This window comes from Micropterus salmoides, unplaced genomic scaffold (genome assembly GCF_014851395.1).
Source record: "Micropterus salmoides isolate LMB-PRFRI ecotype aquatic unplaced genomic scaffold, ASM1485139v1 Ms_hic_scaffold_9, whole genome shotgun sequence".
Lineage (NCBI taxonomy): Eukaryota > Metazoa > Chordata > Actinopteri > Centrarchiformes > Centrarchidae > Micropterus > Micropterus salmoides.
The window spans coordinates 19,027,897-19,150,372 of record NW_024044681.1 but is presented as its reverse complement, the minus strand read 5'-3'; the positions used below and the strand labels follow the sequence as shown (position 1 = coordinate 19,150,372).

The following is a 122,476-nucleotide window of genomic DNA, read 5'->3' as shown; positions in this document are numbered from 1 at the left end:
AGACAGAGAACGGGACAGAGGGAGGAGAGGGTGTTGTCTCCTGAATAAGGCCAGTAAGACCGGTTATTCTGTCCTAGAAATCCATTGACTGCACCAACTGTGCCTAATCATCCACCTCACTGTGAGAGGAATACTCTGCCCTACGCAGGAGGTACTGTAAAGCTGGAGGACATTTAGGACTAGCAAATATTACTCCTTCCTCCTGCTGCTTCACGCCCTCCAGTATGTGATTAAGATTTCACTTGAACACTTTTGTTTGTGGAACAGAATGGATATGAGAAAACGAGGATAGGAAATGGAGGACACAAATAAACCAAATATAAAAGAAATGCATGACACGAGTGTAAGTAAGGCTGGACCCATTGACTAAAAAGCAATGCAGGGATAATGATTATTTTTAGACGATAGCTGCTGCATTATTATATCATTATCATTAGAGAATTAAAAGACTAATTATATTATAGCAGAGAAGATAAAGAGGACAGAATATTTTGCACTCTAAATTCAGAGGGTAATAATTTGTCATATTCGGAGGGAATGGACACATTTATCTGGGAGTCTTTTTTGTTTTATCTGGTAGAGTGGTAGAGCTTTGGGCTGATGCTGCTCCATTTAAAAATTGAATCCATCTCCAGTGAAAATCACTTGGGTTCCCTATTGTGGTGGACACAATTGCAAAAGTTTGAATTCCTTACAGTTTCCAGTGCCGTGGTTAAGGAAATTGTAAAAGTAAAAGTAAGAAAAGTGTGACATTAAAGTTTGACGTTTGTCTTCTCTTTTAGTTAGGTCATTTTCTGCTTCAAATTATAACTGTCAGATTCACTTTTGAATCTATTTGCCTACAAATTCTATCGCAGGGGAGGGTATTTGCACAGCTCGCACCAAGCTTTGCAAGCTAAATGTGAATAGTGTTACTATCAGACATCTGTAATCTATTTTTTAAATCGGATTACTTTAAGCCGGTCACTCCCTAACCCTGCCAATACCTGCCATCCACCTCCCCATCGCCAGCTCATCCTTTCTGTACACACTTAATAATGCAGAGCCCCACAGACTCCCCAATTTATCACTCTCTCCCAGCTGGACTTGAAGTGACAGATTTATTAGATAGCCATTTGCAGAGGCATGTAACACTGCCAGTTGAGGGTCGGTGAGACAGGCAGAGTCAAAGCTGTTTGATGACCTCGAGGTGATAATGACCATACAGGAGAGAAGGACACAGAGGAGGACAGAGAGGGAGATAAAGAGACATGGGTAAGAGTGTGGGCGGGTGGAGGAAAGAGATATGAGCCTTCTTGTTTCAATTCCACATTTACGATGCAGCAGGATGAGATCAAAAAGCCTGGGCCAAGGATTCTCGTTTTCTGAGGCATTGCCAGGCATTTCAACGGGGGGTTGGGCATCTCAGTTTTCTCACGACCTGATACCGGCTGCATCGTGAAAGGACAGGACCGTGGTGGGAAGATTTTTTTTTAACGTTATTTATTTAATTATTTTTATCATTGCTGACCTCAGTGGGCAGTACTTACGGATGGCATGGTTGTGTTATTGGTGCATGGCCGTTAAATGTTGGAGAAATTGGGCGAGGCTGCCGGTCGTCCGGCCAATCGCATATCGAGGTGTGGCTCTCGGAGGGCGTGGTCACGGTGGAAAGGGTGGTGCTAGAAGCGGAAGTGTGTCTCGGCTGATCTCTCGCTGTCATTCGGCCACGGTCGGTTCCAGGAGAGAGGGGCAGCCAAGAAGCATACAGGAATCGGCTGGCTCTGTAGGAAAAGACAGTTAGCGAGAAAAAATATACTGAAATCAAACGAACAATGAAACCGATCGAATAAGGCTTGTGGAAGAACAGCTGCCGGATATATTTCACGCGTTGCCACGTTAACAAAGCTCTTTGATTATAACGTTACAGTCCAGATTAGAGGCAGCAGATAGAGAGCTGTGTCATTGAGCAGGCAGGACACGTCAGGAGAAGGGAGAAAAAAAAGCTGACCGACTGCACTGTACGAGTCAGCTATCAAATCGCCTCCGAAAAGCTTTGCCTGACGTGCTGATTTTTTCAAGGACACAACCTTGCTCTCAACCCGAGGGAAGGATCTCGACAAAGACATCGCCGAGGTCGAAGGTGGTGATCAGAAGGTGAAAAGAGATTTTATTCGCCTGTATTCAGCCTGTCCAGCTAGCTAGCACTGGTGCTAACTGTTAAAAGCTAGCTAGCTAATGTTAGCAACGGATGGAAATGTTAGCTGGCGAGCTATCATATCCAGTTGGTGTAAACCGCTTGACTGTCGACTGTTAACGTTAACGTTACGTCAAGTGTAAAAATATAATATGAACAATCAAAGTAAACAAGGGTATGACTATGTGATTAATGTCGAGGTTGGACGCTCCATAGATAGACTGACAGCTGTCAAACAAGGTCGAGTATTTCTTTTTGGACGTTATGTCGATTATTGTTAATATATTCAACATTCACTGGTATTTTGTGCTGCTGTCTTCTCTTTAAGGTCCGTATGTTTGCGTTAGGAAAACGTCTCCAAATAGAGAATTTGTCGGGTCGACACAGCAGTGTTTCGAGCTATATTAGTGGCTGCCAGCAGCTCAGCTGTACACTTACAAGCTGGCAACGTCACGGGGTTATAATTAGCTAAAGATGTAACGTCAACTGGTTTGCTTTTGTCAACTTCCCAGAGTAATAAGGGTAGATTGTTCAGGGCAAGAATGAGCTCATTCATGACAATGTTGTGTGATTATCATATGTCTGTGAATTCTCTGAGGGAGTAAAACACACCCAACAGAAAAAAAAAATCTTTTATGTCACTAGAAAATGTCTGTGGGCATCACCTAGTTGTTTCTAAATCCCTTGATCTCTAGTGGAATGAGAGGGGCTGACTGCTAACTCGGTGCATGCCATCCTGTGTGCTCTTCTCTCAATAGGACCAAACGATCACGGGATAGAATTTGTGTGTGGGGGGAGAAAACAAATGGGGGATTACGGGTTTGGAGTCCTAGTTCAAAACAACACTGGCAACAAGTCTGCATTCCCGGTCCGAATCCACCCGCATCTGCAGCCCCCACACCACCACCAAAATGTGTCGCAGAGCCCTGCTGCTTTCATAAACAGCACCACAGCCGCAGGGAATGGCACCACGGGAGGCTCTCCCTGGCTCTTCCCCCCCTCTGCCACCCACAACAGCGTGCAAGACGAAATCCTTGGGGGCCCAGAGAAGCCCAAAGCACAGCAGCAACAGGAAATGCAAGAAACGCAAGAAAAGCAACAGCAGATGTCCCCTGGGAGTCACCAGGAGGGTGGAAGTGGTGGTGGGATCATTTCAGAACTGGAAAAAGCCCGGTCAGAGGACGCCAAGACGGACAGCGGCGTGTCTGAAGGAAGTAATGGAAAGGAGAAGCAACTACGTCTTGAGTCTCCTGTCCTGACGGGTTTTGATTACCAAGAGACATCTGGTCTTGGGGGAACTGGCCCGGTCCAGTCCAGTACAACCTCGTCATCCCTCACTGGCTTCAACAACTGGTCAGCTGCCATTCCGCCGGCACCATCAACCATCATCAATGAGGATGTCAGCTTCTTCAACCCAGCCTCTGCCAACAATGGGCCCCTACTGTTCCAGAACTTCTCACACCATGTCAGTCCCGGGTTTGGTGGGAACTTCTCCCCCCAGATCGGACCGGCGGCGGCCTTGTCCCAGCACCACCCGGCTCCCCCACCACACCCCCACTTTCAACACCCCCACAACCAACACCAGCAGCATCGGCGCTCCCCGGCCTCTCCACACCCTCCACCGCCCTTTCCGCACAGGAATCCGGCTTTCAGCCAGTTGCCGCATTTGTCCAACAGCCTGAACAAGCCCCCTTCCCCCTGGGGTCCAGCCAGCTACCAGAGCCCCTCTCCCTCCCCCGGCTCCTCCACCTCCTGGAGTCCTGGAGGAGGTTATGGTAGTGGTGGCGGCGGCTGGGGAGGGTCTCAGGGCAGAGATTATCGCCGAGGGCTGAACGGGGGGATGACCCCCATCAACTCTATCTCTCCACTGAAAAAGACCTTCCCTAACAACCATGTGGCTTCTCAGAAGTACCCCCGAAACAGCCCTGCCGGCTTTAACCCCAAGTCTTGGATGGATGATGGAGTCGGGCGCAGTGATAACATCTTCCCCTTTCAGGTCAGTTTGCCTGTGATGGTCTCGTTGTATGATTTAGCAATAATTCTGACATACTATTCCTTTCATTTATTAACTTATTGTGCTGTCTGTTTCTGTGTGTTCATGCCTTTGTATGGTACTATTTTTTTTCAGTAGTGGCCGCTTGCTGCCTGAATGATTAAACATCAGTGTGTCATTTATGTTACCTGTTAATTTTATTACAGTATGTGGAATAGCTATTTTTAGACATGGGGGTGGGACATCGATTTACATGATGCATTTGTTACCGTGTTAGCGTCGTTGGGCTCTGTACTACCACAGCTGTATGTCCCTGATGATGACTAATGTTGCTCTCTCACTGCAGTGGTGTGTGCCACGTAGATGAGCTGGGGGGTGTGGATGGAGAGAAAAAGATGGGGAGAAGGATATGGGAATGGGGAAAGGGAGAGAGGGTGTGAGGAGAAAGATTGCAGGAATGGACAACTGAGACTGAAAATCTTGGTACACAAGAAGACATCATCATCATCATGGGATTTATTTTATTATAGCCAGAACCCCGCCAAAAAAATAACGGACGTCATACTGTAGATTGATGGCCTGAGCCTAATGCCTAATGATTTTTCAGGATTACGCTTTATTAATCACCCTGCCATAGCCTAGCAACTCTTTTCCCAAATACCAGCCAGTTCATAGTGTAATTTTAATGGCTGGTTCCACACAAAATGAAGATTGCTGGAATAATTGTATTATCAGATGTAGAAAATAGCCGATAGGATTGATGGTCAGAGGTAAAGGGAGTGTGGAGATAAATTAATGTTATTGATCTAGCTCATGATTGATTGTGTCAGTCGGTACAAGGAGGCGGGGGTTTAGAGAGGAAGGTTGCTATAGGCCCATCTCGGTCTGATGAAGCGATGAAAGGTTTCTTTAAGTGCTATGCATATCATTTGCCTCGTTACCAATCGACAGTGTTCCTTTTGCTCTCTCAATTAAACTTCTGGTCAGTCGTAAGTACTTGGTTGCCATCAGTTCCCAATGTCATCTTGGAAATAGTGGATAGAATGATTGCTTGCCTTTGTTGTCAATAGCCTAACAGCATTACTAATTGGTCTCAGAGACCACCGGCGAGGGGCTACTTTATTCCCTGGCCGTGTTCATCTATAATGCAAGTGTCAAGTCATAATCTCTGTTTTCATTAAGGCATTTTTTCTTCTTCTTTAAAATGCTCCAAACAAGCAAATTAACCCCTTTTAAAATTTAGAAAATGTTGATTTGCTGTGGCCTTTCCAGGTATTTCCTCAACTCCACTTGCAATAAATGACTCACAGTGCACCAGAGGCCAAACAGTAAGGATTTTGTTCTGACATGTCTTGGGTAATTTTTGCTGAATAAGTAGCGAAGCTTACGTCTAGGCAGCTATTTATCAGTAGCTAACAGCCTAATTGGTGTAGGTAGTCACGGGGTCAGTTTCATATCTGACCTGTTGTAAATCATTAGGGGCTAATCCTAATTTTGGAGTCGTAGTAGTGAAATCAACTCTTACAAGCAGCATATTTCAATAAACAACAGTAAACATTTGTAGATGCTACATAAAAAAGTTATTATGCAACTTGCACTTAACTCTGTGTGTGGATTCTCCATCAGAAATGTAATTCTACGTCCATTTTGAGCGGTGGAAGGTCCCTTCTGTTACACTCCCATGTCAGATTTAAGCTAAAGCTAGCATTAGTGTAGCCGCAGTATGTTGTGGTTGAATCAGATCAGCCAAAGTAGCATTGTCCTCTTGCCCTTTTGATACTGCAAGGGCAGATGGAGGATGGGCATAGAATGGTCTTACTGTGTGTGTGAGACTGATTATGTAAGTGTAACCCATTTACAAAGAACAAAGAATTGATAATATAGGCTTAGATTAGAAAAAAAAAATGAAGATGGCTGTTAAGAAATGAAATAGGACACGATTATTAACCTTTTAAACTATTGGATTTGTAATCGATTGGTGTGAGGTAATATAAAACGTCACAATAATTTGAGCACCAATAGACAAGTTCCCCGACTAACAATAGAGAGATTTACCGGGACAACAAGCATTGTCTCTGTGTGTGACGTCTCAGCCGGACTGATAAAAATATTACTAGGTTTTCTTCCAGAACCTCTCCTCTCTGCTCCTGTATCAATGCATTTAGATAGCAAAATTAATGTTTGCTCAAGGTTAATTTTAAACTCAAACAGATTCCGTTTTTCCCTCACATTGAGCTGCTAAATGCAGCTCTGTATTGTTTTGCCTATGTTCACATCTTCCAGTGATGTCTGAATTAATGCTTCTAAATATTTCTTCATGTTGTATAATGCAACTGATAGGAAGCCTTCACCACATATACTTTGGAAACTAGGGTTTGATCTAACTAAGGTGTTTGTTTCCTGCTTGTAAAAGAAAACTGTAGGTGTGTCAAATAATGAACCATACATTATGTGGTTTCCTGAGTGGACTGTATCGTTCCCCCCTGTGTAATTGAATTGGAAAATGTGTCATTTTGGTGTGAGCATATAGATCATGTTGCAGTGTTGAAGCTGTCATTATACAAAACACGAGCGAGTTATTACACTCAACCAAGTGTCAAGTTTATTTTTCAGAGGCCTCCTCGGTGTAGTTACATCTTTAAGATCTGTAAGCCATTTATTTAGTCATTGTCTTTTCATTCACTCTCATTTAATTACCTTTTGCTCAAGAATTTCTCTAGCCAAAACCATTAGAACAATAGCTTTTGCTTTTTTTTGTTTTGTTGAGATGACTGATGACACACATTGCCTTACACAAGGCGCCCCCAGGTTTGGTAATTGAAATACCGTAGCTCTGAACTAAACGGACCCCATGAGGAACTGTTGTCACAATGTTTTACTGTAAGCTTTCTCCAACTGCCTCACACAGTTTCCATTTTAACACTGACACAAGAGACGAAGGATTAGCGGCTTTTGCATTAAACTTCCCAGTGTACAATCAAACTTAGTTTGTCATAGTGTTAGTTTCTTTGTACCCTTTTGGATTAGCTGTGATTGTAACACACGACTTTACAGAGACAAAGCCGGCAGTTAACTCGCATAAAGTAGCATTCCTGTAACATTTAGATGCTATTCAGTAGAGAAGAACACACATTAAAATAGGAATATGCCTCTGGCCCTGTATGTTACAATGTTTAGCTGCTAAAGCTAAGATCCCTCGCTCTGCCTGCGTTCATGGAGTTTGGCATTATCTTGCGATTCCCTTGGGCCGTGGTGTTCATTTGTGTGTGTGTGTATATTAGCTAATTTGAGAGCAAGGCCTTTTGCTATTTGGTGGATATTTTATCCACAGCATCATGGCACGCAGAGGGAGAAAATGTTCCGGTACTGTGGCTGTTGGTGCAGCAAGCAGGGCCCCTGCTTTATTAGAGCAGCTTTAGTATTTGGGATGGGCTCCAGGCCAGGCACACTGCTGCTAACTGCTAACACACTGGTCAGCTAGTAACTAGCCTCAGACTAGAAATTTGTGCCTTTTTAAATGCCAGGTACGCCCTCCCTTTTCTTCTCCCTTGCTTTGCTTTCTTTTCACCCATCTCCCCACCCTCACATTAACTTTGCATGCAAATCCTTGAGGGTTGCGGGGAGACTGGAGCCAAACCCAGCTGAAGTTGGAGTGAGAGGTGGGGTACCCCCAGGACAGGTAACCAGTCAATCACAAGGCTGACGCATGGAGACAGACGCACACATTCACACAAATGGGTAATTTAGAGCCACCAATTAACTTAGCTTGTGTGTCTTTGGACTGTGGGACCCACTCAAATGTTCTTTTTTTCCCTGTTCCCATATTCCTCACCTGCTGTTGTGTCAGGTGTACTGCGCTGATTCGGATTGGTGAACTTAGCCAGTGACCTGCGGGGCCTGCAGGCGAGTAAGCCAGAACAGGATATTGTCTCAGTAAGCTCCTTGTGTAACTGTTGGTTACAGTTCCCTCCTTACTGTTTGTGTAGCTTAGATATACTGTAGCCTTTTCAGCGCTGTTATATGAAAGTACATGATTAAATGACCTCTTCAGGCCTTCGGTGGAAACAAATGTTGAGCACCTGTTGTCTGACTTGAGCATTCTGCCTGTGTTCAACATCTGATTCTTTGAAACTAATCCATGTGACAGGTCTTTAGGCAAGGATCAGTTGGAAAACATATACTGTCAGTGCCTGCGTTTGGCATGAGTCCTCTGTGATGAGGACGGGATCATGTTGAAGCTGACAGGATTACTTTGAAGGACCAAGCTTCATGCTTTTAAGGTAACCTTCCTTTCCATGTTCAGGATGTGTACATGCAAATTCTCTTGCGTGCACGCACATCTACAAACCAACACTCTGAGCCATTATGCTGTCGAAGCCCAAGGTTTCAGCCATTACCTCTAGTCCTTGTTACACTGGTGTTAAAATGAGAGAAATGTTTTTTAGACTAATGAATGGCCTGAGCTGTGCTGGCAAGCACATAACTCTGCTGCTCATACAGCCTCATTGTGCCCTTCTCACACCCTTGACAGATGCTCTGAAACAGGAAGAAAGAGAGCTTGTGTGCATGCGTGTGTATGTGCACATACCCGTGTGTGCATGAGCCCTAATTAGTCCCTGGCCTATGTCTTCTGCACATGTGTCTTAACAAAGGAAGAAGACAAAGCAGAGTCTATGTGAAGTGTCATAGTATATTTAGCCTAGCTCATTGCATACAATAAAGGAGTTGGTTATGTCTAATCCCCCAAGCAGTGCAAATATTGCCAGAACCCCTACCTCTGTCACTCCTACTACGCCCCAAATGCATGCACGCACACGCACACGCACACGCACACGCACACGCACACGCACACACACCATTCAGCCTTTCAGAAAACACAGAGTAATAGGTTGTTTTTGACAGTTGGGGGTATTTAATGTCAAAGCAGGCCTTTGAAATACTTCGACCAGGAAGAAATATAATCACAAGCATCAAAAGCTCAACCTGCTTCCCTTTCCTGCCCTCCTTTCTTGTCTTTTTACTTTGCCATACCTCACTGCTTGCTTTCCCTCTCTCTCCACCATCCCCTTTCTTTCATCTGCCATTTTCCCCCTTCCCTTCTTTGCGTTGGGCTTCCTCTCTCTCTCCCCGTTGTTGTTTTCGGGGATGTGATTAGAGACACAAAAAATAAGGGGAAAAAATGGCAGCCTTCCCACCAATAAAATGTAAGGTATATGTCGAAATAATCTCTTCACCTGTAAAAACCTAAAAACAACTCATACTGCAGCCATGTCCATTACCATTACTTTCTCCACTCTTTCGTCCTCCCTCAGCTTCCATTTTTCATTAACAGGCAGGTGACATGGAAGATTAATGTTTCCATTAATCACCCACTCCACTCTGTATTTAATCATTCTTCACTTCCCTACGTGTCAAATCTGATGTAGGTTGTCCTTTGTTTTTGTGGCCTTTAAGATCAAAACATATGTAGAGTTGAGAGACTGGTCCATTTTGTTATTTCAACCTTGTTTTCACTTTATAGTTAATCGGATGCAGCTTTAAAAGTTTCTATTTTGTTAATATTTAGGTAGTTGTACAGATGTGCAATACCATCATCTATCAACTGTTTTTATGACTAAAGGTGCAGTATGTGAAGTGACTCTGGCCTAACACTAGCTCGTACAGTCAAAGTGACACTCATTTCATTTCTTCTTCAAGTCTTACCCCACAAAAGCAACAAAGTTCAGTGTGTGGCATGCACGTCAAATGACTGACGTGTGATGCACCTACACTATACAGCAGGCCCACCCACAGCACCCATATTAGCATTTGGTATTCTTCAAAGTTCAGGTAGCATTGGCTAAGTGGCAAATTAGCATTTGGTGTAACTCCTGGTGAAGCAGGTGGTCTCACCCAAAAGTAATTTTTCAGCATATTCCAAAATGGTAGCAGTTCTATGTTGTCATGTCTCTGACAATAGATGAGCTGTAAATGTGTATGTGCTTTGGATTGACCAGAATGTGAAAAAGTAACACTAAGTGAACCTATAGTTCATGGTAATTGAATTTTAAAAGCCCAGTTTTCAGTTCCATGCCTCCTACTACACCAACACGTTATGATTCATCAGATTTTCTTTTGAGTGTTTTTTATTTTTTTGAACCACTGAGCAGACAAGATAACATAAGATAGACTATTAAGCCCACACTAGGGAAATCCACCTGTTACGCTTCCTTTTTGAAAGGTGATGATTCTATATTTGATGATGCATCACTGTGCAGGTAGATCAGTTCAGTATATGTTTGTTAACTCAGGGTCAAACACTCAGAAATGGCGACAAGACTCGGTAGAGGCCACTCTTCTTAATGAAAATCAATGCATCATGCTGGCTTTTTTAATTCACAGTCGTGGTAAAATGGGGTGTCTCTCTGCAAATATTACAATAAGTCATGCCATGGCCTCTGTGTTTATAACTAAGGCCTTGGGTTAGCGTGGGCAAGCTTTCATAGATGCACTGACATGGACTGCACTGTAAATTGTGTGTGTCTTGCTTGCAGCTAGCGTGTGCGTGTGTGTGTGGACGTGATGAGTGACCATGACTGTGTGTGCACGCCCTGCAATCTGCCAGGGATGAATACTTTGCTGGTCAGCTGGCCAGTTGTTGAGAGAGAGATGGATGCACGATGCACAAATCTGATGATTAATCGCCCTCTGCACCTCTCCAGGCTAATGCTTAGCAACTGCAGAGCGCCAGACAGGCCTCCTGTCCGCCATACAGAGTCCGTCACGGCCACAAAATGAATTCCTATTCTCCTGAAACAATATAATAGGATTACCATGCGATACTCAGCCAAAATATTACTGTACCAAGGAGATGGTACAATAAAGAAGAATGGCACCCAATGAAAGCATAAAATCTTTGAAGCACAAGAGAGCTTTGGCTTACTGCTCCTGCTCAGTTATCATAGTATAATACAGAAATGCCATAAATGCAGCGGGTAATGTGTTGTAGTGTGCTTGCCTATGCAAGAGGTGTGCACCTCTGCTTTCTGCTTCCCTTGTCTTTGAATGTTTGGTTTATTTGACCTAAAGCAATATCAGTAAGTCCACATAAGATACTGAGGCGGATATGAGAAAATAGTAGACATAGTCTGGCCTGTATCCCTGTGTTGATATTTGTTTTGAGGGACAGAGTGTGCGCTGGGTGTGTTCTTCTATCTCTCTGTTTTAGCATGTTCCTTCAGTCAGTGTGGGAAATTTTCAACCAGCCAGAACGCTGGTGAAAATTTTGACTACAGCTGGGAAGTTTGGCTGTTTCACCAGCCAGCGTGGCAGACATCCAGCCACGTCTTTGGTGGATCAGATAGTAAAAGTAGCCATTGAATTTTGGGAGCCACGGCAGACACTAGACAGTAGCCTGTTTGCCCAACACTTGGTCAAATGCATCACTGACTGTTTTTCTCAACTCTTTAGCATTTGACCCCTGTTGAGTTCCTGGTGTAACGTATTATCCTATGAGCTTTTCCTCCCTTGGTGGTTTTCCTTTTAGTCTGCTCTCCACAGACATTGGGCCTATAGTTTTTTTTTTTTTTGCGAGGGTGTGACCTGATTGCTGGGTAAATAGGTACATACTAGAGAGGTTAATGGAAAAGTGGTGAATGGAAAGAGTGACTGACTGTACAGATAGGTTACTTACAGGTTGACAGACATGTTGGGTAATTCTTGTTGTGCAAGGACCCGTCCTTTATCAGCGAGGTCGAGGGCATGAGCTGATCATGCGGTGTCAGGACGTTTTTCAGACTTTTCAAGAGAGGTGGATTAGACATAAATCTGATTAACAGCCATTTATTCCTATTGTTGAATGTTTGTGTTATTTTTAACCTAGCAACATCGGCCCACAATTGTCACCTCTCACTTGCTGTTTACTTTGAGACAGACTGTAACAGACAAATGACATCTCGTTTTTCTCAGCGTAAGCTGTTGCTGCACCTGACTGGAGGAACGCACCACTTGCAGGGCTGACCCTGGTCTTTGCTTCTGATTTCTAAACTTGAAAAATGGCAGCTATTCACATTGCACCAAGTGAAGTTTCTGAATTAAGTTTGGGGGGGGGGGCATGCTGAATCTCTGTTATCTACAAAACCTTATTGTTCACAGGAATTGTACGTTTCAAGAAACTGAGTCATGTCATCATCTAAAAACTCTTGTCAGCATCTTGTCAGGCTCCTCAGTCAACTCTTTCGGGAGACATTTTTCCAGACTTTAATCTCGTAGCAATATATGGGCTCATGAGATGTATTCTCAAGCATGTATCTTGACTGTACAGCAGGCTCTCCTTCTCCCTATTGTGTTAAATATGTATTACGCTGGTGTTAAATGGCTTGTGTGTATTTTACAAATTACTCCATATATCATATATCACTGTGTACATAAAATGCTAATGACTGGCTTAGAGTATTGTTTTGACAGTATCTTTGCAAAGAGTTAAATAATGGATTCTACAAATTACATTATTTAATTTTTTTCCCCACAGCTGTAGGCTACATTTAAAATAACCAAACAGTTGATCACAATAGCTATGATGCAGAACGTAGGGGGAAAAAAAGGTTTATTTCAGTCGTGACTGGACATTTAAGAACAAAACAATCGTGACTAAACATTTTAGTCAGAGTCACTGGCTCTGTGCAGTATGAGATCTCTGACGCATAAATGAGGAATAGAAATCTTTTTTTAAGGAATTTCTGCTTTTAAGGTGGCGTGCTTGGAGAACGACTGACTGGAAAAAATGGGGAAGAGACAGAGGAAGGAATGAGACAGTGTTCGCGTGATGTTGCGGGGACACGAGCCCATTCAGCACCATTTCTAAATGTAAACATGGAAGAAAAAAGTTTCATTTTGCAGTTTTCAGGAGCTTTGTCCGTCTGAATTGTGGTTGTTTTGGATAGAACGAATCTGAAAGAATTTCAGTTTAACAAGTTGTTGTCAGAGGCTGCATATCTTATTTGGCTGGGGTAGAGTCAAGACAGAAGCCTTATCAGCATGGCACTTGTAGTATATGTGTGTGTATTGATGTGTGCGCATATTTCATGTATACACATTGTATTGGGCGGGCGGGCGGGCGGGAGGGCGTGTGTGTGTATGTGTGTTGAACACATGTTGTTTGTGCATACAAACATTTCCAGTATGGTTGGTATGGCAAGGATGCCCCTGTTGTAGGTGACAAAGCTGACTCTGAATTCCATTATGCTGCCTTAGCTGATTAATCAGTTCATTTTGCAAGTAACACAGCAGTTAAACGCACAGTAACCAGGTAAAAAGGGGAACCCTGGTTAGAAATGAGACAAAACCAGATCAAATGCTGACAACAGAAATTAGATTTAATCAACAAAGTAGTGTCTTGTTAAATATCCTCAAATGGTTCACAATGTTTTTTTTGACCTCCTGTTTGGTGGCTAGAAAATAAGAGGCCTAGAAAATTCAAGCAGTTTTGTTTGTCACTGAGGCTATTTAGACCATTGCAGACAGTGCCAGAATCTTAAATTACGTAACCGTCAGGGATTTAAATCCTCACAGTACTTTGGTATCGCATTTATCAAAGCAAACTAGGAAGAAATATGTATTGACACAAATTAAACAATCCGTCATGTCATGTCATTTCATAAGCGCAGGCCAAAGCAAGAATGAAGTGAGAAACCCTTCATAAATAACTGGGAAAGCATCTGGGTGCTGCCTTTTTATTAACAGCTTATGTTGGTCCCGAATGTGTTTGGAGTTTGAAGGTCAGAACTGCAAAAACAATATATTTTCTTGTGTCAATGTCAATTAAGATGAGTCCTGTTTTCTCCCTTTTTATGTGTGCTCTTTGGTCAGCTTGGGTCAATTGAGGTGGTGTTATATTAAAAGATGTAGATAAATCTAACTGCTCCAGTGGCTCCCGTGGACCTGCTCGATGATGGTCCACCGTGGCTGACACTGAAGCAGGCAAAGAAAAGTAAACGGTGTTTCTCCTCTTACTCTCCTCTCTTTAGGAACGCACCAGGTCCTTTGACAGCTTCAACATGAACACGCTGGAGAGCTCCCTGATCGACATCATGAGGGCTGAGCAGGACACCCTGAAAGGTGACAATCTTAGCTGTCATTCAAGAACATTAAACACTAAGCAGAAGGCTAGCATTTTCATTTTACACTCTGTTGACGGCATAGATACTCTGTGTATTTTTAACCCACCGGTGATGCACAGACAGTATTAAGTCACCTCTTGCACACTTAAAGATAAGACATCTTTCCCTACATAATTATTACATTATTATTAATATTATGAGTGCCCTTATTGTTGGGCTAGTACATGGCTAGGGTGCAATTCACATCAGTATGCGATAGACATATGTGTGTGTTACGATTGTATCTTATTGGCTAAGCATCCCGTAGGAGCGTTACATTTTAGAAGTTAGAGTTGATAAACCGTTCCACACACTTGATCACAGTTTAACACCTCGGTTCTTAGCAGAGAAGTTTCACTTCCTCCTCAGGTCAGACAACTAGACAGTGTGTCTTGTTTTCTGTGTTATGATGAACAGTAATAAGAAAAGTTAGCCTGTGTAGCAGTCAGCTCGTCACTCTGTCTTCCTCTTCCTTCTCACGTCTTCCCACTTTAAATATAAAAAAAAAAAAGATTTTGTAAGTTGTGTGCCCGAGGATGACCTCTTTCCCATGCATTTTGAGAAGGCGACGCAGAGAGAATACGGGGCTGATGGAAGCTTAGGCTTTGTATTTAAGAGGGGATTTGTGTGGGAGAGATGGAAGGACTTCCCACTGATCTAAACTGAAGTAGTTGGGCCGTCATTAGTTTCTAATGATCACAGCTGCAGGGCTTTCCATTTTGAAGGATGATAACAATTTCCGACTAAATCTGAACACGATGACGATGCATGGTTGTTTCTGTCCAAAAAAGTCTGGCATGTGGCGTGAAAACGTGTAAATAGGAAGCATTTGGCTTGTTAGCGAAGAGAGCTTATAAAGTGATGTAGGCTATATGTGCAGCTTTCAAGAGGTACTTCTGTATTCCTCTGATCTTTGAAACCCTCTACTGAATGTGGATTTGATGATTACCCTTGTGCATTTTTACACACGTATACTCTCAGCTGCCAGTTTATTACGTACACCTAGCTAATGCAGTCTAATATTCTAGTCTAATACAGCATTCCTGCAATAAATCCAAGGTTAATGAAGGTTATAATGTTTAGCTTTTGCTGAAAGTGTTTTAGAGGTGTTGATTCCACTGTCCGATCACTTTGTTGGGTGAAGTTTGTCTGTTGTCGTTACACTGATGGGTGTTTCTGTGATTCAGCCTACCATCATTTGTATAAATGGGTTGGACAAAATAATAACAATAGGTACACCTAACTAGTTGTAGAACTGACAAATGAGTCTATAGGCTATACGTTACAAAGTAGGAGCTGACACTTACATTGGACTCATTGATTGATAGAGACTAGCCAATGTCTGTTATTGGCTGACTGGTGTTTGGCAGCACTGGTCATTGGTAACCTAGAAATGGGTTATTGAATACAGCAGGAAGCCAGTTATGTATTGGTTCAGAGGGTGTAACTGACAGTAATTAAAAGATACAAAGGGCTTAGCTAACCAAAAGGACGTTGGCCAATATTAGCTGTTGGTCAAGAGGGAGCTTGTAGGAGTAGTTCTGGTAATGATCATTGTTTGAAAAGAAACGGAAAAACTGGGGCTTGATGGGTTATAGACTAGAGTTTAAGCTGTCAGCCACATTTCTTAGTATTTTATCTCACCGGAAGGCTTAATATAATGACTACTGCACAACACATCTTTTTTTCCTTTTTCTTTTTTTTTTAGGTCATTGCAGTGTAATGGGCTGAGTACCAGGAATCAATTTACTTGGATTTCTGTCTGAGCTTAAACCTCAGTACAAAAGATGCCAAACTGGCTGTGACGAGATGTTTTTTTTTCCTTTCCTGGTCTGCATGTGCAGTACATCTCATGTAAATGCTTTAAACGTCACTGTGCAAAAAAAGAAAATCAAATGTAGCACATGTCCCCAGTTTAATCATATTGAATGTAAATATTGCTGTGGGCTCTACAAAGATGGACCAGTCGTGTAAAACGCACATACGTACCAGTTTCACTACCAAAATAACAAAAAGAGGGAAAACTCTGAGCGCCAGACACTTCACTATCACCTCGTATTTATTTCAGACTCACACCCACTGGGCTCAGCCACATCCAGCTGTGATGTAATGTTCTGCTGTCAAACCAAAGTAAATCTTCCCTCAATATTAAGAGAGGAAGACTGGAAGGTTACCTCATTAGCCACGTTTTGGTGTCTTAGCTCCAGCCATGCTGGCACGGATTCCTGCAACTGTTAGATCCAAGAGCTTGGCACCAGAAGACAAAACAAAGCTTTCTCCTAAATTGAAAACCACAAGCTTCTGCTTCTTTAGAAATCAAACAATATAGGGTTTTGAAATTATGATGACATTACATATAGTTTAGCAGAAGTGTTGTTGACCCAAACTTCCTATAATAGTTGAAAGTGAATCCTCCATTTGTGTTACAGCTCTGTATATCTTTGTTGAGGCAAGATAGACCTGTCTGGCAGTGCTTACACATGATGCAGTAAATTCATCTTTCATCTTTTCAGGTCATTCTATGCTATGCTGTTTTATGTTTATTCTTCCACCCACTCCTTTCTTCAGCCATCCTCTTCATTCCTTCTGCCTTCACATGAAGCATCACACTACATCCCATCCCATATTCCTTATCTTTTGTTGTCTTGTGGCCCTTGTCCTGCTACAAAATATTATTCAATTTATTGCTCGTTTTCATAATTATAGTCACTGTGCCAAGTGTAGCAGTGACTTAAGCGAATCCTTTCCTTTTTCGCTCACGGCAAAATAAAAAGAAACATAATTACAGCACATTTTCTTTGAGCGCTAACTCCTCTCCGGGCTGACTGTCTCTTGCACTCTCCTCCTCTCTGTCACACACACACTGTACATGCGTGCACACACAAACATAATGTGCACAGACGGTGTGTGCACACAAGCACATTTTGGTACGCGCAAGCAAAGCGCAAATTCCGCACTCCAGCAGAACATATTGAGCAAAGTGAGAGTGATGAAGCCGGGGAACGGGCGAGGCAAAATGTCTACAGTAGAAGTGGCTTTGAATCGCTTCCAGCATTGTCCTGACTGACAGAAAGGATCCCTCTGTTCAGCCACCGCTCACACACACACACACACACACACACACACACACACACACACACACACACACACACACACACACACACATCACTGCCTTGTGTATGCTTGTGCATGTATGTGGTCTAACTGTTACTGTGCTGTCCATGCACGCAGCCAGCAGAATGCAAATAAGGTTCACATAACGGGCACGCACATCCCTGCAGACACACAGGGATGTGGTGTGCTGACGTGCCTGCACACTTGTTCCTCGGAGACGATAAAGGCTCTTAAAATCCAATATGACGGGTTGTGCTCAGATGGACTGTGGGTGGTGCACCTATCAGCACATACTGTATATTACTAAGCTAAATTACAGAGGCAGATAAACTGTTGATTTCTGAAGGGCAGTCTAGAGGAATTGAGCTTCTGTGTAATCTGGTTTGGGCTGGCACCTGTTTTTTACTGACAGTGTGTTTTGATGCAGACTGTGATGAATGTGCTTAAATGTATAAATCTATAGTATAGTAGCTCCCAAAGCCATGGGTGGTCCGTTCTGGTTTTGGTGAGTCCTGCACCACATCCACAGAGTACTGTGGGGGGCTCGATAGGCGAGGTGTGGGGGAGGGGCGAGCAGATTTCTGTGTGACCGAGGCATCGGAATGCACCAATCACCGTACTCTTACAACAATGGTTGTACTATTTCAGCTCTTTCATCTCATTATCCCTCTGCAGCAAGCGGGCCTTGCATAACTTTGAAGCTTGTTTGGCATCATAATGTGTGTGTGTGTGTGTGTGTGTGTTTGCACACGCAGGACAGGCCTGGCTCAATGTAAAATATGATTATATGAGCCTCAGAGCGAGAGAGAGAGGCACACATAGGGAAATGGAGGTCAATGAGAGGGAGAGAGATGGTTGGTGTCCCACAGATGTAGTCTGTAATGAGATTGATGTGGAAGCAACACTCACTGTGCTCATGTCTGTTATAGCCTCAGCCTGTTCTGTATGGACACTCTTAATGAACTGTCTGAAGCAGCTAGTGTTTTTATATGTTGTTCTGTACAAATCAGATCAATTTTCAAATCAAAACCTTGCCTTTTTTAAAAATATGTCCTACATTGTATTCAGAATTGTTAATAAAAAAAAACTTTTGTCACATTACGAACTGCTTAACTGATTGTAGAGCTATCTTTCTCTCAAATTGTTTAGCCTTAATTTCATTTCTGTGTTCTCCACCAGACAAGTTTCTGTTAAAACTCAAAATGGGCTTTAAAATGAAGATTAAAGGGTAACTTTGGTAATTTTTGACTTGTAATTTTACTTCTCAGGACACAGAGTGGGGCTGTGACAGTTTGTTTGTGTTATTGTATGACTTTGGGGTTTTAAAGGGTTAAAAACACCAAAGTCAGACAATAACACAAACTAACCGATCAAGGCAGCGGTAGACCAGAGAGGTAAAATTACTGTGTTTGTCAAGGGAGTCTGGTGGCTTTGATGAGAGATATAGCCACTGTTTCTGAATAAACAAAAATTATCTTACTCTTTTAAAAAAAGGACCATCTCTGTAGGGATCCTTTTCCATAATATTGTCTGACACTTAATAATAATAATAATAATCTGAGCCTGTCAGTGGCAAAAACAAGTACTTTAGTGGATGTAATTTGGCAGGGCGTAATGGCCCGCAAGGATTAGCCCTGTTTCGCTACTGCCAACTGCAGCAGGCTCGCTTGACCAAATTTAAAAAATGTCCAAATTCGTCACATAGACACAAAAACATGAGAAAATAAGGTCCAGGTTGAAATAGTTACCCTTTAAACAATGATCACTTCATCCATTTTCTGGAGAAATTCCTGTAGTAGTTTCCTTTTCTTCATTCCTACTGAAACAGAGATATTTGTTTAAAATAATCCATCATAGCATAAAACATCAGCCTGATATATTCAGCCTTAATCCATTTGTGGACAGACTGACACAGAGGTTAACTTCTGGATTTCTTTTCATGATTTAAAACTCTTTCTCACCGTGTTAAATATCTCTGTTCTGTGTCTCCCTGTGCAGGTCGCCTGGGATTCCCCCATCCAGGAGGGGACAACCCTCTGCCCCTCAATGGTATGTAAAGGACCTACACCGGTTTTTAAGGGCCCACTAACGTAAAAAATACAGAATAAAATCATAAGGAGTTTGTGTGCAATATTTAATTGAAACTTATTTTATCAAATTGAATCTAAATATATTCTTTAAAAAAATTTTGATTAAATGCCAAGCTGTTATTCATTTTATGAGGACCTCACTTTTTAAATGTTGTTGTCCTTGGATCTAAATTAAAATCGCTCATTAAGAGGAAAATATGCACCCACCTGGCAGGCTAAACAAAAAGTATGATTCATCCAATTTTAGTGTCACTTGCATAAAGATTTAACAAAGAAAAACTTGAGTTCTGCTGGTGGAGATAGTTGGTTAGTGTGAGATTAACCTTGAGTGTTTGTGTCGAGTGACTTTGAAGCCTCGTGTGCTCTTGCTCGCCCGGGATTGAATCCAACCAAAACATTTTGTGTCTCTCCTCATTGCCACACTGCTGTGTAAACATGAAATAAAATTTCTACACCTGCCCTCCTTAACTGGAGTTTTAACCAACAAGCATTTCTCTTGATGACCTCTCGCCTAGTCCCTAAAATAAACAGATGGATGAAGAGGGGAGAGAAAGAGGATGAATGGACAGAGAGAGGACGTAGTGGGTTTTGACACCAGGAAAAAAATGGATGGATTGAAGAATCGTATGAGACAGAAATGGCCTTGATGAGACAAGCTGTGTGTATGTGTGGCTAATACCAAAACACTGTTGTTGACTGTCTTTCTGAGTATAGGGTTTTATGTTTGTGGAGTCGATTTGAGGTTGTTTAGGTTTCATTCTTTAGGTGTTTTGCTTTTGTTTGATACATATAGTAGAGATAGAGAAACAGACAAGAAATAGATGTGGGGTGACCTGCAACAAAAATCCTCCTGCTGGATTCAAACCAGGGATGTTGCGGTTATGTGCTATGTTAGTACTTGACATTTGTTTTTGTGTTATTCTTTGTACTGTGTGGTTTGTTCATTCATTTACTGCTGCGACATGCACATTTTCACCAGAGATAAATAATGTATCTGTCTGTTTCTCTCTGTCTGTTAGAGCTGGGTATTGTTCAAAGATTTTCGATATCGATATGATATCTCGACTTTGATACCGGTTCCTGAACGATACTTTTTTCGATACCAATTTTATTCGCAACAAATGGAGAACCATTGTTGTTTGTATAAAGTAACTTAATTATCACATTATTATCATTAATAGTTTATTTTAATAATTGTTCCTTTGAAAAATGCTACTGCTTTTCAAAACCAAGACATATTTTCAATGTAACATAGGCCTATATTGTGTTTTTGTTGTTTTTATTCGTCTTTCTTTAGTCTTTATAATGTAATTTCATTGTTTATTCATTATATTTTTTTTTATTGTTTATATGTGAATTTGTGCTCTGGCAACATTGCAACCTAAACATTTATGGCAATAGGCCTGAGAGAAAGAGAGAGAAATCTCTCATCTCATCTCATAGAAACAAGTTTCTGCCACTACATATCCAAGTTTCCTCCTCACTAGAGGAAGAGGTGGCCAGGCAACAACTATCACAATATAAAGCAAACTCAGCCGCGCGTGTCTTTAATCCCCTGCAGCAAAGTTGCACACATCAGTCCAAGGATTGGTACGTGATCACATCACTATCACACGGAAGCGCTTTAGCCGGCTGCACATACAGGTCCGTGTGTAGCGGTGGCGTCACTTACTGATCCTTCAGAAATACTTGGGAAAACGTAGCGTGTGTGGAAGCTACCGCGCTACTCGGTCAATAAAAGAGCTTTGATTTGATGCAGAAAACAGTGACACTACCATCAATCTACTGAGAAATGTAGTTAAACTAGTAACTAGTAAGTACTGCTCAACACTGCTTGTATGGTGGTCATGTTGAAGCAAGCTCGGTGGCAATAGAGTGCTGAGACGATGACTGCTCTGTCTTCTTGCAGCAAAGACGGAGCAACTTTCTGCTCTTAAGTTTATTCCATGCATAGTCAAGGGCTTCACCTGGTTTGACGTGTCGCTGCTCTTGGCAGCAATTATCTTGCGTCGCAAATATTGCATCGCGCGCTGTTGCATCAAGCCACACTTGATTTTCTCCACGTCTTTTACATCCACGAGCCACGTCTCTGTGCGTAACCGGCGTAACCGGCGTGAACTAGTGTTTACATCACCACAGCCAATTACAATCACTTTTAGATGTGGGCACATCAAGAATGCTGCATGCTTATTGGCTCATTGGCGTTAACAAGAACCTTTAGGTATCGAACTTTGGTACCGAAAGACAAGGCATTTTTTGATACTCGGTGGTATTGAGGCAATTCGGTCGGTTCCTAAAAAGTATTGAACTCGATACCCAGCCCTACTGTTTGTATCGTATTATGTTTATGTAGGAGTATAGTATATAGTGTAGTATGTAGACTATGTATATTTATGTAGTAGTATATCTGTCTATGTGTTGTATCTATCAGAAAGCCTGCCATGACACCCCTGATTTCAGGGTCTTTGATGAAAATGTGAGACTCTTTTTTTTTTTTTTGTAGTTTAACTTTTTTTTTTTACTCTTAACTAAATAAAAAAATGCTATGACGGTTGAATAAAATCCGGCCAAATCCCTTTTACGTGCTAAAGTTTGTGCAACAGCAGTTTCATATTGAGCTACCTCTCCCTTGTCCTTGCGCACCTTCATTCCCTTTATCTTGTGTAATTGTGTTGTTGTAGCTTTTGCCTCCTGGTCTTGGGCCAGGAGAGGCCAGTAGTTTCTTCACAAGATCGCTGGGTCACATGGCAAGATCACATGGTCAGGAGCCTTGTCAAGCCCTGAGACAGATGGTGCCAGCAGATAGGCAGGATTCATAGGTTGCACACCAGCTCTGTCTTTCCCTCGCTCTCTTTCTCTTTTTGTGTCATAAGCATACACAGATTGTGTTCCTCATTCTCTTGATCTGTCTCTCGCTGACTCTCATTTTCTCTCACCCTGCACAGCTTTATCAGCTTGTTTCTCCATCTCATCCAATCTATTACTCACTCACTCACTCACTCACTCACACACACACACACACACACACACACACACACACACACACTTTTTTGTAGCACTCTCTGCTCTCTTTCAATCTGCTTTCCTGTTTTTCTCCCTCTCTCTTTCTAGCTCTTGTTGACCCCCCCCCCCCCCAGAGTTAAAGTGCATCTGGGTTGGAAAGTCCACTGAGGGAGTTGAGGATTATTGCTTGTGTGTCGTCTGAACACTTCATCTTCATCCCGCATATGTTCTTGTAGTTTTAGGTGGCCCAATGCTTCAGTCTCTCCTGCATCCACGTGTGAATTCATTTCCCGGTGAGCGCGTTAGGTGGAATGACTAAAAAGAGCATGTTCTTGTGTACAGACTGTGCCACGATGAACTGTGAAGGGGTTATTTTACGTTCACAAAATGCAAATGACTGGTCATGATTCACATCCTACCATCAGCCCATGTGCCCTTGGGATATATTCATATCTTTTCAACAGAATGATTTCAAATGTGAAGTATCGCTCTGTAAAGCAGCATCCAGTTGTCGTTGATTTTATTTGTGCTCTTAAGTTGAATGCTCTCTGGTTTCAGGACATGCTATGGTGGTTAAAAACATTGTTTCCATCGATGTACCTCCTGTGGTTGCCATGGTCACATGGCTACTGTGGAAAAGTTAAACAGTTATCAACATCGCCAACAGAGAGAGATAGCTGCGCACCTCTCTCTCCCCACTCCCCCTCCTCTCCCCTTGGTGTCTCTGCTGCCTCCTTTGACCGCAGGGCTGCTATTTATTGTGTTTAGACCAGAAACAATGGAGGTTGCAACAGTAGCCACTCCCTGTCGTCGATGCGTTTAGTTTAAAGGTCTAAAGCTGACTGTAAGAGAGAAAAACACGTATTGTGAAATGGCTGACCATATCCAAAAAAAACATACTGTCACTGCCCTGTTGTCACTTCTGCCAGTTGTATTTGGTTTGTGGTGGAAGAAAGTTTCGCTCCTCCCCATTGTTGTTAGCCATACAGTGCTTCCTCTGGACTGATATCAGCAACAGGAACAAACAAACTATCTAACAAAACCACTGCCACAGAGAAAGTTTGGATTATAGAGACACACTTGATAAATTTCAGTCTTGTGTTCTTGCCAGTGAGACTGTAATGAATCTGCTGTTGGTATCAGGGTTGTGATTTGATCTTGTTCAAATCTAATGCAGATGTGAGTGCTGCTTGACCTTGATGGAGCATTTGATGCTGTGTGGACTCATCTTGGTTCATTGTTCACTTATCACTATCCCTGATTACCTCTGATCTGCCTCAAGGTTCAGTCCTTGGACAATTTCTTTCCCTTTCCTTTCGCTTCTGTATGACTCTTCTCTTGTCTAATTATAAGGCAGGGCCTCTACCTTCGCTCTTCATGCATATATAATATGCAGTAATGTTTTTCAGTCCAAGCTAACTGAACTGGATAGGTTGTGCAATTGTTTAGCCAGTGTACACAGACCTTTCAAATGTAGAATTTCCTTTATTCAGCTTTAACTTTATAGTCTAATATTGATAAGTAGAATGCTGACAGTTCCACAGGCTGAACAAACAAGTGCATGACAATGGAACATTACTGTCATGAACCACCTGACACTTTTATTGGTACATTGTATTATGCATCTGTATCACCCACCTCTTTGATTTGTCCTTATTCCACATGCAGCCAGGAATTATAGCAGGAGACGAGGTAAAATATAATCCTGGATATATTATGTCACTTTTCCAGCATTAAGTTAACTCTGCAGGTCTCAATATTTTGACTGGTGTTAATCTGTGCTGTTATGATTGTATTTGTTACGGGGCGTTGGTTGTTGAAGGAATGCTCTCTAAAGTTTTGAATGAACCTGCGCTTTGTATCCGTGACACGTTTGTCTGCATGGTTTTCCAAGTGTTGAGCCTTGCTATGAGCCTGTGGAGTGATCTTGCGCATCTTTCCTTTTTAGTGTGTGTTTCTCTCGTCGTGCTTGACTCTGCTTGCTTTTTTTTCTCATTTTGACACACGCACCTTGCAAGATTGTTAAGCCACACAACAGTTGTCAGTGTCACATTTAGCCGAAAGTTAATGAGGCAGAGAGATACACAAGAGTTTAGTATGTGATTTACACACACTGCAACAGAAGCACAGCCACATGGCCAGACACACACACACACACACACACGCGCACACACTCACAGCAGATACTGTAAGCTCAGGCTAACTCCCTTGCATAAATCTTTATAAAGCAGCTCAGGGCAGGTTATATGGGAGCAAGGATAGGCTAGGGAGGGCTTAACCTCTACAACACGCGCACACACATACACATACAGTCCACTGTTCAGACTTTCTCACTGAGAGGACGACGTGTTTGTTTGAGAGAACTTTCATGCATGTTCAGCTGAGACTATTTATTTGTACTTTCAAACTTGATCATGTGTATATTTGTTATAAAATGATTTTGTTGTTAACCGTGATTCCCTGCTAACCTTTGTATGCTGTATGTGTTACCCTTTGCTCCTACTTGTGTTTATTTTTCCTTCAGACGGATGCATATCTGCAGATGTTAAAGTGGTCTAGAAATACCTGCAACATTTCTTTCTCACCAAATGTTATTAAATCCACTCAGTACAAAAGCAAATAGAAATATGTTTTAGTGCATCCCTAGTAATGTGCATGACGTGCTACTAGCGCGACTAAATGACGTGGTAAGTGTTGTTAGATCAACAAAGAAAAACTAAATGAAATACTTCTTCCCCTTCCGCCCAGCGCCAGGTGGATTACAGAAAGCTGTGAAAAGTGATTAAAAACTCTCAAGAAATGAGCTGTCTTCTTTGTTTTCTTTCTTTCTTTCTTTCTTTCTTAGGCCACTCCTCTCTCTTCCCCATGGAGGATGGTTTCCCTGACGATGAGCGTGGCGATCAGGGTCTCGCGGGCCTTGGCTCTCCACACTGCTTTCCACACCAGAACGGAGATCGCGTCGAACGCTACTCACGCAAGGTCTTCGTGGGAGGACTGCCCCCGGACATAGATGAAGGTAAAGTGGTCACATTAATGTCATAAGGGCCATTTCAGTTATAACTTGGAAGGAAAGGTGTACCATAAGACAGAAAGTTCAACCTGCAGCTTAACCGCCTTACTGAACGCTAAAGATACCTTGCAGTGAAATCTGTGGCATTTCCTGTAGAACTTCTTCAGGCCTTCTTTTAAAAAAAACATCTGGACTGTCAATGAGCATGCGTTCTGTCTGCTTATTTTCAGATGAGATAACAGCCAGTTTCCGGCGTTTTGGACACCTGTTTGTGGACTGGCCTCACAAAGCGGAAAGCAAATCCTATTTTCCCCCCAAAGGTGCGTCAAATTGTCATCACGGCTTCTTTATTCTCTGCTGTATTGTAATTGTTTGTTTTTTTTTTTGTTTTTTTTACATTTATCATTACCAATTCCTGATCCAGTTAATTAATACAAAATAGGGCGTCTCTGTCTTTCTGCGTGAGATAAAGGGTTGTATGTGTTTTGGTAACTGATTTTAGTATTATTCCTAGCCACAGCATTGTGTGTCAGCCTTGTGTCTGTGCTGTCTGGCTATGCCTTAAATTTAAGCTATTATGTGAAGCATTTTGCTACCGTCTCTGGACTGTTTGTCTGTTTTCTCTGTCTGTTTGTAAAGGCTTATGCCCTCCTGCTGTGAATGCAGAATGTCGTGATAATCGTACTAAATTCCAACACGACTCTTTGTCAGTACCTCGCGTCCCCGGCAGCACGAGTAACCCTGCTGTGTTTTGTGTAGGCTACGCGTTCCTGCTGTTCCAGGATGAGAGCTCAGTGCAGGCTCTGATCGATGCCTGCATCGAAGAGGACGGCAAGCTGTACCTCTGTGTCTCCAGCCCTACCATCAAAGACAAGCCGGTAAGTGTTAACACACGAAACGCACCCATCTGCTCACATCTCTTGCTATTTCCACTGAACTCAGTGAAGCCTGTGTTTATGACTTCCGCTTGACTTTACAAACACCTTGTTTTAAACTATACTTAGCGCAATTTATTCCAAGAGTTGAAACCTGTTTGTTTTGTGCGCCACAGGTCCAGATCCGCCCCTGGAACCTGAATGACAGTGATTTTGTGATGGATGGATCTCAGCCTCTGGACCCAAGGAAAACCATCTTTGTTGGAGGTGTCCCTCGTCCGCTCCGTGCCGGTATTCTTCTTTTTTTTATCTGTATCTTTTTTATACAAGTCCCTTTTACCACCAGGTGAATTAACAACAAATGAGCGTTTACAATCACAACACTTATATTTTAACATATATTGTGCATACTGGTTGAACCCTGTGTGTTTGTTATTGGCTCTTTCCCATATTATATATATATTTACTGTCATTTATCAAAGGCTTTTAAAATGTTCCCAGTATAGTACATTTTTGTGTTCTTCTGCATTGTATCCTTTTGCATGTGCTTATACTTTAAGTTACAAATAAGCAACACTAAGTAGCCTTCCTTCACTTCTCATGTTTAATTTCTTCCCCGTGGTTGAAGTGCCAGCTAAGCAAAATTCTCCTCTCTGTAAGACACTGCAATGCGATCAGCTTTGTGTTTATAATAAACATCAGAGCAGCTAGAGAGGGTAGAGATAAAAGAGGCACTGTGCCGGTGAAATCGGCTTTGACCTACGTCGCTGGTCCTATGAGGAAGGGCTCTCTCTGAGGCACGCAGTGCTGTGTAGAATATTAAATTCCTTTTTTATCCTGATAGCAATGTTATGTGTGCTGCTTGTTCATGTGTTCTGCACCACTGGTAGCTGTGTTTTAGACTTCAGCGCTGTGGTTGTGGGAATGACCAAGGTCATGAGTCCTTGCACCATATTAAATCATTTTGACCCTGTGTAATAATTTGGGTCTAAATTTACTTTTTTCCACAAATTTATCATCTACATATTTAAAAAGAAAAACTGCCATTTAAGTTTTGCAGGTTTATCTCCCCCTAATTTGCACATTTGATCACTGCTGTTAAGAAAAACACAATAAAACTGTTGGGATTTTTAGCAGCCTGACTCTCATATTTGCCCGATCAAACTATACTGAACTTTAATCCATCTGTGTTATCAGCTTTAAGCTCTCAGATCAGCAACCCTCATCCACTTGGTGTGCCGTGTGTGTTCACATATTAAGCCTGTGTGTGTGTGTGTGTGTGTGTGTGTGTGTGTGTGTTTGTGAGAGAGAGAGAGAGATAGTGTTCATGTCTCTTTGCTTCCGTGCCTCAAACCTGTTTTGTGCTATGCAGTGGAGCTGGCCATGATCATGGACCGCCTGTATGGCGGAGTTTGCTACGCTGGCATCGACACAGACCCTGAGCTGAAGTACCCCAAGGGAGCGGGGCGGGTCGCCTTCTCTAATCAGCAGAGCTACATTGCTGCTATCAGTGCTCGCTTTGTACAGCTGCAGCATGGAGAAATCGATAAACGGGTGAGTGGAAAGAAAAGAGAGCTCAGTGTTTTTCTGTATCCCCTCTCGGCCCCCCTCTTTTCTTCATTTGTCTCCCCGCACCTCACTTCCTGTTCTCTTTCTCTCAGACTCTCTTCGCCTTTGCCCCATTTCTGAGTTGTGCTAGAAGAATCTGTTTAGGAGGGGAAAAATGCAGCACTAGATACAGAATGTGTCTGAATTAGTAGAGTAGAGTAGTAGAGAGGCATAATTGTTAATTCATTATAGAAGATCAGAGCATGTAGCAATACTTGTTTCAACTCCCAACCAAAATGTCAGGAGCACAGAAAAGTATCAAAAAGACTGTTGTAAGATTGAGATCATATCCAAAATAACAAAACTTAATTAATGCCTTGTTAGCAGTCACAGTGAGAAGTAAATAGTTGTTAGTAGAACAGAATAATAAAATGCGGATTGAATTAAAATAGTTAAACGCAGGTGAGGGGTGGTTATATAGGACAGTCTCACAGTGTTCAGTCGTGCGATGTGTTTACCACTCTCGAGTTAAGGCTATCAGTGACTTACCTGCTGTTGTCAGCAGCCGAGGAATTACAGTAACGTATCTTACAGTGCCTAATTGGCTCAAATGTTATTCACAAGATGGCATGAGCTGAAGTCCAACAGAAATATCTAGTGAAGAAGCAACATCACAATATAAAATACTGGAATTATAGTACGCTGCTTTCTTATTTGCATAATTGGTGTGCGAATTTTGCAGACGGGATGCAGTTGTGACATTTATTTGCTAATAGTACAATCCCTCATCACTGAGCAGTTGGAAAAGCAAGTGAATGTTGTACTGCATGGCCTGGAAAGAGAGTGTGAAATCCACAAATTTCAACATTAGGAGCCAGTCACATGCAGTTCTTCATCTAGCAGCTGACTGTGGCGGGTTTTTCCACTCCTCTCTGCAATATTTAAAACTAAACTGCTGATAAAAATGATAAAAATTGTCTTCTTTTGTGGGCAAAAGTTTTTAATTTCCTGTTGACTGCTTCACAATAAGAGCCACCCTGTGTTTTGCAAGTTGAAATCTTTAAATGTGAACAATCGGCAGAAACTTAATACAGCTCTGATACAGCATTAGGGGAGTGAGCAGTAAAGACACTGATATCAATGAGAAAAAATTAAAAACAGCAACACTAAAAGAGAAGAGGGTTTATTCAAAATCTAAAGGATTATAATTTTACAGAACCATACCAATAGTATATTTGTTACATCAACAACATTTTCAACTTTCCAGGAAAGCTGTCTGTTTCATTTCCTGCTAATCTGCTGATAAACATCTGGCAGAGAAAGTAGAAAGTATACACAAACAGATATCTAAATGATACAAACATAATACAAATTCAAATGATCTCGATTGATTACAGGTGGAAGTGAAGCCATACGTGCTGGATGACCAGCTGTGCGATGAGTGCCAGGGAACTCGTTGCGGCGGGAAGTTTGCGCCGTTCTTCTGCGCCAACGTCACCTGTCTACAGTATTACTGCGAGTACTGCTGGGCGGCCATCCACTCGCGCGCCGGACGAGAGTTTCACAAACCCCTGGTGAAGGAGGGGGGCGACCGGCCCCGTCACATCTCCTTCCGCTGGAACTGAGCGGCCGACAAGAGAGGGAGAGGCAACAGGGGAGCAGGAGGGCAGGTAGTGCAGGAGTCGCAAATCATTGTACAAATAAATGCACTTTTCTGTTGCTGGTTCCTTTTTGCTCTAATTTCACTGAACCTTTTTCCTCATTTTTATTAAGTTAATATATATCTATATTTTGAAGATAGAAAAGAAAAACTGGAATTATATCCAAATATGTCCAGCAAGGAAAAAGATGTGTAACATAATTTTATTTATGCGTTTGATTTTTGAAATATTTTTATGAGTTCTCAAAAAATACATATATAGGAAAGTTTGAGGTGTGATATGGTACTCTGCTATTCAATTGGCATATTTTTCTAAACAATGTATCTGATTTTAATTTTGATACAAGAGGCCCCAAAACAAATACACTTCATTTGACATTTGATTGACTTTTTTTGTAGCAGAGCTATTGCTTTTTATTTAGTATCGAGTCTCCGGAGCAAAATGCTGTTGGAACAGTATATCATCGGCTTTTTGTTTCTGAGAGGTGTGATTACGTTTTCTATTGATACAAGAGGCTCCAGAGCAAATGTGAATTGAAAAAGGTGTTGCTGAAGAAGAGTGCAATTATTTCCAATTTAAAGAGTGCAGATCCCGGTATACGAGACCCTTAGCAGTTAACCAAAGCTGAATCTCAATTAACTTTGAAGAACAGAGAGGGCCCACTGCAGAACGAAATGGATTATTTTCCCTCCCATATCAAAATGTTTGAACCTCTCTTTTTTTTATGATTTCCCAGATCATACAAATATTTTGATGTTACTTGAAAACCACAACAAAATTTTTAGCAACACATATTTGATCTCCATTTTGACATGCAAAAACTAATACCTCAAACTCAGCTGCTAATGTGCCGAATACAGTTTAAAAAAAAAAAAGAAAGAAAGCAAGCAAGAAAGAAAACATCATCACCCGCTGGTGTTCTCCTTTCCTTAGAACGATAATCAAAGGGAAGTGATGCAACAGGCAGAGTGTGATGTGACTGGCACAGTTTTGTACTCACTTGCTTCATCACCTCCTTATTTTTGTAATCAAACCCAGGGTTGTGCTAGGGACAGAACAGAGCAACGTACAATATACAGCGTATTAGGGGAATGTATGGCGTAGAGGCTACAGGAGAGACAGACAGGCTTACTGGCAAAGAGCTAAAGTTCAGCCCCACTCCCCCCTCCTCATGTCTGCCTGCGGCCTCTGCTGCTACGCTAGCAGCTAACAGAGGATAGGGCCTTGTTCATGGATCCAAACCTGCTTTATGTGTCTGTACACAGTTGGGGGATCCAGGTCTTTCAGGACTGAGGTTAACGTAACTAAGAGAGAGAGAGAGAGAGAGAAGGCTGGTCAAGTGGCCACCCTTTTTATTGCAGTTTTTACGGGCCTACCACCAAACGGGGAAGCTAGCCTGTCTTTGTTCGATTTTCTTTAAAAAATGCATTTGTGCAATTCTCCCAAGTCTTTAATGAAAAAAAAAAGTTCTACTTGCATCCACGAGTCAGCTACATTTAATGAAAGAAGCAATTAAAGTTTATCTGATTTACGAATCGTCAGCACACATTTGAGTCATGGAGGGATCTGCCCTTTCGGCGAACCCTTTATCCTTTCTCCTGCCAAGCTAATCCAACTCAGCATCCAGTGTTTTTGAAGCATAAATGAAGATAGTCTCTGCAGTGTGCTCTACTACTACACACTTGTGACCCACATGCAGTTTGCTCTTGATAACTGCCGGTTGTACCCAGTTTTGGGAGCCAAAGATGGCTGTGCGGTAGTGGGTCATACTGTAGCTCATTTCTTGTTTAGGTTTTTATTCTTGTTTTCTTTCTCATTTCTTCAAGGACGTTTTTCATATAATTTTTTAAAAAAATCTGTCACTTCTGCCCAGTTTTGCTTAACTGTAAAGCCCAGCAAACCAAAGATTGGCCTTGAGCATAATATATTTATATATATATATTTGACAGTGCAGTCAAAACCTATTAGAACACCAGTGGAAAAACAACAGACACACACACACGCCCACACACACACTCATACATACACACACACACACACACACACACAAGGCCTCACACTCTCCATAGCTCAAAATGGAGGTGCACGCTGGTAGGCACTAGATCTTTTTATCTCAAATAGGTCTGCGTGTTTGGGAAAAATTCAACATAAAGTGCACATTCACACAGCAAAAGTTAAACTAACCCTCACATTCGTTTGACATTTTTAAGTTACTCAGTGGTAACCTACTAGCCGAATAAATATGTCAGGGAGTTAGTACAGAAACTTGATTATACACACTAGTGAGAAACGTATCCTCATATCGGCGTGGTGTCGCTGCACCAGTTTTGCACCCTGGACATTAGTTTTGTGGGTGTGGTGGGTGAGCATTTTAGAAGTTAAAACACTTTGTGAAGAATTTGCTGTTAAATGAGATGAAAAAAAAAGATTATTTTATACATGGCCTGCTGATTTTTGGTACAGTGTTTTCTAGCTAAATTATTTTGTCATGCACATATAAACATTTATTATGCACTACTTTTCTAAATATTTTTTCTTTTTCCAACAGTCATTTTAGGCACATTTTTCACAAATGGGGAAACTCCTTTTTGCAATACCTCAATTTTTCACATTGTGAAAGGTAGCTTTTGTACTTTTGTTACTGAGAGATCTGCATATATGGAAATGTTCATTTTAAGAAAAAAAAGTTGAGTGATTTCAATATATATTATTTTCAATTATGCTTTTTATACATTTCAGTGCTGAGGAAACTTTACAACTAAGTGCGCACTTGTGTTGATGCGACTTCAGATCTGCAGAGGAGAGACCAAAGTGTATTGCTCTCTTGGTCTTAGCTTAGCTTTTCGTACACTAGATGTTTCCAGTCAATCTGGTCAATAACAGCATGGCGAGAATAAAAAAAAAAAAAACCAAGTTGTAATTTGAAATCGATGTTAATGTCTCTAAACATGGCTATACTAGTTGGAAAATGGTAACTTCTGTCTTGGTTTCCTCTCCATAGATGGAGCATAACTTATTATAAGGAGAATGCAAAATTTGGTTCACGCTTAACGCTGAATCTCGTATCACAAGAATGGATGTTTGGTGTTTAGATATTTTAATATTTGAAAAAAAAAGTATATATATATTCTTGAACTTGCCAACTAGCACCTATTGTAATCCTTAGCATGCATGACAAAAAAAGAGAAAATGACAAGTACATGAATTAGTTATTAAAAATTAATTGTTGTGGTGTGCACCAAATGTTTCTCAACTATTAAGTTGTTAAGGACACCCCAAACCCACTCTCACCTCACCCCCCTCCCCTCTCCCCACGTGTTGATCTCCTCGCTTCCCCATTCGCAGACCTCTGCAGGATGCACATAAGAGAAAGAGAGAGAGATTAGACGAGAAACAAGACAGAAACAAACTTTTAAATCGATTTGGCAGTGCAGGACTTTGAGCATCTTTATAGAACACTGTTTAAAAGACTTGAGAACTCATCCCCGCTATCTGTCGAGGTGATCTTCTATAGACCTATCTGGAGGAAGGGGAGCTTAAAGACTTGAATGTGGTAAATGTTGCAAGTTAACTTCAAGTTGTTATGTGCAATACTTCTTTTGAACCTTTTTCCAGATAAAGACTCTTTGCAATGTAATTCTTTAATGCCATTTTTAATTGCAGACATTTAATTAAAGAAGATGTTAATATGTTTTTCACAGTCATTTTCTACTGTTATTGTAATCCTTTTCATGCTGGTGTTTGTAAAAAAGAAAAGAAATCAAACTATTTGTACTAATATAAATAATTGAAGTTATTTTTAAAACATTAAAGGTTTTGTGCTCATTTGCTTATTTTGTTTATTTTAAGCTACTGTGATTGATTGCATTGTAATTATTAGGTCAACAATGTATTTAGCTGTTTATTGGTATATTTTTAATTGGAATGTATAATTGATTTTTATAATTTTGATCAGATTTTTGTTATATTTTTGAGGTGAAGCTTTTAATATGTTAAAGTGTCTAGTTTTTACTAATTGCTATATTGTGCTCCACAATATATGGTTCACATTTTCTGAAGGAAAATAAATATTTAAATATTTGTCTGTTAATGATGTTACTTAATGGCAAGATTTCAATAGTTTTTAACTGTGTATGGGAAGGTTGTTGTATTTATTAATAGCATTTTTTTACTTAAGATATCACCTTAATTTTTATTGTCATTTCACTTTATAAGTTCCTATTTTTGTATTTTCCTTTCTAATTAAGTTATGTAATACGGATATGTCCATATTTCTAGGAGTTGGTCTGTAGAAGTGCTAGTGAAACGAAAAAGATAAAATCTAATGTTATTTAATTGTTTGCAGCCAACTATTTATAACAGTATGCATAATTTTTAAATATTTGTAATGTGAAATGTTGAATGAAATAAATCTTAACTGTGATGAAAATATGTGCTTGGTGTGCTTATTTATGTTAAGTCTTGGATATTTAAAGCTGTTATGGGATAGTCTTACTAACTACCAGATGACCCTGCTGTATTTATCAACATGTGTATGAGCAACATTTTCAATGTTGTCATGCTTTGAAGTGGAGTAGTCAAATATACATGTTTGGCCTTTAAAAGCACAAGTAGAGCAGGTTACCATTAGAGCCTCCAACCGTAACTGCTTGTTTAAAACTGTCTTTGATGCAGATGTTTGATAACTTAACGGCAGGCTAAGAAATGGTGTTTCACTGCTTTGTACCTTTGACCACACAGCGATAATGCCATGATGTACTGACCGCACTCAACAGTACACTATACATCACTGCAGCGCTACAAGAAGTTAAACCAGTGAAGGTCGGCAAAACTAAGATTTTCAGCTGGTGAAGTTGCTCTTTAACACTAAATACAATTTTTTGAGACAATTTATTATACCATCAGTTAGAAAGTTGTTGAGAGTCAGCTAAGCTAGATCCGAGGAGGTGATTGTTGTTATGTTCATTTTAGTTTGTATACTCTATGTAGCATTTGGCTATAGGTTAGCAAGCATTTTCACATTCTGGCCCCTTTTGTAAGTAGGTTTCTGTATATTATTAGTCTGGTATCCTAACATAGGTTGCAAATGCACTTGCAAAAACAGCTACAGTCTTTGCCAGCCAACAAAGAAATAACACCACTGGCTGCATGCTTTAAGATGGATTGACTCTTTAATGGACTTGAATTGAATTTTGGGTCTAAGGATATAGAGGTTGTCCTATGCTGTACAGATTGTGAAGGCCCTCTAAGGCAAATTTATGATGTGATATTGGGCAGTATAAATAAAATGGTCTTGACTTAATAAGTTTGTTTGATTGGATACCAGTATGTTCAGCAGACTTGGGTCAGATTATCATCTGTTTAAATTTGTTTGGCTGAGCTTGTAGCTCATACCCCTCAGCTGTGACTTTCTCCCCTTCTAGTTACATGGAGGATTTCTACAAAACTACAGTATATCAGACATGCTATATGCCAATTAAAGCAGGAGTGCTGAAGGGGTCAGGTGTTTTGTTTTCTCAAATTCCAGGTAAAACTGAACCAACTGATTGACAGCTCACTAACACCACCAGCTGGTTACATCTTGCACTGTTAAGTGTGACATCACTCATTGAAACATCAGTTTGCTGGCAATGGTATATTTAATTTAGCAGCTACAGAAGAGAACAATTTTCTTTCAAAAACTGAGAAGATGTCACTTCTGGCATGAAGTGTAGGCCATATGACAAAGCTTTGAGATAGAATAATAAGGTGCATCCTGCCTTTCCAGGTGAGATAACATAGTGGTTCCTTTAAAAAGAAAGACAGGAATGAATGGGTAACAATCAGGATGGATACTGGATTAACAGAATACGGATCTTCTCTTGGCCCACTAATATGAATGCAACCATGACACTGCAACCACAAGATAGAACATCTCACTAATATCTACTTAAAGGTTACAAATCAGCAAGACATAAGCACAATTTTCATAAGCAAACAAGCTTGTCAGATTGTGTCAAGAAATCAAATTAAGTAAATCCGCTGCATTACCATATAGTGCAAAACAACCAGAGAATGCTGTTTAATGCAGGCTGAAGCTTTAAGATTCTCACAATGGCAGATAATGCTGTGCTTAAAAATTCAACGTCTTGTGTTCTGCTTATAGTCAATTCTCCAAGAGCCGAAAAGGAGCAACTTCCTGAACATATAAGGGCATTAAAGCAAGCACAGATCCTGATGTTGACATATGACATAGAGCAATGTGCCACATTTGAGCAACTCTCTTTAGCCACAGACAACAACAGGGTAAGCACCAATCACAACAGGTTGAAGGGTGGTCATGTCTAGCCAAACTTTCTAAACACTTAAGAGTAGCTAGGGCAGTGGCAAAACACATTGAAAACAGTAATCAGTCTTGCTCTGCAGAACATACAATGAATGTCCTTGGCTGAGACAGAGGGATTACCTGCATGTCTTGGAGGATGAAACTGAAGAGCACCCTGTCCTTAATTACCACTGCCTATCGGGCTGCCAGGAAGCTGTCCGATTTTCTTTGTGCTTCATCAGTGAACGGTTAGGTTCCATACTTTGAGATAGATCAGATGAGATGGATGGCCAACATGTAGTCATTTGGAAGGATGTCATGGTGTAGTCCGTCACTCATACAGAGATTGACCTGCACGGGCTCTGGCAAATTACCATAACTCATCAACCCAGGGAGGGACAGGATGGGCTTCTCTGTAGCTACCACTCTGTAGTCTCTGTCAAATAATCGCTTGGCTCAGGATGAAGGGCCAGGAGGCAGCAGCTGCTGGCAGCAGACTTCATAACCTCCAGGAGGTCATGCTTGGACACCAGTGGATGGGGGCCAGCGGAGGTACATGATAACTCTCTTGTGGAAGATAAAGTGGTGGTTCAGGTGCAGGAAAGAAGAGATGTGCACATGCTAAGCACATTTAGCATTGCTGGTAATCAGGCCTGGGGTTGGAAGGGCCTTGAACGAATCCATTAATAGCCGTTGAGAATTAATCATAAATGTTACTGCAGAAACATGATGATGTGTAGGGAAGCCCTTGGCAGTCATTATATATTATTACAAAGACAGAGAAGAAAAGAGAGACAAAGATTTTTCTTTGCCCCGGTACTTATGTTAAATGTCTGATTAAGAGAGATCAAGTCAGATGACAGAGAGATAGAACACCTGGTGATGTCTGTGAATGTTCTCAGTCATCCAGGTCATAGTTATCCAAAGAAGGTTAAAGTCGAGGGCAACTGGACTTGGTTGAATATACTAGAACACATTTCGTCACTCATCCAACAGACTTCTTCAGTTCTGAATTGACCAGTAGGGAATCTCAGCTATTTAACCTCTGTGGGGTCGTTTGCCTCAGGTGAAGATACCAACGATGGTCGTTCAGACTTGGCTACTAGTGGCTCTAACGACCATAATTGTCTTTACAACAGCCATTAGCACTAACGAGCGGCGGTACCAATGATCTTGGCAAACGACCCCACAGAGGTTAAATAGCTGAGTTTCCCAACTGGTCATTTCAGAACTGAAGAAGTCTTTGGATGAGTGACGAAACATCTTCTAGTATCTTCAACCAAGTCCAGTTGCCCTTGACTTTAACCTTCATCGGATAATGCCTGGTGAGTTTAAAATCCAGCAACTCTTTTCAGGGTGTTCAGCAGTCCTCTCTGTTACGGTATAAACTACAAGACTGGCCCACCTGATTAAATCATTCTTGCTCCTACTGTATTCTTTTTTTAATTTATTTAGATTTTTGATTGCATTTGATTTGATTTATTTTTTGCAATGTTGCATTTATTTGCCTCTTTGATTCTTATTTATATTATTTGGGCGTGTCTCATTCGCTTTTATGGATGATGAATTTATTCATCTGACAAATTTGCCTAACCACTAAGAACTTCACATCCTTTCTCGAATAAACTTCCCTCTGTTTCCCACACAAACACACACCTCAAGTGGTTTAAAGCCTGATTATTGATGTAGTTTTAGACATCAGCTCCTCTCAAACCTGGCTGTGTGTCACTCATTAAACCACCAGATGGCACTGTGGGACCAAAAGAACCAATTTGATGGTTCATGGTTTATGCTGCTTTCAAATACTGTGGGAAATATTGATATTAATCTAATTTGTTATCCGAGGGGGTTTGCTCTCTTCAAATTTACAGATGGGAAAGACTGGATTTTCTATGCATGCTGGGCTTTTGGGCTGTGTCATTTAGAACGTATAATTAATTCAATTAATAATTGTTTGAAAATAAAATAATAGTGTTATTTGTTTTTTTTTTTTAAATTCTAGTTACCTTTAAACTGTCAAATTTGAGCGGTCGCAAGATACATGCATATATATGCCCTAATTTATTTATCAGAACAAAAAATGAATCTGCAACAAGACATACTTTGACTAAATCATTTATCTTTATATAAATACTTATTATTATTATTCAGATAAAAACTAAGCTCGGGTGCAGGAGTTTACGAGCAGCCCTGAAGTGCAACATTAATTCGACTTCCACTTGAGCCAAACAAACGAGACTCCCGAAAGGATAAAAAAAAAAAAGAATCCCCCTAGTGGCATCTCCTGCGGCTGAGTGTAGCAGCGCGGTGAAGAAGAGGCTGTGGATTTGGATTAGAGGGTTGGGCTGCCTGCTGGTAGGAAACCTGCCGCCAGACATCCAGTTTGTCTCCGGCGGTGCAGCGTTGCTTTCCCGCAGCATCAGCAGCAGCGACACCGCAGCGCAGCCTCCAGTCTCACCTGCTCCTCATCTGCGCTTCCCTCCGCCTCCGTCCAGACAGAAACACTGCAGCAGCACAGAGTAAACGGACGGACAAGGACGATCCGCTGTAAGTAACTGCTTTTTCAGCTTTTTACAGCTGCATACATTTTAGTTGTTTTTGTTTTGTGATAAAGAAAGCTGGGGACGATTCTGTTTGGTTTTAAGTCCGAGATATGTTTACATTTTCCAAACAAGATTAGATAGCTTTTTGTGTTTTGCTCTTTTTTTAATCATTCACTAAAGTGCACAATAAATATGAACACTTTATCAAATTACTGTTTTGTTGTTGAGACATGAAAATCGGAGCATGGATTCTCTCAACAACCCTTGATACCATGTATTCACATTTATTGTGTAGCTACCTAAAGGCAACAGTCAAGTCAAAATCTCATTTAGTTTCCTGTCATACTTGAATCTTCTTTAAATAGCCAGGCCAGCCAGGTTTCATTGACCTGAAATGCTGCAAGGTAAAACCATCCTTTTCCAACACCTCCCCTATTCAGGAGCAGTCTTCAGGGAAATAAGGGACTGTTTAAGGGCAGTGAAAGATGGTGAAACTGGGAAGTAATCTTCAAGACAAAGGAGCCAAACCTGTGAGCGTGGAGGACGGCTTTCAGAATGTGCCCCTCATCACTCCACTGGATGTTGGCAGCCTCCAGAGCCAAGCACCTGACAAGGTGAGAGACTATAGTGTTAGTTTGTACGTGTGAGTGTGTGAAAGAGAGAGTTTCTTCCGCTTGTTTGTGCATCTATCTGTTTTTCTAAATCACCATGTCTTTCTATTAGCTCAGTGGTGTTGACCTATGTTGTCCTCAGATCCTCTTCTGCCCCCCCCCCCCAACATACACATATACACAGCCCACAGCCGCATACACTTTCATTCACTCACACATTCATTCATCTCAGCTGTCTCCCAGCCATGTCCTTTGTTTTCCAGCTGAGATTAGGAGACAGATTTGGTGCCAGACAGACTGTCATTTATCATCTCGACATCCCATAGTAACTGCACCGCCGCTCGTTAATCCAGTTACCATGGTGGCAGTGCAACGATTGGTGTTTCTATGGGGTCGGGATAGAGAACTGCACTGTTTGCATATTATAAAAATATGGAATATTATAATACGCCAGCTCATTGACACTCCTGGTACATATGAAAGCTTTATTATCGGACCATTGTGTGACAGTGTGGCTTGTTTCAAGGCAACATTTACAGTGTGATGATTTTATTTTACATTTGTAGAAATCCATATCTCTTTCCTGAGCTACTGATCAATCGGAGAACTCTAAGTATATCAATTTATCATAATATCATTGCACTAGTTAGTTTGCTCTCCTCTTATTGGGTATCGGAAGATTTAAAGTCACACAACATTATTCAAACCTATTATTTTCATTTACAAGTTTATTTGACAGGGACCCTGCATAATAAACATGAATTGCAATACTTGAAATCTGGTGCATTATGCAGAGATATAGATAAAAGCTTGTTTTCTTCCCAAGTCCCTGGGCAGGTGAACAAAAATACAGACGGCAGGACTATATGCTCTGCCTGATAGGGCTTCAGGGAATTCAGTTTGCAACAGGATTACTGTTTAATAGCTACTTTATATTAATGCTAAACAACATGGATTTCCTTTGGGAAATCCGACCCACATACTCTCTACTCTCACAATTAGCCTTTAGTTATACTTCGTTAACAGTCAGCATTACCTGCAGTGTCACTGGAAAAACAAGTGTACAGTGATTGAGATTTGACATTTGATATCGTGATTTGATAGTGACATCATCCTACACAAGGAGGCATAAGAAAAGCTGTCACAATAGAGATTAAATTATTAGTCAATTCACTGATTAGTGGATCACCAAAAAAGTAATTGCTATTCACTATTTTGATAATTGATTAATCATTTGAGCCATTTTTCAAGCAAAGATTCCAGACATTCTTGCTAGATTCTAGCTTCTTTATTATGGGGATTTGCTGCTCCTCTCTGCTTTGTAAATTTAAAGGAATAGTTTGACATTTTGAGAAATATGCTTATTGCCTGTAAAACCCAAATGTGTAATTTTTACACTTTGGTTTTTGGAGATAAAACAAACACTTATAACATGTCCATTTATGAGTTTTAGAGATACTGCTAGGCAGGGTGTGAATTATACAGTGACAACCGGGGGGTCAACTTTTTTTCCAGGTCCAAAAGAAAACCCAGTACAGCACAGACGCGGGCTTCAGTGAACTAAAATCTTACAATGCTTACAATATCCTTGCCTATTTAACTAGTGTCATCAGTCTGTAGATGATGATAAATCAAATTTATTACACCAATTCATGGGTGCTCCGTACCAGATGACAACTTTTGTAGGTTACCAAGCATTCTAGAGGAAAACTGCCAGCAAGTCAGACACACAACAGCAGACCATCATGACCGCTCAAAACAAACCTACACTGTGTTGATACAGAACTAAAGACACATAAAATACAGTCTACATTATCTCTAATTCCTAATTTTTATCATTCTCATCAAGTTTAAAGTTTCAACTTGCTCTTTTTTAGCAAATATCTTCTTTCCTCTTGCTCATGTGGACTGTGAATGATGTAATCTTCGTCCAATAAAGCAGTCGTCTGACAAACACTGTTGCTGGGGAATTGGGAATTTTGGGGAATTCCAGAGTTAAAACAAATGCCATGTTTATTGTGAAAGGACTCACAAAAGACTTCAAATGAAATAATAAACTCTATATTGATGTAATAATGTATCTCTACAACAACTAATCCCCAATTTCACTGCTCATGCCTAAACACCAGTATTACCTGACAATTAGGCCCACATAAAATATGAAATAATTATAATGAAATGATAGGGTGGGCTCTCAGCTAGCTAACATCAGATCGCTCATTTTAAGTAAAATAAATGCTAATTATGAATCTCTGAAGGTAGGAAAGTTAAGTGTATTAAAGCAGCTAGATAGTTAACTACTGACATTAACCTGCTGTGTCTCCATTAGCGTGTAATGCACCGGAATGGAGCAGCTGCGCTGTGAGTGATGCAGACAGACAGACAGACAAGATGTTCAACTAACGTCGATGTTAGGAAATGGTACGGTACATTTTAGGGGTGTCTGAAATCGTATTTCAAGATTCTTGAATATAAGGCATGAGTACGGGAAATAAATTGTAATATTTACAAATACAGGTAAGAAAGACCCCCCTGAACTGTTGGTTTTGCCTCTTTTGGGGGGGGTCCAAGCCTTAACTAGTGCGGTCAGACCTCCCCAATCCCCCCGTAATTTAAACCATACTGCTAGGTGAATTTTGGTACCTTTAACAGAGACAGGCTAGCTGTTTCCGCTAGCTCCCTGTCTTTATGCTAAATTAGGCTGCTGGCTGAAGCTACAGACATGAGTGGTACTGATCTTTTCATCCATCTCTCAGCAAGAAAGTAAATAAGCATATTTTCCGAATAATTCTTTAAATGTCTTTTAGTTTTGGATGTTGGCGGGACAAAACAAGCTGTTTAAAGATGCCTACTTAGGCCCTGGAAATTTGTGATTGCCATTTTGTTACTCTTTCTTACACTTTGGGACTTATTATTAGCAGTAGGGAATTTTATTTATATATTTTATATTTAATAGCTTTTTGTCGCATTTAATAAAACTGTCATTATGTCCTGACATTAGTACATGAGACAGATAATATGTAAAAAACAAAAAACAAACAAAAAAACAGGTTACTCTGGCTCCTCCTACTGCTCCTAATGCCACTTGCAAAAATCCACCGCTCCCGGGTCAAAAGAACCAATCAGAGCCAGGAGGGGTCTATAACGAAGCGTCAATCACTGCTCGTAAACCTTGTGCATGTTCTCATTCAGTCAAACTCAATATCTTCAGCATGCGTTTGTCTTAGAAACAACCACCAGCAATGAAGAACTATGGTCCCAAGTTACCTGCTGCCTTGCCTTTAAAAAGCATCACAATATATGCCATTCAATAAGAGCAGGTGTCACATGATATGATGGATATCTGATTTTGTGGTTTTATTGTGGAGGGTTTACAGAAAACCCCAAAAACAGAAGTCCATTCGCGCTGCTACAGACAGAAACACACCAAAACCTGAATCCTCACTTCTGCTGAGGGAGGCACAGTCCCTTTCCATTTCATTTACCTGTTAACTGGGGAGACTCGTCACTCTATGCATTTGCTGACACACACACACACACACACGCACACGCACAGTAAAAGACACAGGAAGGCATGCTTGCACTTTCATTCACAATGGAGCTTGTGTGCACTCTGAAGGAGTGTGTGTGTGTGTGTGTGTGTGTGTGTGTAATACAGGCATGTGAGCATGTTTGTGTTTTTGTGTGTGTGTGATTGACAAGCCGTTTGCAGCCACGAATTCGTAACATGACATTCATAGAGCTAACATTCCTTTTACACCGATTAAATCAGTCCCACTAGACTCAAGAACATCGCTACATGCTGCGGTCAAAGCTGCTATTGTGTTATGATTATAGCACACACACGCACACATATATACTTTGCCATGTCACTGTACTGTGTGTTTTGGTTTTGCTGATTACCTGAACCACTAGAGAGACAGAGAGAATAACCTGGCTGGAGTATGAGCTCCTGCGACATACCAGTGAGTTATTGTCGTTGACATTTTGAAAGGAAAAGAGGTCAGAGATGAGGGCTCGCTGTTTTGTTGACTAGCAGTGAATCTTTACAGACCTCGGGAGACGCAGACACAAAGATTGCCGTTGCTTCTGGATACACTCGCTGACAGCTGATACAGATTTTGTATGCTGCTCACTTGCTCACAGGGCTGAGAAATTGTTAGTTCAGCCACTGCATAAGCTGCTGTAAGTTGCCCGCACTGGCAGGCATTATGCAAAAATGTCTGTTTTATAAATCACTCTGCAAATGGAGATGGGTCCATTTGTTTTTACAAGGAACAATGTCTGAGTTTTAAAGGTCAGTTTGCTGCTAAATCTTCAAATGTGTCTCCAGCTGTAAGTGTGATAATTTGTCTTCCTGGCAACTGATGCATGAACGCAACAGAGGCCGAGAGAAATAATAATGAAATCTGTAATTAGACGTCAGAGCGTAGGAGGTGTTGATGATGGCTATCACAGTTCATTTAATGGAAATTCTGCACACTATACTTTATCCTACACTGTGTATGATCCCTCTCTCGTCCTTTTAAAATAACACGTAGGAGTATTTTTGTAGTCTTTTTGATGCCATTTTTCAGTATTGCTTTGTAATCCTGCTTTGGTTAGTGCTTTCTATTACCCACACAAACACAGCAGAAACCTATACATTTGCTAAAGCCTGATCGATACAAGATATTTGAAGCCAATGTCGATATTTGAGAGTTTAAAATAAATCTAATAATGATATATCAGCAGATATATTAATTTTCTTTACACAACACCTAACATAAATTAACATTTTTGATAAGATTCCCTTAAATTTGTTTTCTCTACAATTTCGACCAATACTATGTTGGACATTTTATTGTTGAAAAATATGGTTGTCTCTGGTGGACAAACCATAGAATGGTGACGCTTCTTTCTTCTGACATATACACCGATACCTATAGATCTGCAATGGGCTAATATATAATAATATAATATATTGGCCTGTCCAGCAGTTGTGTTTCTTTCCACTTGATGGATGTAAATCAGATATTCACTTTCTTTTAGCTCTGTTTTTAGTCTCTACCGCCTCTTTAGCTTCTAAATGCTCCACTGTGTTCGGTAACTAGCTAACTGCGTCCGTCTGCTGTAGTGTACGGATTTTTTTTTTGGGCTTCTTTGCTGAAAACAGAAAAGCAGCTTTTCGACAGTAGAGGAGCAGTGAGAGTGAACCAAAACAGTAAAGTTGAGAGCCGGTCAGCTAAGCAATGACCTGAAGTTTGCTGGAAAGCCTTGTTAAGGTGACGGGAGCTGCAGATTCAGGTGACCCTTTTCACAGTCATATTGTTTTCACATTGTCATTTGATACACTGTTCTTTAGTTGCGGTCATGGCTGCTTTAAGGACAAAGACAATGTTTAGGAAGTCATACGTTTGTTTGGATCTCTTAACCTACAAATATGGTACATCAATAATATGTTGTGATGAAAATCTCTATAATCTCTGAGGGTTGCTGTTTTAGCTACCCACATGACCCAGAAAGAGTTCATTGTTAATCAGCTTTTATTTGCCTTTCAGAATCTGATCTGAGATCAGTTTTGTTCTGTCCGCCCTTTAAAGCCAAAGCGAGGTTTATTGGGTCATGACCAGTACCCAAGATCAGCAGTGCGGCTCTGAGCAGCTTTAAAACAACCCCAGCTGTTTTCACCCTGATCCTGCCTGATGACTGTGACCTCCCCGACTACGGGGTTACCCAGGGATATCTGCAGGGGCGGGGTGCAGTCACAGCGTTGATCACACAAGTTCACACATACGGATCTACAAATAACAATGCTGCTTACAGAGACTGAGACATTAGGGAGGGATTCAATTTGAATTCATCTGGGCAGGGAGGCATCACAGCCACCTCTGGGTTACCCATATCTTGAGTGGATTGCTGGTAAAAACAACAACTAGAGGACAATGGGGATAGTTTGACTCGCAGATGGACAGATCTTTTCTTTCAGTTTGTCGTTTTTCTAAGATCAAAGCTCAGGTACAAAGAGCTGCTTCAAAGGCAATGACAGACTTATAATCATTCTCTTTTCCTGTCCTTACAAACTTTCATGCCTTTCTTGTTCCTCTCCTCAGTTCCTTTGCGCATGGCTGTGTGTTTTATTCCTAATACATTCGGGAGGAATTCCTGGGAGCAGGAATCCTCAGTCAGCGTGTTAAATCAGTAATGGATCGATGAGTGATTTTCTCTGTGTTTGTGACAATACAAGGCCTCATAACCATATGAACCATCATCCAAGTTTATTTTGACAAATGATACATAAACTATTTTCACGTTTAACTGGCTGGCTGTGCACACGGGCTGTGAGAGTAGCTGTGACATCTGAAGGCAACCAAATGTACTATACTAATGACTCGGTAGCATGTTGTTAATGAATAGCAAAGCCTAAACACTCACAGCCTGTTAGCTCCCAACATGTCAATCATCAGTTTTTAAAGGTCAGGCGTTGTTATAACAGGTAATGTAAAGCAATTTTGTTAAGCTATTTTGATTAACTGCCAATTGTTTGGTCTATGAAATATCAGTAGATAGTGATAAAAAAAAAACAGAATATCGCAGATCCCAAGGTGACATCTTCAAATTGCTTGCTTTGTCCAACCAACAGTCCAAAACTAAAAAACTAAAAAAGAGTGAGTTGCTGGAACCAGATAACATTTGGTATTTGTGCTTGAATAATGACTTTTATTGATTATGACAATTTATTGATTATCAAAATAGTGGATGAATAATCTTTTGTCGGTTGACTAATTCATCGTTTTCTTGATAATGGGTTGGGAACCATGTAGAAGCTCACTGGAAGACATGTATAGCTCAGTTATGGAATCGGTAACTTAATATGAAAGAACGCAGTCAAGAGATGTGTGCACATTGCTCTATAAATATGGGTTTAGTGAGAGATTCATTAATAACCAAAAACTCTGCACTTTTTGCTTAGTATAAGTAACAATGGGCTGATGACATATGGACATACTAAACCGAAACTGTGTACATTTAGGTGACGTAAATGATAAAATATAAATATGTTACTGAGAATTATGTTGTATATTATTTATATAAAAAGCAAAGATCCTCATGTGCCCAGCTAAGATCTGTTTTTTTACCACTTACTGCTGAAATTGGAAAAGAAGGAATAGAAAGTCGGTCTGGAAATGAAAAATGGATTATTTCATTTTGCTGTTTGACTGATTCTATTGCTCTTTTACTGGGAACTGTGCAATACTTGCTTGTTAATAGATTTTGTAAATTTGGATGATGCACAAAGATTGAGTTGGCTGTTCACATTTAGATTAGCTAGTTACTTGGAGAAAGGTGGGGAGATAAGGAAAAAAGTATAAAGTTTAGGTATGTAGCAGTTCTTTTCAGTGTTTAGTTCATCTGAAATTTGTTATTTCAAATATGTTACTTGTTTTGTGTAAGTATTACCAAAAAATGTGTGTTTTGTGAAATAGTGGTCCACATGTTTGGCATGGCACATAAAAATAAATTAAATTAAACTAAACTAATAAAGTACATTTTCAATCAGTTATAAAAATAAAAATAATAATTTAAATAATTAATCAGTTTAATAACAGCCACTGTATGTGCTCGTGTTTAGAAATGAGCTTCCAGCTAAACTGAGCACACAATTTGTAAAAAAAAAAAAAAAAAAAAAATGTTTTGCGTTTGAAAATTTGTAGGCAAAGAAATAAAAGGAACTTACTGTAACAAGCAAAATAGTACATTTTGCATTTAAAGTAAATATGCACCTTGTGCCTTCAGTAGTCTTTGTTGCTTTTATGTATATATTTCATACTCCAGCCACTCTGGGCCCCTGCACTGTATAGTATAATGTGTGGTCCAACTGTACTGCAGTGTTGCCTGTTGGTTGGACCAGTGGTTTTAAGTCCTTCTCCTCAGGACTCTGAACCCTGCTGGTTTTTATTTGAGCTGTGTACAGATTGATTTAAACCTCTGATGGCAGGGGAATGTGAATAACTGCTATTTTTTAGATTTCAGGAGTGAGCCCAATGATTGTGGTTTATTTGAAATGTTATAAAGATTCTTTTTTATGCTGCTATTATCAACATTTTTATATAAAAATGGACGAAATTACTATGTGTATGTGAAAAGCGTTGCTTGTAGTGACAAATTCACAGGAAATTATCACCTAACTGTGCCCCAGATCTACACAACTTTTTAGCCTCTTTTTTTCAGAGGCAGCACACAGCGGCTTTGAGCAAAAAATCTCTAAACACCCATTGTACGCTACCTTCACAACACCAAATGGCAGACAGACACAGCAACTAGCTGGTCAACAAAGAGGAGTATTAAGCAGCTAAAGAAACACACAGTTACCTTGACGAGATTATTACATCCCCTGAAATTGTATTATTTTCTAGGTAAAGGTCTTTGAAAACCTACAGTTTATATTACATTTCTAACCAGATCCATGTTTATATGCATTCACACTTTTATTCACAAGGAAGGAATCATGAAAAAAAGTGTCTGTAGCTGCCTTTCACACTGAAACTTCCTGAAAGACCAATTCTCCCACAGCTCAGTCTTTGGAGGGAGAGAGAGAGAGAGAGAGAGAGAGAGAGAGAGTAGTAGTTCTGTTCTTTCTGAAATTAATTCTTCATGTGTCATTCAAACTCTTGTTGATTCAAAAACTGACAACTTGAAATGCGCTTAAATGCCATATATATCAAGTCCTTCAAAAACGTCCAGTATCACATTGTGTGGCAGCAATCATTTCACCACACAGGAATAAATTGTGGAGCTCTATTACAGATCTAAAAGTGACTGCATGTCAGTCATGGAGATATTAAAAGGTCACAGTGACTCAAGACGTTTGCATAAAATACACACGACTAATTGAACATCTGTAAATAGATTCTCACAGGAAATTGCAGCAGAGACTGTGCTGGTGTATTTACTGGAATCATTTGCCTTCCTTCCAGCACCAGCACCACCCACACCACATTTTATGTAAACAAGATTACTGAACAATATTTTTATCAGTAACTTTAGTAAAATAGATGTAAAGTAGAACAAGGGGAATGTGTTGCTCTTAGGAGGAGGCTGTCAAGAAGGAGTTGTGTGGGTTGTTTTCATTCATTCAATCCTTGTTCAAGAAAAATGGTTTACATTGTAGCTAGTCTCTTATTGTTTAATGCTAAGTATTAACTTGCCAATAATTATGCTTAACAGCATGTCAACCTTTTTATAATGTCCCGTCCCATGCATGCTGTGATTTGTTGGTTCACAGAAAGTGACTTTGACAAGCGCATCAGCTTAATGAAAAGCTGAAAACATGTTTCAACAACAAAAAAACACACCAATATCTCTAAATGACCACAGATTTCTCCCGGTGCTCCCAATGGCCAGTCCGACTGTGTTGCATGTTAGCAGCCAGAGCTGGAGGCTCGTAATTCTCTGTACAGGAAAAACCTGGATTTTGGTTCTTCTGGGTATCGTGAATGTCTGTACAACCTTTCAAGATAATCCATCCAGTAGTTATTAAAATACTTAAGTGGAGGGCTGACCATCTAACTGACTGATATTGCCATCTCTGAAGCCATGCTGCTAGTGTGAAAATATAAACTACACATGACCTTGCATACATGTAAATAGATTCTCATGATTAATCGCAAAGGAAAAAATGAGGAGCTACCTCTGTGGAATAATAAGTAAGCAAGTTGTAATTATATTTTCATTCATCTTGTCCTGACTGTTCATGGCTGCACCATTTATAGGACATGTTTTACATCAAGATTTTTTGAACAATATAATTATATAATTATGTAATATAATTACAATATAATTGTTCATAAATGAACAAGTAATTGGACCTTTCTAAACAGAGATGGTGGCACCTTGTTCAGTAGATTTCCATGAGCTGCTGGTTGCTAAAGGGCTGTGGAAATGAGGCAGTGCCGATTGATAGCCATGTCATTAGCTAATATGACATAGAGGAGTGAGAGGAGAAAGTAATGAAGCAACATAAAGCGCTGCTGTGTTTGATGCTAGAGGCCCTGAGCACATCAGAGGATGAGAAAGTTGAGGCAAAATTGAGACATTAGTTACGACTAAGACAAGACATCTGGTGTTGCTGCACTGAAGGCCATGAGGCTCTGGGTCCTCAGGGGTCCAATCAAATGCATGTGTTCAATACACCTACTGTGGTCTTCAACTCTTAGATAACAGCTTTCTAGAGCCAACTGGCAGCTTTGTGTGCACCGCAGTTTCTGGCTTTGTCTCAAAGTGGTGGAGAGCCACGCAGAAGAAGCACAATTAGCCACAAGGACACTGAGACAGTGTTCTCTTTCTCTCCATCCACCTATTCTTTGCCTTGTCATTTGTGCACCTTTTCTCTGTATCTGCCCGATCCTCTGGTGCACATTAATATACAGTGGATGGACAAAGCAGTGGGGATGCGTTCTCTTTTTAGTAAGTGCAGTGATGAAGTGAAACCTGGTAAAAGAAATTCTTTTGCTCAGATCAGTCAGTGCCGCGAAAGAGGAAATGACGCTGAAGCTGAGAAGAAGTTAATTAAGTTTTTTTTAGGATTTAGGATTAGGAATTATAAGTGTGGGTTGTGTAAATGTTGCCACAAGTCAACGTGGAGAGGATATTTAGAACCCAGATATGATAGAAAATACCCTTATGTACAGTACTGTGCAAAGGTTTTAAGTTATTTGGAAAAAATGTTGTAAAGTAAGAATGCTTTCAAAAATAGACATGCTAATAGATTATATTTATCGATTAACAAAATGAAAAGTGAGTGAGCAGAAGCTGCCTTCAAAACAGCATCGGTCCTTCTAGGTACACTTGCACATAGTTTTTGAAGGAACTCAGCAGGTAGGTTGGCCCAAACACCTTGGAGAACTACCTACAGTTTTCCTGTGGATTTAGGCAACCTAAGTTGCTTCTCTATCATCACGTAATCCCAGATGGACTCGATGATGTTGAGACCGGGGCTTTGTGGGGGCCATACCATCACTTCCAGGACTCCTTGTCCTTCTTTAAGCTGAAGGTAGTTCTGAATGATGTCCGCTGTATGTTTGGGGTCGTTGTCATGCCCTGATGGTATTGCATAATGAACAAGTATCTGCCTGTACTTCTCTGCATTGAAGAGACCATACATTCTGACCAGATTCCTAGCTCTGTTTGCAGAGATGCAGCTTTGAGCAAGTATACCTAGAAGAATAAACAGTTTTTAAGGCAAAGCGTGGTCAAACCAAATACTGAATATAGCTTTAAGTGAGTTATTCTGCTATACAACATGCTAATAGATGTTCATCACTCTGTTATGTAATAAACAGGACTAGTGGGCACAAATTATGCTTAGTTTTATACACATTTGATTAAGAGACTGATGTTTTGCATCAGAATTAGGAAGTGTTTTGTTTTCAAGCAAAACTTTTAAAAAATTTATTCAGGTGAGACTAAATGAGCAGGCATATAGTGTCCACCTGATGTCTTGGACTGACTTTTACCTTCAAATAGCATGTTTAGATAATGTAACTGTTGGCGTATTCACGACATGTCTGATCACCTGGATGCTTGATTCTTCAGACTGGTTGTAGTGACAACGCTGAGTTCCCAGATCTCAGCAATGACTTGGATGAGTTCACAGTTATCAAAACTGATTTCCGTTTTCTGATCTGATCATTTGTCTGTGTTACAAATCAGTTTTGGAAAATTTAATCTATTTTATGATCTTACAGCGCTATGGTTAAGGTTTGGTTAGGTTTAGTCACATAAATGATTTGGTTAGGTTAATGGCGGTCATGGTTCTCGGAATTACTTCTTTTGGCAGGTTAGGGGACCTTCGTTGTTATGGTAATCTTACCTTAACCACTTAGTTAAGCTAAGGGAACAATTGTGGTCATGATTATAAGAAACCAGCACTGACTTTTCATAGGAAACAGGACAAAATAGTGACCTCACGTGTTAAAGTCCGTTTTGTTGACCTATCCCGTCCTTTGCTTCTGACCGACAGAAGTCATAATTCCTACCACCGCTAGAAGGCTTTGTCAACTGTATAAACAAATGTTTTCTGGTATTTGCTGAAACGGCTGATGCTGTCTCAGAATAACACTTTTTATCCTTAATTGGAGGTGTCAACCATGCGCAAGGGAACTCAGCTGTAGTTGGTAAATTAATGGAGAAATCCCATCCACTTTTCCCAGTTTTTGAATCAGTACCTTCTACAAAACAACTGAAAGTTGGAAAGTAGGCAAATCTAAGAGTGTGGGAGTTTCACTCTGTCCCTTTTCCCCATGTCCCTCTCAACCCTCTAAACCTGTTTGCTTGAGGAGTGTTGGACTGACAGTACTAGGGCAGAGCTGTACTGCCCTGGCTCTTTTTTCCCATTTAGCTGCCGGCACAAAGCCCAGTGTTTTCCCTTTGGATTGGGGGTCTTGGATTCTGGGCACCAGTCATTATTAACATACAGTAGAGCTGTAACAGATGCCCAGCACCAATGTTTCCTGTAGAATACTTTCTAGCTCTAATAAGCGTTGTGCTATATTATGTATTATCTGTATATTATTTTATGTTTATCCAGAGTCAGTATGAAATTGCAACTTGTGCTTTCCTCTATCACTCTATCCTTACTTACACCTCTGTGTATTGAGGTGTACACTCATCTCAACCTCTCTTTTTAGATTTTGTATTACTGCTTTATCAGAATATAGACTCGAATGATGTCTGACCCCAGATTTACTTTCAGTGTCGTAAATTATTTTTGTTCCTTTATGGTTCAGGATCTTTTCGGCTGTGCATATCACATGTGAGTATACTGAATATTCAAACAATGCACAATGAAATATCTGTGAATATAAAAACAAATGGATTAAATAAGTCTAAAGATATGTCCAAGAAAACCATGCAGAGATCTCATAGTAAACATAGTAAAAAGTCTTAATTTTGAAGGAGAGGAGAAAACCCTGCTAAAGTAACATCCACCCACCCTTCAGTGCCTTTAACATCCCTTAGTATTTAACAGTTTCTCCCTTCTCCAGGTGGTGGTGAAAACTCGCACGGAGTACCAGACAGAGAAGAAGAGGCTGAAGGTTCCCAAGGTGGAGGAGTTCACCATCAGCTTTACTGACGGGGTGTCTGAGAGACTTAAGGTAAGAATGAGTGAATTTATGATGAATAAAAAGTAGAGATGTAATGATCCGATATGCAGAATCTCTATCTGAACTGATCTTGACATTATTAAGGTATAGGCCATGATGTAAATACAGTTTCTTTGTCAATGCCTCTATCAGTTACATTCATTCAGCATTGGTATCGGATCAGTATTGGTTGATATTCTGATTTCGTTATCTGGAGAGAAAAAGTTGGATTGTTGCTTTCCTAAAAAAACATGCTGTACTTGATCTGTGACTCAACAGTATAATGTGTGTCGGAGTGGAACAGTCACTGTCTGTGGGTTGAGGTAATATTTGGCTGTAATTAGAAGGTTGATATTTATTCACCTAACGTTTCCCCCTCGCCTTACCAAAATTAAATCAGTGTGACCAGGTTGAACTGCCAATTTGGTTTAGAAATATACTTGTAATTGACTCAGACAGTTTGCTATGTAAATACTCAGGAGGTAGAGATACATGCAAAGCTGCAGACAAACAAATTGAAGAATTGGATTGATATGATCCCCTCATGCAGATTTACTCAAGAACTGTACTTTACTTGAGGTATTTGTACTTTGCTATATGTGTAATGTAAATGATATGTAAAAGAAATGTAAATATTCAATATATCCAGTCACTGCCAGTAATTTTCAGAAACACAACATAAAGATTATCCCTAACATTTGTTATGTTAGCACTTTGAACAGTTGACTAGTGTATTTAGTGTAAGGTTTATGCTCCTTCCTGACTGTCAAAGAAAAATATGTGCAAGTTTATTTACCGGTATGTGTGGGTTGTTCAGTCTTTGCACATTTCAGCTGTCCTTTAGGTTTGTCCCAAATTTAAAGCTCCACCTCAACCATCTACAGTACAGCGGTAAAATTCAGCTTACACATTCGGACATTTTACGACAGAATGAGTACTTTTACTTTTGATACTTTGAGTATATTTTGCTGATCATTCTTCCGTACTGTTATTTCAGTAGGATTTTGAATGAAATACTTTTACTGTTTTTACATTTTTGTATCGCTACTTTTACTAAAGTAAAGGAGCTGAGTATGTCTTCCACAACCACTCTTCCCTGGCAAAGAGTGGGACAGGTGACTTCAGCTGTTTGTGTGAATCAATGAGTTACCTTTCCTAAAAGGTCTACATCACCCAGGCGCTGTCGCTCTCCTGTCGTTAGGGGAGACCAAAGAGATCTCACGTTGTCATGGCAGCAAAGAAAACTTCCCTCCATGGCAACCCTGACAGAGAGCCAGAGAGTGAGCGAGGAGAGAAAGTGTGCAAGCAGCGGTGTGCAAATGTCGTAGTTAAGTAAAGTAGTTGTGTGTGTGTGTGTGTGTGTGTGTGTGTGTGTGTGTGTCTGTGTGTGTGTGTGTATGAGAGGTGCAACACTGGCCTGAAAGGTCCTTCAAAGCGGAGGAGAACAGAATTAAATATCATACACAAAAAGAGGCTGTGAAATCTGTGTGAATGAGACACAGCTCTACATGCACAAACACACACACACACACACACACACGCACACTATATTCACACACTGCTCCACTGAAGCCTGTGTCAGAGCACGCAGCCAAGGTTAAGTAGACAACTGCATCACTTGGGCCTCTACAGCACTCTAACATGATGCGATGAGCTCGGCGTCTTGGAAATGGCAGCATCAGTGGACAAGCATGTTAGGAATCCTCTGTGCAGAGAAAATATCTGTTTTGTCCATGAAGTCAAGCAGTCCCTTATTGATTTCAAATACAGCCACACAAAGCGGCGGAAGTCCTCCAGCCTTTCATGAGCTATACTTGACATCATACAGCTTAAGCAGTGATAAGAGTGGGCGTTATGGATCAAATCTTCTGCCACAGTAAATGTGATTTACTTTTTTGTTAATCACAATATCAATATGATATGGTACATTCTATGGAAATTCAATTGAGAAACATTTTATACCTGTAATAATTAGATGGGTATGGCTGTTTTGGATTAATCTAATGTCTTTAATACCTGAACAATTGATGTGCTTCATTGCATCGATTTCAAGTATTGCCCACAAAGGCCCAATACGAATAGATATATTAAAGAGAGAGGTATGTTAGTATAAATTGTATAATAAAATCTCTGACAGTTATTAATCATCTCATTGTAAATATTGTCATATTGCCCAGCCATGTACAGATGAGGGAGGTGTCCAGAGCTTACATTTTACTGATTTTTAATTGGCTACATAGTAAAAGTTACATTTGCCATTACTAATATAATACACCTGAACCTGTGACCGGAGTGTCAGTGCTGGAGTTGCATTGTGGGTTGCCAGGTTTTGACAAGGAATAAGAAAAAGACAATATCTCCGGTTCCACTGTATCTATTTTTTTAATAAGTCGTCGTGAGTCTGATATACATATTATACAGTAGGAGTGCAATGCTAAATAATGGAAGTACTCTTTTAGGATGCACTTGATAGGTGTTTTGGCGACTAGTGGTCATGTGACATTGTAGGGGATACAAATCAGGGCACAGTGTCAAAACTGGACACACTGCCATGCAGCAACACTGAGCCAACTCGTTAGAGATTGTTGCTCGTCAGAGTTGGCCAAAATGTCAGTGCAGACTCTACTGTTATCCCTTGCTCGCTACGCCACGTCAGCTTTTGTTAGGCAGAAATGCATTTTCAGTCTATGTGATTTTGTGCGATGTCGGTTGGATTTGGGTGCTTGACTGAACTGCTTGCTTTGCTTGCATGTGCTCTGCAGTACAGAGCAAACATTTCTAGATGAAAAGCTTGCGCATCTCTTCTCTCTTCAAAGCTTTGCAGATTGTGTTGATGGATGAAGAGCTCAGAGTGTAAAATGCTCTCTAATCTGCCCTCCCTCACCGCCTTGCTCCTGCTTGCCACTCTCCACCCTTTCCTTCACTTCTCTCTCCTTCCCCGCTGCGGATTTCTTCCCTTGCAAGTTTTTGCTTACTGCATTACTTTTCCCTTTTTGTATTTAAACTGCTTTATTTTGAAATGCAGTGCATTTGCTTTTATAAAAGACAAGCATTTAGTTGGAGCCTTTAATCCACAGTGACACACATGGCCATGACAGTGTAACCGGGAACACAGAATGAACATTCTGCAAGGAAAGCAGACAAAAATTGGAGCAAGTGGGGAAAAGGCATAATCGGGGATTTTTGGGAGACATGTTAATATCCACAACTGCCTAAAAACAAAGCATCAAGAAAATGAAATACAGTTATAATTTGGTGGAAGTAGGGCATAAGAGCAGTTATATGATGATGGTTTCTCACGAGAGCGCCCTTCTCCCTGCTGTCCCTCCTTGCCTCTCTCATCTATTTCCTCCTCCCTCCCTATTTCCCAATGAGTTCTCCCTTTAGACCATGTTCATGTGTCATCGCTTCCCGTGTCCCAGTCCCCTCCCTCCTACTCTTGTTCTGTCCCTTGCTGCTTGCCTTTTACCCTCCTCCCTCCCTGTCTTTCTCCGTCTTTCTCATTACTCCCAGAAGACCTGAGATACAGCATATTCTCTGTAGTTGTTTTGTTCCATGAACAAACCAAGGAGGGCATGTTTCTCATTAACTAGCTAAAATAACAGCAGACTGCAAGCTCCTGATTTCACTGCATGCCGAGCAAACTGAACCTGGAGAGGTCTCAGTGAGATGGAGTTCAGTCTACTGACATATATAATGTTTTTGAATCCTTTCCAATAGCTTACCAAATCATGTTTGTACTACTAATTTGCAACAGCAAATATTTTTAGAAAGAAGTATAAGAGACTGAATAGCCTTTTCTTGGTCAGTATAATAAGGGAACATACTTAATGAACATATCAGCAGAGTCAATGTTCATACTGATCATATCTACAAAAACTTCACAAGCAACATGTTTCATCAGTTTTTTCCTACAACATCAGCTTGCAGCGGCTAAAGCATGATTCACATTTATGATTACGTATAGGCAAGCCGAAGATTGTCCTTTTGGTTAAATGTTGTTAATGGTAGATATTGGCGACTCTTTTTTCCTAGAGATTATGTTTTCATATTACTTAATTGTTTTCCTAATCATGTTGTGGTGGCAAAGGTAATCGCTGGGTTATGTTCAGAGGCAACATTTTTTGGAGTGAATGAAGGGCTACATTTATATACCACACCAGAGTTGCAGGGAGGTGGTCGAGGCGGATGGTGGGCGTACAAAGACTTTGACACTAGAGAATGCGGTTCGCATCCTGACTGTCGTCTACGGCTCGGTGGCTAAGGTTAGAAAAAGATTGAGGTTTCAGTAAAATAAAAATAAAAAATAAATAAAAAAGTCACTGTGGGCTTTTCCTGTGCTAAACCAGACGATGATCTTTCCCTAACGTTAACTATAACCATGGTTAGAAAACTATAAAAATGTTAAAGGTCTACTGTGTAATATTTAGGAGGATCTATTGACAGAAATGCAATATAATATACATAAATATGTTTTTAGTGGTGAATAAAGACACCTCATAATGAACCGTTATGTTTTTATCTACTTGAGCCATTTCTATCTACATACACTGCAGGTCCCCTTACATTAAAGTCGCCGCTTTGCGCTGCCATGTTTCTACAGTAGCCCAAATGGACAAACTGCTTTACAGAGCGTGTTTCATCACTACGTTGAATACATACAAAGAAGAAGAAAAAGTATTACTAGTAATAGTAGTAGTAGTATTTGTCTGGTTTATTAGAAGTAAGAAGATATGTGAAATTGGAGGACCAATATTCTTTAGCACAAGAGCCGACAGAGCTTGTCAGCCACCGTAGCTGTTCCTACGCGCTTGCAAAGTGGGGGGTGAGCAGTGGCTGAGCCGTTGGTTGCAATTCACAACCCTTACCACTAAATGCCACTAAAACCTACACACTGAACATTTAATAATGCTGTAATCACTACGAGCACATATTGTATTGCAAGACTGCATGCTTTGGTTCAAAACAAATAAAATATGTTGCCAGTGAACATTTTACTGATGTTTTCAGATTTCACATATTTGCACCAGATACGTCAATTAACAACAGTTCCTCATCATGTTAATAGAAAACATAATTAGGTTCCCTTTAAAATATATTTGCTGTTTCAAATGAGTAATTTCTAAGATACAGAATTAGAACGCATGTTTCCAGTGAACATAATCCAGGCAGTAATTAGCAAGTTTCATTAAAGATGTGTTATGCAAAAGCATTTAGTGTTTAGTGAAATACTGAAGAGGTTTAAAGGGTTTTGTTAAAAATGTTCATGCTATGGATTCTGTCAAATATAATTTTAAAATCAGATTCAAATATCGATATCGGGTTTGGCCTCAAAAACTCTGTATTGGTCAGCATTTAATAAGAGGGATGAATTTGAGGATGGAGGAATGGTGTTGCGTTGTGCTATTTGCAGTGTTTTTGATTTCAATTCAGCTCATGACCTTTGCCGCTAAAGATCTGTTTTCAGCCTCTTCCATTTTTGCCGCCACGCTCAACGGCAGACTGTCTCATAAAAAGAAAATGCCATGAAGAGCATCCCTGAAAATGAAGACTTGGAAGAGAGGAAAGGATTAGTCTGGCGCAGTAGGGCAGGGATTGGGGGATGCAGGTGTAGAGATTGATGAAAGGGAGATTTAATTTGTGTTGTCCTCCCCGGTTTCTGGCTCACTCACTATCCAGAAAACATGTTGTACTTGGCTGGCTCTCACCACACGCACACACACACACTTCAAACCCACGTGCGCACACCCACTCCTACAGGATGGACACTCTCACTCTGGCAGACAATTGCAGACACAAACCTCATCATGCACATACACACACACACAGACACATACACACATAGACACTGACCACATGACAGCGCCGTGACTGCCAAGCCGAACCCACTCGGTGCCAACAGAAGTTAGCAGGCCTGTGCAGGTAACGACGGGAGAGGCAGGCATCGTCCAAAACAATTATCCCATTATTATGTCCATTTCTTCTTCTGATAAAAGCTTTGCTGCAATCTTCCGCCTCCACAGAAGGCCTGCACTGTTTGTCAGGTTGGAGGTAATTACTGATGTGGTTCGTAACCTTGCACAGCCTCCTGTTCCACATATTATTCTTCCTTGTTTTGTATGGATGACTAATAGTACCCTGATTGTAGGGAGTGTTCATAGCCGTCGTCTGCTCTCAGTTAAACACCCACACTGATGCGCACACACACAAACATTGAATTGAGCGAAAGGGGAACAATTGATTTACCTTCAGCACTAGTATTATACTCTGAACCTTGTATGCTGTGGAAGGTGGGAGAACATTAGAGGGAGGGGAGGAAGTGGGCGGATGCTTTTTTCGTTGATGTGGGAGCGACATCATCTCAACTACTCTGCTGCGCTGGGAGTACAGCAGGTGTTATGAGAACAGAGAGAGTGTGTGTGTATGCGAGCATGAACTCCCACTGTGGTCATCTATTTTAAGAAATGTATACATTTAAAACTACTGTATATTTAAGTCCAATTGTTTTTACTGACTTTCCCTGAAATATAGCCTACTATATTTTGTAAAAAAGCAAGAACTGCTGCAAGAAGACACTGATGAGCAGAGTTTACTCTCATCAAGATGCTCTTGTGATAATGACTGGTCAGAATATGGTTGGCACCTGTCCCTCTAAGGAAGTAATTAAACAGTAGTTATAAACATTTAAACTACATTCTTTGCGCTGGAAATTGTATTTTTATAACCTGACTTTCTTTATTTCTTTAATTGCTGATTTTTTATCAGATTTTCTCTTGTTTATTAAAAATGTAATATACACTGTAGGGCTGACCCCGAATAGTCGAAGATTTGACGATGGGCGGACCCTGATACGGCTGTCAATCTCACAGTCGAAGCTTCGCAGTGAAACAAGGATCATGCCATTTTGGCAATATGGAGGTGCTCAACGTTTTCTCCCAATAAGTTCCTATACAGCCTATTACAATATACATTTCACCGTTTAATGCTGTAAATAAACATGTGAAAAGAATTGTAACCCCAACCCTGGGTCATCAGTGCGCATGTGTAGGCGTAGCGTGTGTGTGTGCAGTGGCAGAAGAGAAGCATTTGCTGAAGAGACCGAGCCCCAACTTCACTGGTGTTGTGCCGAGTTGTCCGCACCTCGCGGGACTTTTGGATAATTTATCACCGTTGATGACCACACAAAGAATATTTTATCGTTTTTAAATAGTTGGCTACTTGAAATAGACCCGCGAGGAACCACGACATGCATGCAGTTGTCGGCAGCACAAAACTCTGCATAAGACCGGTGAAAGGAATGCGAGAGAGAGTGAGAGAGAGAGAAAAGGGTCTTCAAAAAGCCTCAGTTTAGCTGGAAGTTTACAGTGTAAGTTGAATGAATAGAGACTGCAGCTCTGCAGCTTCTCAAGATTAAAGCTGAGCTACCCTGTGTAACCCCCCACCCCCGGCTCGCAAACCCCACGCACAAAAACACACATGATTAGACTATCAGTCGACTATAGGCAGGACCAGTGGTGGACTGGCCATCAGGAGAACCAGGCCAAATCCTGGTGGCCTGTGGGCCAATCTTGCCTGCCAATTATCATTATCATCTTGAACAGCAAACTTGAACCAGTGCACACACCATATCCACTCTCTACAAATTAAGCTCATCTCCATCAGTTGTTAGGAAGATTCAGCTCTTCTTATCAAATGAAATGGTCCCTGGTTTCAATGGTAAACCACCACAACAATTACCTATAAAAAACATTATATTCTAAGCAGACATGTATTAAAAATACATCAATCATAAAGTAACATTTCTATTACAAACAAATGGCAAACCTATTAGCAAATTTTAACAAAACTCCCTTCACCGCTTTGCATCATGGGAAGTCTGAGGGGCGGACTTAGCCTATCACCCCAGACTCACACAGGTAACAAAGATGAAGGTTTCTTCACCTGTTCAGGGATTCAGCCTGGCGACCTTACCGGCTACTTACTATTGTCTCTTTCGCTTTCTCTGTCTCTTTCCTTTCACCTATATCATTCCCCCTCTCTCCATCACATCTTTCCTCCTTCCCCTTCTCTCCCTCTCATCATCTGTCCAGCTCGCACATTTTGTTTTTCCTCTCTTGACCCTTTCTTCCTAATTTTTTCCCTCTCCCCCTCCATCGCATCAGAACAAGCCGACATTCAGTGGCAGCATACTCACACTCTCTCATCAAACTCAGTTCTGGGAAGCATTTTTACATCACTTCCGAACACAAACACACACGCTCACAGATCCTGTTGTAACTGTGCCAGCTGCCTCTGGCAGATATTCACAGACATCTTATTGTCCAAAATTGGCTTCTGATAAAATGAACTAGCCAGATGTGATCCCTAGATCATAGAGCTGTGGCGTACACACACACACACACACACACTTAAAGTACACACACTTTTGAGGCACTGTTAAGTTATGAATCAGGCTGTGATGTTCACTTTAGGCCTCGGCTGAATTTGATGGGTGTATTGGCTTTATGTGAGTAAGAAAATCAGTTATCAGTGTCAAACAGACAGGAATAGACTTTGTGCGATCCACAATCATAGTCCTGGTTAGGGCAGTCTGCCGTCCCAGAGGCCTCAAAGCCAAACTCAAGTCTGAGTCATTTGTCAGACAAAGAGGTCCCCTTGTCAGCTACCATATGAGACCCACAGACAGACATTTAAACAGGCTGGACAGACAAACAAATCTCAATCTTCAGGGCCAGATAGAAAGGCAGACAGACAGATAACGACAGACAGACATCGCTGCTGTATTTGGGATGGTTTATAAAAGTGCAGATGGCTCCCGTTCTGCTCTACTTCTTGTTTCAGATCCCATATCAAGCAGTACCTCAAAGGACAGCGGACTTCAATCACTGTCTGCCTATCAATATCAGCAGATGTGAATATATATATGCATAAATCATCTCTCTTTCCTATTCAATACACGAGAAACAGTTTATCTCAGAGGTCAAGGCAAAGAGAAAATCCAATTTCCATCCATATTTGATTACAGAAAAAGAATCCTGAATCCATCTATGACTTACCATCCTGTGTTGTTTTTATACAACAACGCAGTGGCGGCTGCATCCAAACTATATAGTGGGACTTAATAACTCCGTTATCAGGGGTTGCCAAGACTAAAAAGGATTTCTGAGCCTGAATGCCAACAAGTCCATGCAGTTTGACAGCATTAAAGCTCTTGGCACACATATTCATTGCAGCCTGATTTCTTTAAATGTTCTGTTTCAGTCAGTTTTCATGATTTAATTTTTTTAATTCAGCACAGCTCAGGACAGAATTGTAACAATCCATGATGCCTTGGCAAATATCAGTGATTTTCTTTATCACAACACCATCTAATCCAATTCTGTTTTACCAGTTACTTAGTAAGGGGATCGAATTGAGTCATAGTTTCTTTAGTTCCTAATTGGTAGGTCGCAATTGCCTGCGAACATAATTATTCTTCATGTCTCTTGTTTTGATAGCTAGCAGGATGTCTCTAAAACTTGTGAGCATATTTCAACAAAATTGGTGGAAAATTAGGCCATTGCCCGAGGAAAAAGTAATTAGTGTCTGGTGCTGATCTAGCAATACTCAAAGTAGCAAGATAGAGATTTGCTTGAATGTGTTATTAGAATAATGCATTTTTAAGATTAATGCAGACTGTTGCTTGGCTGAGCTGTGTGCTCGCTGATTGCTTTCCAGTTTTACAAAGCACCACTAAATGTACATGGAGCCAATAAGCTTTTTAACAGTTAATAAAAGTCCGTTCAATGAAGACAAGAAAAATGCACAGAAACAAGGTTACAATGAAAATAGATAATAGAACAGCTACAGACACTGAGACATAAGCAGTTGGGATTGTGAGGTTGGTCTTGTCTGTTGAGACCAAAGAAGGACGTAGTGTGACGATTCTTTTTTTTTTGAGCCAGAAAGTCTGCAAAGGGAGAAGGTAAGTGTGGATGGATGTTTTAACAAAACGTTGGACCTACTGACAGTCAATGCTTGTTTCTTTTAACCATGACCATGATCTTTACCTAACCAGGAATGCACCAATCCAACCTTATCTCTCCTGTTGCAACACCTCAATTCAGGGAATCTGCCCACAATCCACTCCAATGCTTCTTTTTTTCCCCAAATGACATGTTGCTACCTTTAGTCTCTTCCATGACATGTGGGATTAAAATGTAAGGAGTTGAAGGCAGATAAAGAACGAATCCCTGCCTTGTCTCATGGCGTCTCATCAATATCTGTTCATTCTACAGCAGAAATGGAGACACATGCCTAAGAAAAAGCCAGGCATTGGTGTTTCCATGTTGAAAATGATAAAGTGAAGAAAGGAAGTGAATGGCCATTGTGCTCCCTACCCTCAGCTGAAGTCTTTCTCTTTGCTGCAGTTGAGCAGTGGGAGCAATTAGGAGACAGGCAGACTGCGGCTGACTATTCTGACCCTCAACTTCTCTGTTGTTTCCTCAACGTCTGTCCTTGCGATCGATCCACCTATGTCTGTCATATACGTTACTCATGCTACTCATACTCATCAAGACTAGCAGATAAGTGGGAAAACATGGTGATAAACCACATAGCCTGAACAATTTTTACTGTTGTGTAAGTGTGTTGACTGACATACCCTGCAACCAACTGTGAAATAGTAAAAATGGCGTAGTGACCTTCCTACTATGATTAGAGCGGCAGACTGATCGTCTCTTTTACCCCTGAAGCTCTTTTCTTCAAGACACATCCTTTCTCACCCCCTGCCCTCCCTTCTCCAAAATCTCTGCTATATATCTACTCACTCTTAAGTACGAAAATCCTTTACCTTACTGCAGGACTGTCAGGACCTGCAGTTTTGTGCTCACTGTAAATCACGTATATATCTAAAATATATTTTTTAAACTATTAAAAAGGGTATATAAGACAAGCGGACCTATACAAACACAGACAGACTGCTCCTCCTTTTTAATATTGTCAGTAAGTCCTTTAAGAGGCAATAACATGATAAAGCAACCAGTCACAAACATAGAAATAATATGAAAAAGTCAATTGAATTGAAATGACCAAAAATAAAATTTGCTGAGGTAAAACATCATATATGACAAGAAGAATTTTGTAATTTGCAAAATTTGGGGTCTCGTAGAATCCACAAATCAGTATTTCAGGTCATTGCAAGAGATCTCACAAAAACATATATTTAAATTAAATGTAGTGGAAAACCAAGAAAGTAACAAAAAAAAGTACTTACTCACGTGGACACACACACACACACACACACACAAATACACACACACACACACACACACACACACACACACACACACACACACACACACACACACACACACACACACACACAGCTGTCTACATGATGAACATAAAAACATGAACATAAAAAATACCCATGAGACTGAGAGCTAGGGATACATTAGAGTAATGAACCTTGCCTTGTGATGTAAACAACTGTTTAGAGGTGTTCTATGTGTGCTGTGTGTGTGTGTGTAAGTTTTAAGAGGCGGGCCCCATCATTAATAATATCTCCTCTCCTGCAACATCTTCATCTAGCAGAGTAGGAGCTGATTAGCAAATCTAATCCAGATGTTTAGTGTCTCCTCAGAGACTTATTACTGATTCATAATGAGTGTCTGTTTGTGTGTTCACATTACACAGGATGCATTCAAATTTGTTGTCAGTTTCAGTTACAGTACGTGTCCGGTCATATTTTAGGAGCAATTGTTTTATCACGTCCCTGCAATAGGAGGTTTTGCAGGGTTGCGTCACATTTGATGTTTATTCATTGTGCTCTTATTTATGCATTTTCTGTCTTTGTCTCTTTCACCCTTTCTGTCACTTTTCTCGTTTCTGCCCTCTTAAGCCCACCTGCTCTTTGACTTAGAGTCTATACCCCAAGAGCACGTTCCTCTGAGCGGTGTCTCCAACCAATATGGCAGCGTGCTCTGACAAAACCTTTGAAGTTTTGTCTCCATAGAGACCTTGTTTAATTGGGACACATTAGCATAATTAACATCTATCTCCTGCTGAACATGCACAGTCTCAATCTGTGCTGAACCGGTGGATTCTGTGTGCATGTGAGAGAAAGACTTTTGATGACACATCTTACTACAAAACAGCAGTGGAAGTGAAAGATACAGTCAGACCCTCTCATTGTACATTCAGCCTGATGTAGCCCCCAAACACGTCTAAACGGCGTTATTCCGGAGGCCTGGTCTTCACTAAAGCTGAAAACACAATACATGATATGAAGTCGGATTATAATCCTAACTTTCCAATGAAAACAGTCTCTGAAAAATAGGCCAAGTCACCATGGACAGTCAGCACATAATCTTTTCCTGTGCAGAACTGAAATCTCTCGTCAAGCATCAGAGCAAATGGATTGATTACACCAGAAACGTTTTGATTTTTTTGAGTTAAATTGGATAATATGGATGTGATCCTGTGGTTTAAGATGATTAAAATCAAGAAGCTGAGATGACTGTAATCTGCACAAATCAGTTGTTGCACATGTGATGCTTGTAATTATTGCGGGTGGTTGAGATTTAAAAAAAAGTCCTGTTATTTTCTGGCTGGTATATATGTCCATTTTAACTTTAACACACAATCTGTGAGATGCAGTGCTCTGACTTTGCTCCTGCAAGTCAGTGCTGTGGCCAGCCTGGTCTGGTTTAAAAGAAAATTCAGCAACTCTTACTGCTCTTGTAAGGAGGCTGCAGAGGACGTTCAAGTACAAAGTGTTTTAAACTCATTCAACTCACAGTAGTTCATACCAGAGAGAAAGTAGTTTTCAATCACGACAGTTTTTCCCTTGTGCCTTTCTTTTGGAATATGTGGCAAAGCAGCTTTTACATGATCAAATATGTCTTAATCCGTGAATTCAGTGATTTGAGACTGCTGTCATCAACATCCACAACATGATGTTGCTTCACTGAATGAGTTGTTTTCCTTATTGCATCCGAGTGACCTTTATATGAAATGGTAGAGCTATAATAAAATCCCCTCACATACAAAGAAAAACAGCATGTGCACTGCGTAAGCATCCATTAAGCCTACGTTCTTTTTATTGTTTTTGGAAAATACTGAACAACCTCACAAAACCTCATGCAAAACTCTGAGGGACGCTTGCTCTTGTGTGTAGACCTCACCTGACCTGAGATCAGAGGGAAATCTTGTGTTTTGTCAGTTTGGCATTTTAACAGTTTGTGTTTCCATCCGAGACGCGATGCATGTCGACAGCGGGGTGTTTGTACTTTGTTGCCACACTACTGTAGCTGTGCTTATCTCAACCGGATAGCAGGTCCTCGAGAGCCAAAATCCCCCGTACACAGTCTCCTTGACATCCCTCTGCCCCGTCTCAGGTACTCCGCTCTGAGGTAGCTGGCTCCCCAAAGATCTCTGCTTTGAGAGTTGACTTTGTTCCACTGACTGAAAACAAAGAGAGCTTTGCACTGACACGCTTTGGGAGGAAAGACAGAGTGCACACGATTATCAGGCACTGTTGCAAAAAGTATTCTGGAAGAAAGTTAATGATAAATGTTGTGTGCTCTTCCCAAATACAGCAGAAATGGCTCAATTTAGAATTGATGGAAAGTACTATTTTCAGGTTTTACTTTACATTTTATCCTACTTTATACTGCTACTCCACTGCATTTCAGAGGGATTATTGTACTATTTGCTTCAATACATTTATGTATCAGCTACAGTTAGTAGTTAGTTTTCATATAAAGATATTACATGAACAAAATATATAATAAGCTTATAAAATGTGATGCATTGAAGTAGTGGTTTCCCACCTTTTTATCTTGTGAAGGCCTTTCCAAAATAACAAGGTTTATTTGAGGCCCCTTGTCACCTTTCAGATGTCTATGAGTTTCAATAAAGTAGACTTCCCCTCTAACATTATCATTATGGTTTTATTTAAAACATTATGGGCCAGATTTACTAAAGGGTTGGGTGAGTTAAAACGTATGCAAACTTGATATGACCAGCAAATTAACACATAAGCTGATCTACTAACGGTATGCACGCAGAATGACGTCTTTCAAAAGTGATAGCACCTGTTGTTCATTTAGTACTTTTGTCTTAATGAATATGCAATTTGGGGGGTTTCAATTTTATTGTGCGAAGTAGTGTGAGGGTAACATGCAAATACATTTATTTACTACACGCAATGTGATCTACCAAGCCTAAATGCAATTTTATGTGAGTGCAACAGCGTCTGTATTTAATACGTTTGAAAGGAAGGTGCAAACCAACAAGCACCAGTCGTATTTGTCACAGCTCTCCACCTGGAGTGTCGGCCAGAACACTACTTAAGGCAAGGATGTACTTCTGGAGTATCAGGACAGGCATTGACTTCTTACAGGAAATGAGAGTTGAGATGGAAGGATGGTTCAACGTTATTGTATTCAGGACATAAATGTGTGTGGGTGTGGTTTCTGTAGTAAACAAAGAAATTAAAACAATGAGTACAATACTGTTTGTTACATATACTGTACATCATACCTTTACAGCCCCCCCGAAGCCAATTATCCTTACCAACACCACCACTGAGTGTGTACCTAAACCTAAGTTATTGATTATATGGAACAGCAGCAGACTTGATGACGGCCAGACCTATTAGCGGGCGGGACCTCACATCGCTGAAAACGTCGTAGCGTAACGTTTTTTTAATCAGCTCTGTCTTGAGAAATCAACCACATATTTGGAGTTTAAACAACTATATATAAACACCGTGTGTTCTCAACAAACTTCCGGTCTCCCGCCTGAAGCCAATACGGAAGCATTTGAAACTGCAATTCATCGAGATGGAGTCAATCTCCATTGACCTCCATGTTAAAATGCCCAACTTTACAGCAGAATAAAACATGTTTACAGCCTGGTTCAAAAAATGGTTTTAGTGCATATCGCTAATTTTGCCTTTCGTGACAACTGTGAGGGGGGGTGAATTTTTTTATAACTCACCTGTTTAAATTATATTAAGCCTTAAAGTTCTGCATTATTAGAGGCGTGGCCGCTTTGATTGACAGGCACCTTTAGCCGCTGCCACTCCTAGCACTCGGTCCGCCGTCTGTTAGACTCACTCAGCTACACGGAGCTCTGAGGCTCAACCTGTCGGAGCCTTTTGGACATTTGTACATGCAGATACCGGATGAATAATGGCAGGCTGTGCAGTTCATTGGAGAGAGAACCTCCAGGAAATCCGTGTTCTACTTGGTGAGTGAAATTCCCGTATTTTATTTATTTGTCAACATATAACAGGTTTCGCTGTCGGCATATAGCTTGTTAGCTTAACGTTTGCTCGTTACGCTAATTAGCCAGATACGAGCAGCCCCAAGCTGCTAAGTTAGTGTAAGTAAGTAAGTTAGTGTGTTCTAATCGCAGCTTTTAATTAGTCAAAGACAAGTCAGCAAGAAGAGAGAAAATGTAACGTTATTAGATTAACCTTACTGTTAGACATTAGGGTGATAATGCTTTGAAGAAAAGGCATCTGTGTGAAGTTGTCAGTTATAATCATCAAAATTAAAAGGAATGAACACTTGAAATATATCAGTCTGTGTGGAATGAATGTATACATTATACAAGTTTCACTTTTTGAATGGAATTACTGAAATAAATCAACTTTTTGATGATATTCTAATTATATGACCAGCACCTGTATTAGGAAACAGTGTATTTCACATTGCCACCCCTAATTACTGTCACATGCCAGAGAGGTTATCATGCTCAGGCAATCTCAGAGTTCAGTAGCTTTATGGCTCTTTGGAAGAAGCTGCATAACTGTCTAACCATTGTTGTCTTTACAGGTGCCAGAGGAGCTGATTGCAGAACCCTTCAGATGTGATTAGCTGTGTCCAGCTCTTCAGGAGAGAACAGCTCCAGCTTCCAGCTCTTCAGCTCCTGCTTTTCTTTTTACTCACAACACCTGAACACTACTGACGTGAAATTATGACACTGGGTTCTTATCAACAGATTGTATTATTATAATAACTCTCAACACATTTCAAGTCATATAAAACTACTTTTACATTTGTAACCTCTTAATATTGATGTTTTCATGAATGCAAGACAAGAGTTTAATTTATTAAACTCTATTGACTATTATTATATATATTATAACTATTGCTTTTGTATAAGGAATACTTTTTTATGAAGTGTATCAAACTAATTATAAATAATAAAATAATTCTTCATTCATCATCAGTTTCATATTTTAATTTTAAATAGTGTGATCTAAATTTAACAATATATTATTTTTAACAGCTGTAAATGAAAATATTAAGATGTTATTTATAGGCCAACATTTTACATATGTTAGTAGAAAGTAAAAAATGAAAGGTTGATGTTATATGCTGTTTTATTTTGATATTTTTATTTCTTTAGGAGACAAATGTGACATTGACTGAGAAGTTACTCTGTAGTGAAAAACAAAGAATTATCTGCACAGAATTATCTGAATAGTATTGTGACCTCCGAGAAGGTCTTGTGTGGTTTACATTGTATAGACTCACCTATTTACTACACGTGCATTCGGTCAGCTCTGAGACCTCAGAGAGGTCACAATAAAAACCACCTAGTGCGATTCATAATTACTCAGTGCAGATCATTCTTTGTTTCAGCACTTACCCACAGGATGGTTTGGATGCAATACACTATAATAAATGATAAAAGGAGGACGTTTCGTAAACTAGAAAACCACTGTTGAACCAGGGAATCCGTGTGTCCACCACGACAAATGAGCCTCATTGACTTTGTATGGGTGTTGTTTTCGTGGGGGTGACACGTAATTTTAACACATTAAGTAACAACATCACGTAAATCGGGGTTAAGGGGTCGTGTTCATTGTTGTTTGGATGTGCCCACATTATTCAGTGCAGCAAACAAGGCACTCTTCACAAACTTCAGGCTCTGTTATATAGTATATGGGTACTGGGTGTATGGCTCCTTATTTATCTTAAAGTATAAGGTAGAAAGTAAAAATACTCCTGCACACACAGAAATACACTGCATAATTACTTTTCAACATTTCATGTGAAACATGTTTGAGAGTATTTTGACTTTTCAACTTATCCTAGACTGATGTTCTTGAGCAAGGGTTCAGCTTTAATGTTTCATGTTTTATCTGTGGTACACGATTAGCTTTTCAGTAAGTAGTAAAGACAAGGAGTGCTAATATATGTAGAATTTAGAATGTGAACCATAAACCATATCTTTTTTTAAATGGACCTATAACACAAATATGGACAATATTTAAAACTCAAAGTAAACAGAAAGAGAGAACGCCTTTCCACGTCAGTCCACGCCAACAGATACAGACTTCCACGACAATAACAAGGCTTCCAGGTCTCTGCAGCTCTCTGGCACCAGGTGGGACATTTGATCCACATTGTGACTCTAGGAGGAAAATGTGTAATAAATGCTTCAGGTGATGAAAATATAAAGTAAACAATACAGATGAGTCTTTAATAAATAGAATATTGTGGTGAAGTTAATTTTCTAACGTAATTCTATTCAAAAAGTGAATCTCTGATATATTCTAGATTCATTACACAAAGTGAAGCATTTCAAACCCTTTTTTTGTTTTCATCTTGATTATGGTTTAGGCCTACAGCTCATGGAAATAAAAACTCCAGTATCTCAAAATGTATAAACATTTTAGAATAAAAATACATTTCTGTATTATAAATTATACAGAAATGTCAACTGGAGAAGAGCTCTCTAATCAGCTGATTAACTCAAAACACCTGCAAAGGTTTCTGAGGCCGTTAATCACTCAGTCTGGTTCTGATGCTCACAATGAACTTTTCTTCAGTATTCTAATTTTTTGAGATGCTCTTCTAAAAGATGCCTCAGTGTTTTAATGTTGACAGCACTATTATGTCACATACATGGGAGAAATGGAACAAGGGAGACTGTTTTTAAATGTTTTTAAGACAGACAATTTTATATGAGCTGTCAAATGTCCAGTAGCCAAGTTGTTCTAGTAACATTACTTACAGTTAAAGCAGGCGTGGAGGCATCAGATCCTCAACAAGAATCTTGTGACCAATATAAAAAAGCAACTTTCTCTCTCAAGTGTCCTATTCCAGACAATAATCCCACACAGCTCTGCCGACAGCAGCAGCGGTACTCAATATAGCAGTGTGGGGAATTAATTAACGTGATAACAGCCATGGCTAACGTTTTACAAGTTATACAGCTTCCATCATGTAACTAAGGACTCTACCGCTAGCTTATTACGTATATTACAAGTAACATACTGACGTCCAAATAAAGTCGAACCATAGCTGGTAACTACCGTTATGTAAAAGGATTAATTGATTTGCTTCAAGTTGTTCGTTTGAGCTGTAAGTAAACTTAAGGTAATTAATAACTGATTCATAGTTAACTGTTAACGTTGGTCTCAAAAAAATCTAACATTAGTGTTGCAAAATAACATTACCCCATTTATATATTAAAAAGCATTTAAAACCTTGTGAAGTATAATCAATAATAATATAACAATAATAATATATCAGATATGTGAGTTATTTTAATATTTTCCGGTGTCTTACCTTGATGAGCTGACAACCATAAACTGGTAAGAAAATGGCCACAGGTTCCAACCTCCACCGTACAGCACCGAGGGTTTAGAAGCTACCTCTGCTAACGCAGGGTAGCATATAGCATTAGCTCCTTAGCATGAGCTAACTCAATCATGTCGAGCTAGGCGAGAGTGGTTTCAGCAACACGTCACCTCAGCTCCACCCACGACCTGCCTCTTTGACCATTTATGGATACCTGGGAGTGATTCGCGGTGACGCGGTGCCAAGATGGCGACGGCCAGCTCCGCCCAATTCGGGCTTCAAAACTGCTCTTCAGAAACCAGCGGGTGACGTCACGGATACTACGTACATTTTTATATACAGTCTACGGTTCTCAAGCGGCACGTTTCCTCTCTGCAGAAATGTGGAGAGCAGGCAGGTAGCTCGCAGATATTGCGCAATAATCAAGATGGCGCCCGCTGAGAGTCGAACAACATTTTGGACTGAAAAGCAAGAAAAAAAAATTTCAGTCTGTAATTTCACCCACTGCACAGCTGCTGTGGCTGCTGTGGCCTGTTTTCAACAGGTTAAGGTGTCGGGGAGTGAGGTTTACTCACTACGCAGCCACTCTGGCTTCCATTACACTAAGCCAAACATCAAGCAAGCGCAACAACACAAGACTTAGTAAGCCAGCTAATAAGATATTACTAACTAGTCCGAAAACAAGAAGGCCAGCTTTGCATCTGCCCTACATTCTTTTATCTATTTATCTTGTGACCATTGAAAGGGGGCCTGGCCCCAACAAAAGGTTGGGAACCACTGGACTAAATTACAGAACTGAAAGAGGAAAAAAAGTTAAAACTAGCTTACAGTAATTTGCTAACAGTACAATAGTACCATTAGGCATACTTATTTTTGCAGTGACATTATTCTTTTACTCATAGTGGAGTATTTTCATACTGTTGTTTTGGTACTTTTAACTTAAAACCTCTTCCATTAAAAATATCTTCCGGAACCCAAATGGCCCCCTTGTCTCAAACCGCTTTAGTTCTTGATAAAAATTTTGATTAAAATTTCATGGAATATTGTATCATCACTTTACAAGCCTTAAAGCGATATTACAATATTCCATTTATTTTTTGGCACCATTTACCCAATGCCTTTATCCACAACCTGCTCATTTACATATATTCAATGTATGGTGGGAGAGCAGGTCCCCTACCTGCTCTGTGTTTTGCTCAAGGACACATAGGGATCAAACCTGTGGCCTTTCAGTTATCTGTTGTAGTTTCCAACCACTTGCCCTAACAGGCATGTTTTTTACCGACCACATTAATTTCATCAATACAAAACTGCCTTAAGAGGATAAGAGAATATTTAATTTAAATTTTATGTAGCTAGCTGATCCCTGACTTAAATGCTTAAACATGTTATGAATAGGGGAGGGATTAGACACCTCTGCAGGACATAGTTCCATCTACACTGTTGAATATTGAGCCTACATTGGTTGGTGTGTTTCTGAAGGGAATGGATGAAAAATGGCTTTTATTTGTACTTTATTTTTATGTTTTGAATTGAGTATGAACAGTTTCATGTCTGACGTCATGGCTAAGATAATGCCTTCATGCATTATTTTCAGTATTTGCTCTATAAAATGTATGATGTTTATCACTAGTTCCCAGAGACCATGGTGATGTCTTTAAATTACTTGTTTTGTCTGGTCCAGCTGTCTGAACTCTGCAGATATGACATTTACAGTGAAATAAAACAGAAAAGCTGCAAATCCTCATATAATATAGAAGCTGGAACAAGAAAATATGCTCTTTTCACAGATGACATTTTCACATGTCACCGTAGGAGAAAGCACAGGTGTATATAATAAAATGAATGATGGCTGAACATTTGAAAATAAGAGCCCAATTAACTATCCTTTAATGTTTGACGTTGAGTTTGGTGGACATATACTGGCTTGTGCTCACCCTGTCACAGAGTTTATTAATGTAATGAATCAACAAACTTCCCTAAAGGCATTAGAGATTATTACAGCCAAGATAAAAATGTATTTAATATTAAAACTTTTCTCATTTGATATTAATAGCTCCTTTTAATGCTATAGCTCAACAAGTCAGCACAAGGCTTTACTGTACTGTAGAGTACACAATGGAGCAGAAAAGAATCCATGAAAACCTGAGGGATTGAGCTTCCTTTGTGCTGCTATTTAGAGGGTGTCAGAGGGGGTAATAGGAAGATGAATGAAAAATAGTTGTTTATGTTTCCTTCAGTGGTGTATTGATTGATGCATCAGCCGATATCCCATTGTGGTTGCTGCCCGCCCGCCTGCCAGTCTGTCTGTCTGTCTGTCTGTCTCTGCCACCTGTTACCAAGAGAGGGAATGAGATTCTCCATCTGCTCCTTGATCTCTATCATTTGCTCTCTGTCTGCCTTTCGCTCGCTGCTTTATTGTCTCTGTCAAACCCTCCTTTATTTCTCAGTTTGCTCCCTCTGTCACTCTGTTATCTGTTTTTATCAGCGTCATTTTTCTCTCACAGCCCTCCCCTGTCAGACACCCACCCTCCCCTCCTCGCGCTCAGACACACACTAACATATTCTCCTCTTTTCCCCGAGTAAATGCGAGGAGGTGTCTGCTCCCCCATATGGCTTGTCAAGTTCCAGCAGTGAGAGTGTGGGTGGCGTGTTGCATTCTAACATAGCGTTAAAAAAAAAAAAGATAGGAGAGAAATCATATGTCAAATAGTGGTGAAATAGGCTGTGAAGAAGCATATCCGTTTAGCAAACTGCCATTGAACTTATGACGCACTGCACAGCTATAAATAATTAAAGGGATATGTGCATATTGTGGAAAATATGACTTATAAATCAATTATTTTCTACGATCCAGAGAGAGTCAGTGTTAGAGAAAATTAGCAGGTGGTGTTTGTTAGAAAAGATGTGGGTAAACAATAGGTGGATTTATAATAGACTATAGATGCTTAATCTGCAGTCAGAGATGAGAAAGATGGAGAACAGAGGAACAATCCTACTGGATCTTTTATAATCTGGTTTGATTGTTTGTCTTTCTCCATAATACTCAACTGTCTACAGCTGCAGCCACCTGTTCTTAAACTGATAGGACAGGAAAGAAATTGTGTATATTATATACAAAATGTATACAAAATATGCAGTATATTAATTGTCAGAAAAATGGTTGGCAACAATTTTTATAATCAATTAAATGTTCTGTTTGAAGAAAAAATGCCAAACGTTCACCAGTTCCAGCTTCTCAATTCATTCATTTCAGTGAATAAAATTGGTTAGATATTCACACCATGTTCACATTTGACTTTAAATCAATTGAGGCTACTCAAAATTACATAATAAGACAATTCAGCAATCTTTGGCTTTTGTAGAACTGAACATTTTTAGGTTTTTAACAGCTGGTCAGACAAAAACAAGCAGTTAGATGGCGTCATCTTGGGCTTCAGAAAATTGTGAATTTTATGGCCCAAAAGAAAATAACTTTTTATAGATTTTAAGTTGTCCATTTAAGGGTTAGTTTGTTTCTAGGACGTGATCTCTTATGTGATACATTATGTGAATAATTGTATTTGTATTTGTTTTTTTTCCATTCATATCTTGAGACTGATTTTAAGTTATGTCTTACTGTTTTTGTGGGTGTTTTGTCAGTTCCAGTTTCATGTGGGAAAACAAGACAGGATGAATAGGATGCTGGTACATTTGGTTACATTTTTGCAAAAAAACCTTGCCTCAGTGCAGATTTAAATACAATCACAGTTTTTTTTTTATCCATGTACATAGAAAAATGGGGTTTCTGTTGACCTTGGGTGGACTGGGTAAAACCAATCCAATCTTTATTGATGGAGCCAATCCTTGTTAAGGACACATTGTTCTTAGTCCAAATTATAGCAGCATGCTGCATGCTACCTGCATCCAAGAAAAACAAACGTCTGTCTGTTATCAATGTCCCCCAGCAAACAGAATAATGGTTGTGTTGGTGGTGATAGTGGTGTGGGATGACACATACTGGAGCGCTAATAAGAAACAGCTACTGTTTTCCACAGAAAACAGGATGATGGTTGGGAGAAGCTCAAAGCCTCGTATTGACCAAAAAAACATTAATCTCTTCTATTGTATTTTACAGTGTTTTGTTCTATTCTACTATGTTTATTTGCTTATGCTTAATGTGACAGCATTCTTGGCACAGATTCAGCTGATCATCAGATAAATAAGTAAAAGAGCATTCTCCTGTCTCAAAAGGAATATTGTGTCAGGCCAGTTAATATTGGCATATAAAAATTCACTTCATACATGGAGGGAGTCTTCATTCGTCAGCTGTAGCATTACCCTGACAACCTCCTAAGGTTTACTGCGGAGTTCAGCCAGATTATGAATAATGGAGAAAGGTCAGAATAGATTTTTAATGGATTTGTACCCCACATGGCTATGGCTGCATCAACAGGGATTTTGGAGCGATCGCTTTTATTACAAAGGGTGGGGTATGTTCTTTTCTGAACTGCTGCTCTGACTGCTGTTGAATCTACAATGAAAGTGTCATCTAATGTTAATACGGGCTATACTCTCCATGCCAGGGTTAATACCACTAATCTGTTCCGTGTGTGTCATGTCATGACCTAATTTTAAGCATCATTAAAGAGTGGTCGATAGGCCAAAAAAAATTGATGTAACCTAAGAAATATTGTATTCCTTAGGATCTATTTTTTTTTACCTATCTGTATATTGCTTCTTTGATGTGACTGTTGATAGTTGTGTGTTGACTGCTGTCTGTACAACAAATTGCCCCTCGGGGACAATAAAGATCCTTGATCTCTATATTAAGGCTGTTAGCATAAGCCATATGGCATAAGGCTGTTAAGGCTGCTATTGTTTACATTATTATTTCATTTGATGTGCATTGCAGTTACAAATGTATATTACTAAATATGCAGTGGTTCAATTATGTCTTATGCATGATCATTTTGCATTTGTTTTGTGAAGTAAATGTACATTTAGAGCAGTAGGTTATCCCAACACTTATCTTAAGTTAAAACAAGACAACTTTGTCCTGTGTCGTTCTACATACTACCTCACCTGACTTCCTCGTTTGCTCCTATCATAATAACTATGGCCACTAGAAGTCGCCGCCTAAGAATAAACATAAATATGGGCCGTAATAAGCTGCTTGCAGAGGCGGTCTATACAGCCGTACTTTTGGGGGAACATGTCCTCATACCGACTTGCGTCACGTGATGATAAATACGTGGTTAACGTCATGAAACAGTTGCAGTTTGGTTAGGCATAGGAAAAAAGTGAGATTGTTTGACCCATCCACCTCCTTACATGGACTTTCTTGCTCTTTATACTACGTCACCTGACTTCCTCCTTTGTAACTGTCACTAGAGGTTGCGGCCTAACAATAAAAGTAAATGTGGGTCTTAATAAGCCGCTGGAACAAACAACATATTCGGTCGTTTTTTCTGGTGAGGAAAGGCTGTTCTGGGGAGGACAGCCTGGGTTATCTAGGTGTTAGTCTTCTGTATTAGCTAATCAGTGATGAGTAATGTAAACTAGCATGTTCCTGGATGTGTGGGACTAAAGTGAATGAGAAACAGACAGGAATACAAGTGAGGAAAGCATAGACTGAGATACAAAAATTTTATTTAAAGGGATTAACTGTTTTATAATAAATTTTTAATTCTGTTTACTTGTGGTTATGTCTTTACTCATGCTGCTCATGCATATGCATGCTAACTAATGAGCAATAGTTGTTACTAAGAGTTACTAAGGTTCATGTTAACAGTATAGCTATTATATAAGCTAACAAGGCCTCTCTGCGCCATAGCTACAATTAAATGCTCTGTTTATTATTATAGCCGACCCTGCACCATTTCACCATGCAAAGTATAACATCAGTTAATGGTATGAGGTATGCCACAAAATACTGTAAAATAAGAATTGCATGGGAGGGCTACACAGACAAATAATAAATATATGCAGTTTTGTTGTGCAAAAGAGCAAATCTCTTCAGTCATTAGCAAATTAAGTCTTCGTTTCATGTTTCAAAGTGTCTAAGCAAAGTTGGGGCTCCACATCCATAAAACACTCACTGCTCGTTCCATGGTATGAGGAGGTTTACAGTAATCCCTCTTCTTAATAAGCCGTTTCATGTGCATCACTATTCAAAAAGGGGGTCTGGGTGGGTCTTAATCAGTCATTCTACTTCTGTTACTGCTCCAAAAGGCGGGTCAGGACATTAAATGTGCCCTTTTAATGTATTGCAGTGTGTGTGATGTGGGAGATGTAAAAAGAGTGTCAGGAGCAAGAAGGCTGAGAGTCGTGTCCCCCAGCTGACACCAAGTAAACAGTCACTTAGCTTGCATGTCCCTGTCCACCCCCACAACGCTGATGGAGACTAATGATCACACCCATGTGTAATTGCTCTGACATCTCGCTGTGACAGATCATATAGAGAGCAGTAAATCGGGAATGGCTTCACGCCAGTCTGGAAATGGAAATAGGACATTAGAAATATTCATCCATTATGGAAGGTATTTTCCAACTCGCTCAGTGGGATTAATCTGACGCTTTAATGGCAACTTTTAGGTTTTGAGCGTGTGGGGAATACAGACTCATGAGCCACACACATACTGTACCTACAGTGGCATTTACGACTTGACAGACAAACCACTTTTTTAAACACAACTATCCTTTGCACTTGATTTGCATAATTCCAATTAAATGCTCACTCAGACTCACCCAATCAGGGTGTCAAGTAGAAAGTAGGAGGAAACAAATCCTTTTATATGTTAATTTGCCTTACTACGACATTGTCTAGGCTGCCAGAAGAATGAATATTTCACACTTCAAACTGCACAGAGGCATTCTTCTAACATCAGTATGCAAAAATAAATGTGTTATTTCCATCATATTCAATTAGCTTTTGGCTGCTATTAAGCATTTTTCACACTGAAGATGCATTTTGATTCTGTCTAAGCAAATACTGATGACATTTCATAGTTCCTTTTTGTTAAAACTTCCAGTTTTTTTAATCATATATTTTGTTTGAGGTTGAAAGGCTTAATTTGCACACTAAAAATAATACTATTCATAAATCTGTTTCTCCACAGTAAACAGCTGGAAACATTCAGAAAGAGGATGAAGGGCTAATTGATTTTCTTGCTGACTTGAGTGGCATGACAGTTAGCACAGGTTTGGCAGCAGCAAGTATGCTGATTGATTCATGAGGCTGATTCAAAAACAAGATACCAAACAATTGAAACCCATTACATTTTCACCCACTCAATCATCAACACTAAAGTCATTGTGGAATGTCACTGACGATTGGGCTGAATCTACATAGATGTATATAATAATATGGAAAAATGTATACAAGTCACAGATAAAATAATCAATAACATGCAACAAAAACAATTACTCATTTTGGTAGTTTTTGTGTAGATTTTGCTAATTTGCTAATATAATAGTTTTCTCAATAAGTCCTTGAGCAACATGTGTGTAATTGATTTAGATATACTGTATGTGTATGCGGAAATGTTTAAGTCGCTTTGGACAAAAGCGTCTACCAAGTGAATGTAATGTTATTCTATTAGTCCACTGAAAGTTGATACACAAATTAATTATGATCCAGTCGTAACTGTATATTAAGCTCATGTCACATGAAAAAATGTAACGATCTGCATAACAGGAGGTGACAGCAGTACTGAGCTTTGAGCTTTTACTCTTGCAGGACATTTGTAATTTAATGAGGAAGGGAAAGATTGTATGCATATTAATTTTACTATTATTTATTTAGGCAACCTATTTAGAAGTTCATATTTACAGTAGGCTTTTCACAGGAGATCTATTTAGCTGCTTCAGTTTCTGGGTCCTGGTGTTGTTCATGCTGGCTGACTGTCACACATGCTTACTGGGACAGTTGAACAGTATCGAGCCATCAATAATGTTATTTGTAATGCTTGTTCTTTTCCTACTATGACAAGTGTGCTGTGAAAAGGGTATATCATGCTAGAAGGTAAGGGTCTTGGGACATTACCTTATGGAAAGAAATCCTTGTAGTATACCCGAAGCAATGCAAAAAGATACTGTCAGAAAGATAAGGCAGATAACAAGAACATAGCAGAATGGTTAAACAGCAGAGAAATTCCCCCCATGTGCTAATGATTTACATCACTGGCTTGATTTATCCATGCATAGTGTCACACCCTGAGTCATCCATCATGTCACCAGAAACACCTTGCCTTGAGGAGCCATTGACCTCAGTCAGCTGTATTATACTATATCATTTACAATGACTACCCCCCCCCCCCCCACGCACACACAGACACACACACACACTAATGCACACACTCCATCTTTCTCACCGTGTAACGCCAACCCTGTCTCACATACCAGAAACTCACAATCCTCTGTTGCTCTGGCACACACACACACACACACTGACCCGTGTTTGTCCTCCCTCCAGGTGACGATTCTGATCATCCTGGCCCTGGCCTTCCTCGCCTGCATCGTGTTCCTGGTGGTTTATAAAGCCTTCACTTATGACCATGCCTGCCCAGATGGATTCATTTATAAGGTAAGACCACAAAGGTGATCACAGACTTACAACACACGCACAAGAATTTACAAATGCCCAAGGTTACATGGTCAGATCAATTGTTTTGTTCACCCAATAGTCTAAAAAAGACTTAAAATACTTAATAATTAATAAAAAATTGCTTATTTGATTTCTTGACAATTAGATGAGAAGATAGATGTCTAGTTAGCTTAGCTTAGTTTAGCAAAAAGGACTGGAAACGGGGTGAAACTGAGGCAAAATCCAATTACCAACAACTCTAAGCTCACTAATTTGCATGTTATATCTCGTTTATCAGAAATGAGAGTTGTATCAAAACGAATAAGTGTGTTTCCTAGAACTATTCATTTAATAAATTGATTTATCAGCACTAGAGTTATATATTCTCACCTGCTCAGGTGTCCTTCCTATCTAAATAAAGAAGGTCTCCTGTGAGAGATGTAACAAAAAACCACCCTACTTTTACTAATTTCTGAGGTCATGTTACAGGAAGAGACTAACAAGGCTAATCAAACAGGCAATCATCAATCAGTGATATCAGTGATTTTGTTATGACCTGTGTAATCAAGTGTAATTTTGTGCTTTTGTTCCTTGACACAGAAGCCAAAGAAAGACACTCCATTAAGGGCCACTCTCACATGTCATTAGCCGTGTCGCCAATTAGATGAAAATTACACTCACTGCCTGTTTTACAATAATTACCGCATTATGATCACCAACTCCCGATCCATATTACTAAGGTCATAAAAGAAATTGTCTCATACAGCCATCCTTGTCTTACAATCTGCTGTTCAGACACACACTGTATTAGTGTTGAATCTTTAAAGTTTTGCAGTAGGCTATGTGGATGCAGCCTATGCTCTCCTCTCCTCGTACTTATAGATTTCCACTGCACTGCACAAGTTTCACAGTAGTTTGTGAGAAGTCACCTTGGAAGTCTGTGTCTCTGGACAAATTTGGTCTTTTAGGCGGAATAAATGTAGTTTCAGGCCCACAGCCTCTGCAGGAGCTCTGACTGCAGTCTGCAAAGGTATCATTAGAAGTGTCACATGCGCGTTCACCAGGTGCAAATGTGTCAATACAAATATGCACACACGCTCACTCAACACTACAAGACTACACACAAGGTTGTAAATGTATACACACTAAAGCAAATTAGATTAGATTAGACACAGATTGTAGGCTTTTTTTAATGGGGAGGCAAAATTGACCCTGTCAATAAACACAGTTTTTTAGCTATAAAACAGGGGTACTTTTTTAACATATCTTGTTTAAAACTATGAACACCACAACTACAGACTTTCTACAGAATTTAAGTTATAGAAAATAGTTAAATTGCTCTCCCAGTATTTTATCTAGTTGTGTATAAAATTGACCTATAAATTGTTCAGTGAATTTAATTTAGTCCTACCTTGATAATTTAGGAGCCTTTCACACCTACCTCATTTGGTGCGGACTTTCGAACTTTTCGGTTTGATCCGGACCAAAATTACAGGTGTGAAAACTTCCCTGGACCACAGTCCGGACCAAACAGACGAAATCTGGTCCGACGAAAAGAGGTAGTCTTGTGTCCGGATCAAACTGAACCATGGTTCGGTTTGTTTCTAGTGTGAAAGCATTTTTTTGGGTGGTTCGGACTTTCAGACCATTTACAGGAAGTTGGGCAGTTCCCGTGTAAACTGGAAACAAACAAATGGACGGAGAAATGCACTGAAATGAGGACACAATTATAAATCTCCCGTGACAGCTCATCTTTTAAACAGACTACCACTATGGAAGCAAACTGCCACTCACATCTTTGGTCTCTCCTCAAACAGAGATGCAGAAGGATTGCTTACTGTCCTCTCCTCCTTTTCTGTCCACGCCAATATAATGTTCACACAACAAAGATGTTTATCTGCAACAAAGATGTTTATCTGCCAAATTTGAGTATAGTTGGTACAACAGGTAGTGATGCAATAATAATATGGATATATGGCAACAATATGCATCTTTTCATCCCTCATTCATTCTTTCTTGTCCCCGGGGAACTGTTAACAAACCAATCAATGTCAAGTATAGGGAGACCTCAGCCCGCATAGATGATGACGTTAGGACGCAAATATGTAATGTAAAGTTCTTTAGTTCACTTGTAGAATTGCATTGTGAAACCAAACTAAAACTAACCGAATATATCAAAATGTGTCAAAACATGAACTTTGGTTGGACCTTGGTGCAGACTTTCAGGTGCGAAAGCCCCCTTAGATGCTACATGTAGCACCTTTAACAGCAAATTAATTGATATATTTTCTAAACAGCTCTATTCTCTTTCTCCCTCACAGCACAAGCGGTGTATCCCAGCCTCTCTGGAGGCCTACTACGCTGCCCAGGATGCCAACTCGAGGGGCCGTTTCTACACAGTGATTAGCCACTACAGCATGGCCAAGCAGACCACCTCGCACTCTGTCTCCCCCTGGCTGCCTGGAGGGGCGAGTGGGCAACAGCATGACACGAAACCCCCGAGTAGCGAGGGCCACTGAGTTAGCTGAGTTGAAGGGTGTTGTAAACATATACAGACACATGCAGACATATAGATGCAGACATACACAAACATGTTGGTGAATATTTAGAAAAAATAGACAAAAGAAACGCATAAACACAACAGCTACACATGTAATATCAATATAGAGTGAAAACATGCATGCAGACATAAAACCACACACAAGTACATGCTATGTCATATTCTGATTTACCTTGACTGCCCATTTATGTGCTCACTCTCTTATCAGGGTGCATTTCCCATTGAACCTTTGCTGTCTTGGGATTATCATTGTCTGCTAATACTGTACACACACACACACACACACACACACACACACAGTCTGCTCTCTCGTTACCATGTTTACTCCCTTCCTCTAATTTATTATTTATTGACTGCCATGATATATTTATTTTTTACAGTGATGTGTGGATGATTTGTATGTGATGAATTTCAAGCTTCCTCTGAGATTTTATGGAGTTTGGAGTCTTTTTTTTCTCATGCGTGTATACTGTAGTTATTGTACTTTTTTATTCATGACTTCTTTTCTTTTCTTGCCTTTCTTGTCCAAACTGAGTAACCTCAGGCACATCTGTCAAACACCACAAAGACACACACACACACACACACGCAAACACATATCACTTAATATACTGCAATCCAAAAAATGTCAGTATGGTCTTGTATTGCTGTAACACATTTTTAAACACAAAATTTCAGCTGTACTGTCTGAGGAAAGTTTGACGCTGGTGTCCACATCCTGAGTTGATTGAATGAATTTTCCCATCATGGCTGTTTGATAGCTCATAATACAGTGACATTTCAGTGTGCTGTGCTATACATTTTAAATCCTGAAATCCCCCAGTGACCCAAGCTGTACATACAACTGTGCGTTCAGGCTAGTTTTTTGTATGTATGCATTGTAGTAGTTTTTTTTTAGGTTTTTCTTTACAGTTCCTTCATGCAAGTTACTTACATATTCCTTTAGCAGCCAGTCTTGTAGCTCCATTAAACACAATGTTGCTGATGGGAAAGAAAATACCGTGCATACCACAGTCTCTTGCCAAAACTCTTATTTTATGCTGTGTTTCTAGTTATATTATTTGATGGGCTTCAACAGCCTCTACAGTTCCTCTACTGTTATTTTTCATTTTGTAATGTTGGATCTGTTTTCAAGAGCGCTTTTATGAGATATTGTGATGTTGTTAGTTGATATGTAGCGATACTTGATGTGATTTCTCATTGTGCATCCTTGTCCCTCTTCTCTTGGTTAGAATTCAAAATAAAACAAGCTGTGACCTATGCTGTGTGTGTGTGTCTGTCAGTCCCACTTACTGCTGTGTCTCTTTGGCGCTCACACAGCGCCTATTGCACTCCCGAGGCAGTGCAGTGTGAGTGACAGTGATGGCTTTTCATACAGCACATTATATTATTCAGATGTTCATACTCCTACTTAAATTCACACTATGATAGATATGTATTCTGCTGTTCATGTGTAGAAATGTCCAGAGCTGCAGAGAGTAGGTTTGTCGGCTGTAAGGAGCACCTGTGATTGACAGCAAAATAGTACCAAACAAAAACCTGTATCTGTAGGCTAACGGCAACTGGATATATAATTCATCCACAGAGTCCTCTGCAAATTGCAGATAAGGTCACTATTTTTCTTATGTGCAGCACTAACAACAATGTTTTCCGTGAGTAACAAGAATAGCTGGCTTTCCTAATTAGAGGCTTGTATTCTAATGAATCCATCAGCTGTCTCTGATTTTCACTACTGAGGAATGCAACCCTCTTTGAATCCAACAGCTTTCAGAGGAAAGAAAACACAGGGCGAAAAAATATTAACACATATGCATCATATTCAACAGTTAAAATGTCCAGGAAGATGGCTTCATATAGCAATCAGTGATCTCATAATCTCCCATTAACGTCAATCAGTAAGAGGAGACAAACACCATCCTGACATTAAGCAGAATCCAACATGTACTGTATAATAACAGCAATACTAAAGTATGACCTTGTGTTGAAGCATTTTAATGTCCCATCAGGGGCCCTAAAGTGCCAGAAAATAAAATGCATCACTATTAGTTTATGCCAAGTAAGGTTCATATAAAAGACAAATCAGTGTCTCCAAGACATTGTAGCAGCAGTAATATAGCCTAAAGCTTTTTACTTTTGTTGTCTTACTCTTTAATAATAGATAATAATTTAACCATTGCACACAATCAGTTTGTTGTCAGATGGTGATCTACTTATAAATCAAAATTTTTCACATTTAGACTCAGAAAACAGATTTATTCTATACTGCATTCAGTGCTCTACATAAAAAGCCCATGATAGCTTCATTAAAGGCTTTTCTATCTTAACATTAACCTTGTGGTTTTGTGGCAATTGTGCCTGTTCCTTCATAATGGCATACTGTTTCTGATTTTATATCAATCAATCAATATACATTGTCATATATAATATTATGCATTTTCTCGAAAATCTAATGAGATTTGTCAATTTTTGCCAAATCCAAATGAATACCTATAATTTATATTCAGCATTCATCCAGTCACTTCACACAATCCTACTTGTTGTTCATCAAAGTATCATATGCATGACAGCCTATTCAAATATATTCATAAAGTGAATCCACTGGGTCTTAAATGAAAATGGTATAATCACAGGAGAACATTAAAATAGGGCTACACAGTCAATGCATGTGTTCCGTCAGAAAAACCAACAAAGCAAACTAACTTCTCACATTCAGCACATGTTGTATTGCATCCTTCTGGAAAAATAAATAAAATCTCCAAGTTAAAGATCAGTTTCTTTCTGACTTAAATAAATATTGTTAGTGCAATCTGTTGCATGTATTGTTGCTTTTCACACCCAACAAATGGAATGAAAGACAGCCTTACAAAAGTAGATGTTTAGAGCTATACTAGCGTTACACAACTACACTGTGTCAGTGTCAGCATGCTAACATGCTGACAATGACAATGTTAACATGCTAATGTTCAGCGGTTCTCAAGGTGGTGTCTGGGAACCCCCAGGGGTCCTTTAAATTGATTCAAGGGGTCCCTAGAAAAAAAGAGGAATAATTTATTTTTCACTATAATTCCATCCATATACTGTAACAAATTTTGTCATTAAATTACAGTAAAATACTGGCAGCTACAGTTGCCAGCATGAAACTGTTATTTTACAGTGTAACTACTGTAATCAATAACAACAGTTTATTTCTGTAAAAAATATTACAGTAATGTGCTGTATTGAATATAAGTATTACAGTATAATACTGTTTGTGTTGTGGTGGCAGCCCGGCTGACGGTGAGTGTCCTGGTTTTTTCTCCTTTTTATCAGTTTTTCTGCTTTTTCCTTGGTTTTCTGTTCCCTGCCTGCCTCCCTGTGTTTTCTCCCCTGTGTGCTCTCTCTCCCTCTGCTCCTGAGCCCAGGCAACTACCTGCAGCTCATCAGCCACCTCGTCAGCCTGCCACACCTGCCAGTAATCACCTCATGCCTGCCTGTATTTCAATCCCGGTTCTCCACACCATCCTCGCTTGATCGTCGTTGCTCCATACCCGGTGCCACTTCCGTGTTCAGGCTTTCATGTTTCTTGTTTTTCCACATTTTCCCTGTGCCTTGTCGCTGCCATCCCTAACCCTGTCTCTCTGTCTGTTTCCCTCCCAGGTACACTCACCCTCGTCCTCCCTTCAGTCAGCTGGGCTCATCCACTGGCCCTCTCCTCCTCAGACTTCCCTCACAGCGTCCTCCCTGTTCTTCCACCGCTCCTCGCTTCCTCAACCCCAGTGTTCCCCGGCTCTCTGGCCCCCTGTCTCCTTGGTTCATCATGCCTGTGCTTCCCCGACATCCACCTCTTCCTCCAGTCCCTCAACCCCTTTCTCCCTCAATAAACCTCCTTCCCTCCAAACGTTGCATTTGGGTCCTCTCTGTCCCCACACCACACAACCTCGTAACAGTTTGTTTGGTTTTACAGTATAACACTGCTGTAAGCTAATGATTTAAACATTTTACATTTAAAATTATAAAAATACCTCAAAATTTGTAGCATATAAATGGATCAGACAAGAGATGGCCTTACAACATGTGGCATTTATTAAACTCAATGTGCTATCAAAAAAATTAAATGATAAATTTTAAAATAAGTACATTTTTGTAAAATATAATTCATTAAAACGCAATTTCTGAACAGGTTCTCAATATGCTATACTAGCCTAGTCCATGTATCCTATAATCAGTTAAATTATTTTCTTGAACTATGACAGCCATGTAACATTATTTATTAAAGCCACTGCTTCATACACCTTCAGTAGCTGATAAATTTACAGTAACGTAATTCTTGTAAAATACAATCCATAACAACAATTAATCATCTCAAGCAGATCCTCAACAATCTTTCAACAACTTGGATACCATACTTAAAACTGTACCCTGCCTTCAGTAACCATAAGTTATGATCATTACGTGCAATAGAAAGCGTGTGAAAGAACAAACCTGGAACTAACAGTACTCAACTCAAACAATAGGACTCAGCTATACTGAACAGAACACAATGCTCAGACATGTTACCTTAAAATGACCTCATGAAGATGTGGTTGTTTGAGGGCTTTCGTTTGTTTCATTTGTTTCCACAACACATCTCCACACAGGAGATGTGTTGTGGACTACATAAAGCCTCACTCAAAGTCCAGGAGTTTTTTTTTTACAAGGGTGGCCACATAGAGATTCACAGTTGCTGCCTTTTTATGGACCAGCTTCCTGGTCTTCTTGGACACCACCTTCCCCTAGCTGGCCTTTGTTCCCCTCTTGGGGTTGATACCGTTGAAGTGCCTAAAACAGAGAAAGCATAAAAGAAATTAGGTGTGCTAAGTAAAGATTATTTGTACTCAATATGTAATCCTCTCACATTAGACATTCCACTTTAGATAATTTCAAAAGAGGAAATACTGGCTATAGTATTGTTGTCATAGAAGTCAGTGTTTCAACTTAGCATGTTTCCTAAATCTGACATATCATGGTTATTTTGTGATTTAGTACAGTAAATATATTATATATTGGTCCTTTAAGACTGTACTTCAGATTTTTTCAACCATGGTGTCTATTGTTAAAAAACTTCAGATATGCATGCATTATCCTCGGTTCAGACCTCACAGGCAAGCACAGTGAAGCCCTCCTCTCTATCACATCGCTCTATATATCTATTATCTATATTTTAGCATGTAACTAGTAAATGTATACAGTATAGCAGTTTCTGAAACTTTGCTTAGCCTCTATGTTTTGTGTCCATGCATGCCTGCAACATGGGTTAACACAAAGTATTGTCAAGAAGTAAGTTTCACTTTGTAATGCTTTTGTCTTTTACATTTGATAAAATCAACACACAATGTCATAAACGGGTAATGCTGACTTTGATAAGATTGAAATTACCTTGTTAAGTAAGAGCAGGATGGATAACAGTGTGCAGGCTTAGGCATGGAAGAAAGCACCTGGTGGTGAACTGCTTCGTCCACTTCAGTGCTGCCAGGGCTAGAATCCTGGTGAAAATTGTCTTCAGTTCTTTATCTCTTTATTATCCTTCCTATTATGTTGATTAAAATCACTACTCTATAATGCTAAACTCGTATTTATTAATTTATGTAAGTTGACCACGTGCTAAATGAGGTGGTGTGACGTGAAGCAACATGACGTGATCAGATGTTATCAGCGGACTCAAGCAACAAAACAAAAAATACTGTATTATACCATGACATTGTACAGTAGCTTGCTGTTAATATGTTTTTCCCTCAAAGGCATCAACATTGACAGTATTCAACGGTATTTACAAATAACGGTGCATTACTGTACAAAATGTCCCGTTATTTTACAGCAGTTTGTTACGGTGTAAGAAACACAATGGCAGAACGTATGACTATTTTGGTTGTGGGTTTCATACACTTTATGTAATAAAAACAAAAAAATCAGATGGGTGATCCCGGGGCAAAATCTTGGGGGTCTAATATGTGTCAGTTTAGGGGTCCTTGATGTGAAAAAGTTTCAGAAAAAGTGCAGGTATAATGTTTACCATGTTCACCATCTTAGTTTAGCATAATATGCTAACAGTTGCTAATTAGCACTAAACCCAATGCACAGCTACGGGTGATGGGAATGTCGACCAAATGTAAATCAAAGTACAGAAATACTTTGACTTGACAGTAGATGGAAGGTTAACGGATCACCAAAGTTGCTACAGTTCATGCTAAGGAGGACCTTGAATGTGTGTACCAGATTTCATAGCAATCCATCTAATAAACATTGGGATATTTAGTTCTTGAACAAAACAAACTCACTACTGATAAGTTGTTCAGTTACAATGGATACTCAAATGTTGACAAGTGATCATAAAAGATGGTTTCCCTGATATTTGTTTTCTGTACTCCCATGTGGTTACACAACAGAACTGACTCAGAGTCTGTATGAATTGGACAGATGGTCCAGATAGAAAACCATTCTTTTTTGACACCGTTACATGACCAAATATGATTTTTGAAGCTCATTGATTTTAGCCTACTTAAGTAAGATCCATTCCATCTCTTCATACTGAAAGACCTTATGGCCCTGATTACTTACTAGGGACAATTGGCAATCAGATATGGGATGAACTGTGGCTTAATCCTCTCTCTGGCTCTCTAATTATAACGGCAAATGGCTTCCGGTGGTATAATTCATGCAGGATATTAGATATTGATATGAAGAAGGACTAATTGTTGCAGACAGGTCATTGGTGTTTTCTCAAAGTAGATAGGGATGTTGGAGGAAGGAGGGAGGAAAGTAGAATAAATTAAGAAGGGAGAGAGAGAGAGAAGAAAGGCTCAGTGTTGATTGGCACAGGGGGAAATTAAACCTGACATAAAATAAACAGCCATATATGTACATCCTGTTGTCTGCCAACAGAGGAAAAGATATGATGGGCTTGAAACTTCCCTGATGATTTGGAGGTGCTGTATATCCACTACAGAATGATAACAGCTGCCTCTCTGTTTGGCTCATATTTCTTTATTGGTTTTGTATTCTGTATTGCTCATCGTTTATCTTCTCTATTTCATATTCAAGCTATCTGTCTCTGCCTCTGTCTCTCTCTTTATTTCTTCTACACTCTCTATTTCACAACACACTTCATTGCTGTCATCTCCCGTCTTCTAGTAGCTCTTAGCTACTGAGGATGGGCAGCATTTTTCAAATTGGTGGAAACAAGTCTTTAATACCAAGGCTAACAAATGTATCGAGTACTGTAATTATACATATTTTAATGAACAACAACTGAAACCATGAAACTGTGACCGTGAAATATTGTTATAATGAAGGTGAAGGTTTAACAAAAGCTACCTTTGAATTAAATGGTTCGAATAAAACAATGTGCTTAATTATATACTCTTTTATTTATTTTTTTGTTTACATGATGGATAAAAAACAATCTTTGGGCAGATACTTTTTGCCTGTTTCTTCTGAATACCCCATGAGATGTAAATATCTAGCAGACCAATTCAAAATGTAAGGCTGCCACAAGCAATGATTACTTACAATCTCAGTTTTGTGTTTAATTTTCTGTACAGCAAAGTAAACAACACAAAAATTGACACAAAAATGACAACAAGCATGAATAAGATCAACACCTCTCTACAGGTTGTTGTAAGGTGACTTAAAGAAATAACAGCTCTTGAATCGGCACACTGTTAAATATTTTACCTGCTCTAGGAAATGCTACCACAGTCAATGTCAATTAAAAATGTCACTGAAAGGATGGATGCAACACTTGTTACTGATTGCGTGGGCCAAAACACAACAAAATAACCCAAAACATACTGTAAATCATTTAACACGATGTGAGGCCGAGTTAATGAAAGTGTGTTGTGGCCTATCTGATTTGTGAAATAGAACATCCCTTATCATCCATACGCTGATGACACACAGCTGTATCTCCCTTTAAAACTGGTGCAGCTGTTCCTTAGGCCTGCAAGCTACTAGCACCACAGATGTCATAGGTGTTCATTTGATTATACTGTATGGAAAGTTAAGCCACACCTTCCAATCATTCACAACATAGAATTTTGAGAGGCCAAGAAATGATTGTTTGCATAGCACTGAATGGACTGGCACCATCTTACAATAGGCTACATCACTAATGAGTCCTTGGTCCCTATTCTACATCCGGACCTTTCAGGTCTTCTGATTAATAATCCTCGCAATTCTACATTACCAGTCAAAGTTTGCTTCATCGTCACTCCCAGACTGTGTCCCAGACAGGTCTATTGCCATTTTTTAAATCCTGGTTTTAAGACCCATCTATTTACAACTACCTTTGAGTCCACACAGTTATTACTATGACTGCATGATTGCTTTAGTGAAGCCTTGTGTGTGCCCTCTGACTCCCTGTGCTTCATTCGGTCTCTCTTTTCCTATACCCCCCCCCCCCCACACACACACACACACTTATCAAAATTCACATGCACTCAAACATACACACATGGCCATCTGTGTAATTTGTGCTCTACACCTCCATCTCCCCCCTCAACCATATCCCCTGCTGTCAGAGAAAGGCTGTTTCTCAGCAGTTGGCCCTTGGAGGTGTGGAGGAGGAAAACAGACAGAAGGGAAGGAGAGGCAGAGGAGGGGGACAGACCCAGGGGGAATTACAAGAAGTGGAGAGGAGTCAGGTAAATGGTGGGGAAGCAGCGGTCAGGAGTTTGATCAAAGCATGCACTAGGCAGACCTGCACAGTGACACAGTTTACACAGTTTATTCAGAAGATGTATTTGTATCTTCTGTCCCATAAAAAAAAACATTCCTCTTTTGTGGAGCAGTTTATACCCCAACAAAGGAGGGTTAACTAAAAGCAGATGGTTTTTGAACTCTCGGGCTGTCCATTCCCTCAAAGGTCAGCACTGTCAAGACGGCTTGCAATTGACCAACAACCCTCCTTTGCTGGGCTATAAAATTGCTCCGCACAAGAGGAATGGTTTGGTTTATGAAACACGAGATACAAATACATCTTTTAAATAAACTGTGTAAATATATTGTCCTGTATGTGACCAAAATTAACAGCTTGCGAACTGACAGTTAGCAGAGAACAAAATGCTAAGGGGGATTAAATGGCCCACTATTGAGTAAATAGAAAGAAAGTTACTGTGACTGACTAGCACTAGCATTTTCCCTGCATAGCTGGAGTATAGGTGCAGATGGTCTCTCACATCACACCACCCTTCATCTCACATCCCACTGCTGTGCTGGCCTTCCTTCTGGACTATTGATGATGCTGGTGAGCAGTGTGCTTTGAACAGCCAGGCACAATATACTCAAGAAAATAGTAGTACTTTAGAAGAGCATAACATATTTAACATAAGCCACATTTTGCATTAAAAATGTAGGGTTCTCTTTACACTAACATTAGTGGTGATGTACTGGTGTATGTGTGTTAATAATGTATTTGAAAGGACTTTAAAATGTCAAAGGAACTATTTCATTACGCCTTGTAAAATGATGCCTCATTTCAATTCATTACAAGACTTAGTGGACTTCTCAAATAGACTCTCTCTCTCTCTGTGTAGTTGTGTGTGTGTGTGTAAAACCAAAAGCTGAATTCAAATAATCTGCTTCAAATAATCTACAGTACAACAACAAACTACAATAGTGACCCTGATGTCACCATAGTGACAGTGCAGTTTGTTAAATTAAATCATTTATCAATGTGTGTGTGTGTGTGTGTGTGTGTGTGTGAGTGTGTCTCTCTCTCTCTCTCTCTCTCTCTGTGTTAGTACTTTGTTCTGGCCTAGTTTCTCCCACCCACTTAGGAGGATGTCAGTTAAGTCCACAAACCCTCATTGCTGCTGGGGTGCCCCCACTGAGTTTGGTACATATAATATTCAAAATACAGAGCAGAGTTCAATTATTTAGAAAAAAATGTCTGGGTCAAGGAATGTCTTGTCTCTCTTTCAGGGAGTGACTGAAATCAAGACACTGAAGTATGCTACTAAGCAGATAAACACATGCCCAGACTGAAGTGGAAATGTGTAGACATTCATGCTTGATCACACATAAAAAGGAACGCGCACACACACACACACACACACACACACACACACACACACACACACACAGATATGAATTGATTCAGACATTCAGGCAAAAATACACACATACAAACAAACAAACAAAACCACACGCTGATCTTTGTGCAGTCTGTATTGCTTATTTGCGATGCAGCGTTCTCTGCTTGCCTGTCCCAGTGAAACTGGGGCAATGGGATAATCCCTGGTCAGATGTCAGTCATATTTAGGAATGGATGCCAAGACACTGTGTGCTGTAGACAGCAAGATGTGCTCTGTGAGAGCACAGATTACTAAGAGGTAATGTTAAATACCAATCTGGATGCATTTCATGTGCACTTGCTGTATACGTATAAGTGTTTCAATTTTATGACTAATGCGATTCAGTTCCTTCTAAAGAGGCTGGACATGCCAACATGGGCTGGATATTGTTTAATTGTAGTCATGACACCAAGCACTTTGATCCAGTGATTGGCCCACAACACTCTGATCCCACAAATGCACAAATGATGAAGTAAGGAAACTAGCTGTGATGGTAGTAGTATCCAAAGAATCCAATTAGCATTATTACCTTTCAGTTCAATTAGATTTAGTGCTTAGGAATGGGCCTTCAATGCAGAAACAAAATGTTGACACCAGGGTTATAAGTCTTCTCAGGATTTGGTCTAACAGTCCAAATGAAACTTACAACAGTATGATGCAATGCAATCCAATTACATCACAAACCTCAGCCTTAAAAGTATTAAAAGGTTTTGCACAATTTTAACAAAAATAGAGGAGTAGAGAGGTAATATTTATTGCATGGCTATGATATTGACGGACATATATTATAGAATGTTAACAGCGGTGTTGAGTTGACTGAGTAGGTCTTTTTGAATACAGGAACGGATGATAGAAGTGCAGCAATTTAAGGTTAGATCCTCACATTAGAGCAGTTTTACAAGAGGACCATAATGACTCACAGTTCAATGAATAGCAGATGTATCTTCAGAAAATAGGCAACTCCATTTAAAAATGACTAAAAACTAAAATATTAAAATGGAGATAGAGAAACAATCTTCACATTTGAGAAGTTGCCAATTTTTCTTGATAAATATCTTAAATAATTCATCGATTATCAAAATTATTGTTGAATTTTTCTGTCAATTAACTAACTGATTGATAAACTAATCCCTTCACTAAATAATAATATAATAATAATAATAAACTTTATTTGTATAGCACTTATCAAACAGAGTACATTTCACAGAAAGATAAAAACAATAAAATCACAGCAGTTGACAAAAGACAACAATAACATATGACATAGCATGCACAAATTAAAATGAACTTACCAATAAAAGGGCTAGCATATCAGATAAAATCAGAGAACGCTATCCAGAATAAACAATTTTCAGGCGGGACTCTGACTCCAACATCCTGATGTCATCAAGAAGGTCTCCTTGTGTTTTGAGCCTGGACTCAGAAGACCCCTGCCGGAGGATCTCACGCTGCTCACAGGATTGTAAGGGGTTAAAAGGTGAAGAATATGTGCTGGTGCCAGGCCGTAAAGAGCTTTGAAAGTAATCAATAAGAACTTCAAATCAATCCTAAACTAGACAGGGAGCCAATGTAAAGAGATTAAAATCTGAGTGATGTGGTCATACTTCCTAGTTGGATTAACCTAGCAGCTGAGTTCTGCACTAATTGTAAGGGATTCAGAGTATTTTTATGAGAACAGGCTGTTGTAATAATCCAGGCGAGATGAGATAAAAGCATGTATAACCGTTTCTGCATCTCTGGTATTTCAGATTTCTAAGCAATATTTCTAAGGTGGTAGAAGCACGACTGGACAAGCTTAGCAACATGTTTGAAGGAAAGTTTGTTATCAAAAAGGACACCAAGATTTCTGGCAACTTCTGACAAGTGACCAATGGGCATAATATGTTTACTGATGTGCTGGGATCAAATTATGAGGATTTCTGTTTTATTTGAATTTAATTGTAGAAAGTTTATTGACATCCAGTCTTTTATGTTAGCCAAGCAGGCCTGGAGGGAGCGCAGCACACTAAGGTAGGCAAGTAGGTTTAACCGGGAGGTACAACTGAGTATCGTTTGCATAGCAGTGGAAGGGAATGTTGTATAATGTCAAATGGAACATTACCTATTTTAATCATACCATTGGCATTTTCTACTCGATGGATGTCTTGTGACGTGATTTATTGGTTCACTCAACAACCATTATAAATCAAAATCACAATCTTTGCAATCTTTTCTATGTTGGCATTGGTCTCAACAAAGCTGTTATCTTGAGATTTTAATAATGTACATCATCAAATGACTTAATCATGGCCCTTGCCTTGGTCTTGGCCTGGTGCTCATTAAAAGTCAAATAGAGTGGTGTTCATTCTGAGTTAATATTCACAACTTTCCTCACCTATCCTGCCCTCGATTCTTTTCTTTTCCCTTCACTTCTCTCTCTAATTATCCTGTAAGTGGACCTTCCTTCACCAGCATATTCGTCTCATCAAGCCGTCACTTGGCAATGAAATTTAATCAGAGAGAAAGGGAGACAGAGAGAAATAGCCAGGTGTGTGATCTCTTCTCTACCGATTTGCTGTGGAACTTCAGTAACAGCTTTATGCATTCTACTAGTCTGTTTAAAAAGAAGCTCTCTTCCTTCAAACATACTGTGGATTCTGCATTAGACACAGGGTTGACCACATTTTCCACTTATTATTTCTCCTACCATTGAAAACACAGATGAATTCAGTGGAAAGAAGATGCCAGAAAGAATTTGGGTGATTGAGGGTGAGTCATGGAAACACAAAGGGTTACCACAGAGGAGGAGAGATAATTACAGAGTGAGAAGGCACTCTCTGGTTTTAGCCAAAGAAAAGGAGGAAGGAGAAGGCATGCTGATCCATTGTTGATGAGGAAACGATTTCTCCTAAACCATAAGATGAGTAATTTTTTTTCACCTTTTCCATGCATTCTTCCATGTGTTTTTCTTCCTTTTTTACATGACCCACAATGCAACTTGACCACCAACAGGTCAGTCCAAGATGTCGGTGGGTTATGCTGGTAGGGTGTAATGTAGCCTCCAGCGACTAGCCTCAAAGCAGAGATGACAAGTGGGCTATAGAGGTCTGGTAAGCTCATATTTTTCTAACTCAAGGCCCCCAGATTTCTTTTCATTTTTACACATTTAGTCTTTAGTCTCAACTGACGTTGACTCAAGTGACCCAAAATGTTTTTCATACATGCAATAGTACTCCCCAACATTGATGTGTAAAAACTGTTGAGTTCCCTTTAGGCCCTGCTGCATGTTTGTTTGCAACAAACAAACAACATAAAGACAACATTGCGTCCGTTGCATACACTAAACCTGTTACACAATGAGGGGATCAAATAAAGTTCAAAAGTGGAATGATCTGTAAATTGTAATTGTAAACTTTCCCGTGTTGCTGTTCATCTAAGGAAGGGAAAAAAGGCTGAACAAATGACAAGTTCAATATAAAATTATACGTATATTAGAGTGGGATTCCAGGTACAACATTTGAAGTCTTTGTCCAGAAGAGTGCAGTCCTATGAACAGCTAAGATACTGCGCAAAACCCTTGAACTCCCAGGTCCTCGACCCAACCTTAAGGATGACACATACCATCCCACAAGGGGTGAGAGGTATAACTATAACCAAGCTGCAGATATTGCGGCCACTGCATCCAGAAAATATATTTGTTAATGAAATTTATGAGAATTCAAGGCAAGCGAAGGTGGTATAATGCTGCCTACCTTCAAGTGTTCTGACATCAATCTTGCATTATTTTTTAACAGAGGTGATGAACTAAACAAAAAATTGGATTATCAGTTAAATACCATTTTATGATGTTTTTGTCTTTGTTAAAGGCTTTCATTCAGATCTACCAGACGCAAAACAACAGTTTAATACAACAGTACAAGCTAAATTACACTTTAACAGAGCTGACATTTCTATTTCCATGCTGCTGTTGTTTGAGTTATAAATATATCAAATAATTTGTGGCATTTAATCCCATTTGCCTTGAGGAACACTGCATTTTGTTTTCTTTTTTTGGTTCATTTGCTTAATTTGTTAAGTAAGCCTAGATTTAGTCAGCTGAAAAGACACAAAACACATAAACACTTCACTTTCACTTCAGCGGGAAAAGCTAAAATTCACCAATCTAAATGGGCAGTCTGCAGAAATACTGTCCCATATGGTGACACAAGGAAGGTGTTACTGCTATGGTCACGTCTTCATTATGTTCATATTGCACATATGGTGTAACAGCTTACATTGAATGATAAACCATATGTGATGGTATACATGGAGAAGATCTACTGTATGTGTTCACCAGTGATGCAGTGAGATTTGTGAATCAACCAGTGAGGCACATGAGATATACATCCAGAGAGGGACGTCTCTCTGTTTTTCTCTCTCTCTCTCCTATCAATCTGATTTTATACTCGCTCTGCACGACATGTTTGCTCCGACAGCCACAGTAACATGCAGTGGGTACAGATATGAACTGATTTGCACACATACGCACACAGACACACAAACACACACAGGGAGCACAGGAACTTCTATGTCTGGCTGCCTCCTTTTCTACCTCTAACACACACACACACACACACACACACACACACACACAGAAAAACACATGAAGTACCGTTGTCTGTCTCACAGTGCCGATGCTGCCCTGACTGGATGGGTGCATCCAAGGGAAAACTTAAACAAACTAAATTCCTCAGCTGAAGCATCTGCTGCCTCAGGAAGGAGACAGGAAAAATCAATGTCCATCCTCTGTTCACTCTTCAAATGATTATTTTCAAACCATTTTTCAGTCAATCAAACTAGCCTAAAATTAAAAATTAGCCTCATTGCTGCACTTTATACACATTACAAATACGGTCCATCATCCTGATTTTTCTTCTGTTTAAATAAAATAAAACAAAAATAGATAGTGTGTGCTCCACACCAGACAGCAGTCCACAAAAGTTCTCTCTCACTACAAAGCCTGATGTGACCGGCCACAAATGCCCGGAGTTCTCTGCACAATCAGTTCACCATGTTAACTCCTTTGCAAAGGCTGGGTCTTGTCACAAAATTGAGGACAGACAATCTCATAGAGGTCAAGACATTTTTAGAAACTAATACTTCATATCTCTTCTCCTGACACAGTGGTTAATGTGTTCTCATTCCTCTGAAAATGTTAAGAAAAGTATAATCAGTATCATCTTATTTGGGGTGTTTACACTTCTCTATTAAAGGAGCGTAAATATGTTTGTTATTTGGGCATATTTGTGTCTTTACATAATCCTTTCCACTCTATTTATGTATGTCTGTTTTTTTCACGTTGTGGCATTTGCTGACTGCAAACATGCAAACAAAATGCTAAAAACTTGTGTGCTCGGGGTACATACTGATCCAGCAACCCCCACACACAAAGACACACACACACACACACACACACACACACACACACACACACACACAAAGACACACACACACACACACACACACACACACACACACACACACACACACACACACACACACACACACACACACACACACACACACACACACACACACACACACACACACACACACACACACACACACACACTCAAAGCAGACTCTACTGTCTGCCTAACATCCTGAGGCTGACATAGTTGGCAGATTCTGAACTGGATGGGTGCATCCAAGGAGAAACTGTTCAGGAAGCAGTCATCTGCTGACATGTCCAACGCAGAGGGAGGGACGCTCAAGAAATTGCTTTCTATACATTCATTTGTTGCATTATTTGTTCTGTTGATAATGTTCTACTCTTTCAGTTCATCATTTCCATCCAACCATGCATTAATTAGCCTTATATCACTATGAAAGGTTAAGCTCAGTCGACTCTCAGAAGCTATAAAAACAGTACTGTAGCTCTCTTACACAGTAAATGAGCAAGAATAAATAATCCTCCTTGTTATGATGGTGACCATCTGCTACAGACAAAAACAATAATTGCTCAGGATGAAATGACTCACCTGTTCACTGTACATTGTGCTAGTTCATGTGAGCCTTGACAGCTCACAGCATATATCTGCATTTAATGGCAGAATTAGCCTCATATGTACAACACAGTTATTTTACATGTTAGAAATGTTCTGTCTTTAAACTTGTCTTGGCACATAATTACCAGAGAGGTCGAAAATCTAAAAGCAGCACTCATTTATTATTATTTATGACTTTCCACCGACTAGAATACAAATTCAACACAGACAGTGAATGACCTACCTCCAGGGTTGTCAGCTTGTGTTTGTAGGAAGATAAAGCTTCCTACAGTATCAGTGTAAAGGTCTTTACTGTTGTTCAGTCTTGTTTTATTATAAGATTTTATTGGTCACTTTTAAAGCACTTCATGGTTATGCTCCCAGCCACATTGCTGAATTGCTGCTCCCCTATGAACCGGAGTGCAGCCTCAGGTCCTCAGGCAGGGCCCTGTTAGATGTTCTGAAGTCCCCAACTAAAGACTAAAGGTGACTGGGCTTTTGCAGTCAGAGCCCCTCAGCTTTGCCAGAGAACCTGAGGCTTGCAGGATTGGTAACATCTTTTAAATCCCTTCTCAAGTCATACTTTTACAAAACAGCCTTTTATTAATTTTAGTGCTTCCTTCCATTTCTATCTGTCCTACATGTTCATTTTATCTGTATCAATGTTTGTGAAATGTTCTTTCCTTTACCCTTATGTAATTTTATGATGCTTGATTAAATTTGCTTCTGCTTTGAAAAAAATTTAATGTGTATTAAACCATGTAAAGCACCAATTTTTTATTATTATTACTACTAAACAGCTGTCACTGTGTGCCTGTTTTTGCTTTTTTATTTTAACACTTCCCCCCCTAAGTGTGTTTTCATAAGAAAGCCTAGACAGGTCCTTGAAGTGCAAAATCCTAAACCACAGGTGTCGATGATGAAGGAATAAAGCAGCTGAATAAGGTGAACCTCAAAGTTCTACTGAAGTGAAAAAAAAACACAAGGGGTAAGAAGAAAGGAGGCAACAAGTTCAAACATACAAGTTCAAGCCTACAGCTACATACTGTATATAGACTGATTGACCTTGCGATATGGCATGCACAGATGGGACTACTTTTAAATGTGATCTAATGCACATTACTTTCAGTTAAAAGAAGTAAGGAACATTTGAAATGCTGAAGGCTTTTTACACTGTTGAGCTGACACGGTTGATACCATTCTTCAGTGCTGCATAAATGTCAGACACAATGCCCCTTGACAAGCAGGGGTGTTTTAGTGTCAAAAAGGGATCCAGAAGCTTTGGAGACTAGGACTAAGCTTTATTGAACTGATATACTTTATGGGAGATTCTGAAGGGCTATGGGCATGGCGGGTCCTCATTATAGGTCCTCATTTGTTCTAACTAAACTGAGAGCTGATTTTGAGTTCTCTGTATTACGCCACATTAAGACTAGGCTTTGGCCTCCAACAAGGATACCCGTTGTTACCTCTTCTTTTTGTAATATTCATATACAGGATAGTGCATCTGGTTTGTTGATCAAAGGGTGGCATCTCTGTTATTTGCAGATGATGTTATTCTTTTGGCCATGAACTCTGATTTGAATTGGAGTGCGCTGGTGATCCATGACAATCAGCATCTGACAGACTGGAACAATACGAATTGAACGATTGTGAAAAAAATCCAAAAACAATTGTGATGAATGTGAAGTGGCAGGAATGTAGGCTTTGGAGGTGGACTGTTGTGATAAAGGGAGAACTGAAACGTAAAGCTCTCAAACTCTGGGTCAAGCTTAATTTCTACCCTCTTCTATGATCCCAAAATTTGGTGATGACCCAAAAAGTGAGATCACTTATACAAATGGCTGACATGTATTTCTGCAGGGGAGTTGTTTTCAGTCTACATGATGGAGTGAGGATCTCTGTTATTCTCTAGGATTTTGAAATAAAACTTGCGCTCATTTGCATTGGAAAATGTCAGTTGGTATGGTTCAGGAAAATATTATGGATGCCTCACTTTCTGTGTAGGTGTTCTAGGCACAACTGGCTGGGAGGAGAAGAAGTAGACCTTAGTCCTTGAAGGAGCTGGAGGTGTATGAGCTCCTCTGCTTGACTTGTTGCCACAGCAACTCTGATGGATGAATAAAAGGTTAAAAGGAACATTTCTTCCTCATTCTACATCATTGTGTGTGTATGTATACATATATATATATATGAACTCCCAGGCCTCTGGTAAAGGACTCGAGCTTGAGGATGACACATACCACCCCGCAAGGGGTGAGAAGGGGATTTTTATATATATGTATATAAAGAGAGATATAAATATGTATATATAGAGAGAGAGATATAAATATATACACACACACACACACACACACACTTTTTATACTTTTTTATGTCTAGTACTCACTCATTTTGCCCTATCGTCACAACCACTAAAGCTGCAGGACTGCTCTCACAGCGTGCCTTTCAGGAATTCACAGTTAATCACCACAAAAATGAATGACACATTCCGGCACATTTCCAGACAATACATTAGACCATCATTATTGTGTCAGTCTGTGTATGTGCACCGAGCACTAGGGGAGAGCTTTTTTAAATCCCCCTAATCTGTTTACCGCTCTGTTGGAGTAAAATTCACAGAAGGAAATGTGGTATCAGAAGAATTCTCTCTCACATCATCTTTATGTTTAAAGACAACCACAGGCACTTTTTGGAAATGGTAATTGCTCTGCTGATAAACCTAATCTCCCATGAACAACCAAACTGAATGTGGGAATAAAACATCTGAAGAACTGGGTTTGGGGCGGTGGATTGTGCTGTATGTTTAGCAAAGGAAAATATAGTCTTTGTTATTTTGGCTATCAGACACATATAACTGTAGTCTGGTAGGCTTGATAATGTTTCCAGGGTTTATTAGCAGGTTTCTCCTTCCTTTCTCTTTCTAACCTTGCTTAGATCTACAAACATTCATACACTGAGAGTGTCACCTACTCTCAGTGTATAATATCCATACCTGGATTAACTTAAACTACAGGTTTTTAAGTCATATCTATGTCTAACAAGGGTGGAAGAAAATGATTAAAAAGTACTCGAGGAGATTTTGCCTTTTCATAATCTTTTTATTCTCTCTTGCTTTATAGAGATTTGATATTTCAATCTGAAAAAACAAGGATTTTTCATGATTTATTTGTAAAACTACATGTATTAGTAGCTGTCGGTAAAATATAAATAGCATGTTCAAGAGACATCTGTCTCCCTTTAAGATGCAATGAAATGCATTTTGCCCATCTACATATATGTGCACTTTATTTTGATTTTCTGTCACTGAATTTTTAGTTCGGGCTCTCCTGTTTCATCCGCACTGGCATATCTGCATGCCTCTTTCCAAACATCAAAACACATGTAACAATAGTACTGAATAATGTCTTCTGAATTATAACATGAAAGACTGGTAGAGTGGCATCATAGAAACTGTACTGAAAGCCATAAACAGACGCTAATGCAAAAGCACACTGAAAAACACATATACTGACACTGAAAGAAAGAAAATAGTCTCAGGCGAAAGAGGTGAACAACAGACAGAGGGCTGTTTTGAGAACTGTTCGATTGGGGGAAGCACTGCAGGTAACAAAAATGCTAGAAGAGATGGGAGAAAGATAAATGCATTTTGAAGAGCCATTCAATAACAACACTAGGCTGCAGGATCTCTTCTCTGGTGTTTGTAAAGTGTCATCATCTACAGTGCCAGAAAACCTCTGGGAGTAGCCCACATAAACTGATAAGGAAGGGATCATGATTTAGACTGGACTCTAAGGGAGAAGATCACCGTGCTGCATCACTCTCTCTTCCTGAAAGGTAAAAATTGTGCATGTGGGAACCATGATTCTGGTCTGAGACTCAACATTTCAAGTAACGTAATGAAACATTTTTCCTTTGGCCAGCTCAGCTGAGCAATTTCCATCCCCGACTAATGCCATTCATCTGGATAAACAGTTCACCTTGAGCAGCTTGTAGCTTGAGGTGGAGCTGACTGGCATCCTGTTTTGTTATTGCTTGACCTGAAATCTGCCACTGATGTCATTGTGATGGCACAGCTGATTACTCACACAGCAAAACATGTGCGCCAAAAATTAACCAAACATGAAAATGAAGAAAGGAGAGGAAAAAAATAATCATCATTTGGGTAAACACATGGGTCTAAAATGGTAATGCTGCTACAATTAGATGTGTGAGTATTCGGCAGAGATGGGGACTCGAGTTAGAGACTCGGACTCGAGTGTGACTTAAGTCGCACACACAGTGACTTGAGACTTGATTTGAGACTTGTCCTGAAAAGACTTCAGACTCGACTCGGACTTGAGGTGCGGGACTTGTGAACATTGTTTATTTTTTAGGAAACTTCTGATGAGCTTGCCATTATTCCCTCCCTGCGTGACCTATAACCTGCCTATGTAAAACGTAGAATCTGCTGCACACGGCCGCACGTGAGAAAGCTGAATGAATGGCAGCTTCTGTGCCATTCATCGTAAACTTTGGCTTTTGGCTTTAAAACTTCATACAACAAGACCCAAACAAAGAAGTGCTGAATGCAAATAGGTTAGTAACCTGTGGTGATTAAACACCACCAGCTCAGCATTGGCCATCTAACGTTAGCTTGCATCTTGCTCCAGCTACGACCTACGAGAGGTCTACTCCGACTGTCGTTCCTTAGGAAAAGATGAATGAGCGTTTGTTTACTTGCCAAACTTGTGGTAGTCGATTAACGTAATCATTTGCGTCCTGCTGGCTGCCATCACGTTAATTATTATACACTGGTTTGAGAGTGGGGATGTGTTGACTTACAGTAGTTTAAGCTGTCATTGATTGCATTGAACATTACACGGTTGTTGCTCTGTAAGTTAAAAAACAGATTACAGGTATATTGTTGATTATGCAACGTCACAGTTTTATTTAGTTAACGTTACGCTGGGTTTATGAGTCTGGGGAGTGTGTTGACTTACAGTTTATAATAAGCCATCAATAATTGCATTGCACATTACATGGTTGTGCTCTGTAAATGATAAACAGGTTACAGTTACAGTATTCCTTATAGCTATGCAGTTTCATTAGCAACCTGGATTGAATGCAGCAGGTGATACAACATTCGTAATAACCACGAGAGACTTGAGACTTGACTTGAACTCTAGCTCAAAGACTTGTGAGCATCTCTGGTATTCAGCAAATTAATTCTTTGTGCAACAAACATAGCTCAGAAAATACTTGTGGTAATAGAAAGCGGTGATAAAATACAAGTGAGTCATAAAATAAGCACTCGAGTCCCCAAAAGTAATTAAAACAGACAATAAGGTGAGTGTTTGTAATCCAAACCATGTTGATTTTCACCCATTTCATTTTTATATATGAAAACAGGAAATGAGCCTTAGTATTATGTAAGTATTTCAATGTCAGAAAAAGCTGAAGGGCCTGGATTTTAAATAGTTTAAATACTGAAACAAATTAAAAAAAAACTTTCTGTTGCAATTTGAAATTAAATTTGAAATTAAATTTATATTGTTTTATTTCCATTTTCCATCAATCAGTTGTAGCTATTTTATTTCACTCAGTGGCAAGAAAATATAGTTTATGTAATTTATTCAAAAAGTGTCAAACAGTCAATGTGACAAATACGCATTCATATTTTTCACATACAAGCCTGCAACCACTGACTTCTTTTTTTCTTACGTCCTTTGCCTCATCTCCACCTCTCATGATGAGAATGTGGCAAATTCACATGCTTGTTGTAAACCAATTGTAAACCCTAGAAGTTCAGTCTCTGGCAACATGAGGTCATTCTAACTTCATGCCAATCACCCTTCTGCCTTGGAGCTTCTGTTCAAAAATTCCTGCCTGAAACTGAGGCAGTGGTGCCATAAGAGGGAATTATAAAAATACATGTTAGGAGGTGTTAAAAAACACTTTCTAACATTCTAGAAAAAGAAATAATCCTGTCAGGTTTCCATTTGTGTGTGTGTCTCCAATATGTCAGACAGAACAGTAAACATTATAATCTATGTTCCACTCTGGCAGAAAGGGAGATTATTTGACCCTCACAAATTTTTGGTATAGGCCAAATATAATACCACTTATTACCTAAAAATATTACTCTGCTTTTGGACAATCCTCAAGGAATGAGAGGGGGAAATGCAGTATTGACAAACAATCAATGCTTGAAAGATGCCTTCCATATTTGTTAATAATAATCTTGAAATAATAAATTGATATATAATGTAATGGATTTAAATATGTGATTTAATAGCTTAACCAAATCATATGTATTCCAATAGAGTAAGATCATCTGAGATCACAAATTCAAATTAGAATCAAAAACATTTTTTTACTACATTTTGCCTTTACAGCAGCTGTCTATTTATAAGACAAAGCAACACAAAGGGGATAGCATAAAATATATTTATGAAAATTGACAGGAAGACTGCATTAGGGGCAGCTGAGCCCACATGGCAGAAACATAATTATACTAAACATATTCATAAAATATATTTGAGACTATAAAATGGCAATAGAGACAAACAGAAACAAATAAGGCAACTGACAGGCTCTTGATGCGTTTGACTTGAACTAACTCAAATTATGTATAATAAGCAGAGAGTGCAATAAAACATACAGGCAGCTGGATATAAAATCTGCCACCCAAAGCCTATCCAACTGTTCCCACTGAGCATTGAGCCTATAGAGACTAGCAGAGCCTGCTTCCATGTCTGTAATACTGTTCAGAGTATGACAGGCACGTAGAAAACTTTACAGAATAGAGCCTGACAGCATTTCATCAGCAAGACATTGATTACATTGTTTGAAGCCTGGCCCCTGAATGCAACACAGCTGGCAGCTCAGATGTCATGGTCACTGTGCTGTCAAGTATATACTGTAAAACACAACCAAGTAGCACTTTGTAATGTTTGCATCAAGATTCGCTTCTGCCTTTTTTCCCCACCATTTCTGAGACTTGTATTTAGCCATGTTTCTAGCAGCATGGCTCTATGGGTGTCAGTGTCTGTTAGTCCTTTAGTCAGTGCACCCTTGTCAGTTCTGATAGGTTATATCTAAAAAAAACTATTAGGTGGATTGCCATGAAAATGTGTACAGACATTCATAGCGGCATGAATTCTTCTGACTGTAGCGCCACCAGCAGGAAGACATTTGTGGTTTTGAGGGAAATGTCTCAAAATGAATGGATGAATTGCCATGAATTTTGGTACAAATGTCCACCTCAGGATGGACCAATCACTTTGGTGACTCAAGCCATCATCAGGTCAAAGATGTTATTTGTCCAATGTCTTGGTTTAAATCCAAGTACCTGCAAAACAAATACTGTTGCCATTAGCCTCAGTTGCGTTTATGAAATGTTGGCATGTCAGCATTGTTACTGTGAGTATAATAACATGCTGATGTTAGAATTTAGCTCAAAGCGCTGTTGTGCCGACAAGTACAGTACAGTGTTTTTTCAGTCAGACCTACAACACTTAATTATGTCTTTATCTGTGATGTGACAACAGCTAATGGTTTTTGCTACATAAGAGCTGAACGATTGTTTTGGCAAATTAATTTCATTAAATTTATTTACATAAACATAAACCAAGTAAACATAAATGTGTCCAGTTAGTGTACACAATGCTCAGCTGTTGATCCCATTAAGATTTGTGGAGATAGTGAAAGTTGAATAATTCTTTTCAACTGCATAAGTTTGACGTGTGGTTCAGTGAGTTCCCCCTAATCGCACGAAGATGTCCGAGGTCATTAAACGGAGGAATCAGTGGTTCTCTTTCAATAGATGAAATCAGCATAATTATCTAAAGCTGCAGATGTAAATGGCATAATTAGAGTAAAGCCATGAAAACCTTTTGGCCTCTAGTCTGGGTCTGATAATAAGATCTCTCTCTCTCTCTCTCTCTGTCTCTCTCTCTCACACACACACACACACAAGCAGTGAAAATGTTTGATAATAGGAAATCGTAATTATTGTCTCAGGTCGTCTCATCACATTTTTTTTCCCCAGACTTTTTGAGTTCTCTGTGAAATCTTTGTTCCCTGTCGGCCCTTGATAGCCATGCAGATAAGGTGCTGCAACATTCAAAGTTTTCAAACTACAGCTCACAAAACCTCTGGAAGGAGTGGGAGAAGAGCTTTAAATGTGACAGTACGCGCTGTTGTGTATTATAAAGAAGTGAAATGCAGCCTCCAAGAGTGCCCAGACATGACTTTGCATTATTGTGGTTTCACTCAAAACAATAAGCACATTTCTATGTTATTTTGCTTATTGAAAACAAATAATGAAAGTTAATTAAACTTGTAATACTCTTGCCACTTCCAAAGAGAGAGAAAAGTGCTGAAAGAAACTGCTTGAAGAATTAAAATCCACTTTGTTTTTCATTGAGAGCATTGTTTACACAATGTACTAAGGTAACTAATACAGATTTCCAGTCAGGATGTTAATAAACCTTTTGAACAAACCTCTGGATTCATCCCCGCAGTGTGACTCATCCTGGTGTCACTGCTATTAACTGTAGACGACTCCCCCAAGACTCAACACGTGCCCACAGCCCACAGCTGCATGCAAAAACATATTAATACATATACAGCAGCCCCACCTCATATGTATTATTTAAAAAAGGACAATAGGATAATGTAGGTATTATTACATGGACATTTTTATATTTTTTTTATTATTTGTTTTCTTATTTTAACAGACACAACAGGTCAACATCTCATGTAGATTGGTTTGTTTTTGAGTGTGCTAGCTTGTGTTTTCCTGGGCTGCCTACAGTAAAAGCAATTTGTGCATTAGACTATTTGAAGCCAATTATAATCCCTAAACCATGCTGCCCCTGACTCAGCTGCTACTAGCCCATATTATGTACCTGCTTTCGGTCTAGCTGTGCTTCCAAACCACACAGCCACAGTACAAGCACTCAGTCTCTTATGAACATAGCTTCATGGTCATGCTGCTGGCAATTGCTTTTAACACGTTACACAAGTTGCCAGTTTATTAGGTACACATCACTAACTAATGCAGTTTGATACAACAAGTCTGCAATACATGGAGAAAACAGAAGAAATTACCCGTTCTACCTAAATATCTAGGGGTTTGGTTTGATGAATGTCTCAGAAACTGAGACTGAAGCCCTGTTTCTTTTTTGAAGCTAGGAGAAGGCTGGTCACTGCCACATTGTATCCAGTTATGTACAGTATGGTGATCTGTTGTGTATGAATGCATCAGCACAAAAACTCCATTAGTAACCACATGGAAAACCGTTCAAATGTCATATTTCTGTAAACTTATTTCACAGAGTTGATCTTGCCATCATTTCCTCAGTTGTCTGTCCCTAATGTACAGACAGACACAAGAAAGAAACCCTTCATATTTCCTGCCACATGCAGCCTGCAAAAGAATTTTACATTGATGAATCTGATGTCGCTGGCAGGATTCAAGATTGTTAGAAATACATCCATGTTACTGTAAATGACTCCATTGTTAATTGTCTCTGTTAGGTCTTAGGACTTTATTTTTGTATTATTATCTGTTTTTTTTAGGAATGTTTTATTCATTGCTTAATTGTGTATTGTTTTGTCTGCAACATTTATGCTGCTATAAGGTTACATTAATTGATTAATTAATTACCCACCTGTATGAAGGCAAAAATGTACTTTAGCCATTTTGAAGATTTGTGATGCCGTTAAATTGTATTGTGTTACATTAATGACTGTGCCTGCATTAGTCTTTGTAGGTGTACCTAATAAACTCTGTGTAAACAGTGGACAACAGTGATATGGTAGGTGAGCAAATATCTTTATATTAAATGTAACTATTTTCTTATACACATGGTCGTTTCTGGAGGGATGGACTGAAACTTGGATTTTGGGTTTCGGCCATGTTTTACAGCGGATCCAGAAAAGTCACATCTGGGCAATGAAGCAGCCTGCGTGGTGCTGAGGTGGGACTCGCACTTTATGAACATACACTAAATAGTAATAATAGAAAACATAGTGGCATTTGCATGGTTTCACTGGATCTCGAAGTCCCCTCAGAGGGGCCCAGAGCCGCTATTTGGTTTGTAAAAAGTGTGGGTGTGATAATTATAAGCTGCCGAACAAAGGCTGCTATTGAACATGGACAACAGCTTAAAATTGTATGTTTTATTCCTGCTGTTTCAAACTGTAGTCACATAATAAACACCTTCCAGGACACCCATCTTCTTTCTTTCACTCCCTGTGCTTCCCTCACTTTCCTCTCTCTCTTCACGTCTTCCAAGTCTGCTTGTTTCTCTGTCTCTTCGCACTCAGTAATTACCACTCTACCGGAGAAGATGCCAGATGTTTAAAACAGCAACAGAACAGCACAGAAAATGTACGTAAGGAAGGAAAAGGTTGATGTTAGTCATGTGCCTGGATTTATATCAGCTACCGTGGACTGGATTTACCCTTTGGGTGCATTTTATCCTAATCAGAAAAACTAGATTAGATTAATTTAAAGGAAAACACTTTTGTTTATTTTTTTTGTACAGTATATGCATTTTTGCTAGCATCTTTAGATTTAGTGTACACTGGAGGTCACTAATGTTATCATGAGATGAAAAAAGAGATACAGAGCAAATACATAGTTATGATGATTTTAAAGTTTTGTTTGTAACTTAAAGATGTTCTATGTAGGATAAAAAATGATTTGGTTTGAGTTTAACTCTTTCAGACTCAGCCATGTTCATTTTCAAGTATATGGTATGATTGATTGTGTGGAAGTGCACTGTTACAATACTGGTTAGGAGTGACAGATGTACATTTAAAGGTAACATACAGAAATATTTGGCTTAATGCATTATAGTAGCTGTTCATGTGATTATATTATATTCACTATTGCCTGCATATAAGACTGTGTCCAGAAAAATGTACATAAAAGCAATAGAGTGGTACACTATTGTTTGTTTTGGTCTACAGTAAAAAACAGGAAAGCCAGTGGAGGAGTAGATAGAGATACTGACTGTGGTGGAAAGCTATGTGCAGCGAGACGGCAGTTGGAACAAATGAACACTTGAAGCCCTCCTTTGTACATGTAGCTGCACTGGCTCATCAAAGAGAGGGTGGGAGGTTTTATCCAAGATAAATGAATCATCCACCCCCCTGCCGACGCCTCCAGGGTGTCCACGGTCAGCCCTGTGACTCTGCCAGCCTGAAGAGGACAGGGTTGGTGATCAGAATTCTTCATAGTCTGCACTGTTGATGGGTGTGGTGGGGAATGTGAAGCATTTTAGATTCACTTGTGCCACACAATGTCAGATTTCTGAAGGGGCTGATGTACTATGCTCCCCTGCAGTCTAACTCCCAAATGATATATCATCTGTGGATCCTACTCAATCCCAGAAAATATTTCCAGCTACTGGGCAGAACTGCACACAAAATACTTTTAAAAACACAATCATTGTGGAGTTATGATACATGCTGTAGTTGTACATTATAAAACCATATACATGGCACATGCTCACCAAACTGCTCACACAAAGACATTGCAACCACGGTCCAGACTGCATGGTGACATGCACAATAAGGGAGCTATTGTCACTGGGAAGTGACCAATATATTCTGACTGAGTTACAGTCTGTGTTTTGGGAGTTTAGGCAAGTGAAATTCGAAATAATTGCACTTTCATGCTGTTTAGCCATCTGATATAATAACAAAAGGCATCCGATGATTCCCTGCAGATCACTGACTCCCAGGGAATTCATATGAGTGGACCTGCTTTGTTCCTGAACCAGATACACACATTCACATGCAGACTGTACATCCAGCATATTTAAATATTATAGAGTGTTAAAGCTTTGAAGGTGAATGCTTCAGATGAGATGTGTTTCAGATGAAGTAGTGACCTCTATTTCACACATCATAATCCCAGCTTGCCCACACACTATATGTCCACCAACAGACATACAAACACACACAACAGGTTTCAATCTCACACTTTTTTCTGTGTGTTTGATACCTCCCCCTCCTGCCTATCACAACAGGGCAGATTCAGTCTGACCCAGAGACTCAGAGATAATAACTGTACTCTCAGATTTCTCAGCACAGAAATAGAGAACTCCACAAGTGGTAAGTTTTCAATATATATGTAGAGGAGAGTTGATGTGGTGGTGCTGAATGAATAAAATGAAAAACACATTCAGATCAGGCATTACGGAAGCTCTAAGCGGCCATCGATTCAAACATTTTTTCAGGATAATTTTCTCATGATCCCGAGATAACAAAATGGTAGTTTAACGCAGTGGTTTAATGGTAATTTTACTACATGTAACAGTGGCACTGGTTAGCTCAGCTGGTAGAGCATAGGGCTCTGAGATGGCCCAAGCCACACAGGGTAACTGCCAGCAATGGTAATACAGTATACAAGTCTACCATGTTTTGTTAAGTACACAGGTTCTTTTTGCAGTTAGCCACACCCCAAACCATTCATGATTTTAAATTACAGATTACACAGTTTATTTGAGTTGTAATATACATTTATTTGCTTTTGGCCATACACTGTTTAAATTGAGTGCACACATTTTCACATTGTAGGGTTAAGTAAACATTTTCTTGTGTTACCATGTTGGAGAGAGGTCTGTCCTGGTGGAAGAACAGCGTGGCCAAGGGTGGAGGACTGTTTTATCCTGTGGCCTGCCAATCAAGCTGTACCATGTGCTGCTATGTTGGAGAGGGGATTTTGGGTTTAGTCTGTTTTACTTTGTAGTAGTTGTAGTTGTCGTCCATTTTGTTTTCCTCTTGTGTGTGTAAATTGGTTTGGCCAGGCCACTGTATATGTTCCCTTGTGTCTCATTCAGTTAGGTCAGTTTATATTCTGTTGGTTGTATGCTGTTTTGAGTCTAGTTATATTTTGTTGACCTCTTGTTTAGGCCTAGTTGTTACGTTTTTGGTATTCTATTGGTATTTTTGGGTAAATAAAAAAACAAATTATTTTTCAACAAAACATCCTGTTCCTGACTGTTTCATACTCTTGGAGCTGTGGGTTCAACCCTCAGAGAAGATCCACTTTTTTTTTCTTTATCATTTTCATAGTTCTCTTCAACAAAGTTCTTATGAAGAGACTGGAATCAAAAGTAAGGACTTTTCATTTCCCCATCATTCCCAGGCAGAGAACATTCCTGTGCTTCTCATTCAGGGGAATCCATTTAACGTTACACATTTCCTGACGGCTATTTCGGAACCTTTGAAATAGCCGTCGGGAAATATGTGATTGGATTCCCCTGAATCTCTTTATAAAAACTTTGTTGAAGAGGATAATATAAAACACACAAAAGAAGAAAAAAGATTGTCAAACCTACAACCCTTGGATTGTGAGTCTTGTGCTCTACCAACTTAGCTAACCAGTAACACTGTAAAGTACACTGAATTTCCTAAAGAAACATACCGACCACTGTATTCAGCAATGGTTTTTTTCTCGAGATCATGAGATAATTATCCCGTTATCACAGGAATATGGCGTAAAATAAGTATTTGAATGGACGGCCGCTTAGGGCTTCCGTAAGTTATAGTTATTCCAGATTCTTATTATTTTCTCAGATGTGGGTGTACCCATTTTATAAACGATCCAGGAGTGATAACATGTTTTCGTCCGGCATTCATGAGCTTCTATTTAAAGTGGTAAGTAATAAACAGACCTTGATGAATCAAACATGAGCTGAGATGTCCACACAATAAGACTGTGTTGATGCGTCATCATTTTGCATGAGAACCTTGAGCCAACAGTGTAATTCTAAATAAAGTGACCTGCGCACATTGCCTGCAGTCAAGTCTGGGTAACTTTAAAAGGCTCCAGGGTTCACAGAAGAATTATGCATCTATATCCTATGGATAGACGGACGGACAGACAGACAGACAGACAGACAGACAGACAGACAGGTTGATTACGCCATATTGAACATTTCAGACTCCTGTGAGCACAGGAAACATTATTGATCTCATCTGGGCTGCTGGTGGTGTCTTCATTGAATTAGTTGGACGATGGATGGATGGATGAATTAGTTATTCATTCATTGTTTTTGCTTTTTTTACTTTTAAAACAGCTATAATTTATATTTTTATAATAACAATGTATCAAATGACACTGATAATTCATCTTTTGTTTTAAATTTAGCTGCTTTACTTCTATGGCCCACTTCTAGGTGATGGTGCAGTGGATAGGACACATGCGAGAGACCCGGGTTCAAATCCTTGCTGTGACACATCCACCAATGTGTCCCTGAACAAGACACTTAACCCCTAGTTGCTCCAGAGGTGTGCAACCTCTGACATATATTGCAATTGTAAGTCCCTTGGATAAAAGCATCAGCTAACTGACTAAATGTAATGTAATGTCCTGGTATTGTGCATGCTGGCTCACTGACATGACGTACTGGGACATTGTACACTGCTGTGAAAAAGGCCTTGCTGAGTTAATAAGTGAAGTACAAATCACTGATAGTACAACTGATCACTGGTCATGCATTCTTTAAGTTATATTTGAACATAATAGTTTTTCACTTTTGAATTTAGACTTTGTTTGTATTGAATGACTGAATTCTGTAACCAGTCTTACTCTCTTTAAGTCAAGTGACTTCCCGGGAAAATTGGTCACCGAATACTTGTTGTGGTTTTACTTCATTTTAATGAATTAGTCCTTCCTGTGATTACACTATGTTTTAGCAAAAATCAGGTCACATAACTGAAACTGAGACGCAGCAGAGATAAAGGATAAAACAAACAGGATGTTTCTGCCCCAGGCGTACGTCAACTAGTTAGTGTTTGCGGGAGACTCCCACTATGTTCTCACTAATTTGGTATTTGTTGCTTACTCAATCAAAAATATAATACATCTCTTTTTAAAGACTAAGTTGACATTAAGCTGAAAAGAATGAGAATATATTACATAAATAGCAAAGAAGGAGCTGGTTATGTGAAACAGTACACGTTACTTGTTCAGAATGGAAATATTAAGAGGGGCATTCAGGCAGATGAACATGGAACTCAAATTTGTCCTTCACTGAGACAAAGATTGACTTCAGTTTAATACGCCTTTGGAAAATCCTGAGAATGATCCATAAAATGTTTATTCCTCCCTGCAGCATTGTCCAAAGGATTTTTCATGGTGCAATGACTTTCTGTACACTACATCATATCAAACTATCCTCTGCATCAGCCTTTGGAGGTCTTTCACATATGAATGCACAAAGAGTCTGCCATCAACAGTTTCCTGTGCCTGATGATGAATGTGTATTAAAATGGATCACACAGTTTTTTGTTGTTTGCACTTTTACAAGGGACATGAGGAGAAATACATTTTATTCCTGAACGAACACACACACACACACACACACACACACACACACACGCTGTGGTTGATCGCAATTGCAAGGGAAGTATTTTTCAGATTGAGTTTGTCAAAGTCAAAGAGACAACCAAATGTATGTACAACATCATCACCATCACATATCTTGAGTGAGATAGGTAATTTATTCTGTTTTATCATATGTGTGATCATAAAGTATACATAATTTATCAGTATTTTTAGTTTTTTATGGCGTATTGTTTGTTGTGTGAAAAAAATTTAATTGCACAAACAGTAGCAGTATTACTGCAACAAATTGGATACTCTGCCAAAATTGTCAGACCATGACACTCCCAACACCATGCTTGACTGTAGGCAAGACACACTTGTCTTTGTACTCTTGACCTGGTTGCCGCCACACACGCTTGACACCATCTGAACCAAATAAGTTTATCTTGGTCTCATGAGACCACAGGACACGGTTCCAGTAATCCATCTCCATAGTCTGCTTGTCTTCAGCAAACTGTTTGTGGGCTTTCTTGTGCATCATCTTTAGAAGAGGCTTCCTTCTGGGACGACAGCCATGCAGGCCAATTGGTGTGAGGGTTTATCAGTGATAACACCAAATTTAACAAACCTGCTCCCCATTCACACCTGAGACCTTGTAACACTAATGAGTCACATGACACCAGGGAGGGAAAATGGATAATTGGGCCCAATTTGGACATTTTCACTTAGGGGTGTACTCACTTTTCTTGCCAGCGGTTTAGACATTAATGGCTGTGTGATGTGTTATTTTGAGGGGACAGCAAATTTACACTGTTATACAAGCTGTACACTCACTACTTTACATTGTAGCAAAGTGTCATTTCTTCAGTGTAGTCACATGAAAAGATATAATCAAATATTTACAAAAATGTGACTAATGTGCATTATTAAAGGACATATATATATATATATATATATACTCTATATGTAATATTTAGATATATTATTATTATATTACGTTTAACTAATACACCAATTAAGGATCATAACAGCAATAAAACATATTACACCATGTAGTAATCTGTGAAATACATTTGACTTGCTTCAAACACTACTCGACTTTCAGAATATTGCACTCTCTGTGTAAACTAAAACCTCTCAATCCACCAATAATGAGAAGTCTCTCCACTTTGGTTGTGGAGTTGCTGACACAAAGCTTCAGAGTGATACATGGCTTATGAGTGTGTGACTAATAGAAATGGAGGGATAATCCGTCTCAATGCTTGGGTCTGCAACTGACTGGCTTTGGAGAAGAGGAGAGCGGCTGACACCCGGCCTTTCATCCGAAAAGATAGACGAAGAGAGGGCAATGGAATGATGAGTAAAAAAATAAGAACCAAAATCCCAGGCAGCCAGTTCATATTGTAATCACCATGGTAACGACAAGAAGGAAAATGGCAATAGTTTGCCACGCACCAAGAGCTGTGCCTCGCTTATGAGTCATTTACTAATCAGAAGGCGCTGATAAACCCATTGCATACAACCTGCTCAGCACCAAACAGCAGACAGACAAAAATTAGCAACTAGCTGGAGAACATAATGTAACATTGTTTACCTGAACACAGCTACAAGGAGAGTGAATGTGTTTATTCATTTTTTCTTAGGGTTGGAGTTCATAGACCTTGGTTCACTTTAGAAGCCAATTTTGTTTCATGAAGGTACCAGTCAGTGCAAGGCTGTTGTTAGTGATGGTTGCCTCCAGGATCCTGTTTGCCTTTCCATTAAAGTAATTATGTCTGAATGGGGGGAAAGAAAATATATAATTTCCCTTGGGCCAACAGCTATTTAGTGAATATCGATGTCACTATAGCTTTCTGTGTAGCAGACAAGTTTTCCCCTACAAGTGTATGTGGAACAAACTCATATATGAAGCGCACTAATACATCTGCAACAGAGTACTGACTATGTTGGTTAGCTGTTCTAGACAGTTTCAAATGATTTCTTAAACAGGTGGTTTATTGACAATTAATGTAGGTTACTGCTTAAATGTAAACAATGGTGATCCATGTTCCCTATATAAATATAAAATCCAGATGTTCTGAACTTAAATATAGGCCACTGTAGATCCGTAAAAAGAATGAAAACATAGCTGGTGGTACTGGTAGTACCAGTCCCACTGAGAATCAACACATCTGTACAGCTTTCAACTCACTGTTTCTGATTACCTCTTGGGTACAGCTTCTGCCATCCCACAAACTCCCAAAAGCAAAGGAGACCCAGATATATTTGGTGGCCCACACCAGAGACAACATGCCAGTGAATTGGACTACATTTGACAGACAGCGAGAAAGACGAGGTATTTTAAAATGTCAGAAACATAAATTAAGAGAAACATCAACAGACGCATTTTCCTAAATATTATTATTTAGAAAAGTAGGCTATTGTTACATATTTTTTGTCATTTCCTTCTTCATTTCAGTGTACATTTTTTCCAATTCTGAACTTATTTGTGACAATAAAATCATATTCATGCACTACATTTGGCCTGTTGATAGTCTGTGTAATTGTGTCTGCAGAGACCTGGCGTTTGCCCTCATTGTTGTATTAGTGCCTCTGATTTGGGAACTTATCATTTACTGAAATTAGTGGTTAAACTTGCACAGCTCAAAGTACTTAATTTTATTAACATAAACAAACCACACTCATGTCTAAAACAGATTCAATAAACATACTGTATGTCAAATACAAAAATGGTGAAATGATGAAGATGTTTGTAAATACCTTAAACCTTAACTCTCCTCCTTATACCTCTAAAGTTAGATTCGATTCTTCCAGTCCTATATGTTGTTTCATAATGTCCTGTCTGGCTCTGTAGTTCTGTTTCAGGAAGCCTGTTAAGCACTGCCTCCAGGCTGACAGCAAGCTGAGGATGTCGGGCAGAACATTTCTGGATCCATGGCGGTAAGTCTGGAAGGCAGGGACTCAGAGCAAAAGTGGGACAAAAAAGCTAAAATATTTACTGATGAAATATATAATTGGGGGTCTGGGGGTTTCTCCCCCTGAAGATTTTGAGCATTAAACACTTAATTTCCTGCATCCTGGAGACATTTTCTGCACCAATTTATGGTGGAATGTCTTATTTATATAAAGGGAAACATAGAACATAGTACAGTAATCATTAGCTTATTTTTTTATTTTTTTAGCTTAAGTTACTTTTTTTGGACAACAGAGATGCTTCTTGTATATTTACAATGCATTGTAGGTTTTCTTATTGTGCAAATAAACCTTTCTCAAAGTATTTTGTTAATTAACACTTCTTGATGAGTGTTTTTTAGAACATTAGAACATCTTTAACAAATGCTTTCCAAAAGTGATGGGGACATGTCCCCAGCGTCCCCAGTGTAAATGACACCTATCTCCCTGCTCCCTCCCTACAGGTTGAGCTACTCCCCCCAGATTAGCAGTCCACACCTGCAGGGACTGACTACGTGAATGGAGGGTGGAAACTGAAAGGGATGTATAGATTAAGAGATTCACAGAGCTCTTAAATGTGTGAAGTGGGTAAGCTGGGAGAAGCTTCTTTGATCAGAACTAATCCCATAGATATTTTAGTAATTAAGATAAACTAAGGTAATCTCACTATGACAGAGATTCATTCTGGGTAGTTAAACCTGGGTGGAGCTATGCAGGGAATTATGTGATGACACCAAACTCTATGTACTAATAGGAATGAAAATTTTCCCACCATAACAGTGGCAACAACACCAACAGATGGGTGAGGGAGCTGTTAATCAAGGAAAGTCTGCACATACCCATACAGTCCACAGCAGACTGCATCGCCCTAATGTCCTCCAAAAACATATACAGTATGGTATAGATTATATTATGCAGATACTGTTCAACACATTACATACTTGGCAGGTTTACTTATGTCAAAAGGTAACAAACTCCACTAGAAACAGCAGCAGTAGTAATCTACTTTGTATTGAGCCCCACATTATCAAACTCACAGGTTATTTATAGATAATCATATTTGTCACTTGCCATGCCCCTCTGTCTCATCTGTCAATGTGCCTGAAATTGATGAAAAGGAACACAAAGAAGAGACATCAATGCAAAAACAAGAGAAAAAAAAGAAAAGAAACATAATTTAAAGGAGGAAAAGTGAGTTGTCAGAAATACTCATCTCATCAATCTCAGGTTAAACCGTTTGACAGCAATATCTAGAAGGCACTCAAACCTCTGCCATCAAGTCACGATTCTTTAACTTGCAAAACTGCATCCTTCTTCATGGTTTAAAGACTTCTCTGATACATCTGACATCCAAAGTTTCAATGCACAATTTTAATACACTGCTCCTCTGTGAATTAAAATGTTAGCTCTGGTCAAAATGCTGATTTCAGCATCAGCATCATCACTGTACACCATCTATTGAAACCAGGGCAGGACTGGGACAAAAAAATCAGCCCTGGCATTTTTGGCCCAGGCGGCCCACCAAAGTTGGTCATACACCCTTAACCAAACGCCATTCTTCCATATAATATGTGTACCTACTGTACTATTCTCCCAAATCAGCTCAGTGGTATGTGCTGTGGATAAATGTACCATTGCAAGTCAATCAGTGTACTCATTCAAACTCATTTACTGAGTCCTGTGTGAACAGATGTAGCAATGGAGCACAACTCAATACACAATTTTAATACCTCATGCACTGTAGCAGTCTCTATCTAAATAGACAAACTGAAGACACCTCAGTCCCATCAATGTAATTTTCCTTTTCTGACATGTAGATAGCAAAATTTCCGAAATATGTTCCTTTAAATCCAACAACATTTTCGTCCACTGTGCAATTGGTGGAAGACCTCATAGTCTGAAAGTCACTGAAAGCAAAGGTTCCTTTTTCTCCTTTTTTTGTCAGAAAAAAGTACTGATTAGCTGACACTTTGTCAGTGTGCAGGAATATGGTTCTCGGTGTTGTTTGATTTTAGTATTCATAAAGGATGTCATTTTATTTAGCTGTGTGCAGTTGTTGCAATTTAAAAGGCTGGGATACAAGGCTTTGTTTTATTATCATTAACTTATTTTTGCTTTTCACTTTTTAGTGCTTTATCTATGCACATTTCTAATGAAATCAGCCTCCCTCCATATCCACTTTAAGCACAATTAACTTTTTTTCTTCTTATTGTACTGTTACCATATGGGTACATAATGTAGTAGACCTAAATTTATTAGTTATGCATTTTAATAAATTTATGAGAATTGATACCCAATTATGAATTAAAATTCATGAAATCAAAATTTCCTCGTTAAGGGCACCACCGCAGTTGTTATAATCCTAGAGTCTCCGGACCTCTAGGTAGTTTGAATAATTATACAATTATTACTAGTGATCAGTTAGTTAATAATCGCTCAATTATCTAAAATCAGTCAGTCAGTCTCATATCTAAAGGGTCAATTCTCTTGGCAGGAACTATAAATAGGCAACACACACAGCTCTTGATTATATTACAGTGAATTTATTCTCTAACTAAGGTGATAAAAGCCAACAGCGAAGAGAAAAGAGCGAAGCGAGGTCGCGTGTCGCTCTTTTGTTGCCTGGGGCGTGGTTCCCCAGGGGGCGTCTCAGGTTTCCCAAGGGACTGCCTTTCTAAACTTAATGTCTAAAGAAAAGAAATCTATTTGCACGTATTATAATCAAATATTTTCCACAATCGAACCTCAATGGTTGAACGGTTGTACTGTTCTAAGCATTTGGTAACAGGAAACAATTGTCACATTATTGGTCAGGATATTTATACATTTAACGGCATTTCCGACGAGGGCATGTAATACTTATTTCGCCCACTTGGGGGAGCTCAGGTTACATGAGGAAAGCTTGGATTACATTAGATGAAGGAGTGTCTTGCTGAAAATAAAAACACTGCAAAAGTAACTTCTTTTCAGCACTAATATCAACAACAGATAGCAACAACAGTTAACATAACTACTCAAATAGAGGCAAACGTAATCAGGTAACTAAAGATTTAATTAAATGCTTTGAATCTTTGGAGATTGCAGTCCAGTTCAGTGTCTGGACCATGTCACACTTGGGTGAGACAAGGAGTATCCCTTTGATGTGGTAATAAAACAAAGAATAAGGTCAGTTGCCACGGAAACGTGTGTGGGGGGGCCAGTTTTGATAGGCTGTTCAGGGAGATGCCAATGGCTGGCTCGTGTCCCTTTGTCAGTTTAACAGTCAGGCCCCGCGTTATCAGCTTCGGAATCAAAAAGGTGCCAGTTTTATGGTCGGGATAGCACTTAGAGAAAGCAACTTTGACCCCTCCCCTTCTTCTCTGGGGAGGAGAAAGGAATTTAGGGTAGCTCCAAATTTATTCAATGTAAAATGCACAAATCCACACCGTTGTTCACTACAATAACCTCTGTAAACCTGACAAATGATCCATATTTGATACACTCAATTGTGTTGATTCCATGCTGTTATGGTGTACAGCCCCGCTTCACCGTCCTTTTTTTCAACAAGTGATGTCTGCACTGTGGTCTGACCCCTGCTATGCTGCAAGCTTTTCTCTTAAATGGAGCACTATTCCTGGCCAGAGAAATTCCTTGAAAGATGTACAACAATACTCACCACGAGACCAGAGTGAGAAACATATTGACTGACCCACACATGAGAGACAGTAATATTGGAGCATTGCTTACTGCGATTCAGTGAAAGAAATCTGACAACAATCATTTAGTTGGAATCACTTGTTGATTGGCTGCTTTGTGTTTGCAATAATAGGTCTTTTGACATGTCACAGTTCATTCGTATTGTCTAGTTTACAAAATTGAGATTTTAGGCACTTTCTAATCATCATTGTTTTGCATCATCACTGATAAGTGTACAGCTGCTCAATGTCATTATTTGCATCTGTAAAATGCAGAGCATTGCATTGTGGAATTTTTTAGGGCACTTTACAGCGAGTATATTTACACGCTCAGAATTTGAACACTTAAATAAAATGGAGGAGAGTAAATATAGTGCACTATAAAATAAATAGGGAGTGATTTTGGACACAACAGTAAAATCACTGGTGTAAATAATACAATTAACAATGGATGAATTCCATTTAGCTACTTCAATTTCAGCATCCTGCTATATGCTGACTCACTGACACTTGAATACAAGAGAGCCACTGTTAATGTTATTAGGAACACCTGTGCTTTTCCTGCTGTGACATGTCTATTGTGAAAAAGGGTAAAGCATTATAGCATACAGAATTGTTGTTGAAATGAACTCAAAAGGCACCAGTTTGAGTACCTATGGGAGAAAAATAAACAAATAAACAACAGTTAAGGTTTCCTGATGGCTTAAATTGCTGAAACTCTGCCGGTGATCTAAAGGGTGAGAAAATATCACAGGATTTCTAGACATTTAACAAGCTGCCAATCAGCTTGAAGTTTTCAAATTGGTTGAGAAACATCTGCAGTGTGCACATGATCAAGGCGCTTCTCCAATCAGCAGCTGACAGTTTTGACATGCACTAGTGTGCATCACAACTTCACTCCTGATAAACAAGCACGGGAAACTTCCCTATGCCTTGAAAATTAGCAGTGTGTGCATGCACACTTGCACATATCAATTTCTCTCTAAGCTGAATGGGTCTATTCAACATGTAAAATGTGTGCACAATAATGCAAACCTTTAGATATATTGCAGTTTCATCAGCAAAATGTATAGAGGTATTACTAAACAGCAGAGGCTGATGACATTCCAATACTTAGAACTATTACCGTACGCCCTACAGTTGTGTTGACATGCATTTAGCAGAACAAAAGGACCTTGCAGAAGCATCTTAAACAGAACATATGAATAAATCAGCTGAGAAAAGCCAATCACAATTGGTTGTAGGGTGCTTAGGAGATTAATGACAGCCCTGACGAAATTGCATAGGTTTCTGTGAATCAGAAAAATTGTAAAGACAGCAAAACATCTACTGTAGTAGAAGCTCAATCTTTCGATCAAATATTCAAGGTTTTAACCATAATAAACATTTAATTTTAAACTGCAATTAAGATGCTCTCCAATTTACTCACTAATTTACTCTTACTCAGTGGATCACTTGTTCTCCACTGAATTACATTTAATATGTGCAATCAGCAAAGCTATGAAAAGTGAATGAAATCATTAATTGCTTTGTTCTGAAGCATCAGTCCAATTACACTCAAATTCACAATATCTGTCCATCATTTAACTCTATTTCATCATCTTTTCTATTTCTCTCTCTCACTCTCTCTCACTCCCTAATGGACAAGCATTCTTGAGGAGAGAAAAATGTGTGCATGTGTTTGCTATGGACACTATTCCAGCAGGGGATAGTGAATTTTGTTCAATAATTAATAATTTTGTGCCCATGTTGGTTTGGTTACACTGTTTGTTGTACAAGCAAACAGCTGCATGTGTGCCAGTGTGTGTGTGTGTGTGTGTGTGTGTGACCTGTATCTGCAGCAATTCTCAATGAAGGAACACAAGCACACACAAACACACACACAAATAGGTCCTGCAGCCAGAAGAGAAGGAGTAAACTCTGAAGTACGTGGTCGGGGTATGAATAACCACAGGACTGTACGGGCCCCAACTCTGGTGCAGTAGTTGACAACCTCTGCAATACAGCAGCAGATACACCAGATAGGAGCTGGAGAACCAGAACGCAACAACTCTCTGTTGACAAAACACTGTTTGAGTAACACATTCGGTAAGACATTACTTCTCTTTAATCCTATATACAATAGCCAATTATGCCTGTCTTTCATTAAATTTCTGAGCTGACATTTTCATCTCAGCATTGCGAAAGTAAATACTGAAGACTTCCATCTGTAATGAGGAACTCTGTAGCTGTACTTCTATTTGAGCAAAATCCCATTAATATAAATTAAACAACATATTAACAGATATTAACCGGGTTGAGCTAGGCAGGCCTTGACCACCCCTGGTCAAGGCCTGCCTAGCTCAACCCGGCTTTGGAAGCACAGCACTGATGCCCCAAGGATAGAAAATTTATACAAAGTACTGCAATTCTGTGTGTTATAAAGCTGCAGCTTATTAATTATTACAAACGCCTCTTGGTTTAGCATCTCTGCCTACTCTCAACTATCCTAGACAATAATGATCATTTAAAAATAAATAAAT

At 39.6% G+C, this 122,476-nt stretch overlaps 2 protein-coding genes across 3 annotated transcripts; both read left to right on the top strand.

The window, feature by feature from the left end:
- The first annotated feature begins 1,683 nt into the window (after positions 1-1,683).
- cpeb4b (cytoplasmic polyadenylation element binding protein 4b) lies at positions 1,684-34,037 on the top strand. Of its 2 annotated transcripts, XM_038707547.1 has the most exons (11): positions 1,684-2,136; positions 2,935-4,172; positions 14,174-14,264; positions 19,418-19,468; positions 24,181-24,204; positions 25,358-25,528; positions 25,753-25,842; positions 26,282-26,400; positions 26,574-26,688; positions 27,770-27,951; positions 29,343-34,037. In XM_038707547.1, the coding sequence occupies exons 2-11, from the start codon at positions 2,982-2,984 to the stop codon at positions 29,568-29,570; spliced, it is 2,262 nt and encodes a 753-aa protein (XP_038563475.1). In that variant the 5' UTR covers positions 1,684-2,136; positions 2,935-2,981; the 3' UTR covers positions 29,571-34,037. The 2 variants fall into 2 exon arrangements, with proteins under 2 accessions (XP_038563475.1, XP_038563476.1); XM_038707548.1 differs by lacking the exon at positions 24,181-24,204.
- Positions 34,038-38,117: 4,080 nt separating this feature from the next.
- Positions 38,118-83,162, top strand: nsg2 (neuronal vesicle trafficking associated 2). The gene is made up of 5 exons (XM_038707424.1): positions 38,118-38,457; positions 38,894-39,067; positions 52,090-52,200; positions 79,231-79,341; positions 81,663-83,162. The coding sequence occupies exons 2-5, from the start codon at positions 38,939-38,941 to the stop codon at positions 81,858-81,860; spliced, it is 549 nt and encodes a 182-aa protein (XP_038563352.1). The 5' UTR covers positions 38,118-38,457; positions 38,894-38,938; the 3' UTR covers positions 81,861-83,162.
- The last annotated feature ends 39,314 nt before the right edge of the window (positions 83,163-122,476 follow it).

Bases quoted from the DNA above. Each gene is read 5' to 3' on its own strand.
- cpeb4b (XM_038707547.1), top strand. From the start codon at position 2,982: ATGGGGGATTACGGGTTTGGAGTCCTAGTTCAAAACAACACTGGCAAC. The intron at 19,469-24,180 runs GTATGTAAAGGA...TTCCACATGCAG, and splicing joins CAACCCTCTGCCCCTCAATG to CCAGGAATTATAGCAGGAGA. The intron at 26,689-27,769 runs GTATTCTTCTTT...TGTGCTATGCAG, and splicing joins CCCTCGTCCGCTCCGTGCCG to TGGAGCTGGCCATGATCATG.
- nsg2 (XM_038707424.1), top strand. From the start codon at position 38,939: ATGGTGAAACTGGGAAGTAATCTTCAAGACAAAGGAGCCAAACCTGTG. The intron at 39,068-52,089 runs GTGAGAGACTAT...TCCCTTCTCCAG, and splicing joins AGAGCCAAGCACCTGACAAG to GTGGTGGTGAAAACTCGCAC. The intron at 52,201-79,230 runs GTAAGAATGAGT...TCCTCCCTCCAG, and splicing joins GGGTGTCTGAGAGACTTAAG to GTGACGATTCTGATCATCCT.